This window comes from Rhinoderma darwinii, chromosome 12, assembly GCF_050947455.1.
Source record: "Rhinoderma darwinii isolate aRhiDar2 chromosome 12, aRhiDar2.hap1, whole genome shotgun sequence".
Taxonomy (NCBI): domain Eukaryota; kingdom Metazoa; phylum Chordata; class Amphibia; order Anura; family Rhinodermatidae; genus Rhinoderma; species Rhinoderma darwinii.
The window spans coordinates 15,804,380-15,948,558 of NC_134698.1; the positions used below are offsets into that span (position 1 = coordinate 15,804,380).

General features: G+C 45.1%; 1 protein-coding gene across 1 annotated transcript; it reads right to left on the reverse strand.

Moving 5' to 3' along the window:
* Positions 1–36,444: 36,444 nt before the first annotated feature.
* On the reverse strand, positions 36,445–118,763 carry LOC142665241 (NACHT, LRR and PYD domains-containing protein 3-like). The gene is made up of 9 exons (XM_075844871.1): positions 118,739–118,763; positions 115,088–115,251; positions 105,156–105,321; positions 93,510–93,575; positions 87,422–89,120; positions 77,918–78,088; positions 72,229–72,399; positions 69,952–70,122; positions 36,445–36,616 (listed from the first exon to the last, which is right to left on the reverse strand). The coding sequence occupies exons 1-9, from the start codon at positions 118,761–118,763 to the stop codon at positions 36,445–36,447; spliced, it is 2,805 nt and encodes a 934-aa protein (XP_075700986.1).
* Between the last annotated feature and the right edge of the window lie 25,416 nt (positions 118,764–144,179).

Sequence of the window (144,179 nt, forward strand, 5' to 3'; positions counted from 1 at the left end):
CAGAGAGGAGAGCGGCTATCGCTCTGGAGGAGTCAGCCATGCCATATATTACATGGTTGCCCATTCATTGAAAAGGGCAGCTTATAATACCCAAATTCTCCCGCCAAAGCCTCTACCCCCGACAATAAAAGAGCAACAGCTGCTGGCCCTACAAAAATTAAATAATTGTCAAGGGGCCCTCGTTTCGAGATGGGGCTTCCTAGGGTCCAGGAGACTGTGATATTGTGAACCTTTGGAGAGGTCCTTCCACTGTAGAGCTGCTCATGTCGTCCTGTGCCTGTGGTCACTGATGGTTCCATTTAACTTACGAACCAAATAACAACTGCAGTGTCAAACGGAGGAGACAGGACATTTTCTTGACAAGTCATTATATTCTAAAAAAAATTATCGAATCGAATCTGTTTGGACATTCAAAATTTAGAGATGCACGATGAAGAGCAAGAGAGATATCAACGCAACACGAACATGAGACCGCACAGTTTATAATGGGAATATAGAAACAAGAACATCTAAAATAATGTATCTACAAGTGAAATATGAGTTTTATTTAGAGACATTACATGCGATAATGCAGCAGTCCTATGTAACGCCATAGATAACACCTGTTGCATTATCTGTACTCAGAGAGTTATCACTGTGTTATCTGTATTGTTACATAGGACTACAGGTAACATCTACTACATTATCTGTAATCAGAGAGCTATCACTGTGTTATCTGTGGTGTTACATAGGACTACAGGTAACATCTACTACATTATCTGTAATCAGAGAGTTATCACTGTGTTATCTGTGGTGTTACATAGGACTGCAGGTAACATCTACTACATTATCTGTACTCAGAGAGTTATCACTGTATTATCTGTGGTGTTACATAGGACTGCAGGTAACATCTACTACATTATCTGTAATCAGAGAGTTATCACTGTGTTATCTGTGGTGTTACATAGGACTGCAGGTAACATCTACTGCTTTATCTGTAATCAGAGAGTTATCACTGTGTTATCTGTGGTGTTACATAGGACTGCAGGTAACATCTACTACATTATTTGTTCTCATAGAGTTATCACTGTGTTATCTGTGGTGTTACATAGGACTGCAGTTAACGTCTACTACATTATCTGTAATCAGAGAGTTATCACTGTGTCTGTGGTGTTACATAGGACTACAGGTAACATCTACTACATTATCTGTAATCAGAGAGTTATCACTGTGTTATCTGTGGTGTTACATAGGACTGCAGGTAACATCTACTACATTATCTGTACTCAGAGAGTTATCACTGTATTATCTGTGGTGTTACATAGGACTGCAGGTAACATCTACTACATTATCTGTAATCAGAGAGTTATCACTGTGTTATCTGTGGTGTTACATAGGACTGCAGGTAACATCTACATTATCTGTACTCAGAGAGATATCACTGTGTTATCAGCAGTGTTACATAGGGCTGCAGGTAACATCTACTACATTATCTGTACTCAGAGAATTATCACTGTGTTATCTGTGGTGTTACATAGGACTGCAGGTAACATCTACTGCTTTATCTGTAATCAGAGAGTTATCACTGTGTTATCTGTGGTGTTACATAGGACTGCAGGTAACATCTACTACATTATTTGTTCTCATAGAGTTATCACTGTGTTATCTGTGGTGTTACATAGGACTGCAGTTAACGTCTACTACATTATCTGTAATCAGAGAGTTATCACTGTGTCTGTGGCGTTACATAGAACTGCAGGGAACATCTACTACATTATCTGTACTCAGAGAGTTATCACTGTGTTATCTGTGGTGTTACATAGGACTGCAGGTAACGTCTACTACATTATCTGTAATCAGAGAGTTACCACTGTGTGTTATCTGTGGTGTTACATAGGACTGCAGGTAACATCTACTACATTATCTGTACTCAGAGAGTTACCACTGTGTGTTATCTGTGGTGTTACATAGGACTGCAGGTAACATCTACTACATTATCTGTAATCAGTGAGTTACCACTGTGCGTTATCTGTGGTGTTACATAGGACTGCAGGTAACATCTATTACATTATCTACACTCAGAGAGTTATCACTGTGTCTGTGGTGTTACATAGGACTGCAGGTAACATCTACTACATTATCTGTAGTCAGAGAGTTACCACTGTGTGTTATCTGTGGTGTTACATAGGACTGCAGGTAACTTCATTTACATTATCTGTACTCAGAGAGTCATTACTATGTGTTACCTGCAGTCCTATGTAACACCACAGAGTACACATAGTAATGAGTCGATATTGCAGATGGTATACCTGCAGTCGTAAGTAAAACCACAAATAATCCACTGTGATTTCACCAACCAAATTTGCTACATTTGTATATAACACAGAGAGACTTTCATTTTCTCACGTCCAAGTGTCGCTGGCAATTACCAATACAGACTGGACTATATAGTCAAAAAGGATTTTGTTATTAGATTTATATTATGTAAAAAGCTTTACCTGTTTTCCTGCGCTCAGTCACCTTCACCTTATATGTAAAGTGTCAGGAGTGAAAGAACAGCCACACGGATGTAATTACTGTAATGTACAAGGAAACAACCTTTAACCCTTGCTCTCACAATGAAATGATAAGAGAAAATATGTAAATAACTCCAGGATATGTTCACATGCCGCAGATTTGTTGCAGAGATTTCTGAGACTGTCCTATTCATCTGAATGGGGTTTGCAGAAATCAGTGCACATGCTAGAGAAATTACCCCATTCAGATGTTTGGAATTACTTTTTAGGGGCAGAAATTTCTGCAAAAATCTGCCATGTCTGAACATACCCTAAGGTCGATTCAAACAAAGTACAATACAATGTAAGTAAATGGGGTTTCAACAGCTGCAGATTCTACGCTTGCTTCGGATTTTCAAAAGTTGAGTATTTTTGCCGCACATTTCATTCATTGCAATTGCAATTTGACAGACTCCAGAGACCAGGGCCATGGATTTACAAATCCACAGCATGCTCATTCCTTCTTGGATGGTTACTTCGCCCATTTGAATGTGGAATGGGGTTAAATCCACAGCAAAATCTCCACGTGTGTGGGTGGGCTTAAAAGATATTTAATGATGCAGAATTTTCATAGCAAGTGACAGACAATGTTTTTTCCTAAAAATCATGAACTTTTATACAAATGTTTGTAACAATAAAACACATGTAAACCAGATGCACAAACCATGCAATGAAAATAGTGTATCTGGAGGACAATGCAATGAACTGATAAAACAAAATAGATTTTCACAATAAAAAGGAATAAGTAGCAAATCCAAGCGATCATTATGACACTCTGTATGTTTGTAGCACGTGGTGCTTTTCTGTTTTCATTCATAATTTTTACTGCTGTTGCGCGAAGCACGCGCGTGACACGGAAGTGCTTCTGTGTGCTGCGTGTGATTTTCACGCACCCATTGACTTCAATGGGTGCGTGATGCGCGAATAACGCACAAATATAGGACATGTCGTGAGTTTTACGCAGCGGACATACGCTGCGTGAAACTCACAGACAGTCTGCACGGCCCCATAGACTAAGTGAAAGGTTTTACCCTCAAGTATGCTCTCTGGTTAATAAGGGGTGGGGGCGATATCATGAACAAAAGTCATACAGCCCCCCTGTAGATAACGCCATACAGCCCCCCTGTAGATAACGCCATACAGCCCCCCTGTAGATAACGCCATACAGCCCCCCTGTAGATAACGCCATACAGCCCCCCTGTAGATAATGCCATACAGCCCCCCTGTAGATAACACCATACAGCCCCCCTGTAGATAACGCCATACAGCCCCCCTGTAGATAACGCCATACAGCCCCCTGTAGATAAAGCCATACAGCCGCCCTGTAGATAACGCCATACAGCCCCCCCTGTAGGGAATGCCATACAGCCCCCCCTGCAGGGAACACCATACAGCCCCCCCTGTAGGGAACGCCATACAGCGTCCCCAACCCCCCAAAAAAATGCGACCTACAGTGTGTGCTACAAATAACATGCATCCCCTATCCACAGGATAGGGGATACATGTGTGATCGCTGGCAGCGATAGGGAGAACGGGCTGAAAGTCCCCCGAAGTTCTCCATGACTAACCTCAGACTTCCGGCGTCTGCGCAGCTCAATAAAAATGAAAGGAGCGCTGGTCACGCATGCGCACAAGCGCGCCCGGCGCTCCATTCATTTCTACGAAGCTGCCGACACAGACCCCGGAAGTCCGAGGTTTGTGATGGAGAACTTCAGGGGACTTTCAGTCCCCCGTTCTCCCTATCGCTGACAGCGATCACACATGTATCCCCTATCCTGTGGAGATCCTGTGGAGAGGGGATACATGTCCTGTGGAGAGGGGGGGGATACATGTCCTGTGGATATCCTGTGGAGAGGGGATACATGTCTTTTGTTTAATGGCAGAGCGGGGAGATACCTCCCTGCTCTGCCGTAGTCTTCAGTGGTGTCGCGCTGTAGCAGCCATAGCGGCTGCTAGCGGAGCCTCCGGCCCCCTCATGCCGCGGGCCCCGTAACAGCCGCTACGGCGGTAGTTACGCCACTGGGTATGTGCACACGATAACTGGCTTTTACGTCTGAAATTACAGACTGTTTTCAGGAGAAAACAGCTGCGTCGTTTCAGACGTAAAAGCTCCTCCTCGTATTATGCGAGGCGTCTTTGACGCCCGTAATCTTGAGCTGCTTTTCATTGAATTCAATGAAAAACGGCTCAAATTACGTTTCAAAGAAGTGTCCTGCACTTCTTTGACGAGGCAGTCATTTTACGCGTCGTCGTTTGACAGCTGTTGTAACAGACGTATTGTAGCCGTATTTTCAGGCGTAAATCGAGGCATAATACGCCTCGTTTACGCCTGAAAATAGGTCGTGTGAATCCAGCCTAAACTAAACTCGACTTTAGAGTATTAGCTCCTGCTGCAGTTACACTGCCAAAGCTGTGCTCTAGCTACACTGTAAGGCCCTGTTCACAAAGAGTTTTTTGGCGCGTTTTTTTGACGCGGAAACCGCGTTGGAAACCGTGCCACAAAGTGCCTAAAATGCCTCCCATTCATTTCAGAAAAAAACGCTCGCAGGTAGAAAAGCGACATAACCTATCTTGAGGCGTTTTACACCTCGAAAACCCCATTGATATCAATGGAAGACATTCGTGTTTTTTTCCTTTGCCTGCTGAAGAAAGAGGTAAATAAAAAACGCGGCAAAAAAACGCGTGTGGTATAAAACCACAGTGTGATCTAGGTCTAATAATACCAGCCTCAGTGCCTGACCATCACAACAGATGGTCGGGTACTGGATCGTACCTGGCTCTTCCCGGCACCCCTGGTGGCGGTGGGTACCGGGGTAATAATGGGGGTTAGTGTAAGCCTCTGCATCGGCTAACATTAAGCCCCGCCTTAGTAATGGACGCTGTCACGTCACTAAGGCGGTAGTAATATCCGACCTAGTCCAATGACCGAACCTGTAAAAAGACACAAACACAAAAAAAAACTACTAGTAACACATGTGGTAGGCTTAAATACAGGGGCCATGTGTGATACTGTCTGTTGGACCCTGTATCTAAGCCTACCACAAGGTAGGCTTAGATACAGGGTCCAGCAGACAGTAAGGCCCTGTTCACACAGAGTTTTTTTCAGGCAGAAAAAAACCTGCCTCAAAATTCCGTCAGATTTTGACCTGCCTGCTCTCTCTTTGCCTTTTTTTTTTGGCCACGGCCATTGAGCGCCGCGGGCAGAATACGCAGTGAAAGTCTTCAATTGGTGTAAATGGGAGGTCAGAGGAGGAAACGCCTGAATAAAGGGCGTGACGCTTCTTTTTCACACGAGCGTTCTTTCCACTCGCGGGTAAAAAAAAAACGCCTCCGCCTCCCATTGAAATCAATGGGAGGAGATTTTGTCAGTTTTTTGGCGCTATTTCCTACGCGATTTTCACGTAAAAATCAGCGTAGAAAAAACTGTGAACTTGCCCTAATCTTATACAATATAAGATTACTGTCTGCTGGAGCCTTGTATCTAACCCTACCATGTGGTAGGCTTAGGTACAGGGCCCATCAGACAGGATCACACATGGGCCATGTATCTAAGCCTACCATGTGGTTGGCTTAGATACGGGGCCCAGCAGACAGGATCACACCACATGGTAGGCTTAAAGGGGTTGTCCAGTCCCAGCAGTCGGTCTCCGACTCATCAGTTGTTAATGGGAGGGGCCGCCCCGGCAGACGGCACAGGCGCCCTCTTGCCCGGTGTTGCTAGCGGTGCCACTGAGAGAAGAAGCGGAAAGGCAGTTGCTGAGACGCTGGGCCCGGTTGCTTCTGAATCACAAGAAGAGGAAGGGAGCCAGCGCAGTGCCCCCTTCCACCTGCTGCAGTAATGCGCCCTGTGCAATAGCACAGTTGGCACACCTCTAAGACCTGGCCCTGGGTGGGGGCACCTGATTACTAGTGCTTACAAATCCTCAGGAGGGGGATGGCACGGGCAGCATTGCATGGCACAATCCCACACAGGCTGACAGTGGATCATGAATAAGGAGAATAGTTCTTTACTCAGAAGTGGATGTCTGAACAGGACCTCAGGACAGCTGCTTTGTCAGTAGCTCACTAAGAAGATGAGGGGCTGTTGAGATATACTGTACAGCAGTCACCCAGCGGCCCCACTCTGCTAGTAATTCACTGGGTAGCAACTATACAATTCATCAGCACTTTGTCTGTCTGCTGGTGACCTGCACAGCACTGCACATGGGTCCTGGCTCTGAAATATTGTGCTCGAGTCTGTTCTCACACTGGTGGAGAAGGTGAGAGGAGAAAACCCATCCTGAGATGAGTGGCGCGAGATGACATAGACTCCCATATTAAATATCCTGAAAAAATTTAGTATTTAAAGCGACCCTCCAGTCAAAAACAAAAAAGTAACTCTACTTTATAGACATCAGCGCTGGTCCAACCGAGGGCAGATGGGGCGTGTTTCAGACTTGCAGTCAGCTCTCTCCATATGAAAGTCTGAAACAGCGGGGACCGGAACGCAGGAACGGAGCAGGAAAAGGCCATCAGGACATTATGTGAATTATAATTTTGCAGTTTACTGTTAATTTGTTGTCATTGACCGGAGGTTCGCTTCAATGAAATTTAAGTAAAGGTACGGGGAAACACATCTGTGTTAGGGTAGATAGTCGTCATGGACCACCCTAACTGAGTTCCTTTCCCAATAACAGAAGAGAAAACTGCAAAACAAAGATCATTGTTGTACAAGAATCTGCGTGGCAGCATGCTCTGTCTTTATTTATACACTTTCAGTTACACACATTAACCAATCAGATATGTCCATGTGAAATTTGAGTTTTTCATTTTTAATACATTTGCAAAAATTTCTAAAATTCTGTATTCACTTTGTCAAAATAAGGTATTGAGTGAAGACTGATGGGGAAAAACATTTTAGCACAAGGCCTCAACATAACAAAATGTGAAAAAAGTGAAAAGGTCTTAAGACTTTACGAATGCATTGTATTATTCTCACATCTGCATGAAGTATATTGTATATGTAACGTCCGCGGTCGCAGACCACAGACTCCTATCATCCTGCAGACGTCTTCCTACCAAGAGATACCAGCACATGCGGCCTTCCTGTCCTGTAGTGACCACTAGGGTGCGCGCTCGAGCTCATTCCCGGCTTTAATGGAGCCAAGGCACACACATGTTTTAGATTGACTAATTTCTCCCATGTTCACCCTGGACTTTAAGAAGGGCCCTGCCCCTTACTTCATTGCCTGAGCTTTGTTGTGTTACCCGTATTAGTCTTTGCAAATGGTCCCTTAGTGTTTTCCAGTTCTCAGTGTTCCCGTTCCTGCTACCTGTATCCTGTATTCTGTGCTACCTTGTTCCTGTGACGCAAAGAGTTGGAGTCGTGTTGTGTTGTATAGTACGCCTGCTGCATTTCACCGCGCCTGGGGTCTGCCTGCTGTCAAGGTCCCATCCGAGCCTGCCATCGCTACTATCTGTATTGCCACAGGTACCCTTATTCTTGACTTTGCCTTGGTATCCTGTTTGGCCAGCTGCTGTCCCGCTTTGGCGGTATGGCCCAGTGGGTCAACACACTCACCGTGACAGTATATATGACTACTTGCACACACTGGGCATAAATATCAATGTGTTTTCAGGATTGCGTGCAGGGTAAGCATTATATTTACAAAGCCCCTGCACCATAAATGGAAACAGTTGGAAAACAACGACAGATCCTACACCACGTTGTTTTTAGCCTACAGTAGACTTCTCTACTGCGCATGCACCATGTTAATGAATCTGTCACAATGCCGTTCAGGTGGAGGAACTGGCGCACTTCTTGTATGGTGCACCAGTATTAATAAATCTCCCTCTACATTAGCGTATACATCTTTTTTTCATTGGAAGCCAATGGGAGACATATTCAACTATATAGGCATACAGCTGTGTACATTTGCATCCTTTTTGAGAGTATATAGCTACACAGTCGAGTCACATTATTATGACCACCTTCTACTTTCCACGTCAACAGCTCATAGCCCATGAAGGAAGTGATGTGTTGTCGGCTGGCTTGGTGGGCATATAAGGCGTTCGATAGGCTGTCTGAACACTTATCACTCATTGTTGCCATGGGTAAAAGGGGAGATTTATCCGAGTTGTAAAAAGGGATGATTATTGGATTTCGGGCCAAGGGTGGCAGTATTTCTCAAACAGCACAGTTTGTTCGCTGCTGTGGTGAAAGTGTATCGCGAGTGGAAATACCCGACGTGGAAACTGCGGAGCACCACGTGCCGTTAATATGAGAGGTAAATGTCAGCTACGAAGGTGCGCGAGGGCCGAACGACACGCTACAGTGGAACAGCTCACCATGAAAATCAAACAGGGGGCTACCGGACGTGTGTCTAGAACAACAGTTCAGCGAATCCTACTGGGTATGGGGCTCCGAAGCAGAAGGATGGTCACTGCTCCTATGCTAACAAAGGTGCATCGGAAAAAAAGGCTTCAATTTCCACGGCAGTGTAGGAATTGGACCACTGATGATTGGCAAAGAGTTGCCTTCTCCGATGAGTAGATGCTTCACAGAGCGGTTACTCTGGATATTAGCCGGTGGTCATAATAATGCGACTTGACTGTATATACTGCATTAATACATATATATATATACTACCGTTCAAAAGTTTAGGGTCACTTAGAAATTTCCTTATTTATGAAAGAAAAGCACAGTTTTTTTCAGTGAAGATAACATTAAATGAATCAGAAATACACTCTATACATTGTTAATGTGCTAAATGACTATTCTAGATGCAAACGTCTGGTTTTTAATGCAATATCTACATAGGTGTATAGAGGCCCATTTCCAGCAACCATCACTCCAGTGTTCTAATGGTACATTGTGTTTGCTAACTGTGTTAGAAGGCTAATGGATAATTAGAAAACACTTGAAAACCTTTGTGCAATTATGTTAGCACTGCTGTAAACAGTTTTGCTGTTTAGAGGAGCTATAAAACTGACCTTCCTTTGAGCTAGTTGAGAATCTGGAGCATTACATTTGTGGGTTTGATTAAACTCTCAAAATGGCTAGAAAAAGAGAGCTTTCATGTGAAACTCGACTTTCTACTCATGTTCTTAGAAATGAAGGCTATTCCATGCGAGAAATTGCCAAGAAACTGAAGATTTCCTACAACGGTTTGTACTACTCCCTTCAGAGGACAGCACACACAGGCTCTAACCAGAGTAGAAAGAGAAGTGGGAGGCCCCGCTGCACAACTGAGCAACAAGACAAGTACATTAGAGTCTCTAGTTTGAGAAATAGATGCCTCACAGGTCCTCAACTGGCAGCTTCATTAAATAGTACCCGCAAAACGCCAGTGTCAACGTCTACAGTGAAGAGGCGACTCCGGGATGCTGGCCTTCAGGGCAGAGTAGCAAAGAAAAAGCCATATCTGAGACTGGCTAATAAAAGGAAAAGATTAATATGGGCAAAAGCACACAGACATTGGACAGAGGAAGATTGGAAAAAAGTGTTATGGACAGACGAATCGAAGTTTGAGGTGTTTGGATCACACAGAACATTTGTGAGACGCAGAACAACTGAAAAGATGCTGGAAGAGTGCCTGACGCCATCTGTCAAGCATGGTGGAGGTAATGTGATGGTCTGGGGTTGCTTTGGTGCTGGTAAAGTGGGAGATTTGTACAAGGTAAAAGGGATTTTGAATAAGGAAGGCTATCACTCCATTTTGCAACGCCATGCCATACCCTGTGGACAGCGCTTGATTGGAGCCAATTTCATCCTACAACAGGACAATGACCCAAAGCACACCTCCAAATTATGCAAGAACTATTTAGGGAAGAAGCAGGCAGCTGGTATTCTATCTGTAATGGAGTGGCCAGCGCAGTCACCAGATCTCAACCCCATAGAGCTGTTGTGGGAGCAGCTTGACCATATGGTACGCAAGAAGTGCCCATCAAGCCAATCCAACTTGTGGGAGGGGCTTCTGGAAGCATGGGGTGACATTTCTCCCGATTACCTCAGCAAATTAACAGCTAGAATGCCAAAGGTCTGCAATGCTGGAATTGCTGCAAATGGAGCATTCCAAGACGAAAGCAAAGTTTGAAGGAGAAAATTATTATTTCAAATAAAAATCATTATTTCTAACCTTGTCAATGTCTTGACTATATTTTCTAGTCATTTTGCAACTCATTTGATAAATATAAGTGTGAGTTTTCATGGAAAACACAAAATTGTCTGGGTGACCCCAAACTTTTGAACGGTAGTGTAACAAATGCACCACTTTATTAGAAAGTTGTAGCTATAATCGACTATACTTCAGGCATTTGTCTGTGCACTACATTGTAGAGCAGTGGTCATTTAGATATTTTGAAACTTTAGCTCTTAGCATGGGCCCTACAGGCTTAAGATGTCAGAATACTGGGAGTTGTAGTTTCACAGCTGGAGGACCACAGGTTGCTCTATAGTGTAGTATTTGATGAAGTGGACTTTGTTGATCCCCGCAGACAAATACGTGAAGTTCTTCTCTTTGAGGTGCGCTGAGTTGTAGGTACAGCTAAAATGAACCCAACATAAATAAGGTCACATTCATCCTTTGCTGTATGGTCATAGTTTTGCTGAAAAATTCCTTAAACCGCATAAAAATAAATAAATGTGAATATACCTGAAGCAGAGTAATCCCGGACAAAAGCAGCAACTGGTGCGTACTGGGACTCCGGGCCTGGGGCAGAGCCAGCTGTAAATACAGCCCCGCCGATAACGCACAGATTATTTCATTTTTATCCTGATCTCTATACCTTCCAGTTTCGGGTATCACGAGAGGAGATAGATACCCTGATTGTATTTAAAGCGGATCTGTCCCTGTATTCTTATGGGGACAGGTCCTGTCTACTATTATTAAAAATATTGTGCCGTTTGGCTAATAAACACCTAGCAATAAATAGATGTGAGTCTGCTGTATTCATAAAAGGAGAGCGCCCCCGCCATTCACTACTTCCGCCTTCCCCCTCATTAGTGACTGATGCCCGTCATATATACATGTAGATACACTGTAACTGTCAGTCTATGGTGGGGGGGGGGGGGGGTTGTTGGAAGCATGACTTAGAGGGGGTTCTCTCATGAATACAGCGGACTTATAACTATGATTCTACTGTATTCCCGGCTATGAGCCTACAGCGGACCTATCCCCATAATATGCTGCCCTTAAACAAAACAGTATAGCCTAATGGTGTTGAAGTCCGGTACCCCAGACATGCTTGCTAGGTTTGTTTGATGTGGTTGTATTAGGCTGAAATCACACATGCAGTTGTGGTGCAGTTTTTTGTTTTTATTAGCAAACACCAGGACTGAATGGAAAAGTAAGGAAAAATAAAAAGGAAAGACTGATACTTATCGTCTCTTTTGTATTCACTGGCTTTGGCTTAATTATCTACATTAAAAAATGCACCAAAACTGAATGTGTGAATTGTGCCTTACCGATAAATTTCCTGCGAGATACCTTGTTTCTTGCCTGAGAGGCCATACTGATGAGATGAATAGATCATTGACACCCCAATGTTGCAAACCAGGAAACAACAAGTTAATTGTATTATCCCATATGAACACATATCATATATGTACAGGGCCCGTGTCCACAAACTCCACAAAATCTGGGATGTTTGGTGTAACCTCCCTTATCTGTTTCCTTCCCATACTCAGATTCCATCTCCAGTCCATAGCAGAATTATCTACATGGCTCCCCATGGAGAAGTTGTCTGGACTGTTGTGTCAGTGTGTGACTACTTACCTGTACATTTTTGTGATAGGATTCTGTAACATAACAGGAGTCAGGACGCACAATTACAATGGTAAAAGATGTTTATTTCAGGCAGACCCATGTTCCTTTACTTCCGGGAAGACTCCAGCACACACAGACAGCGGTAGAGCTCATTGTTAGAAGAGCATTATATATATATATATATATATATATATATAGAAGTGCATGGACCAATCAGAGCTAAGATATACAGTTATGTCCTTCTCAGGTGACAGACATATATCACACAGGTGTATCAGGAGTGTCTACCAGAACATCGTATGACCTATATTATATCGTGTATATACAGGGGCGTAACTAGGAAAGACTGGGCCCCATAGCAAACTTTTGACTGGGGCCCCCCCCTCCCCTGGGTGTCACACAACCCCCCCTTGTAGATATTGCCTTTTTTACAGCCCCCTCCTGTAGATAATGCCATACAGCTCCCTCTGTAGATAACGCCATACAGCCCCCTCTGTAGATAACGCCATACAGCCCCCTCTGTAGATAGCGCCATACATCCCCCTGTAGATAACGCCATACAGCCCCCCTGTAGATAACGCCATACAGCCCCCTGTAGCTAACGCCATACAGCCCCCTCTGTAGATAACGCCATACAGCCCCCTCTGTAGATAACTCCATACAGCCCCCTCTGTAGATAACGCCATACAGCCCCTGTATGGCGTTAGCGCCATACAGCCCCCTCTGTAGATAACGCCATACAGTCCCCCCTGTAAATAACGCCATACAGCCCCCCTGTAGATAACTCCATACAGCCCCCTGTAGATAACGCCATACAGCCCCCTCTGTAGATAACTCCATACAGCCCCCTCTGTAGATAGTACCATACAGCCCCCTCTGTAGATAGCGCCATACAGCCCCCTCTGTAGATATGGTGTTATCTACAGGGGGGTCTGTATGGCGTTATCTACAGAGGGGGCTGTATGGCGCTATCTACAGAGGGGGCTGTATCGAGTTATCTACAGAGGGGCCTGTATGGTGTTACCTACAGGGGGGCTGTATGGCGTTATCTACAGGGGGGCTGTATGGCGCTATCTACAGAGGGGGCTGTATCGAGTTATCTACAGAGGGGCCTGTATGGCGTTACCTACAGGGGGGCTGTATGGCGTTATCTACAGAGGGGGCTGTATGGCGTTCTCTACAGTGGGGGCTGTATGGTGTTATCTACAGAGGGGGCTGTATGGCACTAACGCCATACAGCGCCCACTGTAGAGAACGGCATACAGCCCCCACTGTAGAGAACGCCATACAGCCCCCCCTGTAGAGAACGCCTTACAGCCCCCCGTAGGTAACGCCATACAGCCCCCCCTGTAGGTAACGCTATACAGCCCCCTGTAGGTAAAGCTATACAGCCCCCCTGTAGGTAACGCCATACAGCCCCCCTTGTAGGTAACACTATACAGCCCCCCCTGTAGGTAACGCTATACAGCTCCCCTGTAGATAACGCCATGCAGCCCCAACCCCCCAAAAACATCCGACCTACAGTGTGTCCTACAAAAGACATGTATCCGCTATCCACAGGATAGGGGATACATGTGTGATCGCTGGCAGCGATAGGGAGAACGGGGGACCGAAAGTCCCCCCGAAGTTCTCCATGACTAACCTCTGACTTCCGGCGTCTGCGCAGCTCAATAAAAATGAAAGGAGCGCTGGTCACGCATGTGCACAAGCGCGACTGGCGTTCCATTCATTTCTACGGAGCTGCCGACACAGACCCCGGAAGTCTGAGGTTTGTGATGGAGAACTTCAGGGGACTTTCAGTCCCCCGTTCTCCCTATTTATGCAAGCGATCACACATGTATCCCCTATCCTGTGGATAGGGGATACATGTCTTTTGTTTAATGGCAGAGCGGGGAGATACCTCCCTGCTCTACCGTAGTGTTCAGTGGCGTCGCGCTATAGCAGCCATAGCGGCTGCTAGCGGAGCCTCCGGCCATGGTGGGGGCCCGTGCCGGCGGGTGACACGGGCCCCCTCATGCCGCGGGCCCCGTAGCAGCCGCTACGGCGGTAGTTACGCCACTGCGTATATACAGGAAACATCCGCTAACTCTATAGTTGGTGGGTAAGCGAAGCCTTACTACCTATGTCATATATTATGCTGCGTGAGCAGACAAGCACCTGCTGGCCCAGAAAATCTATATACAATAGCATGCTATAGCAGGATCTCTATGCCATACACCTCTGATCTCTTTGCCATACACTTACGGAGTACGACCCCTATGCTATACACCTACGATCCCTATGCCATACACCTACGATCCCTATGCCATACACCTACAATCTCTATGTCATACACCTACGATCCCTATGCCATACACCTACGATCCCTATGCTATACAACTATGAACTCTATGCCATACACCTATGATCTCTATTCCATACACCTACGATCTCTATGCCATACACCTACTATCCCTATGCCATACACCTACTATCCCTATGCCATACACCTATGATCCCTATGCTATACAACTATGATCCCTATGCCATACAACTATGAACATTATGCCATACACCTACGATCTCTTTGCCATACAACTACAATCTTTATGCCACACAACTACGATCCCTATGCCATACAACTACAATCCCTATGCCACACAACTACGATCCCTATGCCATACAACTACAATCCCTATGCCACACGCCAACAATCTCTATACTATACACCTATGATCCCTATGCCATACAACTATGAACTCTATGCCATACACCTACGATCTCTTTGCCATACAACTACAATCCCTATGCCACACAACTACGATCCCTATGCCATACAACTACGATCCCTATGCCACACAACTACGATCCCTATGCCATTCGACTACAATCCCTATGCCACACAACAACAATCTCTATACTATACAACTATGATCCCTATGCCACACAACTACAATCCCTATGCCATACAGATGCTGTTTTTGTTGCTATGTTTTCTTGATGTACTGTATGATCTATTCTGTACGATTTATTTTCCTTTTCCGTATATTTCACTTTTTAATAAAACAAGTTTAAAATTAAATTCCTTGTGTCGGACGTATCACACAACAAGTCTGTCCTGGAGCTGATAACATCACAAAGATGATCTCCCAGGTGGCCCACAGTTTCCGTCTTGGGTTGGATTTTGCATCATAAAACACACGGAGCTTATTACATAGATGGCAACTGGAGGATCTAGAGACTTTCCATACTTTAGTCTTTGTATTCGTGGACGGTCTGCTGTTAGTGTCGAGGGCACTGGGTCCATGGTCCGTGCCCTGCATCCTAGACTATCCATCCCAAACCATGACAGCAGTCAGGAGACAGACTTCTTCCCCAACCATTGTCATTACTTACTAGATTGGTGGTTTAGTGTCATGGTTGCAACCCAACCATAGAGCAGCAGTTCATGTGTTCGGCCGGGCGCTCTCTTGTGATGGTCGAAACCGTTTTATATACTGTTTATTCCTTCTTTACACAGCTCTATGTATATATACACAACAGAGGACGCCGCAGTCACTTCTTCTATTGGTCCTGGTAATCAGGGGACAGATCATGTGATCACCAGTATGCCCATCATATGTCGCGTCAAGTGAAGGTTGAGAAAACAATGTGACATGTGACTCGGAGGTTATACTGTCTTCATTGTGTGATATTATTGTATTGCAGCAGTAACTGACAGTTTGCACACAACCTTCTGCTCATGAGATCGCTGCTGCACCCCATAGTCCTAGTTATAGGCTCATTATAAAGGGTTTTAGTTACTGGACATATCATTGGCTGGAAAAGAGAATTCCTGTTTGACGTAGGACGATACCTTGAGGAAACGTCATTTTATACTAATCTTCTGTAGATTAGCGATATTACCCAGAATGCACTAGGAAACACTTAATACTGGACCTCTGAAGAAGTCTTGAGCTAATATTTGCTTTTCACAGATAGAAATCCGTATTCTCGTCTGTTCAGTAAAGTATCTTTAGATTTGGTTTGTGTTGTTGCAGGTTTCTTAAGGCTTCCTCCTCCTCTTCAGATAATCTATTGCGCCTCATGCTAGAACAAAAAACAGATTCCCTGGAATTAGTGACTTTATAGTGTAAGGATTTTCTTATGACCTCAGATTAGTCAGTGATCGGCCTGAGGATGGAATCTGTACAATGTTTATCTTTTATTTGCACACAATGTTTAACCCCTTCCCGCTGCAGCCAGTTTTGACCTTCCTGACAGAGCCTCATTTTTCAAATCTGACGTGTCTCTTTTTGTGGTAATAACTTTGGACTGCTTTCACTTATCAAAGCGATTCTGAGATTGTTTTCTCGTGATACATTATACTTTATGCTAGTGGTAAAATTAGTGAAAATAACCCACCAAAATGTAGATATAATTTAGGAAAATTTGCATTTTTCTAAAATAAAATGTCCCTGCTTGAATAGCAAAATAGTTACTAGTTAACATTTACCATATGTCTACTTCATGTTGGCATGTTTTTTTTTTAACGTCCTCTTACAAAGCTTATAAGTTACAAAGCTTATAAGTATAAAAACAGTTTCTCACATTTTCAAGAAAATTTCAAAAGCCTATTTTTTTAGGGGCCAGTTTATTTCTGAAGTGGCTTTGAGAGGTATATATTTTCAAAAACCTCATAAATCATCCCCATTTTAAAAACTGCACCCTTCAAAGTATTCAAAACAGCATTTGGAAAGTTTTGTAACCCTTTCATAGGAATGTAAGCAAAGTGAAGAGGAAATTTCTTTAGATATACAATTTGAATCTTTTTTTTTTTTCCTGTAACACAGCAAGTGTTAACAGAAAAATGCAACTCAATAATTATTACCCTGATTCTGAAGTCCTTAGAAATATCCCACATGTGGCCTTAGTGTGCTACTTGACTGCAACACCGGCCTCAGAAATGAAGGTGCACCTAGTGTATTTTGGGGCATCCCTTTTATTCGAATATATTTTAGGCATAGTGTCAGGTTTGAATTGGTGTTGTTGTGACAAAACATAGGAAATACCCCCCCAAAAAAAAAAAATTTTGGAAACTATACCCCAAGGAATTTATCTAGGGTTGCTGTGAGCATTTTGACCCCATAGGTGTTTCATACATTTTATTAGAATTGGCCTTGAAAATGAAAAATTATTATTTTTTCAATAAGATGTAGTTTTAGCTCACATTTTTTTATTTCCACAAGGAATAAAGGAGAAAAAGCCCCCCCCCCCCCAACATTTGTAAAGCAACTTCTCCAGACTATGTAAATACGCCATATGTGGTCATCAACTGCTGTTTGGGCACATGGCAGGGTTCGGAAGGGAAGGAGCACCATTTGACTTCTGGAGCGCAGATTTTGCTGGATTGGTTTCTGGGTGCCATGTCACATTTGCAAAGCCCCTGAGATACCAGTACAGTGGAAACCCCAAGTGACTCCATTTGGGAAACTACACTCCTTGAGGAATTCATCTAGGGTTGTAGTGAGCATTTTGACCCCAAAGGTTTTTTGCAGAATTAATTGAAATTGAGTGGTGAAAATTAACAATTACATTACACTGGTTTTAGATCAAAATTTTATTTTTCACAAAGAATAAAGGAGAAAAATTACTAAAACTGTAATGATGGGGGGTAGGGAAACGGACAAGTGAGCCCTAGTCTACCCGCCACTCTGTCCCTGCCTACTTGCAACGACCCGCCCTAGGCGACGGGGTACAACTGGGCGGCGGTCCCTGCGCTCAGTAAGTGCACGACAAACACGACAAACATACAAGGGAATACAAGCAAGGGAAAGGGGCAGTTGCCCACGGCAACACCGTGAGCAACCAGAGTGGTGAACGAGCCGAATCAAGTCAGGAGTGTGCGAGGTACCAAACGAAGAGCAGAAGAGTAGTCAGTAAGCCAGGGTCTGTATGGAGCAGGATCAAAATAGAAGGAGCTGTAGCTGGGCCAGGAAACCACACGAAAAGAATCACAAGCACCGAGGGACAGGAAGGGCAGGCTTAAATAGACTGAGGGCGGGAGCTAGCTGAGTCTGGCCAGGTTGCGATAGGCTCTCCCACTCCTAAGCCTGCCAGCCTGAGTGGTGGAAGCTGGAGTCAGTCTCAGGGATGTAGATTCAGGTGCTGACTGATTAATTATGGGAGTTAACCCCGAAGCTGTGCCTGGCAGATCCTTTACAGTACCCCCCTTTTATGAGGGGCCACCGGACCCTTTCTAAGTGGACCTGGCTTACTGGGGAAACGCAGGTGGAACCTCCTGACCACTACCCCAGCGTGAACATCCCGGGCGGGTACCCAAGTCCTCTCCTCTCCAATGGACCAGGTACTGGAGGGAGCCTTGGACCATCTTGCTGTCCACAATCTTGGCCACCTCGAATTCCACCCCCTCAGGGGTGAGGACGGGAACAGGAGGTCTCCTCGAGGGAGCCAAGGACGGGGAGCAGCGTTTAAGGAGGGAGACATGAAACACGTTGTGTATACGAAAAGACGGGGGTAACTCCAGCCGGAAGGAGACAGGATTGAGGACCTCAATGACCTTATACGGCCCAATAAACCGGGGAGCAAACTTCTTGGACGGAACCTTGAGACGCAAGTTCCTAGACGACAACCACACCAGATCCCCGACCATAAACAGGGGGTTAGCAGAACGTTTTCTATCAGCCTGAGTTTTTTGTACGCTCTGGGACGCCTCTAGGTTCTTCTGAACCTGGGCCCAGACTGTGCACAGTTCCCGATGAACGACCTCTACCTCTGGATTGTTGGAACTACCAGGTGAAACGGAGGAGAACCGTGGATTAAACCCAAAATTACAGAAAAAGGGGGAGACCCCTGACGAGTTACTGACCCGGTTATTAAGGGAAAATTCAGCGAGGGGAATGAATGAGACCCAATCATATTGACAGTCAGAGATAAAACACCTTAAATATTGTTCTAGAGATTGATTAGTCCTCTCCGTTTGGCCATTGGTTTCAGGATGGAAGGCAGAGGAGAAGGACAGATCAATCTCCAACTTCATACAGAAGGCTTTCCAAAACAATGAAACAAATTGTACCCCTCTGTCCGAAACAATATTGACAGGGACCCCATGGAGACGCAGGATGTGTTTGACAAACAAGGTAGCCAACGTCTTGGTGTTGGGTAGTTTCTTGAGGGGCACAAAGTAGCACATCTTACTGAAGCGGTCTACTACCACCCACACCACCGACTTGCCTTGGGATGGAGGCAAATCGGTCATAAAATCCATGGAGATATGTGTCCAAGGTCTCTGGGGAATGGGCAACGAACGCAGTAAGCCCGCTGGTCGGGACCTGGGAGTCTTGGACCTAGCACAAACCTCACAAGCGGCGACGTAGGCCTTAACGTCTTTAGGCAACCCAGGCCACCAATAGTTTCTAGTAATGAGGTGTTTGGTACCCAGGATGCCTGGATGACCAGATAGTGCGGAGTCATGATTTTACCTAAGTACCCTTAGCCGGAATTGCAGGGGAACAAACAGCTTGTTCTCAGGAAGGTTCCCGGGAGCTGAACCTTGATCAGCAGCAATTTCAGAGACTAAATCAGAATCGATCGAGGAAATGATTATACCTGGAGGCAAAATACAAGCAGGATCTTCCTCCGAAGGAGGGCCGGCCATGAAGCTACGCGACAGTGTATCAGACTTAATATTTTTAGACCCAGCCCTATAAGTAACCAAAAAATTGAATCTGGTCAAAAATAACGCCCATCGAGCTTGTCTCGGGCTTAGCCTCCGGGCAGATTCTAGGAAAACCAGATTCTTGTGGTCGGTAAGGACCGTTACCTGGTGCCTAGCCCCCTCCAGGAAGTGGCGCCACTCTTCAAATGCCCATTTAATGGCTAAGAGTTCGCGGTTGCCAATATCATAGTTACTCTCAGTTGGCGAAAACTTCCTGGAGAAGTAGGCACAGGGGCGGAGATGGGTGAGGGACCTGGTACCCTGGGACAAGACAGCCCCCACTCCCACCTCAGATGCGTCAACTTCCACGATAAATGGCTCCATTTGGTTGGGCTGAACCAGCACCGGGGCCGAGATAAAGCACCTCTTAAGGACCTCAAAAGCCTAGACAGCCTCAGGAGGCCAGTGGAGGAGATCAGCTCCTTTGCGAGTGAGGTCCGTAAGAGGCTTAGCGATGACCGAGAAGTTAGCAATAAATCTCCTGTAATAATTAGCGAACCTCAAAAAACACTGTAACGCCTTCAGGGAGGCAGGTTGGACCCATTCCGCCACAGCCTGAACCTTGGCGGGATCCATGCGGAATTCATGAGGAGTGAGGATTTGACCAAAAAATGGTATTTCCTGTACCCCAAACACACATTTTTCGGTTTTGGCAAACAGTTTGTTTTCCCGAAGGACCTGGAGCACCTTCCTGACATGCTCAATGTGGGAGGACCAGTCCTTGGAAAACACCAGTATGTCATCAAGGTACACTACAAGAAATATCCCCAGGTAATTTCTCAAAATCTCATTTATGAAATTCTGGAAGACCGCAGGGGCATTACACAACCCAAAGGGCATGACGAGGTATTCGAAATGGTCTTCGGGCGTGTTAAACGCAGTCTTCCACTCATCCCCCTCTTTGATGCGGATAAGGTTATACGCCCCCCGTAGATCCAACTTAGAGAACCATTGGGCCCCCTGAACCTGATTGAAGAGATCAGGAATCAAAGGAAGGGGATACTGGTTCCTTACCGTGACCTTATTCAGGCTACGGTAGTCAATGCATGGCCTAAGACCACCATCCTTCTTCCCTACGAAGAAGAAGCCAGCACCTACCGGAGAAGTAGCGGGACGAATGTAACCCTTGGCCAGGCATTCCTGGATATACTCTCTCATGGCTTCACGTTCGGGACAAGAAAGATTAAATATCCTACCCTTAGGAAGCTTAGCTCCTGGTACCAATTCGATAGCGCAATCGTATTCTCTATGAGGAGGTAACACTTCGGAGGCCTCCTTAGAGAAAACATCAGCGAAGTCTTGAACAAACTCGGGTAGCGTGTTCGCCTCCTCAGGGGGAGAAATAGAATTAACAGAAAAACATTACGTAAAACATTCATTACCCCATTTGGTTAGCTCCCCAGTATTCCAGTCAAACGTGGGATTATGCAACTGCAACCAGGGAAGGCCTAGAACCAAATCGTACGATAATCCCTGCATCAACAGTACAGAGCACTGCTCCAAATGCATGGAGCCAACAAGGAGTTCAAAAACAGGGGTATGCTGTGTAAAATAACCATTAGCAAGAGGAGTGGAGTCGATACCCACTACCGGGACAGGTTTAGGCAAATCAATCAGGGGCATAGCAAGAGACATAGCAAATTCCACAGACATGATATTAGTAGAGGACTCTGAATCCACGAAGGCACTGCCGGTAGCAGACCTACCACCAAAAGAGACCTGAAAGGGAAGCAAGATCTTAGTACGTTTCCTATTTACGGGAAATACCTGTGCGCCCAAGTGACCTCCCCGATGATCACTTAGGCGCGGAAGTTCTCTGGCTGCATTCTTACGCTTAGGACAGTTGTTCACTTGATGCTTGTCATCCCCACAGTAGAAGCAGAGACCATTCTTCCTGCGGAATTCTCTACGTTGTTGGGGGGACACGGAGGACCCGAGTTGCATAGGTATCTCTGAGTCTTTTGGGGAGGAACGAAGCAACGGAACTTCGGGAGGCATCATGGGTGAGTCGGAGGAGAAAACACATAAACGTTCACATTGTCGTTCCCTGAGACGTCGGTCAAGTCGTACCGCTAAAGCCATAACCTGGTCTAGGGAGTCAGAAGAGGGATAGCTAACTAGCAGGGCATTCGACAGACCCAACCTAAACTGGCACCTTAAGGCAGGGTCATTCCACCGAGAAGCTGCGCACCACTTCCTAAAGTCAGAACAATACTCCTCAACAGGTCTCTTACCCTGACGTAAGGTCACCAGCTGACTCTCTGCAAAGGCAGTCCTGTCAGTCTCGTCATAAATAAGTCCGAGAGCAGAAAAGAAACAATCAACGGAGGAAAGTTCAGGGGCGTCAGGAGCCAAGGAGAAGGCCCACTCATGGGGCCCTTCCTGGAGCCGGGACAAAATTATACCCACCCGCTGGCTCTCAGAACCTGAGGAATGGGGCTTTAAACGAAAGTAAAGCCTACAACTCTCCCGAAAGGAGAGAAAAGCCCTCCGGTCCCCTGAGAACAGGTCGGGCAACTTGAGGTGGGGTTCAAGAGGTTAGGTGAGGGGAACTACCAAGGTAGCATCAGGCTGGTTGACCCTCTGAGCCAGGGCCTGGACCTGTAGGGAGAGACCCTGCATTTGCTGAGCCAGGGTCTCACGGGGGTCCATAGTGGTGTCAGGGACCAGGGTAGACTAGGTATGGGCTTGTGATTATGTAATGATGGGGGGTAGGGAAACGGACAAGTGAGCCCTAGTCTACCCGCCACTCTGTCCCTGCCTACTTGCAACGACCCGCCCTAGGCGACAGGGTACAAATGGGCGGCGGTCCCTGCGCTCAGTAAGTGCACGACAAACATACAAGGGAATACAAGCAAGGGAAAGGGGCAGTTGCCCACGGCAACACAGTGAGCAACCAGAGTGGTGAACGAGCCGAGTCAAGCCAGGAGTTTGCGAGGTACCAAACGAAGAGCAGAAGAGTAGTCAGTAAGCCAGGGTCTGTATGGAGCAGGATCAAAATAGAAGGAGCTGTAGCTGGGCCAGGAAACCACACGAAAAGAATCACAAGCACCGAGGGACAGGAAGGGCAGGCTTAAATAGACCGAGGGCGGGAGCTAGCTGAGTCTGGCCAGGTTGCGATAGGCTCTCCCACTCCTAAGCCTGCCAGCCTGAGTGGTGGAAGCTGCAGTCAGTCTCAGGGATGTAGATTCAGGTGCTGACTGATTAATTATGGGAGTTAACCCCGAAGCTGTGCCTGGCAGATCCTTTACAAAAACATTTATAAAGCAACTTCTCCCGCATATGGTAATACCCCATATGTGGTTAGAAATTGTTTAGACACATAGGATGGCTCAGAAGGGAAGGAGCGCCATTTGACTTTTGGAGCGTAGATTTTGATGGAATGGTTTGCGGACGCCATGCCACATTTGCAAAACGCCTGATGTACCAAAACAAAAGTGACCTCATTTCAGCATTTCAGAAATTAATACACAAAGTGAAAATTGGAATTTTTCCACTGATATGCCATTTCACCGCAAAATATGTTGTACCCAACGTGTGCCACTGGAAAATCTTAACACATAAATTGTTAAGCGGGTCTCCCGGGTATGGCAATGCCATACATGTGGACATAAACTACTGTTTGGGCAAACTGTAGGGCTCAAAAGGGAGGCAGCGCCATTTGGCTTTTGGAGAGTGAATTTTGCTTGGTAGTAGTTTTGTTTGGAGTTTTACTAGAATTTCAGTTTATAATGTGGGGGCATATGTAATCTGTGCGGTAACATCAGGATATATGTAATCTGTGCGGAGTACATCAGGGTAAATGTAATCTGTGCGGAGTACATCAGGGTATATGTAAACTGTGCAGAGAACATCAGGGTATATGTAATCTGAGCAGGGTACATCAGGGTATATGTAAGCTGTGCGGAGTACATCAGGGCATAATAAGAGGGTAAAATAATAGGGTAAATAATACAATTATCCATAGATGTGTGGTAAACTGTGAAGCAATCCTTTATGCACAAGCCAGTGTCGCACTTATAAACTGTGTCCTTTCTTATCCCCCTTTTGTAACACTGCACCCTTTTGAGACTTTTCCTCGTTTGTAGTTTGAGAAACTTTACTTGGAAAGTGTTGTCCTGGTGCAATACGGGTGCCATCGCTTTCAGTAGATGTGCTTGTGCCCTCCCCTTTCGGGTTCCCAAATACTAGGGCCTTGATAACCACCTTTTGAAACTGAAGGAATATTCCCCTTTCGCCTGCACACCAGGATATTTTTTCATCCTCGCCTTACTAGTGCCATAACTTTTTTTTTTTTTTTTTCCATCTAGGCAGCCGGGACGAGCTTTAGTTTTTATTGGTACCATTTTCGGGGGAATGCAACTTTTTATTCCATTTTTTGGAAGGTCTATGTGACCAAAAAACAGCAATTTTGGCATTGTTTTTTATTTTATTTTTTAACATTATTCAGAAGGTCAGTACATTTACGGTAATACCAAATTCATATTGCTTTATGTTTTACTACAGGAAGGAATGTTTCCGTCTGGATGTTTTGTCCTTCGTACCTTACTAGAGCCATAACTTTTATATTTTTCGGTAGCTGGAGCTGTGTGAGGGCTTGTTTTTTTCGGGACAAGCTGTAGATTTTATGGTACCATTTTGGGACACATGCAACAAACATTTTGATCACTTTTTATTTAATTTTTTGGAAAAGAAAATTACTAAAAAACAGCAATCCTGCGCCATAAATGTTAACCTTATTCTGCTGGTCGATAGATTACGGCGATACCAATTTTATATAGTTTTTTATGAGAAAGAAAAGAAAAAAAATGTAAAGTGCCCCAGGGTTTGTGCAGCCCTGTCCACTACATGCTGTACTCAGCTGCACATGTATGGGCAGGTGAAAGGTTCTCTTTAAGGACATGGTCTATTTTGGGCCCTTACGATGCAGCAATTTTGAAAATAGTGCGGATTTTGCTGCGTTTTTTCAAGCCTGTGTGATGGTGACATCTCCTCTAAAAAACGCAAGAATTCAATCCACTTTCCGCAGCAGTAATTGACATGCTGTAGAACGAACAAATACGCACCGCAGGTGAATTTCTGGACTGAAATATTCCGCAGCGTGTGGATGACATTTGTTCATTCACACCCACTTTGCTGCTACGCAATTCCGGATGGAAAACACGCAGCAATTCGGTTACGTGTGGACAAGCCTCAGAATTGTATTTGACAAGTTTATAAAAAAAAAAGGGACCAAAATTCTTAGCATAAAATTCACACCTGTTTTCTCATCAAAATATAAAAGCAATATTAACCCTTTAGTGACAAACCTATTTTAGGCCCTAATGACAGAGCGATTTTCTTCAGTTTTTTTTTAGCATCGCATTTCAAGCGCCACAAATTTATTTTTCTGTAAACATAGCTGTGTGAGGATTTGTTTTTTGTAGGACAAGTTGTATTTTTTAATAGCATTATTTTGGACGTGCAAAAAATGTATACGTACATGTACGTTGCATCCGTTAAGGGGAGTCTGGTGGTGTTGGGGAGGGGTAGGGGGGCCCAAGCTGAATTCTTGCACCAGAGCCCATAAGCCTTTAGCTACGCCCCTGCAGCTATTTGTTGTGGATTTTACCTCGCCATTGAATTCAATGGGGAAAACCCGCAACAAATAAGCAGCGTTTACGCAAATACAAGTGACATGCTGCAGAATAAAATTCTGCACCGCAGGTAAATTTCTGAGCGATTTTGCCACTCAGTATTTACGCAGCGTGTGGATGAGACTTGTTTTATCTCATCCACTTTGCTGCTACTGTATTATGCTGCGGATTTTCCGCAGCATAATACAGGTATTATAATACAGGTATACGCCGTATTTACGCAATGTGTGAACTGACTGTAACCCACGCCCCGCCGTTCCCCGGAAACATTTTCTTGCATCAAACTGGTCCTTGGTGCAAAAAAGGTTGGGGACCACTGCCCTAGGGGGACTAATAAAAAAGTAATAAACAGGTAAATAATGATTTATTTTAATGTGCCAAAAAAAAAAGTTTAAAAGCTCAAAAAAAACCTTTTCACATTTTTTCCTTAAAGTAATGTTAAATAAAAATGAAAGTTAACATTACTGGTATTGCCGCGTCTGTAAAAGTCCAAACTACTACAATATAACGTTATTTAACCCGTTTGATGAACGCTGTAAAAAATAAATACATTCAAGTGCTATAATTGCTGTTTTTTTGGGCACTATCTACAGGGGACTCGTTAGGGGCCCCTATCTACAGGGGTTCTATCTACAGGGGATGCTACTGGGGGCACTATCTACAGGGGACTCTACAGGGGCACTATCTATAGAAGGCCCTATCTACAGAGGGCACTATCTACAGGGGACTCTACAGGGGGCACTATCTACAGGGTACCATAGAGAGGGCACTATTTACAGGGGACTCTACAGAGGGCACTATTCACAGTCTGTAGACTACAAGGGGCACTATTTACAGCCTGTAGACTACAAGGGGCATTATTTACAGGGGCACTATAGGGGACCCTATCTACAGGGGCACTATAGGGGACCCTATCTACAGGGGCCACTATCTACAGGGGGCACTATCTAGAGGGGACTCTATGGTGGGCACTATTTAAAGGGGGCTCTAAGGGGCACTATCTACAAAGGGCTCTATGGAAAGCACTATATACAGAGGGCTCTATGAGGGGCACGATCTACAGGGAGCATTGTGAGTGGCACTATAAACAGGGGTCACTGTGTGTGTGTGTGTGTGTGTGTGTGTGTGTGTGTGTGTGTGTGTGTGTGTGTATGTGTGTGTGGTGCATTACTTTACAGTGTGTAGCACTATTACATTCAGGGGTACAGTGTATGATACTATTGTATTCAGGGGCATAGAGTGTAGCACCATGATAATTTTATCTTCGTTTATAGGTGCAAAAATATTGGAAGAGTGGGCTTCCGAAGAAAACTGAGCGGCAAACTCTGCAGAAATGGGTCGTGGCTAGGAGGTTTCATCATAGAGGTCTAGACGGGAGGGAAAAGAAAAGAGAAAAAGAATGACTGCAATCTGAGAAAACGTCACCTGCGAGTCACTAAATGTAAATGTTTATTCTCCCTGTGATTGATCAATACTGTAGTCACTGTATGATCTGCAGCGAGATGATGGGTGTATCGTTTTTTGTTTTTTTAAACATCAAATCACAGCATATCCTTACCATAGTTCAGGCTATACTGAGAGCAGTAGTTTTATGCCGTACAAACTTATATGGCAGGGGTTAAACTGAATTATGCTTGTGATGTATATATGTACTGAGCTTGGTTCTGGTGCTGTATAAATGTACTGAGCTTTCTAATGGTGCTGTATAAATGTACTGACCTTAGTTCTGTATATATGTACTGAGCTTGGTTCTGGAGTTATATAAATCATAACAACCAAGCTCAATTCATATATATATATATATATAGAGCACCAAAGGGAAGCTCAGTACATATATACAAGTCCAGAACCAAGCTCACTGTCACGATCTGTGGGTATGTGGCCGTAGCGGAGTAGCAGCTGTTCCAACAGCAGTGTTCCAAGTCAATATACAGTCCAAGCACAAGGGTACCTGTACTAGTCCAGACAGTAGCAACAGCTTAGGATGGGACTTTGGTTGCAGGAGATGCCAAATGTGGCGGATGACACCAGACGTGGTGTAAGTCAGCAGGCGAAGTAGAAGGCACAACATGACTCCAACACTGTAGATGGCACAGGAACAAATACAGCAAGGGACACAGGATACAGGCAGCAGGGCACAGGAACACAGGGAACAGGATACGACAAAGGGACCATTTGCAAGACTAACGCTCAGGCAAGGAGTGAAATTGCAGAGCCCTTTTATAATCCAGAGTGATTAGGTCTAATTTGTAACATATTTCATACGCGCGCTGGCCCTTAAAGGCCGGGCACGAGCATGCGCGAGCACCCTACGGGACACTGCAGAGCGGAGCAGAAGTGAGTGCTGCCATCTCCTCGGGAGGAGATGCGGGCCAGCACTCACAGATCCATGGCCGCGGCCGTCTAGGCGTGAGTCAGAACGATGGTCCGCGGCCATGGTCATTACACTCAGCATATAAATACAGCACCAGAACCAAGCTCAGTACATATATACAGCATCATAACAAAGCTTAGTCCATAAATACAGCACCAGAACGAAGCTCAGTACATGTATACATTATAACAACCAATCTCAAATCATATATACATGTACTGAGCTTGGTTTTGGTGATGTATTTATGTACTAAGCTTTGTTGGGGTGCTGTATATATGTACGGACTTGGTTCTGGTGCTGTACTTATATTCTGAGCTTGGTTCTGGAGTTGTATCTACGTTCTGAGCTTCTCTTTCGTGCTGTATATATGTATTGAGCTTCTCTTTTGTGCTGTATGTATGTATTGAGCTTGGTTTCGGTGCAGTATATATGTATTGAGCTTGGTTCTGGAGCTGTATATTTGTACTGAGCTTTGTTCTGGTGCTGTATTTATGTACTAAGGCTTGTTCTGGTGTTGTATTTATTTACTGAGCTTGGTTCTGGTGTTGTATTTATGTACTGAGCTTGGTTCTGGTGCTGTATATATGTACTAAGCTTGGTTCTGGTGTTGTATATATGTACTGAGTGTAACGTCTCTGGGGAAGTGAACCCACTGGGCTACTCCGCCGTAACGGAGTAGCTGCTGGCCAGACCAATATAGGACAGTCACTGGTCGATGGTACCTGGATGGCAGGCCAATGCCGGATAGCTGGAAACTGGCTTGTGCTGGATTATCGGAAGCTGTTTTGTGCTGGATTATTGGAAGCTGGTTTGTGGTGGATTATTGGAAACTGGCTTGTGCTGGATTATTGGAAGCAGAACTGGTCTCGGAAACCGGAAACATCACAGACACCGGACGTGGATACTGAAGTCGTCACGGACACTGGAGTTGACACGGACACTGGATACAGATACTGACTTGTCATGGATACTTGAATCGTCACGGACGCCGGACACAGATACTCAAGTCGTCACAGACACTGGATGCAGATACTGGACTTGTCAAGGACTCTGGACAAGGATACTGAAGTCATCATGGACACTGGACTTGACACAGACACTGGATGCAGATACTGGACTGGACATGGATATTGGTTTCATAAATAGGCTACGGAACCTTTTCAGACCAACACAGGGCAAGCAACAACATTGCTCAGGCACTTGGGAGATTGAGGAGTTGCCTTAAATAGTCCTGGGACACAGCTGGGGTGATTGGGTAACTTTTAGAATTTCGCATGCACCGGCCCTTTAAGAGGCGGCCAGAGCATGTACGCACACTAGGGATCAAGCGGCCGTGAGCCTCAGAAGACAGGGAGCGCCGAGAGGGGCACGAGACGCAGGGCCCGCCGACGGCGTTATTGTACCTCCCCCTTTACGCCCCCTCTTCTTAGGTCCATAGCGCAGGAGGAACTTCTTGATGAGAGCTGGGGCATCAATGTTCTTTTCAGACTCCAAAGATCTCTGATCAAGACCAAAACCCTTCCAGTCCACAAGATAGAAAGTCTTTCCTCCAACCCTCTAGCGGTCCAGAACCTCGTTGACTTCAAAGCCCTCAGCCGAACCCCTAGGGGCAGTAGAATTGGAGGACTTGTTGTACCGATTGAGGATTACAGGTTTCAGGAGAGATACATGGAAGAAATTGGGGATCTTGAGGGTAGGAGATAAATGTAACTTATAGGACACCGGATTAATCTGTTTCAAGACTTCAAAGGGAACGAGAAAGCTAGGAGCAAATTTGTAGAAGGGAATTTTTAGGCGTATATTCTTAAAAGATAGCCAGACCTTAACTCCGGGAAGGAACAAAGGACATTGTAAAGGATCTGCCAGGCACAGCTTCGGGGTTAACTCCCATAGGTAATCAGTCTGCACCTGAATCTACGTCTCTGAGACTGACTCCATCTTCCACCACTCAGGATGGCAGGCTTAGGAGTGGGAGAGCCTATCGCAGCCTGGCCAGACGGAGCTAGCTCCCGCCCTCTGTCTATTTATACCTGCCTTTCCTGTTCCTCCTTTGCTTGTGATTCTTCTCGTGTGGTTTCCTGGCCCAGCTACAGCTCCTAACTATTTGATCCTGCTCCATACTGACCCTGGCTTACTGACTACTCTCCTGCTCTGCGTTTGGTACCTCGTGCTCTCCTGGTTTGACTTGGCTCGTTCACCTCTCTGGTTGCTCACGGTGTTGCCGTGGGCAACTGCCCCTTTCCCTTTGCTTTGTATTCCCTTGTATGTTTGTCTCGTGCACTTACTGAGCGTAGGGACCGCCGCCCAGTTGTACCCCGTCGCCTAGGGCTGGTCGTTGCAAGTAGGCAGGGACAGAGTGGCGGGTAGATTAGGGCTCACTTGTTCGTTTCCCTACCCCCGTCGTTACAGAGATGGCCTTCTATTCTTATCAGCATACTTCTTCTTGTGTTCCACCACTTGCAGGATTTGTTGCCAGATCTGGAGAAAACATTCAAAAGAAACATTAGCTGCAGGCACTTGAGATGTAGCAGGTACAGGAAGAGGGACAAGCGGATGTTGGATGTAAACAATGAAAAATGGAGATGTAGCAGTAGATTCACTCGTGTGATTATTATAAGAGAATTCGGCCCATCGAATTCAGATATACCCAGTTGTCGTGTTGAGCAGATACAAAACAGCAAAGATCATTTTCAAGCACTTTGTTAATTCTTTCAACTTGGCCGTTGAATTGCGGATGGTATGCAAATGAAAAGTCTAATTTCACATTCAAGTTTACACATAGCTCTCCAGAATTTGGACGTGAATTGCACGCCTCGATCAGACACAATATGGAGGGGAAAACCGTGCAGATGAAAACATGTTGAACAAATAGACTTGTCAGATGAGGTGCAGAGGGAAGACCAGACAGAGAAACAAAATGTGCCATCTTGGAAAAACAGTCCACAACAGCCCAAGTAGTGGAGCATCCTTCAGAGAAAGGAAGATTGTAATGAAGTCCATGGCAATGTGTTAGCAGGGGCTGTTCAGAACTGGCAAGGGCTGGAGTAGACCTGCAGGCCTGGAGTGAGTAATTTTATTTTGAGCACACTTGGTACAAGAGGAAACATAGTCCGTAACATCTTTGGGCGACGTAGGCCACCAATAGTGGCGAGAGATAAAGTCCCGAATCTTGCAAATGCCCGAGTGACCTGCCAATTTAGAGTTATGTCCTCAGATTATAATTTTCTTCCTGTCAATTGGGCGAACAAAAATTTTCCCAGGTCGAATGGCTTTGATATGTAGAGGGTTAACAGGAATAATACAGGAAGGGTCAATAATATGTTGAGAGTCCTCTTCAAGGTCATCTGTCTCCAACGAAAGATAATGTACATCAGCCTTGACATTTTTGTCAGCAGGACCGTAATGGAGTTGAAATTTGAATCTGGCAAAAAAAAAGTGACCATCTGGCTTGACGTGGGTTCATACATTGTGCAGACTGTAAATAAGTGAGATTTTTGTGATCAGTGTAGATTACAATTTGATCAGCAGAACCCTCTAGTAAATGTCTCTACTCTTTTAAGGCCAATTTGATGGCAAGTAGCTCACAGTCTCCAATGGAGTAGTTCCTTTCAGCTGTAGAGAAGAGATTTGAGAAGGAACGACAGGAGACAGCTTTACCCTTGGAGTTTTTCTGAAAGAAAAGTGCTTCAGCACCAATGAAAGAGGTGTCAACCTCCAGCTAGATCTGCCGGGACAAATCAGGATGGTGAAGAATAGAGGCAGAAGTTAAGGCCCTCTTGAGATTAGCGAATGCAGATTCTGCTTCAGAGGTCCAATCTTCAGCGCTCAACCCCATTTTGGTGAGAGCAGACATAGAAGTGGTAAGTGATGAGAAGTTTGGGATGAACTGATGATAGAAATTTGCAAAGCCCAAAAATCTTTGTATGGCACGAGGACCTTGAGGATGGGGCCATTCTAAGATGGATTTTACCATTTCCAGATCCATCTGGAGTCCAAGATCAGAAACTATATACCCAAGAAAGGGCAAGGATTTATTTTCGAATACACACTTTCCCAATTTGGTGTAGGGATTGTTCCCCCTTAACCGCGACATGAGTAGCCAGATCTGGTGAGTAGATCAAGATGTCCTCTAGATACACCACCACACAGACATATAGTAGATCCTGAAATATATCGTTCACAAATTCCTGGAACCAGGGCCAGCTCCATGTTTATGTGGGCCCTTGGGCGACACAGCCTTAGTGGGGAAACTGACGGCGGCAGTAAAATGCCAAAAATCGTCACTTTGTGCTCCCATATAGACGTTAGGCCCTGTTTATGCCCCCATATAAAAGTTAGGCCCCAAGTTTGCACCCCAATAAATTTAGTACCCTCTGTAGATAGTGCCACACAGCCCCCTCCCAGGTAGTGCCACACAGCACCCTCCTCCCAGGTAGTGCCACACAGCTCCTGGCGTCACTGTCTATATATGGACAGTGTTGTCAGGGGCAAATCCAGATCCATAGTCCCGGGCAGAGCACTACTATCACTCTGCCTGGGAGTGGCGTAGCTAAAGGCTCATGGGCCCTGGTGCAAGAATTCAGCTTAGGCCCCCCTACCCTACACCACCAGACCCCTGTGCACGCCTATGCCCAGCTGCCTTGCCCGACAGACCCCATGAATGCCCCCACAGTATAATGACCTCCCATAGCTGCCCCTACACAGTATAATGCCCCCCATTGCTGACCACCACAGTATATTGCTTCCCATAGCTGCCCCCACAGTATAATGCTCCCCATAGCTGCCCCCCACAAAGTATAATGCTCCCCATAGCTGCCCAAACACAGTATAATGCCCCAGTAGCTGACCACCACAGTATAATGCCCCCCATAGCTACTCCCACAGTATAAATCCACCACACAGTATAATGCCCCCCATAGCTGCCCCTCACACAGTATAATGCCCCCATAGCTGCCGCCAACAAAGTATAATGCTTATATAGAAAAAGGATGTGGTTATAACTAAACCATACCTAGAAAACCCAAAAATGCAATATAATATAGCACGGTGCCATTTCTGATAAAGATTATTAAAAAACAAGAAAAAAGAAAAATGATCCAGAAATATAACTCGGCACTCTTGGGTTAAATAGAAATTTATCAAAATACTTTATTTTAAACTCCAGATAATACCGGAAATATTTGTATATATTAATATTTCCGGTATTACCTGGAGTTTAAAATAAAGTATTTTGATAAATTTCTATTTAACCCAAGAGTGCCGAGTTATATTTCTGCATCATTTTTCTTTTTTCTTGTTTTTTAATAAAGTATAATGCTCCCCATAGCTGCCCCCACACAGTATAATGCCCCAGTAGCTGACCACTACAGTATAATGCCCCCATAGCTCCTCCCACAGTATAAATCCACCACACAGTATAATGCCCTCATAACTGCCCCCACACAGTATAATGCCCCCATAGCGGCCCCCCTACACAGTATAATGCCCCCGATAGCTGACCACAGTATAATGCTCCCCGTAGCTGACCCACACAGTATAATGCCCCCCATAGCTGACCACCACAATGTAATGCTCCCCGTAGCTGCCCCACACATTATAATGCCCGCCATAGCTGCAACATACAGTATAATGCCCCCATAGTTGCACCATACAGTATAATACCTCCATAGCTGCCCCATAGAGTATAATGCCCCCCATAGCTGTCCCATACAGTATAATGCCCCCATACAGTATAATGCCCTCCATAACTGCCACATACAGTATAATGCCCCCCAAAGCTGTCCCATTCAGTATAATGCCCCCTCAGCAGCTACAATAGGACCCCCCTCCCATACCCAGTATAATGCCCCCATATGTACCTAATAGAAAAATAACAACATAATTACTTACCTACTGATGTGTGGAGGATCCTTCTCCTCCTCTGCACTGTCCTGTGAGTGACTCGTCACAGACAGGCCATAGGTAGTGATGTCACTACATCGCGCCTGCCTGTGCCGAGCTGCTCACGGCACAGTAAATGCTGGAGCATGGCTCCAGCATTCAACCCAACTGAATCGAGGTGGGACCAGCGCGGCCAGGCTGGGACATTGCGCTAGTCCTGTCATCGCTGTCCATATTCACTGTCCATATATGGACAGCGATGTCAGGGGCTTTCCCAAAGACAGAGTCTCGGAGCAGAGCTACTTTTAGCGCTCTGCCTGGGACTCCTCTCCTTCTTACATCACTGTCCATATATGGACAGTGATGCCTTGACGGCAGCGTCAGCACCCGGCGGCCGAGTGGGCCCCCCCAAGTGGAGTGGGCCCCGGCACTTGCCCAGGTTTGCTGGGTGCTGATGCCGGTCCTGCCTGGAGCACAGCTGGAGCATTACACAGTCCAAAGGGCATCACAAAAGATTTGTAGTGACCGTCTCTGGTGTTGAATGCGGTTTTCTACTTGTCACCTTTATGGTTACGGATTAAGTTATAAGCCCCGCATAGGACCAGCTTACTTAAAATCTTGGCCCCAAGTATTCAGTCGAAGAGCTCAAAGATCAGTGGTAAGGGGTACTTGTTCTTGACAGTGATTTGGTTCAAACCACGATAATCGATACAAGGGCGGAGCGATCCATCCTGTTTCTCGACAGGGTGAGAATCCGACTACAGCAGAAGAAGTAGACTTTCTAATGAACCCCCTCTCAAGGTTCTTCTTGATGTATGCCGACATGGCTTGGGTCTCAAGCAGAGAGAGCATATACTCTTATCATGTAGGTAAAGGCCCAGGGTGCAACTCGACTGGACAATTGTAAGCACGATGCGGAGGCAGAGTTTCGGCCTTTTTCTTGTTAAATACATCAACATAACAAGCATACTGTGGAGGCAGACCAGGTAGAGACTGAAGTACAGGAGGTCGAACAGGATGAACCTGGGACAGACAATTATGTAAATACTGAGGACCCCACTGGAGGATTTCCCCGGAATTCCAGTCAAGAATTGGATCATGTTGACAAAGCCACGGAAGTCCCAGTAGGATTGGGTTAATAGCCTCAGGAAGAACATAGGAGACTCTCTCTTCAGTGTGAAGAGCTCCCACTTGTAACTTCAACGGTTTGGTAGTGGAGATAATTGGATCCGGCAGCGAATGTCCATTCACTGAAGCCGCTGCTAGAGGTTTCTTTAGTGGAGTCATAGTTAAATGGAGACGATCCACTAAGTCTTGATGTATAAAATTTCCAGCTGCTTCACCTGTGAAGAAAAGGACTGTAGTCGAAAGTCTAAGAGAGAATTTTGCAGAGGGCATACATAGATCTGCTTAGGATATTGAATGTACGCATATAAGTCTATACGTAATGGTATATTAAATAAGAGTTTAAAGAGGCTCTGTCACCAGATTTTGCAACCCCTATCTGCTATTGCAGCAGATAGGCGCTGCAATGTAGATTACAGTAACGTTTTTATTTTTAAAAAACGAGCATTTTTGGCCAAGTTATGACCATTTTTGTAGTTATGCAAATGAGGCTTGCAAAAGTCCAAGTGGGTGTGTTTAAAAGTAAAAGTCCAAGTGGGCGTGTATTATGTGCGTACATCGGGGCGTTTTTAATACTTTTACTAGCTGGGCGCTCTGAAGAGAAGTAACATCCTCTTCTCTTCAGAACGCCCAGCTTCTGACAGTGCAGATCTGTGACGTCACTCACAGGTCCTGCATCGTGACGGCCACATCGGCACCAGAGGCTACAGTTGATTCTGCAGCAGCATCAGCGTTTGCAGGTAAGATCAGTTACCTGCAAACGCTGATGCTGCTGCAGAATCAACTGTAGCCTCTGGTGCCGATGTGGCCGTCACGATGCAGGACCTGTGAGTGACGTCACAGATCTGCACTGTCAGAAGCTGGGCGTTCTGAAGAGAAGAGGATGTTACTTCTCTTCAGAGCGCCCAGCTAGTAAAAGTATTAAAAACGCCCCGATGTACGCACATAATACACGCCCACTTGGACTTTTACTTTTAAACACACCCACTTGGACTTTTGCAAGCCTCATTTGCATAACTACAAAAATGGTCATAACTTGGCCAAAAATGCTCGTTTTTTAAAAATAAAAACGTTACTGTAATCTACATTGCAGCGCCTATCTGCTGCAATAGCAGATAGGGGTTGCAAAATCTGGTGACAGAGCCTCTTTAATATAATGTGTGGGTAGGTAGGTATGCTTATGGAAATCCAGTTAAACATTCTGGACAGGGAAATTCTTTATTTAAAGTCCACTTTAATATAAGGTGTATTTGGAATATTGTAATCGTTTTATTTGACTATTAGAATAATTTTCCATGGCGCGATACCTTGTAAAACACTGCGACCCCACCCCCGGCCGCGTATATTTTTGCCGACAAAGCAGAGCACCTGTTAAAATTTTTAACCCCCCCCCCCGCCTGCATGTATGACTTGTGCCCCGACATGAATCAGTCCTGTACACATCTCATACTCACTATAATTCCTCTATGCTGCAGGCTGGACTGGACAGAGCTTCCATCAAGTCACTGAAGTGAGGACCAGAGAGACTGTTACCAGACAGGTCAAGTTTCTTCAGGGACCGGTTATTCCTTATTCCAGATGCCAACTGGATGCAGGAAGTGTTTGGTAGATCATTACCACTCAAACTGTAAAAATAAGAAGGTGAGATGTGGGTGATGCATCCACAGAGTGTTAGTATAATTTCTGTAGATTCATTAATTTTTTGTGGGAGATGACCAAAAAACAGCGATTTTGACGGTTTAATTATTATTCTTTTTTTACATCGTTCACTGTGCAGCCTAAATAATGTTATTTTGTAATAGTTTGGACTTATACAGACGTGATTATTTCAGATATGTTTTTACATTGTGTTTGGGGGTATGGGAAAAGGTTTTTTTTGGAACTTTTAATATATATATTTTTTATACATTTAAAAATCTTAATATAACTCTATTATTATTTTTTTTATTAGTCCCCCTAGGGGACTTGAACCAGCAATCATTGGATCGCTCTCATGATGTACTGCAATACTAATGTTATACTGACAGTCTCCTATGAAGAGAATTCTCTATTGAGAGAACATACATGTAAAAAACACATAAAACGGTACACATTACCCACAAGGCTGGGTCCCCACATGGACCGGGTCTTAAAAACCTCATTGAATAAAGTGCAAATATTGCAAAAAAGAGACTGGTAAGCTAAGTCTAAAAGTAAACATGGACAAGATCGCCCCGGGCTTAAAGCATATAGGCAGGAACCAAGTCAAAGTAAAGTGAGGCATACAGACCAGGGCTATGGGGGGAGTCAAACCCCAAAACGTGTTTCGCACGTAGCTTCTTCCGTTGGCTATACCAAGGATAAGGGGAAGTGAAGCATACAAGGCACAACCCACCATTGAAAAGCATAACATACAGCTGGTAACAATATAAATAACAACACAAATGACATTAACCCCTTCAGGCCTGTTTTGGCCTTGTGGACACAGATGATTTTTTTCAAATCTGACATGTGTCACTTTATGTGGTAATAACTCAAGGAATGATTTTACCTATCCAACCGATTCTGAGATTGTTTTCTCGTGACATATTGTACTTTATGTTAGTGAAAAAATTTGGTCGATAAATTCAATATTTATTGGTGAAAAACTTCAAATTTTAGCGAAAATTTTCATTTTTCTAAATTCAAATGTATCTGTTTGTAAAACAGATAGTAATACCACACAAAATAATTACTATTTCACATATTTCATATGTCTACTTTATGTTTGTATAATTTTTTTGAACATTCTTTTCTTCTTCTAGGACGTTACAAGGCTTAGAACTTTAGCAGCAATTTCTCATATTTTCAAGAAAGTTTCAAAAGGCTATTTTTTCAGGGACCAGTTTAGTTCTGAAGTGGCTTTGAGGGACTTCTATATTAGAAAGTCCCTATAAATCACCCCATTTTCAAAACCTCAAAGTATTCAAAACCACATTCAGAAAGTATTTTAACCCTTTAGGGGTTTCACAGGAATTAAGGCAAAGTAGAGGTGAAATTTACAAATTAAATTTTTTTTGCTGAAATTCATTTGTAATAAAAAAAAAATCTGTAACACAGAAGGTTTTAGCGGAGAAACACAACTCATTATTTATTACCCAGATTCTGCAGTTTTTAGAAATATCCAACAATATCCTAGTGTCCTAATGGACTGAAGCACCGGCCTCAGAAGCAAAGGGCCACCTAGTGGATTTTGGGGCCTCCTTTTTTTAGGAATATATTTTAGGCACCATGTTAGGTTTGAAGCGGTCTTGTGGTACCTAAACAGTCGAAACCCCCCAAAAGTTACCCCATTTTGGAAAATACACCCCTCAAGGCATTTTTATAGGGGTATAGTTAGCATTTTGACCCCACAGTTTTTTTTGCAGAATTTAGTGGAATTAGTCTGTGAAGATGAAAATCACCTTTTTTTTCTGTGGAAACATATATTTTTTTCATTTTTACAAGGAATAAAGGAGAAAAAGCACCCCAACATTTGTAAAGCAATTGTTACCGATTATGGCAATACCCATATTTGGTAATAAACTGCTGTTTGGTCCCACTGCAGGGCTCAGAAGGGAAGGAGCGCCTTTTGGATTTTGGAGCGCAGATATTGCTGGATTGGTTTTCAGTGCCATGTCGGGTTTGCAACGCCCCGGAGGGACCAAAACAGTGGAAACCCCACAAAAGTGACCTTATTTTGGAAACTACACCCCTCAATGAATTTTTCTAGGGGTATAGTGAGCATTTTTATCCCACAGGTTTTTTGTAGAATTTAGTGCAATTAGGCCATGAAAATGAATATCAACATTTTTGTCCACTAAAATGTTTCATTTTTGTAATTTTCGCAAGGGATAAAAGAGGAAAAGCACCCCAGCATTTGTAAAGCATTTTCTCCCGATTACGGCAACACCCCATATGTGGTCATAAATGTTTTTTTTTTATTAGAAATTAATTAACCCTTTCAGGACTGATCCTTTTATGCTTTTTCATTTTAGTTTTTCACTCCCCGCCTTCAAAGAGCCATCATTTTTTATTTTTTCGTCAATGGAGCGGTGTGAGGGCTTATTTTTTGCGGGAAGAGTTGTCGTTTCTATTAACACAATTTAAAGTACCATAAAATGTACAGGGAAACTGTAAAAAAATAATTTGCGGGCTGAAATTGGAAAAAACTGTGATTCCTCCATTGTTTTTGGGGTTTTGTTTTTACGTCTTTCACCGCGCGGTAAAAACGACAACTTATTCTGCGTCTCAATACGATTACGGTGATACCAAATTTATATAGATTTTTTATATTTAACTACTTTTACAAAGAAAAGACTATTTGTTAAAAAAAAATTAATTGTTTTGTATCACATTCTGACATCCAGAACTTTTTTATTTTTTGTATGATTGAGCGGTGTGAGGGCTTATTTTTGGCGGGACGAGCTGTAGCTTTTATTGGTACCATTTTATGGTACATACATCTCCCTGATCACTTTTTATTACAACTTTTTTAGAGCTAAGGAGACCAAAAAACAGCGATTTTGTCGTTTAAAACTCTTTATTTCTTACAGCTTTCGCCCCGCGCGCAATAAATTACATTTTACTTTATTCTGCCGGTCGGTACGATTACGGCGATACCATATATATATAGTTTTTTTTATGTTTTGCAGCGTTTGCACAATAAAATTACGTTTCTATAAAATAATTCATTTTCTGAGACACCCAATTCTGAGCCGTAACTTTTTTATTTTTTAGTCAAAAAAGCTGTGGGAGGTCTTGTTTTTTGCGGGACGGGTTGTAGTTTTTATTGGTACTATTTTGGGGTAAATGCGACTTTTTGATCACTTTTTATTCTATATCTTGGGGTGGTGACCAAAAAATAGAGATGCTGACATAGTTTTCCGTTTATTTTGTTTGCGGCGTTCACCGTGCGGAAAAAATAACATTATAATTTCATAGCTTGGATCGTTACGAACACGGTGATACCAAATATGTGTACTTTTTTAACGCTTTCATTTTTTTCCTATAATAAATGTCTTATTATAGGAAAACAAAAACTTGTATTTTTACACTTTTATAAAACATTTTTATTAACTTTTTTTTTACTTTTTACACTTTATTTTTTTACCTGCAGCTCTAATCGCTGCTAGAATACATTACATTACCTAGTGTAACGTATTCCAACTGTCAGTGTGACGTCACAGTCACTCTGACAGTAAGTCTACGAGGACCAGCCAGAGGCTGGTCCTCATAGGCTTCCATACATGGCAAACCCGGAGGCCGTTGCCTGGTCTCCGGATGCCAGCAGAGGCATCAGCAACCCCACTAAAGCATGGGGGCTGCTGATGTGCTACAAACGCTCTAAATGTGGCGATCGCAATCGAGCACCACATTTAACGGGTTACTTGCCGAAATCAGCGGCGATGAGCCACTGATTAGCAACACTGAAGTGTCAGCTGTCGGAGACAGTGTGCATCGGGAACGACACAGTGACCTCCTGTCACTCCGACAGGAAGCCTATCAGGACCAGCCGAAGGTTGGTCCTGAGGGGCTTCCGTCCATGGCAGACATGGAGGCCATTGTTTGGCTTCCGTTTGCCATGCTAACTATCGGCAAACCCCACGATTTCGGACAGCAGTCTGCTGTTATGCTAGAAACGCCTAAAATTCGGCGATTGCAACTGAACACCGAATTTAAGGGGTTAATTCACCTAAATCAGCTGCAAAGGACCGCTGGTCGGCAAGAGTGGAGTGTCAGCTGTCAGCGACAGCTGACCTCCCGGTTCCCGGTGCATACTGTCGCCGACAGTGTGCACCGGAAACAACTCAGTAACTATACGTCCTCGTGCGGGAAGTAACCTCCCGCGACGACGTATAGTTACTTACTCGAGCGGGTAGGGGGTTAAAGTCTTATGAGCAAAATGGCAACATCTCCATTACTATATATAGCTGCATGCCAGGTTCAGGAGGCGTGGTTGTAGACATGGCGTCATATTACAAATTCACAGTTCAAAACGACTGATATCCCAGCCGCCCGTCCCAGCACAAAAGTGAAGGAAAGGGCGACTGGGCGAGCGGCCCACCGCCGCTGCTCAATACAAATTGTGCCAGAACAGAAGGAAGACGCCAGCGCAATGACGTCTGACGCACCAACGTCACGAGACCTCAGCACGCCTCTAGTCACGTGGGAATCGACGGACAGAGCGAATATGGAAGGAGGTAGTAAGGAACACAGGCATAAAGATAAGCCAATCAGAAGCCGCTGTGACGTAACCAAAACAGAAATAATAACGACGCATATACAGTGAAGGAAATAAGTATTTGATCCCTTGCTGATTTTGTAAGTTTGCCCACTGTCAAAGTCATGAACAGTCTAGAATTTTTAGGCTAGGTTAATTTTACCAGTGAGAGATAGATTATAGAAAAAAAAAAAGGAAAATCACATAGTCAAAATTATATATATTTATTTGCATTGTGCACAGAGAAATAAGTATTTGATCCCCTACCAACCATTAAGAGTTCAGCCTCCTCCAGACCAGTTACACGCTCCAAATCAACTTGGTGCCTGCATTAAAGACAGCTGTCTTACATGGTCACCTGTATAAAAGACTCCTGTCCACAGACTCAATGAATCAGTCTGACTCTAACCTCTACAACATGGGCAAGACCAAAGAGCTTTCTAAGGATGTCAGGGACAAGATCATAGACCTGCACAAGGCTGGAATGGGCTACAAAACCATAAGTAAGACGCTGGCTGAGAAGGAGACAACTGTTGGTGCAATAGTAAGAAAATGAAAGACATACAAAATGACTGTCAATCGACATCGATCTGGGGCTCCATGCAAAATCTCACCTCGTGGAGTATCCTTGATCCTGAGGAAGGTGAGAGCTCAGCCGAAAACTACACGGGGGAACTTGTTAATGATCTCAAGGCAGCTGGGACCACAGTCACCAAGAAAACCATTGGTAACACATTACGCCGTAATGGATTAAAATCCTGCAGTACCCGCAAGGTCCCCCTGCTCAAGAAGGCACATGAACAGGCCCATCTGAAGTTTGCAAATGAACATCTGGATGATTCTGAGAGTGATTGGGAGAAGGTGCTGTGGTCAGATGAGACTAACATTGAGCTCTTTGGCATTAACTCAACTCGCCGTGTTTGGAGGAAGAGAAATGCTGCCAATGACCCAAAGAACACCGTCCCCACTGTCAAGCATGGAGTTGGAAACATTATGTTTTGGGGGTGTTTCTCTGCTAAGGGCACAGGACTACTTCACCGCATCAATGGGAGAATGGATGGAGCCATGTACCGTCAAATCCTGAGTGACAACCTCCTTCCCTCCACCAGGACATTAAAAATGGCTCGTGGCTGGGTCTTCCAGCACGACAATGACCCGAAACATACAGCCAAGGCAACAAAGGAGTGGCTCAAAAAGAAGCACATTAAGGTCATGGAGTGGCCTAGCCAGTCTCCAGACCTTAATCCCATTGAAAACTTATGGAGGGAGCTGAAGATCCGAGTTGTCAAGCGACAGCCTCGAAATCTTAATGATTTACAGATGATCTGCAAAGAGGAGTGGGCCAAAATTCCATCTAACATGTGTGCAAACCTCATCATCAACTACAAGAAAACATCTGACTGCTGTGCTTGCCAACAAGGGTTTTGCCACCAAGTATTAAGTCTTTTTGCCAAAGGGATCAAATACTTATTTCTCTGTGCACAATGCAAATATATATATATAATTTTGACAATGTGATTTTCTTTTTTTTTTTTTATATAATCTATCTCTCACTGGTAAAATTAACCTAGCCTAAAAATTCTAGACTGTTCATGTCTTTGACAGTGGGCAAAAGTACAAAATCAGCAAGGGATCAAATACTTATTTCCTTCACTGTATGCATGTGTGAGGAAGTAAATGGTGAACCCCCGATGAGCCTGAGACATATGACGCTTCCCTATAGAATAAACTCCTAGGAATGAAGAGATCACCATGAATATAATAGTATCTAGAATCTAATATATATACAAAATATTAGTCAGAAGATAAGTGTGTCATATAAAGATTAAGTGCAGACAATAATGTACATATGATGAACAATCATAGTGATATATGAGACATAACATAGCTCATTCTATTTCACAACTAGCGTAGCAATAGAACAATACAAGATGCATGTATACAAACATCAGTGAATTAAAAACAGAATAAATAGTAAAATAATTTTCTTATTTTACATATAAACATACCCATAAAAATTGGTACCTATATAAAAAATAATACAAAAAAACAGCAAAAAGAATATAAAGAAATAATAAACACGTGACGGTGAGCATGAAGTGATCACTGAACACACAGTGACACACAATGTGGGTGATAAAATAAAATAAAAAGTGTCATCATAGTAACAGTCCCAATATGGCCAAATAGTATAATAAGTGTAAAGGATCTGCCAGACACAGCTTCTGTGTCGACGCCCGTGGTTAGTCAGTCTGCACCTGCTCCTAAGTCTGATAGAGTGACTCCTTCTTCTACCAGTCAGGCTGGGAGGCTCAGGAGTGGGAGAGCCTATCACAGCCTGGCCAGACGGAGCTAGCTCCCGCCCTCTGTCTATTTATACCTTCATTTCCTGCTCCTCCTTTGCCTGTGATTCTGTCTGTTTGCTGGCTCTGCTGCTTGTACTTTTTGTCCTCTGCTTCATATCGACCCTGGCTTTACTGACGACTCTCCTGCTCTGCGTTTGGTACCTCGTACACTACTGGTTTGACTCGGCTCGTTGACTATTCTCCTGCTCTGCGTTTGGTACCTCGTACACTCCTGGTTTGACTCGGCTCGTTCACTATTCTCCTGCTCTGCGTTTGGTACCTCGTACACTCCTGGTTTGACTCGGCTCGTTCACTACTCTTGTTGCTCACGGGGTTTCCGTGGGCAACTGCCCCATTTCCCTTAGCTTCTGTGTACCCATGTCTGTTTGTCTGTCGTGCACATAGTGAGCATAGGGACCGTCGCCCAGTTATACGCCGTCGCCTAGGACGGGCCGTTGCAAGTAGGCAGGGACTGAGTGGCGGGTAGATTAGGGCTTACCTGTCTGTCTCCCTACCCCGCCATTACATAAAGTAACTGGCGACCAAGATAAGGTCGAGAATTTAGGGCATTAATTCATATATCAAATTGCTACAATTTATAGGGGAGAACCAATAAGCCTAAAAATATATATTAAAGTAGATCATATCCTGTCCGTCGGGTTCATTCACCACCTCAATGACAATATGTACATAAGGTCATTATACTCCGATTCATGTAAACTTATAAAATATAAAGATAACAAGTACAAAAGACAAAAGTTACTAAAATTAATAGTGATTAAAAACTAACTTAAAAACGCCATTCCAAAAGCCTTAGTAATGGTGATGATGGAGCAACGGCAAGGAAAACATAAATGGGATACATTGGATTTGTGGATAGCTATAAATGACTATGAATAGCTTTAATAAAAACAGAGAATAAATTAATATAATTTTATAATATTGATATGTTTCGTCAGCTATAAGGGTAAAATGATCCATCTTCTAGGAAGGGTGCAAAACTAATTTTCTCATTCAGCCCTTTTGGGGAGCTTCTTTTTGGGCCAGAATCCGTTTCCAATCCCCTCCCATTGATCAGCCCATGATCAATCCCTCTTACCTGTAGATGTTTGCTATTGCAGCTATGATATATCTTGAAGTATCTGGGTAAGGTCTTGAATTTCGACAGGTCAGTTTCGCCTTCTGCTACTTGAATATCCAAAACGTGTTCCCTCACACGACGTCTTAATTCACGTGATGTGAGTCCGACATAGACCTTGTCACAAGGACAGGTCGCATAATACACTACACCGATTGTGCTACATCCAATGGAATGCGTGATTTTGTACTCTTTATTCCTGCATGAATTACAGAAAACATCAACGGTTTCCACATTTGGACATGCAACACTTTTTCCACAAGGTTTACACCCCCACTTGGGACCATGTGTACCAAAAATCTTGCCGGAGATCTTACCCGGATAGTAGCTTCGCACCAACAAATCTTTAAAAATTTTTGATCTTCTATACTTTATGAATGCCACTTTTGGTACGTATTGGTTCAATACCTCATCATAATATATCCAAACATTTATGAAGTGCTGCTCGCATCTCATGGCATCTGGACTTGTATGGGGATAAAAATCTCACAATGTCGGACTGTTGTTTGTAAGTTCTTTTAGGGGATCAGCAAATCCTCACATTTTAATGTCTTGGTTCATTTGTATCCCTATCTAATGGAACGTTCACTGTAGCCACGATTTTCAAAGCGCCTTCTGAGTTCAGTGGCTTGATTCCCAAAGCTGCAATCATCAGAACAAATCCTACGTATTCTTAGAAATTTGCCTGTTGGTATACTATTGACCAAATTAGATGGATGGGAGGAATCAGCAGGCAGAAGTGCATTCACTGAAGTGGATTTAGATATCAGTTGTTATTTGTCCATCATCAGCCACGTGATGGACATCAAGGAAGTTCATCTTAGTTCTTCCAGTTAGCTTGATATTCCTCACGAGCTGTGCCTCTAATTCTGCGATATTCTTGTCCAGCTTCTACATGGACTTAACATTGTGATCAATAATGGGGAGCATCAAGGACTTAGAGCTAGAGTTGCAAATTTTCTCCCACTTAGCACTGTATGTCTCATCCTCAACCCCGTAAGATGGAAAGAGCTGTATTCTCAGACCCCTTGGAATGAGATGTTTACTCTCACAATAGTCCACCATGAATTAGCATATCATCAAAAAGTTAATTTATTTCAGTAATTCAACTCAAAAAGGGAAACTCATATATTATATAGATTAATTACACACAGGGTGATCTATTTCCAGCATTTTTTTTTTCTTTTAATATTGATGATTATGGCTAACAGTTAATGAAAACCCCAAATTTAGAATTTCAGACAATTAGAATTTTGGGTAAACGTTAGGGATCGTACACTCGTGGTGTGACACTCGAATCAGCTAATAAATAAAAAACACCTGCAAAGGTTTCCTAAGCTTTTAAATTGTCCAACAGTCTGGTTCAGTAGTCTACACAATAATGAGGAAGACTGCTGACTTGACAGTTGTCCAGAAAATCGTCATTGACACCCTCCACAAGGAGGGGAAGCCACAAAAGGACATTACTAAAAAAAAAAAAGCTGGATGTTCACAGAGTGCTGTATCCAAGCATATTAATGGAAAGTTGAGAGGAAGGAAAAAGTGTGGTAGAAAAAGGTGCACAAGCAACAGGGACAACAGCAGCCTTGAAAGGATTGTCAAGAAAAGGCTATTCAAGAATCTGGGGGAAATTCACAAGGAGTGGACTGCGGCTGGAGTCAGAGCCACCACACACAGGCGTATCCAGGACATGGGCTACAACTGTGACATTCCATGTGTCAAGCCACTCATGACTAGAGATGAGCGAACCGGGACAACCGAACCCGGTTTCGGTCCGAACATCGGGAAAAGTTCGGTTCGCAGCGAATCCGAACTTCACCGGGTTCGGCCGAACCCGTTTTGACCGAACCTGGTCAAAAATATTATACAAATCGGCAGCCACTTGTCTCCATCAATCACTGATAGAGAAAAGAGGCTGCTGATTAAAAATGAAATAAAAAGCATTTCATACATACCCGGTCATTGTCTTGGTGACGAGTCCCTCTTCTTCCTCCAGTCTGACCTTCTTTTCTGACGCGGCAGCCTGTGATTGGCTGCAGAGGCCGCGGCAGCCTGTGATTGGCTGCAGCGGTCACATGGGTTGTATCGTCATCCAGGAATGTCGGGCCGGATGTCGAGAGGGACGCGTCACCAAGGCAACGGCCAGGAGACTGGACTGGGGGAAGCAGAAAGTTCTCGGTAAGTATGAACGTCTTTTTTTTTACAGGTTACTCTATATTATGATCGGAATTCACTGTCCAGGGTGCTGAAAGAGTTACTGCCGATCAGTTAACTCTTTCAGCACCCTGGACAGTGACTATTTGCTGACGTCGCCTAGCCATGTCATCTGCTGGTGTTGGTCCACTGTTTTATATCAAGTCCAGAGTCAGCGCGGCCGTCTGCCAGGAAGTTTTCGAGCACTTCATGCTTCCCTCTGCTGACAAGCTTTATGGAGATGCTGATTTAATTTTCCAGCAGGACTTGGCACCTGCCCACTCTGCCAAAAGTACCAATACCTGGTTTAATAACCACAGTATAACTGCCCTTGATTGGCCAGCAAACTCGCCTGACCCAAACCCCATAGGGAATCTATGGGGTATTGTCAAGAGGAAAATGAGACGCCAGACCCAACAACGCAGATGAGCTGAAGGCCGCTATCAAAGCAACCTGGGCTTCCATAACACCTCAGCAGTGCCACAGGCTGATCGCCTCCATGCCACTCTGCATTGATAACACCTCAGCAGTGCCACAGGCTGATCGCCCCCGTGCCACGCCACATTTATAACACCTCAGCAGTGCCACAGGCTGATCGCCTCCACGCCACGCCGCTTTGATAACACCTCAGCAGTGCCACAGGCTGATCGCCTGCATGCCACGCCGCATTGATAACACCTCAGCAGTGCCACAGGCTGATCGCCTCCATGCCACGCCGCATTGATGCAGTAATTCATGCAGAGCCGGAGCCCCGGCCAAGTATTGAGGGCAGATACTGGACATACTTTTCAGTAGGACGACATTTCGGTATTAAAAATCATTTTTTAAATTGGGCTTATATAATAATCTAATTTTCTGAGACACTAAATTTTGGGTTTTCATTAACTGTTCCCATAATCCTCAACATTAAAAGAAAAAAATGCTGGAAATAGATCCCTCTGTGTGTAATGAATCTATATAAAGTTTCACTTTTTGGATTGAATTACTGAAATAAATGAACTTTTTGATGATATTCTAATTCACTGAGAAGGACTAGTATATCGTGTAAAATCATTCTTTATACAATAGGAGATTTCCTGATCATAGATTCCCTTTCATCTATTGCAGCACTCGGACCATCAGACACACACAGAGCTTCAGTCACCGACAAACACATTTCTTTACTTGTGTGCATCTGTGATGGGAACCAGCGACCCACGTGACCAGAGTGAAAGACAGAGGGACATTGTGTATAAACTGCTGCAGACTAGAAAAAAGTCAGATATTGAGATTAAACTGACCCGTTCAGGACATTTAGTCAAAATAGAATTTTATCTGATTTCCAGGTGGTGAACAGAGAATTGGAGCAGCCAATCAGGAGTCTTGTAAATCATGTGACACATGACACACACTCACTATATAAGACTCATTTGGTTAGGATAGGTCTCTTATAACAGGGGGAGTGTAAAGGGAAGTGTTCTATATATTTCTATCTATGTACACGTGAGTGCAGATATTCCTCTAGAGATAGGTGTGTATCTCTACCCTCCGGGAGAGGGGGGAGAAGCAGAGGCGTAGCTCGGTTCTCCAGCACCCGGGGCAAAGATTCAGTCTGGCGCCCCCCCCCCCCCAACATCTCCCTCCCCCTCGCCGTGTTTGTTTTCTCTACCAATCAACGTGTCATTTCTTTTTATGTAACGCGAGCATAAAATTATTTGTACATTTCACAAGCAATATGGTTCTATACACAACACCAGAACCAAGCTCATTACATATATACAGCCCCAGAAGCAAGCTCACTACATATATACAACACCAGCACAAATACAGCTCAATTTAGTGCAACCCCTGCCGTATAGGTTTGTACGGCGTAAAACTACAGCTCCCAGCATGGCCCGAACAATGATAAGGATATGCTGGGAGATGCTGTTTCACAAAAAATAAATCTTATCATAATCCTACCACCCATCATCTCGCTGCAGATCATACAGTGACTACATTACAGATTAGAGGCAGAATAAACATTTACATTAAGTGACTCACCGGTGACGTCTCAGATTCCAGTTCTTTCTCTCCATCCGTTCCAGACCTCTGACAACTTCACCTGGTCACAGGCCATTTCTGCAGTTTGCCGCTCAGATGTCTTCAGCTTCTCACTTTTCCAACATTTCTGCACCTATAAATAAATATAAAGTTATCATTATACCACACACTACACCCCTAAATATAATAGTGTCATACACTGCACCTCTAATTATAATAGCACCATACACCGTGTCCCACACACACACACACACACACACACACACACACACACACACACACACACACACACACACACACTGTGCCCCCTGTAGATAGTGCCTGCCATAGAGCCCCCTGTAGATAGTGCCTGCCATAGAGCCCCTGTAGATAGTGCCCCCATATAGACCACCCCTGTATATAGTGTCCCACAAATAACTCCCCCTATAGTGCTCTACAGATAGCCCACCCCTGTATATAGCCCTCTGTAGATATAGCCCACCCCTGTATATAGAGCTCTACAGATAGCCCACCCCTGTATATAGCCTCCTGTAGATATAGCCCACCCCTGTATATAGTGCTCTACAGATAGCCCAAACATGTATGTAGCCCCCCTGTAGATATAGCCCACCCCAGTATATAGTGCTCCACATATAGTCCACCCCTGTATATAGTGTTTCACAGATAGCCCACCCCTGTATATAGCCCCCCCTTGTACACATAGTCCACCCCTGTATATAGTGCTCCACTAGATAGTCCACCCCTGTATATAGTGCTCCACAGATAGCCCACCCCTGTATATACTATATACAAGGGTGGGCTATCTGTGGAGCACTATATACAGGGGTGGGCTATCTGTGGAGCACTATATACAGGGGTGGGCTATCTGTGGAGCACTATATACAGGGGTGCACTATATGTACAAGGGGGATATATACAGGGGTGGACTTTCTGTGGAGCACTATAGGGGGAGCTATTTGTGGGATACTATATACAGGGGTGGGCTATATCTACAGGGGGACTATATCTACAGGGGGACTATATCTACAGGGGGACTATATACAGGGGTGGGCTATCTACAGGGGGACCATATCTACCGTGGGACCATATCTACAGGGGGACCATATCTACAGGGGGACCATATCTACAGGGCTGGGCTATACACAGGGCTGGGATATACACAGGGGGGCTATATCTACAGGGGTGGGCTATACACAGGGGGGCTATATCTAAAGAGGGGGGCTATATACAGGCGTGGGCTATATCTACAGGGGTGGGCTATATACAGGGGTGGGCTATATACAGGGGGAATATATCTACAGGGCTGGGCTATATCTACAGGGCTGGGCTATATACAGGGTGACTATATCTACAGGGGGCTATATACTGGGGTGGGCTATCTATGGAGCACCATATACAGGGGTGGGCTATATCTACAGGGGGCTATATACTATATAGCCCACCCCTGTATATGGTGCTCTATAGATAGCCCACCCCAGTATATAGCCCCCCCTGTAGATATAGTCGCCCTGTATATAGCCCAGCCCTGTAGATATAGCCCAGCCCTGTAGATATAGCCCAGCCCTGTATATAGAGCTCTACAGATAGCCCAACCATGTATGTAGCCCCCCTGTAGATATAGCCCACCCCCGTATATAGTGCTCCACATATAGTCCACCCCTGTATAGTGCTTCACAGATAGCCCACCCCTGTATATTGCCCCCCCCCTTGTACATATAGTCCACCCCTGTATATAGTGCTCCACTAGATAGTCCACCCCTGTATATAGTGCTCCACAGATAGCCCACCCCTGTATATACTATATACAAGGGTGGGCTATCTGTGGAGCACTATATACAGGGGTGTGCTATCTGTGGAGCACTATATACAGGGGTGGGCTATCTGTGGAGCACTATATACAGGGGTGCACTATATGTACAAGGGGGATATATACAGGGGTGGGCTTTCTGTGGAGCACTATAGGGGGAGCTATTTGTGGGATACTATATACAGGGGTGGGCTATATCTACAGGGGGAATATATCTACAGGGCTGGGCTATATCTACAGGGCTGGGCTATATACAGGGCGACTATATACTGGGGTGGGCTATCTATGGAGCACCATATACAGGGGTGGGCTATATCTACAGGGGGCTAGATACTATATAGCCCACCCCTGTATATGGTGCTCTATAGATAGCCCACCACAGTATATAGCCCCCCCTGTAGATATAGTCGCCCTGTATATAGCCCAGCCCTGTAGATATAGCCCAGCCCTGTAGATATAGCCCCCTGTAGATATATTCCCCCTGTATATAGCCCAGCCCTGTAGATATAGTCCCCCTGTATATAGCCCAGCCCTGTAGATATAGTCCCCCTGTATATAGCCCAGCCCTGTAGATATAGTCCCCCTGTATATAGCCCAGCCCTGTAGATATAGTCCCCCTGTATATAGCCCAGCCCTGTAGATATAGTCCCCCTGTATATAGCCCAGCCCTGAAGATATAGTCCCCCTGTATATAGCCCAGCCCTGTAGATATAGTCCCCCTGTAGATAGACAGCCCCCCCCATAGATAAAGTCCCCCGTGTAGACAAAGTCCCCCCCGTGTAGACAAAGTCCCCCCCGCAGATACAGCCACACACTTCTATTACAATTTTAAAAAAAATAAAACATTTCAAACTCACCTTATTCCCGCTCCCACGCCGTCCGGCAGCCATGGAGACCTGCTATCTTCTGCGCAGGTCTCCAGGGGGTTGAACGCGGCGTCTATGAAAGGCGCTGATTGGCTGGGCAGGATGACTTTCCCTGTCAGTCAGCGCCTTTCATCGACGGAAGCGTCACTGGTACAAAAGGTACCAGTCGCTTCATTCGTGGAAAGGCGCTGAATGGCCGGGCACGGAACGTGCCCGGCCATTCATTGCTTCTAATTGTACCTGTGTCCTTGCGACACAGGTACAATTATTTTTTTTAAATCAGACAAGTTTTTATTGAGAATACAACAGGTATTATACATCTTTTGCATTTCTGATAAAGTACAAAGGAAGCACTCAACAGGAGAAAAACAAAGCAACATCATGACATCGTGTGTTTAGTACAAAGTTCCTGCAATTACATTACACTTTGCATTTCATCATTTTTTAATTGTACCTTCATATACCTCCCCCTCCCTAACCCTAACAACCAAACTCCCCCCCTCCTCGCAGTACCTCCTCTGTTCCCTGATTTGCCAAACCCCTCCACCTCCTCCATCCTTCCTGTATTCCAAACAGCGATCCCGCCATACTTTGAACATGTAAATGCGTCAGCCCACCTTCAAATCTCATCTAATGTGTCACATTACTATAGGTGTTTACCCATTTACTCCATTGCTTCTCATACTTATGGATTGCCCCTCTTTTCAAATATATTCGGTGTTCCAGTGATACCGTGTGGTTAACATATCAAACTAGCTCAGACACCTCCGGGGGATCCGCCTGCAGCCAATATTTTGCAATTAATTTCCTAGCGTGATAGATAACTTTTTTGATAGCCAATAATTCCACTCCATCCCCTCCTTCCTCCCCCATACAACTGTTAGGGATCTGCCAGGTACTACGTCTAGGTATACTCCTGGGATTAATCAATCCACACCTGAGGCCAGACCTGTTAGACTGACACCGTCTCCCACCAACCAGGGTGGCAGGCTCAGGAGTGGGAGAGCCTATCGCGGCCTGGTCAGTCGGAGTTAGCTCCGCCCCCTGTCCTTTATTACCTGCCGTGTTCTCTTCCTCAGTGCTTGTAATTCTTCTGGATTCCTGGCCCCACTGCTGCTTGCTCCAGCCTGCTTCTGCCGTGCTTCTGCCTTGCTGCAGTTCCGCTTAACCTGCTTCGCTTTGCCCCTGGCTTGCTTCATTCTCCATGCTCACGTTGGTATACTCCACTTCATCCTGGTCCTGACTATTCATTCATCGCTCCGTTTCCTCGTGGCGTTCCGTGGGCTACTGCCCCTTCCCTTGCGTGTTCCCTGTTTGTTCTCCCGTGCACTTAGACAGCGTAGGGACCGCCGCCCAGTTGTACCCCGTCGCCTAGGGCGGGTCGTTGCAAGTAGGCAGGGACAGGGCGGTGGGTAGATTAGGGCTCACTTTCCCTTCACCTCCTTCCTGCCATTACATAATTACAAGCCCATACCTAGTCTACCATTCTCCTACGCTGACGCTATCATGGACCCCCTTGAGACCCTGACCCAGCAGATGCAGGGCCTCTCCCTACAGGTCCAGGCCCTGGCCCAGAGGGTCAACCAGGGTGACGCTGCCTTAGTAGTACCCCTCACCTCACCTCTAGAACCCGACCTCAAGTTACCTGACCGGTTCTCAGGGGACCGTAAGACGTTTCTCTCTTTCCGGGAGAGTTGCAGACTGTATTTCCGCCTAAAACCCCACTCCTCAGGTTCCGAGAACCAGCGGGTGGGTATCTTCATATCCCGACTGCAGGAAGGGCCCCAAGAGTGGGCCTTCTCCTTGGCTCCTGACGCCCCTGAACTTTCCTCTGTTGATCGTTTTTTCTCTGCCCTCGGACTCATTTACGACGAGACTGACAGGACTGCTTTAGCCGAGAGTCAGCTGGTGACCTTACGTCAGGGTAGGAGACCGGTTGAGGAATACTGTTCTGATTTTAGAAAGTGGTGCGTAGCTTCTCGGTGGAACGATCCGGCCCTAAGGTGCCCGTTTAGGTTAGGATTATCTGACGCCCTGAAGGATCTGCTGGTTAGCTACCCCTCTTCTGACTCCCTTGACCAGGTTATGGCCCTAGCAGTACGACTTGACCGACGTCTCAGGGAACGTCAGCTTGAACGTTTCAATGTGCTCCCCTCTGACTTTTCTGCGATCCCCCCCGAGGTCCCGTCCCCTCGCCCCTCCACGGAGGACTCGGAGGTACCTATGCAACTCGGGGCCTCCATGTCCCCTCGACAACGTAGGGAGTTTCGCAGAATGAATGGTCTCTGCTTCTACTGTGGGGACGACAAGCATCTACTGAACACCTGTCCCAGGCGCAAGAATAAAAAGCCGGAAAACTTCCGCGCCTAAGTGATCATCGGGGAGGTCACTTGGGCGCACAGGTATTTCCCGTTAATGTGAAACGCAATAAAATTTTGCTTCCCTTTCAGGTCTCGTTTGCTGGCCGGTCTGCCACGGGCAGTGCTTTTGTGGATTCTGGCTCATCTGCTAATATCATGTCTGTGGAATTTGCTATGTCTCTAAAGATGCCTTTTATTGATTTACCTTATCCTATCCCTGTAGTAGGTATCGACTCAACCCCCCTTGCTAATGGTTATTTTACTCAGCATACTCCTGTTTTTGAACTCCTGGTTGGCTCCATGCATTTGGAGCAGTGCTCTGTACTGGTGATGCAGGGATTATCGTCTGATCTGGTATTAGGTCTTCCCTGGTTGCAGTTGCATAATCCCACGTTTGATTGGAATACTGGGGAGCTTACCAAATGGGGTAATGAATGTCTTATGTCATGTCTTTCTGTTAACTCTATTTCTCCCCGGGAGGAGGTAAACACGCTTCCTGAGTTTGTTCAGGACTTCGCCGATGTGTTTTCTAAGGAGGCCTCCGAGGTGTTGCCCCCCCCATAGAGATTACGATTGCGCCATCGATTTGGTGCCTGGTGCCAAGCTTCCTAAGGGTAGGATATTTAATCTTTCATGTCCTGAACGTGAAGCTATGAGGGTGTATATCCAAGAATGCCTGGCCAAGGGTTTCATTCGCCCCTCGACTTCTCCTGTAGGTGCTGGCTTCTTCTTCGTGGGGAAGAAGGATGGTGGTCTTAGGCCGTGCATTGATTATCGTAACCTGAATAAGGTCACCGTAAGGAACCAGTACCCACTTCCTTTGATTCCGGATCTTTTTAATCAGGTTCAGGGAGCCCAATGGTTTTCTAAGTTCGATCTACGGGGGGCATATAACCTTATCCGCATCAAAGAGGGGGATGAGTGGAAAACTGCGTTCAACACACCCGAGGGTCATTTCGAATACCTGGTCATGCCCTTTGGGTTGTGTAATGCCCCTGCTGTCTTCCAGAATTTTATTAATAAAATCCTGAGAGATTACCTGGGTAATTTTCTTGTTGTGTACCTTGATGACATACTGGTGTTTTCCAAGGACTGGTCCTCCCACGTGGAGCATGTCAGGAAGGTGCTCCAGGTCCTTCGGGAGAATAATCTGTTTGCTAAGACTGAAAAATGTGTCTTTGGGGTACAGGAGATACCATTTTTAGGGCAAATCCTCACTCCTCATGAATTCCGCATGGACCCTGCCAAGGTTCAGGCTGTGGCGGAATGGGTCCAACCTGCCTCCCTTAAGGCGTTACAGTGTTTTTTAGGGTTCGCCAACTATTACAGGAGATTTATTGCCAACTTCTCGGTCGTCGCTAAGCCTCTTACGGACCTTACTCACAAGGGTGCTGATCTCCTCCATTGGCCACCTGAGGCCGTCCAGGCCTTTGAGACCCTCAAGAAGTGCTTTATCTCGGCCCCCGTGCTGATTCAGCCCAACCAAGAGGAGCCATTTATTGTGGAGGTTGACGCATCCGAGGTGGGAGTGGGGGCCGTCTTGTCCCAGGGTACCAGCTCCCTCACCCATCTCCGCCCCTGTGCTTACTTCTCTAGGAAGTTTTCGCCCACGGAGAGTAACTATGATATTGGCAACCGCGAACTTCTAGCCATTAAATGGGCTTTTGAAGAGTGGCGGCACTTCCTGGAGGAGGCCAGACACCAGGTAACGGTCCTTACGGATCACAAGACTCTGGTTTTCCTAAAATCGGCCCGGAGGCTTAATCCTAGACAAGCTCGGTGGGCACTATTCTTTACCAGATTTAATTTCTTGGTTACCTATAGGGCTGGGTCCAAGAATATTAAGGCTGATGCTCTGTCACGTAGTTTCATGGCCAATCCTCCTTCCGAGAAGGATCCTGCTTGTATTTTACCCCCTGGTATAATCGTTTCTGCCACGGATTCTGATTTAGCTTCTGATATTGCGGCTGATCAGGGTTCAGCTCCCGGGAACGTCCCTGGGGACAAACTGTTTGTTCCCCTGCAATACCGGCTAAGGGTACTCAGGGAAAACCATGACTCCGCTCTATCTGGTCATCCTGGCATCTTGGGCACCAAACACCTCATTACCAGAAACTATTGGTGGCCTGGGTTGCCTAAAGACGTTAGGGCTTACGTCGCCGCTTGTGAGGTTTGCGCTAGGTCCAAAACCCCTAGGTCCCGACCTGCGGGCCTACTACGTTCCTTGCCCATTCCCCAGAGACCTTGGACCCATATCTCCATGGATTTTATCACCGATTTGCCCCCATCTCAGGGCAAGTCGGTGGTGTGGGTGGTAGTAGACCGCTTCAGCAAGATGTGCCACTTTGTGCCCCTTAAGAAGCTACCTAACGCCAAGACGTTAGCTTCTTTGTTTGTGAAACACATCCTGCGTCTCCATGGGGCCCCAGTCAATATCGTTTCTGACAGAGAGGTACAATTTGTTTCCTTATTTTGGAGAGCTTTTTGTAAAAAGTTGGAGATTGATCTGTCCTTCTCCTCTGCCTTCCATCCCGAAACTAATGGCCAAACGGAAAGGACTAACCAATCCCTGGAACAATATTTAAGGCGTTTCATCTCTGACTGTCAATTCGATTGGGTCTCATTCCTTCCCCTTGCTGAATTTTCCCTGAATAACCGGGTCAGTAACTCGTCAGGGGTCTCCCCGTTTTTCTGTAATTTCGGGTTTAACCCAAGGTTCTCCTCCGTTTCCCCTGGTTGTTCCAATAATCCTGAGGTAGAGGATGTTCATCGGGAGCTGTGCACAGTCTGGGCCCAGGTTCAGAAGAACCTAGAGGCGTCCCAGAGCGCACAAAAGATTCAGGCTGATAGTAGACGTTCTGCTAACCCCCGGTTTGTCTTCGGGGATTTGGTCTGGTTGTCGTCCAGGAACTTGCGCCTTAAGGTCCCGTCCAGGAAGTTTGCTCCCCGATTTATTGGACCTTATAAGATCATTGAAGTCCTCAACCCTGTATCCTTCCGTCTGGAGCTGCCCCCATCCTTTCGCATACATGACGTCTTCCATGCCTCCCTCCTCAAACGCTGCTCCCCGTCCTGGTCCCCCTCGAGGAAACCTCCTGTTCCCGTTCTCACCCCTGAGGGGGTGGAATTCGAGGTGGCCAAGATTATGGACAGTAGGATGGTCCAGGGCTCCCTCCAGTACCTGGTCCATTGGAGAGGATACGGGCCGGAGGAGAGGACTTGGGTACCTGCCCGTGATGTTCACGCTGGGGTATTGATCAGGAGGTTCCACCTTCTCTTCCCTACTAAACCGGGTCCTCTTAGTAAGGGTCCGGTGGCCCCTCATAAAAGGGGGAGTACTGTTAGGGATCTGCCAGGTACTACGTCTAGGTATACTCCTGGGATTAATCAATCCACACCTGAGGCCAGACCTGTTAGACTGACACCGTCTCCCCCCAACCAGGGTGGCAGGCTCAGGAGTGGGAGAGCCTATCGCGGCCTGGTCAGTCTGAGTTAGCTCCGCCCCCTGTCCTTTATTACCTGCCGTGTTCTCTTCCTCAGTGCTTGTAATTCTTCTGGATTCCTGGCCCCACTGCTGCTTGCTCCAGCCTGCTTCTGCCGTGCTTCTGCCTTGCTGCAGTTCCGCTTAACCTGCTTCGCTTTGCCCCTGGCTTGCTTCCTTCTCCATGCTCACGTTGGTATACTCCACTTCATCCTGGTCCTGACTATTCATTCATCGCTCCGTTTCCTCGCGGCGTTCCGTGGGCTACTGCCCCCTCCCTTGCGTGTTCCCTGTTTGTTCTCCCGTGCACTTAGACAGCGTAGGGACCGCCGCCCAGTTGTACCCCGTCGCCTAGGGCGGGTCGTTGCAAGTAGGCAGGGACAGGGCGGTGGGTAGATTAGGGCTCACTTTCCCTTCACCTCCTTCCTGCCATTACATAATTACAAGCCCATACCTAGTCTACCATTCTCCTACGCTGACGCTATCATGGACCCCCTTGAGACCCTGACCCAGCAGATGCAGGGCCTCTCCCTACAGGTCCAGGCCCTGGCCCAGAGGGTCAACCAGGGTGACGCTGCCTTAGTAGTACCCCTCACCTCACCTCTAGAACCCGACCTCAAGTTACCTGACCGGTTCTCAGGGGACCGTAAGACGTTTCTCTCCTTCCGGGAGAGTTGCAGACTGTATTTCCGCCTAAAACCCCACTCCTCAGGTTCCGAGAACCAGCGGGTGGGTATCTTCATATCCCGACTCCAGGAAGGGCCCCAAGAGTGGGCCTTCTCCTTGGCTCCTGACGCCCCTGAACTTTCCTCTGTTGATCGTTTTTTCTCTGCCCTCGGACTCATTTACGACGAGACTGACAGGACTGCTTTAGCCGAGAGTCAGCTGGTGACCTTACGTCAGGGTAGGAGACCGGTTGAGGAATACTGTTCTGATTTTAGAAAGTGGTGCGTAGCTTCTCGGTGGAACGATCCGGCCCTAAGGTGCCAGTTTAGGTTAGGATTATCTGACGCCCTGAAGGATCTGCTGGTTAGCTACCCCTCTTCTGACTCCCTTGACCAGGTTATGGCCCTAGCAGTACGACTTGACCGACGTCTCAGGGAACGTCAGCTTGAACGTTTCAATGTGCTCCCCTCTGACTTTTCTGCGATCCCCCCCGAGGTCCCGTCCCCTCGCCCCTCCACGGAGGACTCGGAGGTACCTATGCAACTCGGGGCCTCCATGTCCCCTCGACAACGTAGGGAGTTTCGCAGAATGAATGGTCTCTGCTTCTACTGTGGGGACGACAAGCATCTACTGAACACCTGTCCCAGGCGCAAGAATAAAAAGCCGGAAAACTTCCGCGCCTAAGTGATCATCGGGGAGGTCACTTGGGCGCACAGGTATTTCCCGTTAATGTGAAACGCAATAAAATTTTGCTTCCCTTTCAGGTCTCGTTTGCTGGCCGGTCTGCCACGGGCAGTACTTTCGTGGATTCTGGCTCATCTGCTAATATCATGTCTGTGGAATTTGCTATGTCTCTAAAGATGCCTTTTATTGATTTACCTTATCCTATCCCTGTAGTAGGTATCGACTCAACCCCCCTTGCTAATGGTTATTTTACTCAGCATACTCCTGTTTTTGAACTCCTGGTTGGCTCCATGCATTTGGAGCAGTGCTCTGTACTGGTGATGCAGGGATTATCGTCTGATCTGGTATTAGGTCTTCCCTGGTTGCAGTTGCATAATCCCACGTTTGATTGGAATACTGGGGAGCTTACCAAATGGGGTAATGAATGTCTTATGTCATGTCTTTCTGTTAACTCTATTTCTCCCCGGGAGGAGGTAAACACGCTTCCTGAGTTTGTTCAGGACTTCGCCGATGTGTTTTCTAAGGAGGCCTCCGAGGTGTTGCCCCCCCCATAGAGATTACGATTGCGCCATCGATTTGGTGCCTGGTGCCAAGCTTCCTAAGGGTAGGATATTTAATCTTTCATGTCCTGAACGTGAAGCTATGAGGGTGTATATCCAAGAATGCCTGGCCAAGGGTTTCATTCGCCCCTCGACTTCTCCTGTAGGTGCTGGCTTCTTCTTCGTGGGGAAGAAGGATGGTGGTCTTAGGCCGTGCATTGATTATCGTAACCTGAATAAGGTCACCGTAAGGAACCAGTACCCACTTCCTTTGATTCCGGATCTTTTTAATCAGGTTCAGGGAGCCCAATGGTTTTCTAAGTTCGATCTACGGGGGGCATATAACCTTATCCGCATCAAAGAGGGGGATGAGTGGAAAACTGCGTTCAACACACCCGAGGGTCATTTCGAATACCTGGTCATGCCCTTTGGGTTGTGTAATGCCCCTGCTTTCTTCCAGAATTTTATTAATGAAATCCTGAGAGATTACCTGGGTAATTTTCTTGTTGTGTACCTTGATGACATACTGGTGTTTTCCAAGGACTGGTCCTCCCACGTGGAGCATGTCAGGAAGGTGCTCCAGGTCCTTCGGGAGAATAATCTGTTTGCTAAGACTGAAAAATGTGTCTTTGGGGTACAGGAGATACCATTTTTAGGGCAAATCCTCACTCCTCATGAATTCCGCATGGACCCTGCCAAGGTTCAGGCTGTGGCGGAATGGGTCCAACCTGCCTCCCTTAAGGCGTTACAGTGTTTTTTAGGGTTCGCCAACTATTACAGGAGATTTATTGCCAACTTCTCGGTCGTCGCTAAGCCTCTTACGGACCTTACTCACAAGGGTGCTGATCTCCTCCATTGGCCACCTGAGGCCGTCCAGGCCTTTGAGACCCTCAAGAAGTGCTTTATCTCGGCCCCCGTGCTGATTCAGCCCAACCAAGAGGAGCCATTTATTGTGGAGGTTGACGCATCCGAGGTGGGAGTGGGGGCCGTCTTGTCCCAGGGTACCAGCTCCCTCACCCATCTCCGCCCCTGTGCTTACTTCTCTAGGAAGTTTTCGCCCACGGAGAGTAACTATGATATTGGCAACCGCGAACTTCTAGCCATTAAATGGGCTTTTGAAGAGTGGCGGCACTTCCTGGAGGAGGCCAGACACCAGGTAACGGTCCTTACGGATCACAAGACTCTGGTTTTCCTAGAATCGGCCCGGAGGCTTAATCCTAGACAAGCTCGGTGGGCACTATTCTTTACCAGATTTAATTTCTTGGTTACCTATAGGGCTGGGTCCAAGAATATTAAGGCTGATGCTCTGTCACGTAGTTTCATGGCCAATCCTCCTTCCGAGAAGGATCCTGCTTGTATTTTACCCCCTGGTATAATCGTTTCTGCCACGGATTCTGATTTAGCTTCTGATATTGCGGCTGATCAGGGTTCAGCTCCCGGGAACGTCCCTGGGGACAAACTGTTTGTTCCCCTGCAATACCGGCTAAGGGTACTCAGGGAAAACCATGACTCCGCTCTATCTGGTCATCCTGGCATCTTGGGCACCAAACACCTCATTACCAGAAACTATTGGTGGCCTGGGTTGCCTAAAGACGTTAGGGCTTACGTCGCCGCTTGTGAGGTTTGCGCTAGGTCCAAAACCCCTAGGTCCCGACCTGCGGGCCTACTACGTTCCTTGCCCATTCCCCAGAGACCTTGGACCCATATCTCCATGGATTTTATCACCGATTTGCCCCCATCTCAGGGCAAGTCGGTGGTGTGGGTGGTAGTAGACCGCTTCAGCAAGATGTGCCACTTTGTGCCCCTTAAGAAGCTACCTAACGCCAAGACGTTAGCTTCTTTGTTTGTGAAACACATCCTGCGTCTCCATGGGGCCCCAGTCAATATCGTTTCTGACAGAGAGGTACAATTTGTTTCCTTATTTTGGAGAGCTTTTTGTAAAAAGTTGGAGATTGATCTGTCCTTCTCCTCTGCCTTCCATCCCGAAACTAATGGCCAAACGGAAAGGACTAACCAATCCCTGGAACAATATTTAAGGCGTTTCATCTCTGACTGTCAATTCGATTGGGTCTCATTCCTTCCCCTTGCTGAATTTTCCCTGAATAACCGGGTCAGTAACTCGTCAGGGGTCTCCCCGTTTTTCTGTAATTTCGGGTTTAACCCAAGGTTCTCCTCCGTTTCCCCTGGTTGTTCCAATAATCCTGAGGTAGAGGATGTTCATCGGGAACTGTGCACAGTCTGGGCCCAGGTTCAGAAGAACCTAGAGGCGTCCCAGAGCGCACAAAAGATTCAGGCTGATAGTAGACGTTCTGCTAACCCCCGGTTTGTCTTCGGGGATTTGGTCTGGTTGTCATCCAGGAACTTGCGCCTTAAGGTCCCGTCCAGGAAGTTTGCTCCCCGATTTATTGGACCTTATAAGATCATTGAAGTCCTCAACCCTGTATCCTTCCGTCTGGAGCTGCCCCCATCCTTTCGCATACATGACGTCTTCCATGCCTCCCTCCTCAAACGCTGCTCCCCGTCCTGGTCCCCCTCGAGGAAACCTCCTGTTCCCGTTCTCACCCCTGAGGGGGTGGAATTCGAGGTGGCCAAGATTATGGACAGTAGGATGGTCCAGGGCTCCCTCCAGTACCTGGTTCATTGGAGAGAATACGGGCCGGAGGAGAGGACTTGGGTACCTGCCCGTGATGTTCACGCTGGGGTATTGATCAGGAGGTTCCACCTTCTCTTCCCTACTAAACCGGGTCCTCTTAGTAAGGGTCCGGTGGCCCCTCATAAAAGGGGGAGTACTGTTAGGGATCTGCCAGGAACTACATCTAGGTATACTCCTGGGATTAATCAATCCACACCTGAGGCCAGACCTGTTAGACTGACACCGTCTCCCCCCAACCAGGGTGGCAGGCTCAGGAGTGGGAGAGCCTATCGCGGCCTGGTCAGTCGGAGTTAGCTCCGCCCCCTGTCCTTTATTACCTGCCGTGTTCTCTTCCTCAGTGCTTGTAATTCTTCTGGATTCCTGGCCCCACTGCTGCTTGCTCCAGCCTGCTTCTGCCGTGCTTCTGCCTTGCTGCAGTTCCGCTTAACCTGCTTCGCTTTGCCCCTGGCTTGCTTCCTTCTCCATGCTCACGTTGGTATACTCCACTTCATCCTGGTCCTGACTATTCATTCATCGCTCCGTTTCCTCGCGGCGTTCCGTGGGCTACTGCCCCCTCCCTTGCGTGTTCCCTGTTTGTTCTCCCGTGCACTTAGACAGCGTAGGGACCGCCGCCCAGTTGTACCCCGTCGCCTAGGGCGGGTCGTTGCAAGTAGGCAGGGACAGGGCGGTGGGTAGATTAGGGCTCACTTTCCCTTCACCTCCTTCCTGCCATTACAACAACCCAATAAAAAGATCTTAGGTTCCAGTGGGAAATCTCTACCATATACTCTAGATACCATTCCTTGAACTGCTTTCAAATATACATTTAGCATCGGACAGCTCCAAAACATATGTTTTATGTCCGCCCCATCAAACATACATCTGGGACACGCTTTTGTTGTTCTAATTCGCATTTGCCATAACACCTTAGGTGTCCTATACACCCTTTGCAGCAGAAAGAGTTGTGACCTTCTGTGCGCTACACTAATAGAGATTATTTTGGGCGATCCAAGTATTTCCTCCCATTCTTCATCCGCTATAGTCCCTACGTCCTCTTCCCATTTACGTCTAATCTCCACCAGCGGATCTCCCAGGAATTTGGCGAGTAGCATACTATATAGCACCGAAATAATCCCCTTAGTGTCCTGTGCCCCCAGCACCCTTTCCATCCCTCCCATAGTGAGCAACTCAAGTCCACCAGCCTCTCTTGTGCCTGCGTCGCATGCCTTAGCTGAAAATATTGGTAAAACCGCCAATGTGAGAGTCCATACTCTTCCTGTAATTGTGCAAAAAGCTTGAAAGTACCTTCCTCGTATAACTGGTGCACATATCTGATCCCTGCTTGTTCCCAATCCCGAAATCCTTCCAAAATATTAAATTCCCATAGATATGGATTACCCCATAAGGGCATATAATTGGAGCATCCTGTAATCCCCAATATCTTCTTACTTTCCCACCAAACTTTATGTAGTAATAGTAGAGTCGGTTTCCCTCTCGCCTCCCTCCGTAATTTATGCGACTCCATGGCCTCTAATAAATCCGTTTTCTGGCCCATATAGTACACCAATTTCCCACTAGAGTTCCACTCCTCCCTATTCTTCCATCCTTTAAAGTGTTGTATTTGAGCTGCTAAATAATATATCCACACATTTGGAATGGCTAACCCCCCCTGTTCAGCTGGTAACTGTAGCTTTTCCATTTTAATCCTGGGGATCCCCCTTTTCCACACCAAGTCCCTAAACAAATTATGTATTCTCCTAAACCAATATTTAGGCAACCACACTGGGGCATTGTGCACAATATAGAGAACCTGGGGCATCAGAATCATTTTGATGAGATTTGCTCGTCCCAGTGCTGACAGCGGTAACCCAAGCCATACTTTGGTCCTATCTGTTAACTTATTCATTAATGGTATCATGTTCAACTCGACAAAGTCCTGCACCCTTGCTGATACCGTAATTCCCAGATATTTAAACTTCCGTACACACGGAACTTCAATTCCTCCAACCATCAATGGCGTATCTACTGGCTGGAGTGGTAACAACACCGACTTGCTCCAATTAATTTTTAACCCTGAGAATCTGCCAAACCTCTCCAATATCGTCATTATCACTGGCAATGAATGATCTATCTCCCCCAGGAACAACAGTATATCGTCCGCGTATAGTGCTATACGCTCCTCCAGCTCCCCACAACGAAACCCTTCTATCCCCGGATGTTGTCTTACCATATTTGCTAGGGGTTCAATCGCTAGTGCAAACAGCAACGGGGAAAGCGGGCATCCCTGTCGCGTCCCCTTCTCCAGCTTAAAAGAGTCCGACATTCTTCCATTTGCTCTGACCCTAGCTACCGGCTCCCTATATAATAGTTGTACCCATTTTATAAAGTTCCTTCCAAAGCCAATCCGCTCCAGTACAGCCCACAAGTAGCCCCATTCCACACTATCAAACGCCTTGGCGGCGTCCAAAGACAACACTGCTCTACACCGCGCCTCCGGAGCGTCTGTCTGCAAATTTAAGAAAAGTCTACGTAAGTTAACTGCTGTAGAACGTGATGGCATAAATCCCGATTGGTCCGTCCCTACTATTTTAGTCACTACTCGCGACAACCTGTTAGCTAGTATTTTGGCTAAAATTTTAACGTCCGCGGTTAACAGAGATATCGGTCTGTAAGAGTCAGGTTGCGTCCGATCTTTCCCTTCTTTAAGAATTACAACTATAGCAGCTTCATACATTGTCTGCGGTAAGCGCCCTCTGGCAAAACTATCCTGGAACACCTCCAGCAACTCTGGCAGAACCGTATCTCCATATGTTTTATACAATTCAGTGGGTATACCATCTATCCCTGGAGCCTTTTCATTTGCCATAGAACTCACCGCTTCCTGCATTTCCTCTAAAGTAATTGACTCCTCCAACCCCTCCCTCTCTTCCTCCCCCAAGGTAACCCATGTCATTTCTGCCAGATATTCTGACAGAAGATCCTCCGGATAGTCCACCTTAGTGCGATATAGTTCCTTATAAAATGATGTACAGCACACCTAATATATCCCCTGTTTCCCCCACCATAGTCCCATTTGCTGTCTGTAGCTGATGGATGAACGCACTCTCCCGCTCCGGCCGTGCGATATTTGCTAATAATCTGCTCGTCATTTCACCCTCCTCATAATATTTTTGTTGCAAAAACAATCTTTTATTAGCTGCCTGCTCCAGCTGGTGTTCCTTAAGCAATTTTTGAGCAGCCTTCCATTGGGCTAAGGTTTCCGCAGTGTTATTGGTAATGTGACTTAGCTCTGTTATTGTCACCCGGTCTGTCAAATGTTGACCCACCTGCCTTGTCTTAGTTTTTATGTGTGTGATCTCCCTTATATACACCCCTCTTATATTCGCTTTCATAGCATCCCATAGAATATCTATAGGGACCGTACCCTTATTAAATTCGAAGTATTCTCTCAGGCTCATAGTTATGGTCTCCTCTCCCACCAAGCGTATCCAAAACGGGTTGAGCCTCCAGTGCATTCTCAACCCCCCTGTCTGTAAACCTGTTCGGAGCTTCAACAACATTGGAGAGTGATCAGACAGCGATCGCGGTAAATATTCCACCCCTTCCACACATTCCATCCCCATTCCATTATTAAACATTAGGTCTATTCGGGACAGTGATCCATATGTAGATGATACACACGAGTATTGTGTAGTAGAAGACCATTTTGCCCGCCAGATATCCGTGAGCCCAACTTCCATCATGTATTTACCAAACCTCGTCAGACAAACATCTCTCCCCCCCCCACATTTGGAAATTTATCCCACCCTTTATCCATTATGTTGTTAAAGTCTCCCATCAATATGGTCGGTATCATAGGCCATCCAGCCAGTTTCTGCAACACCTCTCGTATTGGGACCACAGAGTACGGGGGAGGCACATACATCACCACAATTATACATTCCCAGTTAAACAATTTACAATGCACCCCGACATATCTACCTTCCCTATCCTTAAAGGAATCCAAACAGCTAAAAGGGACTTCTCTATGAATTAGGAGGCTAACCCCCCTCGAGTATGTAGAATGAAAGGAATGGAAGCTGTGCCGTATCCACACCCTATGCACCTGTTGCACCGTATCCGCAGTAAGATGGGTTTCCTGCAAGCCCATCACTCCAGCGGACTGCCCTTTCAGGTAATCAAATATAGTTCGCCTTTTAGCTACCTCCCCCATACCTCTCACATTCCAGGACAACAAATTTACCCTACCCCCCATCTGGACATTTCTTGCTTTTGACAGTGGCTGTTCCCATCACCTCCAGTGGTCATCAGAGCGTACTGCGTTTCAAACTCCCTTTCCCTCCAAAACCTTTCCCCTCCCCCCACCCTAATCCCCCCAACTTTCCATAAACATACCCTCCTAAGAGGGCTCAGGCTGGCGAAGAAAACTTCACCACTTTGACCATACAGCTTCCCACTCACTTCGTAGAGACACATTCTGTTTCCCTACAGTTTTAACCTTCAGAACCAAGAACCTCCCGCTACCTCCTCCGCAATAAACAATTAGTATTTTTATGACTCCAATATCCCATTCTGCCCTTGAACTGAAAGCACTTTCCACCCCTCCAACCATCAATGACATATGGACTTCAGCCCAACCTTAGACCAACATATAAATGCATAAAAACAAGGCCTTATGCCCTCATGTAACTCATCTTCCTCCTTTCATAGCAGAGTCCCCTCTTCAACCATACGCCTGTTGATCACGCTGCCGCTTCCTCTCGATCCTGCCGTAAGCGATCTTCATGACTGTCCAGCCATCTTAGTGCATCTTTCGGATTCTCAAAGAATTGCACGGATCCCAACGCAGCCACCCGAAGCTTTGCAGGATACAGCATGGAATACTGAACCCGATGGTTCCTCAGCCGCCTTTTTATGTCCAGAAATTGCATCCTCCGCTTCTGAACTTCTGCAGAGAAATCCGGATAAAATGACACCTTCACACCGTTCACCCGAATATCTTGCCTTTCCCGGGCCTGTCGAAGAATTATATCTCTATCTTTATAATGGAGCAGCTTTACCAAAACAGGTCGCGGTGGCCGCCCAGGTGGACCAGGACGCGTGGGTACTCTATGAGCTCTTTCCACTGCAAATAATGGGGTCAGCGACTCTTTTCCAAAAACCTCCAAAAGCCATTTTTCAAAAAAGGAATCCGGATTGGACCCTTCCACTTTTTCAGGTATTCCCACCATCCCCACATTATTTCGTCTTAAACGATTCTTCAAATCATCAGCTTTTGATAAGAGATACTTAACATCCTCTGCCACCGCATTTACATCTCTTCTCATGGGCAGCATTCCATCCTCTAAGTCGCTGACTCGACCCTCCACCGCTGTTGTGCGCTCTGACACCTTCTGTAAATCATGGCGTATGATAGACAAATCCTCCTTAATTCCCCCCACCTGGCAGGTAAGCTTAGCCAGCGTAGTATTACTCAGGCTTACCGCCGAAAAAACATCTGCCAGCGTGGGGCCAGGCTTGTCCAATCTCTGCGTGCCGCCATCTAATCCTCCTCCTGAACTGCTTGAAGCGTCTCCTCCATTTTCCTCCTCCTCCTCTGACTCCATCTGCGCTCGCAGCGGCTCATATCTCGAGCCTGTGCGGCCAGCCTGCTCCTCCCCTCCATCCGACATCCCTCCATCTGCCTCAGGTTTCATAGGGGCCTTCCTGGCAAAGCGTTCCAGCCTGGATGCCGCCGCCCCTCTCACATCCCTGCTCTCTGCATGCGAGCACATGTCGGCGCCATCTTGCAGCCCCAGCTCACCGTCCTCTGCCGCCTTAGATTTCCTGGACCGGGTCATAACAGCCTCCGTCAGATCCAGAATTATGCCTGCAGGATCACCGCTGTCTCCTCTTTCACCACAGGTATGTCCGCGTTAGTATAGTGGAGTCTCAGGATGATTTCCAGGATATCGGCAGCAGGAGCTCCGGTTCCTGCGTCTTCTCACATACGCCGCTAGGCCACGCCCACACAGGTACAATTATAGTGCAGGAGGAGGTGGCGCTGGCGCCCCCCTCTGAGCTGCGCCCGGGGCACGTGCCCCGCCTGCCCCCCCCTAGCTACGCTCCTGGGGAGAAGTCAGTGGACACATCCAATGCATTCCCACTGCCTGCCCTCCCCCTCGCGATGTAATGAGATTCCATGGGGGAGAGCTCTCTCTCTCCCTCTCCTACCCTTCTCCCCCTCCAACCCTTCTACCACATCTAACCCCTACTTCCCCATGTAACCATTTTCCTTCCCTGGTAACCCATCATGCAGGCCTGCTGAACTCACTCTACAGGCCCTGGACAGCAAGCCTTACAGCTACAGAACACTTTGTCCTTTTTCTTTCCCTACAGCCCCTTATTGTGTAGTTACAGGGATAGTTAGAGCCAGGTGGGGGTGGGTCACAGAAGCATGAGTACACTTCAACGTGTATGTATGTTTAGATAAGTGGGTTGTGGTATAGATTAGGATTGTGATACCTTGTTTATACTGTGCCACGTGTAGGGTCAGTGTATTCACTACATATTACGTTATTATGTGTATTGGGATACACTGATACTATACTGTGATTATTTACTGTGTTTGGTGTATTTTATATCTAAGTGTGATTACTGTTTGTGTTAATAAATATTACCTATTTACTATACATTTTTATTCCCTACTTTCGTAGCAAAGCAATTAGATTGACGTTAGTATAAAGGAAAGGTAGGGAAACTAGGCATAACCCTAGTGACCCTAATATAAAGGAGGTAGTAAGAGTGGATGACACTAGCCGGTGAACCCCACGACGTACGAGACCTATAACAGGGAATAACTATTATATTGTTTATAATTTCATTAGAAAACAGGATTGTGTAAACATACGCAGACGCCAAAAATGTACTCCCACTAAATGTGTGGTAATAGTTTTATAAAAATGAATTTTTTTTTATTAACATCGCTAATAAGAAGTCATTTAATTAATGTATTCGCCACATACAAGACAGACGGTTTTAAATGAAAAATTGTCCATGGACCTCCATTAACTATCAATGTTTTTACAGTATTAATAATAGGGTGACAGAGGACAAATATTTCGGGTAGTCCCCTATTTGTTCCGAATTTTACTCTCCTGAAGGATTTGATGAACTGCTAAATAACAAATGGAGGCATTCCTCCCAATAGTACCATAAACTAACACAGAGGGACAAGTGTTTTAAATATTGCCCTATAGTTGCAAACTTTGAAATTGCCACAGGGGTTAAATAGATTTTTCGACCTCAAAAATGGAGGCATCCCTCCCATTAACACTGATGTAAGTAAGCAATTCTAAATATTGTCCTATAATTACAAAGTTCCAAACTTCTCAGGATTAATGAGTTACTAACTAGAGAATGGAGACATTCCTCCCATTCATACAGCGAGCTGAGCTGAACGCTTGCTTCTATCTGTGCCCTAAATAATTACCTATAAATTGTCTTGGCTTGTCTACATGGATTTGTGAATATTGAAAATCACTAATCAGCCTCCCTACATGTTTCACTACCTATAGGTGACGTGACTATAATTTGGCAGAGAAGCTATGGGGGATTATACTGTATGGGGGCAGCTATGGAGGCATTATGCTGTATGGGGCAGTTGTGGGGCATTATGCTGTAATGGGGAATTTGTTTGGGCATTATACTGCATAGGGACGTCTGTGTGATCATTATACTGTATGGGTGCATCTATGGGGGCATTGTACTATATGGTGGCAGCAATGGGGGAATAAAATTGTATGATGGCATCTAGAGGGCATTATACTCTGTGGGGGCATTATGCATACCTCCCAACTTTAAAGTAACGCAATGGGCGTGCGCTGCGCGGGAATTTTTTTTTGCTTTTGTGCATGGCCTCTAATCCCGCCCAGTACAACAATGATGCGGAGCATAAAATAGAATAAAATAAATATATAACTTGTGCCCCCCCCACGCCACAGTCCTGTACACATCTCTTATACTCACTGTAATTCCTCTATCCTGCAGGCTGGACTGGACAGGGCTTCCATCAAGTCACTGAGGTGAGGACCAGACAGACTGTTCAAAGACAGGACAAGCATCTTCAGGGACCGGCTATTCCTTATTCCGGATGCCAACTGGATGCAGGAAGTTTCTGGTAGATCAATATAAGCCAAACTGTAAGAATAAGAAGATGAGATGTGGATGACGCATCCACAGGGTGTTAGTATAAAATCTGTAGATGGTGAATGTGGAGAGAAAATGTCCCCGACTGTTAGTAAAATCCATAAATGTCATCACTAGAAGCCGCCTCGTGTGTGGTGGGTGTCAGGAATAGTATTGTCCATTCCCTTTAATGGAGCTGAGCTGCAATGTGGTGCTGCTTTAGTAGGAAAGCAGCCATGTTTTTCCGAATTTGTACGTCCCCTTAGTCTCACCCATTTGGAAATGTTTCCTTAGTCCCTTCCCTGAGTGTTATAGAAATTGTAAAACTTCATCCAGAAGAGTTTTTATTACTTTCTCGTTGGTGGGGGTCCTGACAAGTGAATAGGGCTGTGCTGCAGGTAGCTCAGGTATGGTCGGTCGTGGGACCCTTTATTTAGCCCTACCAGTTATTTTAGATCATTCCCTTAGATTCTGACCGATCAGCATATGCTAAATAGTGACTGAGATTTACCAACCTTGTTTATTTGTATGCGCAAACTCAGTTGGTAAGACACGTCCTTGTGGTAGGACACGCCTTATAGTAGGACACACCCCTGAGGACATGCCTCTTGATAGAACGCACCCCATAGTAGGCCATGCCTCTTGGTAGAACGCATCCCACAGTAGGCCATGCCTCTTAGTATAACACACCACAATTTGTCTGGATCACTAAAGTGTCCCCAGTGTTGTGCCTGCAGTCGCTGACCGCCGTTTCTGTTCAACATGACAATTTGGTTCATCTTCTGCCTTGGGTGGAATTGTCTTACAATAACCATACAATTGAGCCTGTTGCATCTTCTCCATTCTTCATTGTATACAGTCAATATCCACGAGTTCCTCTTCCTGTGCCAGCTTTGTCTCAAGTGCCTGCAGCCAATTCTTCCTTCAGGACTTTTCTTCACATCTAGCAGCAAACGCGATTTTTCAGGCAGTTGTTCACATGAAAAAATATGCCGATATGAAAACAAAAGTTCCTCCTCAGTTTTTCCCCAGAGTCAAGGTCTGGCTGTCGTCAAAGAACATTAGTCTTAAAATCCCTTCCCACAAATTTGCTCCCAGGTTCCTCTGCCCCTCGAGGTTTTTCAACAAATAAACCCTGTGTTCTATAAGCTTTGGCTGCCTCCTACGCTCAAAATTCCCAACTCGTTCCATGTGTCCATCCTAAAGCCTATGGTCCTGAAACGTTACAGTAAATCTCCTGGTTCTACAGTTACTCTCAGCGGTTCTTCTGACGTATTTGAGGTAAAGGAGATCCTGGACTACAACAGGGTAAGAGGAAAGAATTTTCTATCTGGTGGACTGAAAAGTGTTTGGTCCTGAGGAGTGGTCTTGGGAGCCAGAACAGAACATTAATGCCCCAACTCACACCGGCACCCGCGACCGCAGGACACTCGGAGCTTGCCGGCGTCTCCCTCCTCGGAGACGCCAGCACACACAGCTGCAATTTTCTACTGCTTCCCCTAGAGTTTGTGCGCACTCGTACCTAGCCTTAAAGGGCCAGGGAACGCACCAGTAAAATGCTCCCTACCCAATCCCAACGCACCCTGGACAATAAAATGGACTCTGCCCTCTTCCTCCTTGCCTAAGACTTGTTGTCTCTACCCATGTTCAGTTTTGCACATGGTCCCTTAGTTGTATCCTTTATCCTGTGTTCCCGTACCCTGTATCCGATATCCAGTAATTGTATTTGTTCCAGGGCAGAGTCTAGTGTCGGAGTCAAGTGTCATCTGTGCCAAGTGTCATCTGTGCCTGCCACACCAAGTGTCTGCCATGCCAAGTGTCTGCCAAGCCAAGTGTCTGCCAAGCCAAGTGTCTGCCAAGCCAAGTGTCTGCCAAATCTGCTATCCAGGTACTCTTGTCCTAAAAGACTATTGTTTAGCCATCTGCCACTCCGCTACGGCGGAGCAGCCTAATGGGTTCACATACCCCACAGCCGGCAACTATGATGAAGGTGCAGTCAGCAGTTTATCTCATAGACATAACACTGATTCGAAGCATAAAATATAATAAAATCAATGTATAACTTGTGCCCGCACCCCCCCCCCCCCACACAGTCTTGTACACATCTCTTATACTCACTGTAATTCTTCTATCCTGCAGGCTGGACTGGACAGAGCGTCCATCAATTCACTGAAGTGAGGACCAGACAGACGGTTACCAGACAGGTCAAGTATCTTCAGGGACCGGTTATTCCTTATTCCAGATGCCAACTGGATGCAGGAAGTGTCTGGTAGATCATTATAAGCCAAACTGTAAGAATAAGAAGATGAGATGTGAGTGACGCCTTCACAGAGCGTTAGTATAAAATCTGTAGATTGTGAATGTGGAGAGAAAATGTGCCCGGCCGTTAGTAAAATCCATAAATGTCATCAGTAGAAGCCTCCTTGTGGTGGTGGGTGTCAGGAATGGGGGACCCTCACCTATCAGGAGAACCAGGGACCAGTGACTCCTGTCCTCCAATCACAGCAGATGTCGGAGATAATTGTGTACATTTTTATTAGGCCTCATTCAGACAGACTTAATGTGGCTGCATTTTAGTATCAGTATTACGGCCACAAGATCCAGACTATGCGCTATTCACATGAACCGAACTTAGATCCCCATAGAATCGCGGGGGTTTGGGTAATAATGCCGGCGCCTGTCAGCTACATTATTATATCAGGCAGCAGATTAGGAAACATTCACATTGACAATTGACAATGGGGGAAACTGTATTCACAAATAACACACATTAGGGGCTTGTCCACACGTAACGGAATTGCCGCAGAAACATGAAGCAGAAAGAAAATCCGCCGCGGAAAAATCGCACCATTTCCTGCGTTTTTTACTGCTGAAAATGGTGCGGATATTGCAGCGTTTTTCTCAATGTTAAGGAGATGGCGACATGCTTGGTCCGAAAAATATGCACCGCAGGTCAATTTCTGGTCAGAAATTTTACGCAGCATGTGAATGAGATTTGTTAAATCTCACCCACTTTGCTGCTGCTCACACACAGAGCCTCAGTCACCGACAAACACATTTCTTTACTTGTGTGCATCTGTGATGGGAACCATCGACCTCTCTGACCAGAGTCATAGACAGAGGGATGTCGTATATAAACTGCTGCAGACATCGCTGGCATTAGGATTGGCAGCCAACCCCATCATAAAAAAATGCCCCATAAAAAAGTATATTGCCCCTCTACAATATAATGCCCTTTTTAGTGCCCCCACAATATAAGCTCCCACCTCCCCCTTGTAGACAGTGCCCCCCAAACAAATAAAACAAATAAATTATACTCACCCGCGCAAAGTGACGTCATGACACGAGCCGAGGCGCTTCAGATACACAAGCAGGGGAAGTGAGCCAGCGCAGTGCCGCCTTCCACCTGCTAGAGTGATGCGCTCTGTGCGATGGCACAGGTCGCATACCCCAAAGGCCGATCCTGGCTGCAGACTAGAGAGAAGTCAGATATTGAGATTAAACAGACCCGTTCAGGAGATTTCGGAAAAATATACGTTTATCAGTGTAGCGTCCATGGCCGTGGGCCGTCGGGTTCACTCACCTTCCGACGCCCGCAGCCATGGATCCGTGAGCGCTGGTCCCCGTCTCCCTCCTAGGAGACGCCAGCGCTCACTTCTGCTCCGTTCGGCTGTGTCCTGTAGGGTGCGCGCGCATGCTCGCGCCCGGCCTTAAAGGCTTGCAAATGGTCCCTTAGTGTTTCCCGTTCCAATTGTTTCCCTGTGCCTTGTTACCTGTTCCTGTTTCCCGTGCTGTGGCTTAGTATCGAGTCGTGCCACGTCCTGTGTCATCTGCCACGTCCGGAGGAATCCGCTACGTCCTGTGTCATCTGCCACGTCCGGAGGAATCTGCCACGTCCTGTGTCATCTGCCACATCTTGTGTCATCTGCCACGTCTGGAGGAATCTGCCACGTCCAGAGGAATCTGCCACGTCCAGAGGAATCTGCCACGTCCTGTGTCTTCTGCCACGCCCAGATGAATCCGCCACGTCCTGTTTCTTCTGCCACGCCCGGAGGAGTCCGCCACGTCTGGCGCAACTTGCGGCTCCTGTGTCATCCGCCACGTTTGGCGCCATCTGCTGCACCCATCTCATCTGTGCCAGAGCTGCGGCCACCATCTGGACTATTCAGGTACCCTTGTGCAGGACATTGTATTTCTGGGGTGTCCTGTTGTTTGGCCAGCTGCCTCCCCGCTGCGGCGGTACGGCTTAGTGGGTCCACTAACCCGCTTCGTGACAATCAGGTTTCAGGTGGTGAACAGAGAATTGGAGCAGCCTATTTCGAAGTCTTGTAAATCATGTGACACATGACACAGACTCACAATATAAGACAGCACCTGGTTCCTTTATCATGGGAGATGGAGCTGGAGCTGTGCAGGGCTGTCAGTCATTGCGCTGTAATTTTCTTCTCCATATAATACAATCATTTTTTAGATGCGGATCATCTCCTAGAATTTCCAGGAAAATAATGGGGAGATTTATCACTAGTTTCTACCACACCTCCCAACTTTCAAGTATCGCAAAGAGGGACAACCGATGTGGCGTTCGTAGCGCTGCAAACCTTTTTCCATTTAAGCCACGCCTATAATCTCGCACAATCCCCGGACATACACATCTGGTTCATACCACACAGTATCATGCTCCCATTGCTGCCCTTATACAGTATAATGCCCCCACAGCTGCCACCATACAGTATAATGCCCCCACAGCTGCCACCATACTGTATAATGTCCCTTAGCTGCTCTTCACCTGGCGAATGCGCAGTACGATCTTTCTGCTTGACGTTCAAGTCAGCAGTACTGAAAAACACTAGAAACAGGTTAGTCTCCTCCACAATACCTTGTTACTAGTTTAACTCGGGCATTCTGGTTTCAGACTCCATTTAATTAAGAAAATTGACCAGAAATTCAGAACACCGGGACATAAGGACTTGTTTCCATGTGTTCTTACTAACTTGTAAGGTGTAAAGTGGAGAGGTGAGCAAAGGCTCTTTTGTTATGTTACAGCTATCCCTGCATGTATCTCCCTCCCTATTTTATGAGATACCATTAATATAGATCTATGGTAGATCTACAGTGAAGGAAATAAGTATTTGATCCCTTGCTGATTTTGTAAGTTTGCCCACTGTCAAAGACATGAACAGTCTAGAATTTTTAGGCTAGGTTAATTTTACTAGTGAGAGATAGATTATATTTAAAAAAAACAGAAAATCACATTGTCAAAATTATATATATTTATTTGCATTGTGCACAGAGAAATAAGTATTTGATCCCTTTGGCAAACAAGACTTAACACTTGATGGCAAAACCCTTGTTGGCAAGCACAGCAGTCAGACGTTTTTTGTAGTTGATGATGAGGTTTGCACACATGTTAGATGGAATTTTGGCCCACTCCTTTTTGCAGATCATCTGTAAATCATTAAGATTTCGAGGCTGACGCTTGGCAACTCGGATCTTCAGCTCCCTCCATAAGTTTTCGATGGGATTAAGGTCTGGAGACTGGCTAGGCCACTCCATGACCTTAATGTGCTTCTTTTTGAGCCACTCCTTTGTTGCCTTGGCTGTATGTTTCGGGTCATTGTCGTGCTGGAAGACCCAGCCACGAGCCATTTTTAATGTCCTGGTGGAGGGAAGGAGGTTGTCACTCAGGATTTGACGGTACATGGCTCCATCCATTCTCCCATTGATGCAGTGAAGTAGTCCTGTGCCCTTAGCAGAGAAACACCCCCAAAACATAATGTTTCCACCTCCATGCTTGACAGTGGGGACGGTGTTCTTTGGGTCATAGGCAGCATTTCCCTTCCTCCAAACATGGCGAGTAGAGTTAATGCCTCAATTTTAGTCTCATCTGACCACAGCACCTTCTCTCAATCACTCTCAGAATCATCCAGATGTTCATTTGCAAACTTCAGACGGGCCTGTACATGTGCCTTCTTGAGCAGGCAGACCTTGCGGGCACTGCAGGATTTTAATCCATTACAGCTCCATTATGGTTTTCTTGGTGACTGTGGTCCCAGCTGCCTTGAGATCATTAAGAAATTCCCCCCGTGTAGTTTTCGGCTGAGCTCTCACCTTCTTCAGGATCAAGGATACCCCACGAGGTGAGATTTTGCATGGAGCCCCATTTCGATGTCGATTGACAGTCATTTTGTATGTCTTCCATTTTCTTACTATTGCACCAACAGTTGTCTTCTTCTCACCCAGCGTCTTACTTATGGTTTTGTAGCCCATTCCAGCCTTGTGCAGGTCTATGATCTTCTCCCTGACATCCTTAGAAAGCTCTTTGGTCTTGCCCATGTTGTAGAGGTTAGAGTCAGACTGATTAATTGAGTCTGTGGACAGGAGTCTTTTATACAGGTGACCATTTAAGACAGCTGTCTTTAATGCAGGCACCAAGTTGATTTGGAGCGTGTAACTGGTCTGGAGGAGGCTGAACTCTTAATGGTTGGTAGGGGATCAAATACTTATTTCTCTGTGCACAATGCAAATAAATATATATCATTTTGACAATGTGATTTTCTTTTTTTTATATATATATATATAATCTATCTCTCACTGGTAAAATTAACCTAGCCTAAAAATTCTAGACTGTTCATGTCTTTGACAGTGGGCAAACTTACAAAATCAGCAAGGGATCAAATACTTATTTCCTTCACTGTATATTAATGGGATCTCATAAAATAGGGTGGCCTGGTGGGTAGATTATCTACCTATTCTGCCCCTATATTATGAGATAAATGAATAATGATCCCACCGCCCCTGTAGATAGTGCCACACCCTCCCTGTAGATAGTGCCACACACCCCCTTGTGAAAGGTGCTCCACCACCCTGTAGAAGCCCCCCATCCAAATATTGCCAAACAGATCCCCTTGTAGATAGTGCCACACAGCCACACCCCTTGTAGATTGTCCCCCAAACAAATAAAAAAAAACTTGTACTCACCTAGCCCTGTACCTGTGACGAACGGAGCTGCTCCACAGCCGCCTCAGCGATGTTAGGCTTCCAGCCTATGAGACGCCAAGATAGAAACCTTGCGTAGAACGGTCCAGTGACGTCATTGCGCCGACCTGCCCAGGGATCCTGTCCCAGCGTCTTATAGGCTGTAGGACTAATGTAGCTTTTAGCTAAGTGAATGGAAGGTTAGGGAGCTAGCTCTCTGCTCTGTCATAGTATTCAATTGTATCTGCGTCCTCAAGGACGCAGATACAATTGAATGAGGCAGTCGTCCGAGGCCGCGAATGCTCTGGGCTAGCGACAACATTTATGTGCCGGTCGGCATGGGCCCACTCATACCGCAGGCCATAGCAGCCACGTAGCAACTGCTATGACTGCTAGAACTGTAGTCTAGCCACTGGCTGTGTTGCAGGTAGCTGGGAGGGCCACAGTACGTATACAGGGCTGTGGTCTCTTCATTCTCAGGGGGACCCTTTATTTACCCTACCACTACTTTCAATTCCTTATATTAAACAAATCCGCATTTGCTAAATAGTGACATATATACCAACATTGTTTATTTGTATGCATGAACTCATGGAGGAAAACACACCCCTGTAGTAGGCCACGCCACTTGGTAGAAAATACCCCATAGAAGACCACGCCTCTATGTAGACCACGCCACAATTTGTCTGGGTTACAAAAGTGTCCCCGGCAGCTATGAAGTAGCAGTCAGCAGTTTAACTCACAGACATAACAAAGGTGCAGAGCAATGAATAAAATCGACGGCTAAATTTTCCCCCCCACGTCTCGGTCCTGTACACATCTCTATACTCACTATAATTCCTCTATGCTGCAGGCTGGACTGGACAGAACTTCCATCAAGTCACTTAGGCGAGGACCAGACAGACTGTTATAAGACAGGACAAGAATCTTCAGGGACTGGTTGTTCCTTATTACAGATGCCAACTGGGTGCAAGAAGTGTCTGGTAAATGATTATGAGCCAAACTGTAAGAATAAGAAGATGAGATGTGGGTGACGTGTCCACAGAGCGTTAGTATAAAATCTGTAGATTGTGAAATGGAGAGAAAATGTCCCCGGCTGTTTTTAAAATCCATAAATGTCGTCACTAGAAGCCGCCTCGTGTGTGTGGTAGGTGTCAAGAATGGGGTGGCCGTCGCCTATCAGGAGAACCAGGGACCCCTGTCCTCCAATCACAGCAGATGTCAGAGATAATTGTGGATATTTTCCTTAGGCCCCACAAAACTCTGTAATTGCGGACCACAATACGGTCCGCAATTACGGACCCCCCAGGTTCTAATGGCCGTAGGCACCTTTCGTGCCATAGAACCGTGCCGGGAAATATGGAGCATGTCCTACTTTTCAGTGCTCCCATATTTTGTATGGGGACACGGCACAAAAATGCGGCGCACGGCCAGCCTTCGGCCAGCCGTACCCGCAATTTCGGGCTGTGATTACGGGCAATGGCCGTGTGCATGAGGCCTGATTCAGACAGACATAATGTGGCCATATTTTAGCATCTGTATTACGGCCACAAAACCCAGACTCTGCGCTGTTCACATGAACTGAACTTAGATCCCATAGAACCGCAGGGATCCGGGTAATAATTCCGGCACCTGTCAGCCACAATTATTATATCAGGCAGTAGATTAGGAGACATTCACATTGAACATTCTGTAGCAGTTTTGCTGTTCTTAATCTCAGCAGACAGATGTGTAATTGTAGTGAATGTGATTATAAAACCTACGGCTCACACAATGTGGATAACCTCCGCCTGGTATCTGTACATGCAGTGCCCCCTCTCTGTCTGTCACGGTAAATGAAACTGTATTCACACATAACACAAATGAACCCCTTCCTGGCGCAGCAATTTTTCAAATTTTCATTTTCGCTTTTTTTTCTCCCCACCATAACTTTTTTATTTTTCCGTCGATAAAGCCGTATGAGGGTTATTTGTTGCGGGAGGATTTGTGTTTTTTCATGGCACCCTTTAGGCGGGATTCACACGACCGGGTCCCGCACGAGCCCGAGTGTCGGCCGGTAAAATTTTGCCCGGCCGGTTTGCATAAAGTTTTGCATCCGTTCCGGGCCGGGCAGATCTGGACAGTGACATCAGCGGCAACTCCTGAAGGGGAATCCCCATGTGTTCAGTGATTCCGGTTCAGGAGTTTCCCCTGATGTCACTGCCCAGATATGGACAGAGACATCATGCGCTCTGTCCAGGAGCGGAATCCCCGAACACACGGGGATTCCGCTCCTTCAGGGAGCTAAAATGGAGCTAGCACATAGCAGAGCGGGGAGATACCTCCCTGCTCTGCTATAGTGGCGTCGCTACAGTAGTAGCAGCCGCAGCAGCTAGCGGCGCCATGGAAGGTGTCGCCGGGCCAGGGCGCTTTTAACAAGCAGGGGAAGGGAGCCAGCGCAGCGCTCCCTTCCACCTGCTGTACACCCCGGCCCTGCCACACAGTGTAGCGTACAGCCATTCGTCCGAATGTCATCAACTCCTCCTCCTCACATGCGCTCTGTGCTGTGAGAAGGAGGAGATAGAGCGAAAGCCACGGAAAACCCGGCCATCACTCGGGACACATCCGGTGATGGCCGTGTAATACCCGGCCCCATAGACTTCTATGGGAGCTGGGCGGCCGGGTACCCGGCCGAAAATAGAGCATGTCCTATTTTTTGACGGCCGGTTTTCCCGGCCGTCCAAAAATCGGTCGTGTGAATAGCCCCATTAGGGGTCTATTATTCCTAATGCAGCCGGGTGCCGGCCGATTTATGAACAGCCGGCACCCGGACGGGAAACCCTGTCGTGTGAATGAGGCCTTATTGTACCATATAATGTACTGTGAAACAGGAAATAAAATTATTGTGAGGTTTAAAGGGAAAAAAACAGCGATTCCTCCATTGTTATTTGGGTTTCGTTTTTATGGCTTTCACCATGCAATAAAAACGGCATGTTAGTTTTATTCTGCAGGTCAATGCGGTACAGCAATAGCACATTTATATCGTTTATTTTATATTTTACTACTTTTACAAGGAAAAAAAATTAAAGATCCATAATTTTTTATTTCTCTGTCGATTGAGTGGTATGAGGGCTTATTTTTATTGGTACCATTTTGGTAAACATAAAAGACTATTTAGTCACTTTTTATTCTATTTTTTGTGGGAGATAAAATGATCAAAAAATATCCATTCTGGTGTTTAAATTTTAGTTTTTTACTGCATTCATGTTGCGGGTTAAATAATGTTATATTGTAATAGTTTGGACTTTTACGGACGCAGCGTTACCAATTATGTTTATTTTAGATTTCTTTTACAATGATTTAAATGGGAAAAGGTTTTTTTAACTTTTAATACTTTTATTTTATATAAAAGAAAACTTTATTTACCTGTTTTATACGCTTGCATGATATACTGCAATACCAATGCATTGCAGTATATCGTGATCTTGACAGGCTCACAAAAATGGCAGAACAAAGGACTTAATTCGGCTCTCAGGTTGCCATGGCAACTATCGGCAACCCGTAATTGCGTTGCGGTGGGGTAGAACGTCAGAGGGGGCTGCCCCCCTCTTTCTATCGGCTTACTTCGCTATTGACCACTATTTGCGTTCATACATGTTCATACATATAAGAGGTTATAAAGCTCATCCCCATTGTCCAAAAATGTGCGGACAAGAGGTGAAAAGCAAGCTGGGATACCTTGGGCCCCAGGGCCGCCATCAGGGGGGTATTAGGGGTACTACTGTAGGGGGCCCGGCCAAACTTAATTGAAAGGGGGGCCCGGCAACTGCCGCGACTTGCCTTTGGTAGAAAAAAACAGGCCCCTGCAATGGGGACTGTTCTTTTCACCAAAGCAATGTCGTGAGCTGCGGGCCCCCCTCTCGTCAAACACCGCCGTGAGCTGCGGGCCCCCCTCTCATCTAACACCGCCGCGAAACACCGCGCGTGAACGACCGCAAGCGCGCACCGGCGCGCTCGTTACCGCAAACGCGCGCTCACGCGCGAACGACTGGACACGCCGGAAAGCAACCCGCTCGTGCCCGCCGCCGAGAGGGATGCGGTGCGCACGCACCAAAAGTACAGCGACCAATCAACTGGGAAGAACAGCCAGGACAGCGGCGCACAGTCTAATTACCTGCTGGCACGCCTCCGACTCCGCCTCCTCGCCCTCCTCCTCCGCCTCCTCGTCCTCCTCCTCGGCCTCCTCGTCCAGCGCCTCCTCGTCCGACTCCGCCTCCTTGTCCGACTCCGCCTCCTCGTCCTCCAGAGCGTAGCTGCGTAAGGAGAGGGGGAGGAGTCCAGTTCTTGCGCGGCGGCAGGAGTTCTTCGATCCCCGCCATTGCCTGGAGGTGAAGGACGACATCTGGACCGAAGACATCGCCTGACGAGGACTGGAGTGGGAGCATCTCTTCTGACACAGTGAGTAAAATGTCTCAAAGTGCTGTTTATGTATGGCCCTGTTCACACAGAGTATTTTGCAGGCCGAAAAAATCTGCCTCAAAATTCCTTAAAGAATTTTGAGGCAGATTTTGACCTGCCCACACTATCTTGCCGCGTTTTTTTGCTGCGTTTTTTGCCTGCGGCGATTGAGGACAGCAGACAAAAAACGCAGCGAAAAATGCATTTTCTGCCTCCCATTGATTTTGATGGGAGGTCAGAGGCGGAACCGCGGCAAGAAAGGACGTGCTGCTTTTTCTTTTTTCCGCGACTGGCTCCCATTGATTTCAGATTAAATCAATGGGAGGCGGTTTTGGAAGTTCTTTGGTGCTGATTCTGACGCAGAGTCCGAGTCAATATCAAGGCCCAAAAACTCTGTGAACTGGGCCTTATTGGTAGGGCTTATTCAGACGAACGTGTAATACGTCCGTGCAACGCGCGTGATTTTCACGCGCCTCGCACGGACCTATGTTACTCTATGGGGCCGTGCAGACTGTCAGTGATTTTCACGCAGCGTGTGTCCGTGTGTCCGCTGCGTAAAACTCACGACATGTCCTATATTTGTGCATTGTTCGCGCATCACGCACCCATTGAAGTCAATGGGTGCGTGAAAATCACGCCCAGCACTTCCGCAGCAGTATAAACTATGAATGAAAACAGAAAAGCACCACATGCTACAAACATACAAACAGTGTCATAATGATGGCGGCTGCGCGAAAATCACGCAGCCACGCATCATACGCTGCTGACACACAGAGCTGTTATGGACCTTTTGCATGCGCAAAGCGCCACGTTTTTGCGCACGCAAAAAGCACACGCTTGTGTAAATCCGGCCATAGGGTAGGAACACACTAGGCATGAACACTGCGGATTTTATGCAACACATTTTATTGTGGAAAATCCGCAGCGTATTACAGTCGCAGCAGAGTGGATGAGATATGAACAAATCTCATCCGCACGCTGCAAAAAAAATGGACCTGCAGTGTGGTTTTTTAAGCCGCAGCGTGTCAATTTATTCTGTGCAATCGCTGCTCCTCTGTTGCGGAAATGCTGCGGTTCTGCCGCAAAAATCACATATGAGAAAAAAAAAAGGTACTTTTTTACATTTATAAAAAAGTTTAGACTTGCCCCGGCCGTAGTCCTGGTGACGCGATCCTCTATTCTTAGCGCAGCTCGGCCTCCTGTCATGACGTTTCATCCCATGTGACTGCTGCAGCGGTCACATGGTCTACAGCGTCATCCCAGGAGGCGGGGCTACGTTCAGAAGAGAGAGATGCGTCATCTAAACTACGGCCGGGGCAAGTCTAAACTTTTTTTTCCCTGCAGGATTCCCGCAGCGGACACGCCTCACGAAACCTGCGCCACTATTTGGGGCGGTTTTGCTGGCAGAATTCCCTGCGGCTACCGGGGCGGATAAGCTGTGTAGTTTTACTCAGCATATCCGCCTAGTGTGTTCCTTATGATGTCGCTCCTGGAGCTGCTGCCGGTCTCTAAATAGGCAGTTGGTCCAGTAGAATTTGGAATTATTTTTTTTTTGTGAACCAGCTTAAAAAAATACAAAACTTTTGTGTTAGGGCCTGTTCACATCACCGTTCACTTCCGCTCCGGGGTTCCGTCTGAGGTTTCTGTCGGGTGAACCACGCAACGGAAAGTGAAAGTGACAGCACAGCTTCCGTTTCAGTCACCATTGCTCTCAATGGTGACGAAAACATCGCTAATGGTTTCCGTTCGTCACCATTCCGGCAGGTTTTCGGACGGAATCAATAGCGGAGTCGACTGCGCGAATGCTGACGGAAACGGAAGCTGTGCTGTCACTTTCACTTTCCGTTGCGGTGTTCACCCGACGGAAACCTCAGACGGAACCCCGGAGCGGAAGCGAACGGTGATGTGAACAGGCCCGAACACAAAAGTTTTGTATTTTTTTAAGCTGGTTCACAAAAAAAAATAATTCCAAATTCTACTGGACCAATTTCCTATTTAGAGACCGGCAGCAGCTCCAGGAGCGACATCATAAGGAACACACTAGGCGGATATGCTGAGTAAAACTACACAGCTTATCCGCCCCCGGTAGCCGCAGGGAATTCTGCCAGCAAAACCGCACCAAATAGTGGCTCAGGTTTTGTGACGCATGTCCGCTGCGGGAATCCTGCAGGGAAAAAAAAGTTTAGACTTACCCCGGCCGTAGTCCTGGTGAAGCATCTCTCTCTTCTGAACGTAGCCCCGCCTCCTGGTATGACGCTGTAGACCATGTGACAGCTGCAGCAGTCACATGGTATGAAACGTCATGACAGGAGGCCGGGCTGCGCTAAGAATAGAGGATCGCGTCACCAGGACTATGGCCGGGGCAAGTCTAAACTTTTTTATAAATTTAAAAAAGTGCCTTTTTTTTTTTCTCATGTGTGATTTTTGCGGCAGAACCGCAGCATTTCCGCAACAGAGGAGCAGCGATTCCACAGAATAAATTGACACGCTGCGGCTTAAAAAGCCACACTGCAGGTCCATTTTTTTTGCAGCGTGCGGATGAGATTTGTTCACATCTCATCCACTCTGCTGCGACTGTAATACGCTGCAGATTTTCCACAATAAAATGTGTTGCATAAAATCCGCAGCGTTCATGCCTAGTGTGTTCCTACCCTAAGGCCGGATTCACACAAGCGTGTGCTTTTTGCGTGCGCAAAAACGTGGCGTTTTGCGCATGCAAAAGGTCCATAACAGCTCCGTGTGGCAGCAGCGTATGATGCGTGGCTGCGTGATTTTCGCGCAGCCGCCATCATTATGACACTCTGTTTGTATGTTTGTAGCACGTGGTGCTTTTCTGTTTTCATTCATAGTTTATACGGCTGCGGAAGTGCTGGCCGTGATTTTCACGCATCCATTGACTTCAATGGGTGCGTGATGCGCGAACAATGCACAAATATAGGACATGTTGTGAGTTTTATGCAGCGGACACACGGACACACGCTGCGTGAAAATCACTGACAGTCTGCACGGCCCCATAGAGTAACATAGGTCCGTGCGAGGCGCGTGAAAATCACGCACGTTGCACGGATGTATTACACGTTCGTCTGAATAAGCCCTAACAATAAGGCCCAGTTCACAAAGTTTTTGGGCCTTGATATTGACTCGGACACTGCGTCAGAATCAGCACCAAAGAACTTCCAAAACCGCCTCCCATTGATTTCATCTGAAATCAATGGGAGCCAGTCGCGGAAAAAAGAAAAAGCAGCACGTACTTTCTTGCCGCAGTTCTGCCTCTGACCTCCCATCGAAATCAATGGGAGGCAGAAAATGCATTTTTCCCTGCGTTTTTTGTCTGCTGTCCTCAATCGCCGCGAGCAAAAAACGCGGCAAAAAACGCAGCAAGATAGTGTGTGCAGGTCAAAATCTGCCTCAAAATTTGGTGCGCGGTTCCAGCCGGTCGCGGGTGCGCATGCGCGGGAGTTTGCGGGTGCGCACGATCGGTCGCACGGGCGGCAGTATTTGACGGCCCCCATGACGACCCCCATGCTACCCAGGGCCGCCATCAGGGGGGGTATTATGGGTACTGATGTGAGAGGCCCGGCCAAACCTAATTGAAAGGGGGGCCCGAAGCTCACGACATTCTTTTGGTGAAAAAAAACAAGCCCCATTGCAGGGGCCTGTTTTTTTTTCTACCAAAGGCAAGTCGCGGCAGTTGCCGGGCCCCCCTTTCAATTAGGTTTGGCCGGGCCTCTCACATCAGTACCCATAATACCCCCCTGATGGCGGCCCTGGGTACCATGATATAGTGCTGGACGGAGTACCGTTAACAGGCAGTGCCACGGTAGGGGGGCCCAGAAAATTTAGCTGTAGGGGGCCCTGAAATTCCTGATGGCGGCCCTATTGGGCCCTATCAGGTAAAAGATATAAAAGCGGTACCACATTTAATGTCCACTAGTGAGACTTTTCCACATTTCTTCTTGTAGGTGTCCTTTAAAATTATATAAATATATATGGAAAAGTAGCCAAGTCGTCATGTAAAGACACATCCACCATTGCTGCTTTTCTGCATTTATAAGTCTACACCTCAGCCCCCTCCTCACTATCATAACCACAATGGTGACAAGCTCCGCACACTCTTCTCCTGCTGCTGGGATCATTCCCATTATTTAATTGACTATGAGCTACCGGACCCCCATCATCTTCATAATAGGACCCAGAGTAACAGACATGAAGTATAAATGTAATGGGGAAAATATATTAAAACTGGCACACACACCTAAATCATGATAAGTTTGACGTTCTGGTGGAGGCCCTGCAGACCTTCGGCTAGTCCTTGTCCCCTTTTCTCACAATTTTCGGAAAGTAACGAGAAAAGTAAAAATGTAAATATTTTAGCGCAGCAATGGCATGCGCCAAAATGTGCAACTTTTTTATTGCAAAAAAACTAGTGTAATCCTGTATGATACACTCCTCAACATTGAAATTGCATTACCAAGAACGAAAAGTTTTGGAATGGTGAAAATCACAGGATGGACAGACATGTTAATGACATGCAAATGATAAAAAAAATTCAAACAAAATATCTCAAACATCTGGATCTATTCAGTATAGAGTATGAGCGCCACTTGCTGAAATACACGCACTTACACGCCTTGGCATGCTATTAATGAGGTTATTAATAGTTGTCTGAGGAATGTTATGCCACGCTCAATGCAATCGAGCACGCAAATCATCAAGACTGGCTGCTGGCAACTCCCTTTGCTATTGCCGACTAAATACATCCCAGATGTGCTCGATGGGAGACAAGTCCGGCGACACTGCAGGCCATGGTAGCACGTTTAGGCCACGCAGGCTGCGAACAGTAGCACAAGCAACATGCGACCTGGTGTCGTCCCATTGAAAAACGTCCACTGGGACACATTGAAGAAATGACCGTACCACTGGTTCCATGACAAAATCAGCCGAGCTATTAGGTTACCTGAAATTAAGACTAGAGGGATCCTAACGTACATTATGCCACCGCACACCATAATCCCGGGAGTAGGACCGGTGTGACATTCCCTTGTGAAGGCCTCTTCATGGAGTTGCCACGTGGTCTCCAGACCAAACTCCGGTTATCATTGCGGACTTAAAAGCGGGACTCATTGCTGAAGAGGTAGGCCTCCATTCCAGCCCCTATTGTTGTCTTACTGTGCACCATGATAGCCTTTGAGAACGGTGGCGTGTGGTCAATGGAACACCTGTAGCTAGATGTCTGGCTCATAGCCCGACGTTGTGCAAACGCCTTCTGATGGTCTGTCTCGACACTGGTTGCCGCCCTAGGCTTGGGGTGTGAAGTCCAAGTTTGCTTGCAGTACAGAATGGATCACTACGCACCATTCTTCCAATCAGATGGTCCTTCCGTGTAGAGGTTCGCCTCCACGCACCTCTTGCTGTCATTCCTGTTCGTTGTTGTTCTCCCAATCTCCGGGACACGCAACTTTGAACAGTGCTGACATCTCGGCCTAGGCGCGTAGCGATCTGCCGGAGTGATAAACCAAGGTCTCTCAGTTCAAGGACTCTGTCCCTCTCAGTTTGTGACAAGTGGCGATAACTGGCACATCGAGGAACAGGAGGCATCGCACAATCATCCCACAATATTTGATCCGATTTTTGAGGTTTCATGTGGCTAAAAAAACTTTGCATTCAATCTGACTTTTATGCCTCCCACATGCCGCAGATTGGAGCGAGGTGCTTGAAAATTTGTTCATTTGCAGATCTTAGCGACACCTGCTACTTCCTCGATTTTGATAACCTTACGGCTTGTCCTTACTGGTGTTGCAATTTCAATGTTGAGGAGTGTGTATACAAACCAACACATTTATCAGTTTTTGTCAGAACCTTAATATCACAGAAATATAAAATATAATTCGTATTTTACCTCAGATTCTGCAGGTTATGTAACGCTGGTGCAAGTCTTTCTAATCCTTCAGTGTGTAAGGAACATTGATCTAGATTTAGTTTTTTTATATTTGTACAGGTTTCCAGAATAAATGCTAACACTGCGCAGTCTAGAGCTGACATGTGAACATCAGAAAGGTCAAAATATCTGAGTGATGTCAATGATTCCTTCACTAGAGCCTTATTCCGGGTTTCATACAGATAGAAGAACGTCCTGAGAAGACGTCGCTTCTTGTCTTCACTTTCCACCAGACTCTGTTCTTCTAGAATGAAGTTATTCAGCCAAGTGATAACATCTCTGGAAGCCTGAGCTTCGTGTTTCTCCAGGTACCCAGTTAGTATTGATTTGGTGTAGCCATCCGATAGACCACACAGGAAGCGGAGGAACACTTCGCCACGTCCATCAGAATAGGATTTGGCGTCTTCTAGTGATTTCTGTAACTTCTCAGGAGAATAATCAGCATAATGAACCAAGGCAGAGAAGAATTCCTGAACAGTGAGATGTAAGAAGGAATAGGTCACAGGTTCCTCCGATTCCATCAGAAAACTTGATAAGAGCTTTGACTCATTGTCCACATGGAAAGACTCCAGATCTCGTTCATCAAAAATAATCATGTGATTCATTACTCCATGTTCTGCCATCCATCCGATGGACTGCAGGAGCTTCTGAGCATCACTTTTGTGCAGGCTGTGATTGGACAGAATGTTAGCGACAAATATCGTAAAGAGTTGTGTCACCGTTTTTGGTAATAATGACACCTGCTGATCACTACTTGTTGGTTGGAAGCTGTTGGATAAGACTGTACAGATGATCCAGCAGTAGGACGGGAGGTAACAGAACGTGTACAATGTGTCGTGCTGCTTCACATAATGAAAAGCCTTTTCTGCCAGTTCTTGGTTGGGGAAGAAATTTTCAAAGTACATCCGTCGTTCTTCTGGAAAAAATCCAGTGATTTCTACTATTCGCTGGAAAACTTCACAACCAATTGCTGCCAGTTTGGTCGGACGACTGGTCATTAGGACAGAACAACCATTAAGAAGAGACTTTCTCACTAAACTAACGACAATCTGACCGCAATGTTCCGGCTGTTTAGGATTAGAGCACAAGTGACTTGATGTAAAATCTATTTCATGAATGTTTTCATCTAATCCATCAAATATAAAGAGAAGTTTCTCTGGATCTTGTAAGATGTCGTCAAGCTGCTCCTTCAGATCTGGGTATTGATGGAGGATCATGGTCTCCAGACTAACCTTATCCAGTCTATTGAGTTCCCGGAACTTGAAGAAAAAAACAAAAGAGAATCTCTGATAGTGTTTTCCGATTACCCAGTCATAGACAAACTTCTGCATCAGGGTGGTCTTTCCTATACCTGGCACTCCGCTCACCATTATCATATGAGGCACAAGTCCGGATCGGTGGCACCAACGGAACATCTTGTTGGGGGAAATGCGCTGCAGTTCATTTTGTTTATTCTTTAAATATTTCTCATGTTTTACCCCGGTCTCTATGAGCTCATTCTCAGAACGTTCCCTAAAGTGATCAGTGGACACAATGATGAGGTTCACATAACGTGTAGAGAATGGAAAACTTTCCTCTCCCTGGTTACAACTTGGAGGTTTGTTCTCTATAAATTTCTTCGTTTTTTCATGTAAATGTTCCTTATGACCGTTTTGGACGTCTGTAGAAAAAAAAAATATGATAAATGTAAAGATAATCTGAAATAAAACAAGCAGCTTCTCCAGGTAATAAATACATTTTGAACATATTCATAGTTCAAAAAAACGTATTCATTTCATTAAGTGGAATATGGCACGTTTTTTAGAAAATAAATAATTGTAAAATGTAATATTAGATAAAGTGTGTCTTAAACTGTTACAATATATTTATATAGATTAAAAGTCTGTTCACACTGCACAATTATCGTTATGATTTTCTTGTTTCCAAACGATAATAACAGTCATTTCAAGAGCACAGCTCCCACGACTCCCGGACCCCCGATAATCAGCGGAATGAAAACAAAGCGCCGTGCATTTAGTTGTGGCTTTGCCTGGTACTGCAGTTGAGTTCTATTCACTTGTACGGGACTGAGCGGGTGTGAGCTGCAGTACCAGGCACAGCCACAACCAAACGTTCAACAATGTGCTTGGGTAAACTATGAAGGGAGTCGGATCCCCACTTTGTATATATTAATGGCCTGTCTGAAGAAAGGAAACCTACTTAAACCGGTTCAGGACCAGGCTATTTTGAGCCTTCAGAACAAGATACCATTTAGCCATTTTAAGCACGCATTATAACTATTTTTATTTGTTGGGCCAGCGACGTGATTTTTGCGACGTTGTTTTGTGCAGGTTTGTTATTTCATTATTTTTATACGCATAAGTTTTGATTTTTTTAGAATTTTTGAGGATTATAGTTTAACCCCTTCACCGCTTTGCGCACCCTGACATGCCATTACTTCCGGGTGTGGGGAGTGGTGCTTTCAGCGCTCACGCGCCAAGCGCGCTCCATATGTGCTCCATGCGGGTGTCGGCTGTATTTTACAGTGGACCCCCGGGACTAACAGCTGGGAGCAGCAATCGCGCTGTTCCTGGCTGTTTAACCCCTCAAATGCTGCGGTCAATTGCGACCGCAGCATCTGAGGGGTTGAAAAGAAGCTCATCGCCCCCACGGAGTGAGATCGGGGGGTGACAACGGTTGTTATAACAGCCCAGGGGCCTAATGAAGGCCCCCACGGCTGCCTTCACTCTGCCTCTGCTAAACCCTGCCTGTGACTTAACAGATGCCTGTAAAACTGACGATATGCTGCAATACGTTAGTATTTCAGTATATTGTACCAGCAATCTAATGATCACTGGTTCAAGTCCCCTAGGGGGGCTAGTAAAGTGTGTAAAAAAAAGTTATTAGTAGTGAAAAAAAAATATAAAAAGTTAAAAAAAAACCTTTTCCCATTTTCCCCCTAAAGTAATGTAACAAATAAAAAAAAGTAAACAAAATTGGTATCTCTGCGTCCATAAAAGTCTGAACTATTACAATATAGCGTTATTTAATGTGCACGGTGAACGCCGTAAAAAATAAAAAATTTAAAACGCCAAAATCGTTTTTTGGTCAACTTAGCTCTCAAAAAATTTTTAATAAAAAGTGATCAAAAAGTTCTACGTACCAAAAAAATAATACTAATAAAAACTACAGCTCATCCCGCAAAAAATAAGCCCTCACACGGCTCAATCAGTGAAAAAATAAAAAAAGTTCTGGCTCTCAGAATGTGGCGACACAAAACATTATTGTTTTTTAACAAAGAGTTTATTATCAATAAAAGTAGTAAAATATTTTAAAAAAATGATATGAATTTGTTATTACTGTAATCGTATTGATCCACAGAATAAAAATAAGTTGTCGTTTTTACCACACGGTGAAAGCCGTAAAAACTAAATCCAAAAAACAATTGAGGAATCGCAGTTTTTCCGACTTCAGCCCGCAAAGAATTTGTTTTCAGTTTCCCAGTACATTATATGGAACTATAAATGGTACCAAAATAAACTACAACTCCTCCCGCAAAAAATAAGCCCTCACACCGCTCTATTGACAGAAAAATAAAAAAGTTATGGCTCTTGGAATGCGGGGAGTGAAAAACGAAAAGCAAAAATCAAAAAACGGCTTCGTCCCGAAGGGGTTAAAATAAAAATGTAAAGAAACCCCCCGAAAATAGACATATTATTTATGATCGTCACATGTACCGTAAATGTTTATTTATTACATGTCTATTTTAGGCAATTGGGTCAGGGTTAGCATTTAGACAGTGATTGGCGGGGGGGACATTTTATGGGGGAATATTTTATGTGTATTTTATATTTCATTTACTTTTGCTTTTTTATTTTTTTTTTATTATGATCTGTCTTTGAAAGGTCAGAAAAGATCGTTGGGGTGATTATTTTATTTTACACGCCATTTTCCATTGTAACTGGTGCCGCACAACCGCCAGTCACATGACCGCTTCCTCTGTTCTATACAAAGCGCTCATTGAACGGTGTGTGTGCGAAATTAGAGAAGAAAGAAGCGGTGACAACAGCTTCTATATTCTCTACGGGGTCCACGGCAGTCGGCTGCTCGATCGCTTGGGGAGTCAACTTAGGCCTGTCTTGTAGATATACTATTGTGGGAGCTTTAGAGAACAGGGTCGTCTGCCGTATGTATATAGCGGGTGGTCAGCTGGCGACCAGTTTAGGTCTATTTCAGATGGTAGAAATAAGTCCACATTTCAAGGTCTGTTTAAGGTCTACTACACCCGGACTCGACACAGGTCTACTGAATTGAACTTAGATCAGTATAAAGCCGTAATATGGACCATAAAATGCGTCCGTAGGTTCTCACTTCTTTTTTGCTATACAGTTGAGCATACGTTTTTTACTGCATTCCCCTAAGAAGCGTATGCTGCTACAACAGGATGTCTATACAATTGAAATATTTTATGAATATTTAATCGATATTACTGGACAATCATAGAAACAATGTGTGATATAGATTTTCTATATCAGGGTATTCTTGTATGAAATTGTAGGGATATTTATTCTAGAGGATATCATATATCTTAATAAGCTCTATTCGTAGGAAAGAAATCTACGAGCCTCATGTAGGAAAACTAGTCCAGACAAGAACCGGAAATAATGGCCATAAGAACCAATCAGATTTCAGCTTTTATTTTCTCAAAAAAAAAGTAGTGATCAGATTGTTTTGCTAATGGCAACATCTCCGATTCTTATCTGCACTAGTTTCCTTACAGAAGACGCAATCTCTCGCCATTTTCTGAGAATTAAATATTAAAGTTAATCTCCATCTTTTATCATCAGGTCGTATTTAGGTCCAACATTCTGTGCCGATTCATTTCTCAATATAATGTTACATCTTTTGTTCCGCTGTAAGAAATTCTTAGTTTCATCTATACTGGTAAACGTTAAAGCTGTATTTACAGTCCTGTAAGTTTGCCCAATTAATATTCACTGCACTTATTCATTCCATTGGTCAGTTTTCTGACCAATGGAATGAATGAATCGCGGTACATAATAATAAGGGAAATGTTCAGGGCTGTATAGTTTACTGTAACCAAAAGCGAACAGAAAAATGACCGGATTGTAATATATGAAGAACATTATTAGTATAATACATGCACAAAATTGATACAAGGTCATTTTTATAAAACATTCATTGCCATGCAGCAAAGATAAAAAACCAAAATTTTTTTTTGTTTTCTTTAGCCTAAAGAGAATCTGTGACCAGTTTATAACTTCCCTATCTCCTACCTAATCTAATAGGCGCTTTGATGCTGATAACTACTGTGAAAACGTTTATTATTTACAAAGTTATGATCATTTTTAGATTTCTGCAAATATTTTCTTAGTGATCAACTGGGCGTTTTTTTTTTTAGTTTTACCATGTGGGCGTTCTATAGAAAAATGTATGAAGCTGACCAATCAGCGTCATACACTTCTCTTCAGTCCAGCCTAGCTTCATACGCAGCCCAGCGCGATCTCAGCTAGAATCACGAGATCACGCTGTGACGTCACTTACTCTGGCAGGTCCCTCACCAGAGCGTCGGAAGACGGACCAGACATCGCCTCCTGCCGTGCCAGGAGAATTATCCTCCTCAGCAGCAGCACCATAGCAGCACCATAGACATTGATGTCAGGGGCTCCTCCTGAAGTGGAATCCCCGGCCAGAGTCGGCAACGGGAATTCCGCTCAAGGAGTAGACACTGACGTCACTGTCCATACATGGACAGTGACATCAAGGGCTTCCCCGAGCACAGCGCTTAAAGTAGCGTTGTGCCCATGAGAGTCCTCGGTGAGCGGAGAAGCTCCCTTTGCTCCTCTGCTAAGAACTAATTCTGAAGCTGGGAGCTGATTGTTCCCTGCTTCAGAATTGGGTTCAACTGTATCTGCATCCTGAGGCGAGAAATACCCCCAGCCGCCCGGGATAATGGGACACCGCTCAGAATCCGGGACTGTCCCGCTGAATCTGGGACGGTTGGGAGGTATGATACATACATACATACATTACATACATAGATACGTACCTTTCAGTACTGGGGGTAGTTGGTGTCCATGTTTATCCAGCAGGATTTGCTCCACCGTATTGTTACCTAAAGTGCAATACAAAGATCTGTTACTTTCTGATTATTTGTGTGAAGGTATAGTTGCTTTTCCTATGTTTTTTTTTTTTATAATTGGCTTATATTCACTGTAGAGAAAGGTGGAGACTGGAGAACAACTTCATAATAACTACAGTGTATTGATGTTACTTTTCTAGTGGCAAAATAGGTCCTTTGAGCCGGAATCGAACCAGCGACCTTCTGGTCTGTGCTGCAGATACCAAGTGTGGAAGAACTACAATATTTTTGAGATCTTGGAGTCTGAAATGGGGAGAAGGTATATGGATGAACTCCCTTCTTTGTACATGTTTACAATGGTATGGAAAGTTTTAGCTAAAAGATTTGATGCTGACAGATACTTTAGAACTACGCCAATATGGGGAAATACCAATTTGGTAGATGAGAGTATAAATTCTGGAAGCAGGGAGGGATAAGGTAGAAGGTTTAAAAAGATTCCAAGATTTAGGTATGGAATATGGATTTGGGGAGAAAGAAAGAATGAATATGGTATCTGTAAATGGAGGCTAATGACAATGGAACTAAATGGGAATCCACTTCTAACTTTACTTGAGTGTTTAGAGAAATTTGGTTGGAGATGTATATGGGATATGGGGGAGATAAGGGAGTCCCAATGGATGGGAATCCTAGAGAATATTCCAAAATTTTCCTGTGGACCACAGCTTCTGGTCACCCAGCTCTTTATTGTTAATAGGGCATATTATTCTCTCTATAGGCTGGCAAAGAAGGATAAGGATCGGGAAGCAAAATGCCCTAAATGTGAAGGAGAAAAAGGTGCAGTGTATTATACCAGTGATCGAACGAGTTCAAGTAGAATGTGTAAAAAAAAAAGTGAAATAAAGTTTTTAGTAGTGAAAAAAAAGAATAAAATATTAAAAGTTGAAAAAAAAACTTTCCCTGTTTTTTCTCTAAAGTAATGTAAAAAATAAAGAAAGTAAACAAAATTGGTCCGTAAAAGTTTGAACTATTATAATATAGCGTTATTTAAAGAGGCTCTGTCACCACATTATAAGTGCCCTGTCTCCTACATAAGGAGATCGGCGCTATAATGTAGATGACAGCAGTGCTTTTTATTTAAAAAAAACGATCTGTTTTCACCACTTTATTAGCGATTTTCGATTTATGCTAATGAGTTGCTTAATGCCCAAGTGGGCGTGTTTTTACTTCAGACCAAGTGGGCGTTGTACAGAGGAGTGTATGACGCTGACCAATCAATGACCAATCAGCGTCATGCACTCCTCTCCATTCATTTACTCAGCATATAGGGATCTTTTTAGATCTCTATGTGCTGTCTTATACTAACACATTAACAATACTGAAGTGTTTAGACAGTGAATAGACATTCCACGGGATGTCTATTCACAATCTCTGCACTTCGTTACTGTTTCTGTGGTATTTACAGCAGAGGAAGCGTAATCTCGTTGCAACCTGTCATCTACCGCGTAATCTCGCGAGATTACGCTTCCTCTGCTGTAACTACCTCAGACAGAGTAACGAAGTGCAGAGATTGTGAATAGACATCCCGTGGAATGTCTATTCACTGTCTAAACACTTCAGTATCGTTAATGTGTTAGTATAAGACAGAAAATAGAGATCTAAAAAGATCCCTATGTGCTGAGTAAATGAATGGAGAAGAGTGCATGATGCTGATTGGTCAGCTTCATACACTCCCCTGTACAACGCCCACTTGGTCTAAAGTAAAAAAATGCCCACTCGGGCATTAAGCAACTCATTAGCATAAATCTAAAATCTCGAATAAAGTGGTGAAAACAGATCGCTTTTTTAAATAAAAAGCATTTCTGTTACCTACATTATAGCGCCGATCTCCTTATGTAGGAGACAGGGCACTTATAATGTGGTGACAGAGCCTCTTTAACGTGCACGGTGAACCACATAAAAAAAAAACATTTAAAACGCCAAAATCGCTCTTTTTTGGTCGATTTAGTGCTAAAAAAAGAATGTAAGAAGTGATGAAAAAGTTGAATGTACCCAAAAAATGGTACCGATAAAAACTGCAGGTCATCCCGCAACAAACAAGCCCTCACACCGCTCAATCCATGGAAAAATAAAAAAGTTGTGGCTCTCAGAATGTGGTGAAACAAAACAATAATGTTTTTTTGACAAAAAGTTTTTGTGTTTTTTAAAAGTAGTAAAATATTTAAAAAAAACTATATAAATTTGGTATCACCGTAATCGTATTGAGCCACAGAATAAAGGTAAGTTATCATTTTTACCGCACGGTGAAAGCCGTAAAAACTAAACCCAGAAAACAATAAAGGAATCGCAGTTATTTCCAATTTCAGAACTTTAAATGCTACCTGTAGAAACTACAACTCGTCCAGCAAAAGATAAGCCCTCACACTACTCTATTGACGGAAAAATAAATGAGTTATGGCCCTAGGAAGGAGGGGAGTGAAAAACGAAAATCAAAAATCAAAAAATGTCCGTATCTTTGAGGAGAACCTTTCACCTGCCCATGCATGTGCAGCATGTAAAGGGCAGGGCTGTACAAACCCTGTCTCACTATAAATTCTCTTCCTAACTTTCTTTGTTATTTAGATATCGGTGCCGTTATATTTGGCGCCCGATATTTAAAGGGAATGTGTTGCCAGAAAAACATGTTGTTTTTTTTTTAATTAAACATTTAGTGTGTAGGTGATTAAACATTGTTCAAATTTTTTTTATTTTTTTCACGAGTCAGGAAATATTATAAATTAGATTCTAATTTATAATAATTCCCATTGCTGGTCACTAGATGGAGCTATTCCCAAAATTGCAGCATTGCAAAATTGGGTAAAAAGCCCTCGCTCTAGTGAGCTCTCAGCATCCCCCCCTCCTTTATCCTGGCTAGTGCCGGGATAAACGAGGGGTTTGAACGGTCTAACCTCCTACACTGTGTGTCGCCATTTTTTGAGCTAACACACAGTGTAGTAGGTTTACATACAGTAGTAAACGTACACAAACACGAACATACATTGAAATCTCTTACCTGCTCCTGCCGCCGCGGCTCCCTCCGGCCCGTCCGCTCCGTCTGCTGCCGCTGGTCCAAGTGCACAAGTCCGGAAGCCGCGACCGGAAGTAGTAATCTTACTTTCCGGCCGCGACTTCCGGTCCACAGGAAAATGGCGCCGGACGGCGCCAATTTCAAATTGGACTGTGTGGGAGCGGCGCATGCGCAGTTCCCACACAGACGGCGTACACAGAAGTGGATGGGACGGGAGCCGTTCGCAGTCCCTATGGGACTGTGGCTGCCGTATTCCATGTCTGTATGTGTCGTTAATCGACACATACAGAAATGGAACAAAAAATGGCAGCCCCCATAGGGAAGAAAAAGTGTAAAAATAAGAAAAAGTAAAACACAAACACACAAATAAATATAAACGTTTTTAATAAAGCACTAACATCTTTAACATATGAAAAAAAAATTTGTGATGACACTGTTCCTTTAAATAACACCCTGAACTATCAATGGGGCGTGTAATTGGCAAGGGCAGGGGCGTAGCTAGGGGGGGCAGGCGGGGCATGTGCCCCGGGCACAACCTGGAGGATACGGATAGGGGGGCGCCAAAGAGCAGCTGATCGCTGCTGACAGGCGCCCCGTATGTGGGACACCTGCAGCAGCTTAGGAAGAGCCAGGACATTACGGCGTTCTGACTGGGGTCTATGACGGCCAAGGAGTGGACCAGTCCAGTCACCTGACCTCACGTCAGTGACATGAGGTCAGATGACTCAGGTCAGGGGCAGGTCCACTCCCGTGCTGCAGCCTCCCTGCCTGTGCTCTGTCGAGAAGCAGAGAGGAAGCTCCGCCCACAGCCCGTCCTGACCTGTCAGCAAGGAGACGTGTGTGTGTGTGTGTGTGTGTGTGTCTCTTACATCTAGTTATCTCTGTGTTATCTGTGGTGTTACATAGGACTGCAGGGAACATCTACTACATTATCTGTACTGTGTGCTAAATTACAATCTCAGCTCTGCTACACAGTACAGATAATGTAGTAGATGTTCCCTGCAGTCCTATGTAACACCACAGATAACACAGTGATATCTCTCTGAGTACAGATAATGTTGTAGTGTTACCTGCAGTCCTATGTAACACCACAGATAACACAGTGATAACTCTCTAAATACAGATAGTAGTGTTACCTGCAGTCCTATGTAACACCACAGATAACACAGTGATAACTCTCTAAATACAGATAGTAGTGTTACCTGCAGTTCTATGTAACACCACAGATAACACAGTGATAACTCTGATTACAGATAATGTAGTAGCTGTTGCCTGCAGTCCTATGTAACACCACAGATAACACATTGTGCTAAATTACAATCTCAGCTCTACTAGAATGTGTTATCTGTGGTGTTACATAGGACTGTAGGCAACAGCTACTACATTATCTGTACTCAGAGAGTTATCACTGTGTTATCTGTGGTGTTACATAGGACTGCAGGGAACATCTACTACATTATCTGTACTGTGTACATATGTGCCTGTGTGAGTATATATGGGTCTGTTTGTGAATGTGTCTTTGTGCTTGTATATTTGTGCCTTTTATGTATTTTTATATGTTCCGGCTGTGTATTTATCTGCCGGTGTGTGTGTGTGTGTGTGTGTGTGTGTGTTTATATGTGTCTGTACGTCTATATATTTACCTGTATGTATGTATTCCAGAATGTGTGTATGCAGGGCCGCCATCAGGAATTTCAGGGCCCCCTACAGCTACATTTTCTGGGCCCCCCTACCGTGGCACCGCCTGTTAACGGTACTCCGTCCAGTACTATATCATGGTACCCAGGGCCGCCATCAGGGGGGGTATTAGGGGTACTGATGTGAGAGGCCCGGCCAAACCTAATTGAAAGGGGGGCCCGGCAAACTGCCGCGACTTGCCTTTGGTAGAAAAAAAACAGGCCCCTGCAATGGGGCCCGTTTTTTTCACCAAAAGAATGTCATGAGCTGCGGGCCCCCCTTTCAATTAGGTTTGGCCGGGCTTCTCACATCAGTACCCCTAATACCCCCCCTGATGGCGGCCCTGGGTAGCATGGGGGCCGTCAAACACCGCCGCCCGTGCGACCGATCACGCGCACCACGCAAACTCCCGCGCATGCGCACCGGCGACCGCCTGGAAGCGCGCACCGAATTTTGAGGCAGATTTTGACCTGCCCACACTATCTTGCCGCGTTTTTTGCCTGCGGCGATTGAGGACAGCAGACAGAAAACGCAGCGAAAAATGCATTTTCTGCCTCCCATTGATTTAGATGGCAGGTCAGAGGCGGAACCGCGGCAAGAAAGGACGTGCTGCTTTTTCTTTTTTCCGCGACTGGCTCCCATTGATTTCAGATTAAATCAATGGGAGGCGGTTTTGGAAGTTTTTTGGTGCTGATTCTGACGCAGTGTCCGAGTCAATATCAAGGCCCAAAAACTCTGTGAACTGGGCCTTATTGTTAGGGCTTATTCAGACGAACGTGTAATACGTCCGTGAAACGTGTGTGATTTTCACGCGCCTGGCACGGACCTATGTTACTCTATGGGGCCGTGCAGACTGTCAGTGATTTTCACGCAGCGCGAGTCCGCTGCGTAAAACTCACGACATGTCCGATATTTGTGCATTGTTCGCGCATCACGCACCCATTGAAGTCAATGGGTGGGTGAAAATCACGCCCAGCACTTCCGCAGCCGTATAAACTATGAATGAAAACAGAAAAGCACCACGTGCTACAAACATAGTGTCATAATGATGGCGGCTGCGCGAAAATCACACAGCCGCGCATCATACGCTGCTGACACACGGAGCTGTTATGGACCTTTTGCAAGCGCAAAACGCCACGTTTTTGCGCGCGCAAAAAGCACACGCTTGTGTAAATCCGGCCTTAGGGTAGGAACACACTAGGCATGAACACTGCGGATTTTATGCAACACATTTTATTGTGGAAAATCCGCAGCGTATCACAGTCGCAGCAGAGGGGATGAGATTAGAACAAATCTCATCCACACGCTGCAAAAAAAATGGACCTGCAGTGTGGCTTTTTGGCTTTTTAAGTCGCATGTCAATGTATTCTGTGGAATCGCCGCTCCTCTGTTGCAGAAATGCTGCGGTTCTGCCGCAAAAATCACAAATGAGAAAAAAAAAAAAAGGCCACTTTTTTAAATTTATAAAAAAGTTTAGACTTGCCCCGGCCGTAGTCCTGGTGACGCGATCCTCTATTCTTAGCGCAGCCCCGCCTCCTGTCATGACGTTTCATCCCATGTGACTGATGCAGCGGTCACATGGTCTACAGCGTCATCCCAGGAGGCGGGGCTACGTTCAGAAGAGAGAGATGCGTCACTTAAACTACGGCCGGGGTAAGTCTAAACTTTTTTTTCCCTGCAGGATTCCCGCAGCGGACACACCTCACGAAACCTGCGCCACTATTTGGTGCGGTTTTGCTGGCGGAATTCCCTGCGGCTCCCGGGATAAGCTGTGTAGTTTTACTCAGCATATCCGCCTAGTGTGTCCCTTATGATGTCGCTCCTGGAGCTGCTGCCGCTCTCTAAATAGGCAGTTAGTTCGGTAGAATTTGGAATTATTTTTTTTTGTGAACCAGCTTAAAAAAATACAAAACTTTTGTGTTAGGGCCTGTTCACATCACTGTTCGCTTCCGCTCCGGGGTTCCTTCTGAGGTTTCTGTCGGGTGAACCCCGCAACGGAAAGTGAAAGTGATAGCACAGCTTCCGTTTCCATCACCATTAGCGCAGTCGACTGCGCTATTAATTCCGTCCGAAAACCAGCCGGAATGGTGACGAACGGAAACCATTAGCGATGTTTCCGTCACCATTGAGATCAATGGTGACTGAAACGGAAGCTGTGCTGTCACTTTCACTTTCCGTTGCGGGGTTCACCCGACAGAAACCTCAGACGGAACCCCGGAGCGGAAGCGAACAGTGATGTGAACAGGCCCTAACACAAAAGTTTTGTATTTTTTTAAGCTGGTTCACAAAAAAAAATAATTCCAAATTCTACTGGACCAACTTCCTATTTAGAGAGCGGCAGCAGCTCCAGGAGCGACATCATAAGGGACACACTAGGTGGATATGCTGAGTAAAACTACACAGCTTATCCCGGGAGCCGCAGGGAATTCTGCCAGCAAAACCGCACCAAATAGCGGCGCAGGTTTCGTGAGGCATGTCCGCTGCGGGAATCCTGCAGGGAAAAAAAAGTTTAGACTTGCCCCGGCCGTAGTCCTGGTGACGCATCTCTCTCTTCTGAACGTAGCCCCGCCTCCTGGGATGACGCTGTAGACCATGTGACCGCTGCATCAGTCACATGGGATGAAACGTCATGACAGGAGGCCGGGCTGCGCTAAGAATAGAGGATCGCGTCACCAGGACTACGGCCGGGGCAAGTCTAAACTTTATCAATTTAAAAAAGTACCTTTTTTTTCTTCTCTTGTGTGATTTTTGCGGCAGAACCGCAGCATTTCCGCAACAGAGGAGCAGCGATTCCACAGAATACATTGACATGCGACTTAAAAAGCCAAAGCCACACGGCAGGTACATTATTTTTGCAGCGTGTGGATGAGATTTGTTCATATCTGACCCCCTCTGCTGCGACTGTGATACGCTACGGATTATCCACAATAAAATGTGTTGCATAAAATCCGCAGTGTTCATGCCTAGTGTGTTCCTACCCTAAGGCCGGATTTACACAAGCGTGTGCTTTTTGCACGCGCAAAAAACGTGGCGTTTTGCGCATGCAAAAGGTCCATAACAGCTCCGTGTGTCAGCAGCGTATGATGCGTGGCTGCGTGATTTTCGCGCAGCCGCCATCATTATGACACTCTGTTTGTAGCACGTGGTGCTTTTCTAATTTCATTCATAGTTTATACGGCTGCGGAAGTGCTGGGCGTGATTTTCACGCACCCATTGACTTCAATGGGTGCGTGATGCGCGAACAATGCACCAATATAGGACATGTCGTGAGTTTTACGCAGCGGACACACGGACACACGCTGCGTGAAAATCACTGACAGTCCGCACGGCACCATAGAGTAACATAGGTCCGTGCGAGGCGCGTGAAAATCACGCACGTTGCACGGACGTATTACACATTCGTCTGAATAAGCCCTAACAATAAGGCCCAGTTCGCAGAGTTTTTGGGCCTTGATATTGACTCGGACACTGCGTCAGAATCAGCACCAAACAACTTCCAAAACCGCCTCCCATTGATTTAATCTGAAATCAATGGGAGCCAGTCGCGGAAAAAAGAAAAAGCAGCACGTCCTTTCTTGCCGCGGTTCCGCCTCTGACCTCCCATCTAAATCAATGGGAGGCAGAAAATGCATTTTTCGCTGCGTTTTTTGTCTGCTGTCCTCAATCGCCGCGAGCAAAAAACGCAGCAAAAAAACGCAGCAAGATAGTGTGGGCAGGTCAAAATCTGCCTCAAAATTCTTTAAGGAATTTTGAGGCAGATTTTTTTTTGCCTGCAAAATACTGTGTAAACAGGGCCATACATAAACAGCACTTTGAGATAATTTACTCACTGTCAGAAGAGCTGCTCCCACTCCAGTCCTCTTCCGGCGATGTCTTCCAGGGGAGGTCTTCGGTCCAGACGTCCAGTCCTTCACCTCCAGCCAGGCTCCAGGTAAGTTTTGTCCATGTGGGTCCGCGGCTGCGCGCGCTTCGTTCGCGGGTGCGCGGGCGGCCGGTCGCGGGTGCGCGTGCGGTCGATCGCGGGTGCGCGCGCGGGCGGTCTCCAGTGCGGGCGTTCGTGGATGCGCTCGCGAGTGCGCACGCGCGGCAGTTTCATTGTGCGCGCGATCGGGTGCGCGCGCGGGCGGACGGTTTGACGGCCCCCCATGACGAGGGGAGGGGGCCCGCAGCAGCAGCAGCTCACGACATTCTTATGGTGAAAAAAACGGGCCCCATTGCAGGGGCCCGTTTTTTCCTACCAAAAGAATGTCGAGGCAGTTGCCGGGCCCCCCTTTCAATTAGTTTTGGCCGGGCCCCTCACACCACTACCCCTAATACCCCCCTGATGGCGGCCCTGTGTGTATGTATAATTGCCTGTATGTCTAAATATCTGTCTTTATGTATGTACAGTATATATGTTCCAGCGTATCTATATATGTGGTTAATTTTTGGTTTGTGTAGGGGGCGGCAATAGAAAGTCCCGCACAGGGCGCCATCCAGCCTAAGGCCGGCCCTGGCTGTCACCAACCCTAGTCAGAAGGAACTCTGTCGCTGCCTGCGCCGAATGACCTCCTCGGCTCCTCCGGTAAGTCACACCAGGCAGAGCGGAGAGTGGTAGCGGTAGGCTACTGCTCACCGGTCTGTTCACAGTGTGGCGCTATTTAAAAGGGGTGGGAGTGTGGCGCTATTTACAAAGGGGCAGCGGGCTGTGTGTAGCACTATCTACAAGGGGGGTGTGTGCTGCTATCTACTAGGGGGGAAGCGGACTGTGTGTGGCACTATCTACAAGGGGGGCTGTGTGTGGCACTATTTATAAGGGGGGCTGTGTGTGGCACTATCTACAGGGGGCTGTGTGTGGCACTATCTACAAGAGAGGGGCTGTGTGTGGCACTATCTACAGGGGGCTGTGTGTGGCACTATCTACAAGAGAGGGGCTGTGTGGCGCTATCTACAGGGGGCTGTGTGTGGCACTATCTAGAGGGGCCTGTGTGTGGCCTCTTTAATTTATTTTCTTTTAATTTATTTTTATGTTAATTACATTATAGAACTATATCGCTTGTAAAATGTAGAAATGCTTTTATACTCAAGTTACATTAAAAAAATTGTGAACAAAAAATTACATCTCATTGATTGGTAGGGAAAGAAAACATGGCGAGGGGGAAGGAGATGTACAGCTTGTTTGTCGAAAGCGAAAGAGTTAGCGCGTGCGCACGCATGCTCGCACTGCTTCTAGCTGTGCGTGCGTGCGCACACGCTCTCCCCTCTCCAGTTCTTGCTGTGGCACTTTCCGTAGCTGATTGGACAGTGTCACAGTGATGTTACACACCCCCTTGCCTTTACAAGCCCCATTTAAAGTTCAGGGGGCTATTTAAATATCGGGCACCAAATATAACGGCATCAATATCTAAATAATGGAGGAGATTAGGAATAAAATGTAAAGTGCCCCAGGGTTTGTACAGCCCTGCCCATTACATGCTGCACTCAGCTGCACATGTATGGGCAAGTGAAAGGTTCTCTGTAAGGGGTTAATACACATGTTGTGGCTATGCCCTCAAATCAAGGGATTTTGGGAGGATGCCCTGAATGATATTTTGGAGGGATATGAGATTGAAATCCCCTGGGATCTGATTATATGTGTATTGGGTTACGATGGATTTAAGATCACAGGAGCGACTAAGAAGGAGGTATTATTTTAACTCTAATACTGGGCGCGTTAGACAATTATAATCAAATGGATTAAACAAGAGCAGTTGTTGGAGGCAATATGTAAAGAAGATGCTACAATATGAAAAAATACATTATATAGGAAAAATAGGATACACCCTTCTAGCGCTTAGAAAACGGTACTTCATGAGCGGCAGTCACAGTAGGTAAATCTTAGCCATGTATAGCATGTATAAGGACGCTGACAGTGACCACCGCCCTGTCTCTGCCTGATCGCACTGCTATGATATGAGCTGGAAACATCGGCTGCGTTCTTTTCATTGTTACAGGAGCGCCGTCACGGGAAACGTGATCTCATATATTGGAGAATTTTTTTATAATTTCATGATATCAAATTAAAAGGTGGACCCTTTAAGAAACCACAGGATAAGGCCTCCTGCACACGACCGTAGCCATGTGCACGCCCGTGATTTTCGGGTCGGCCGGCAGCGGACTGTCAGCCGCAAGCCGCTCGCAAATCGTGGGCCATGCACATGGCCGCGGCCATTATTTTCAATGAGCCCGGACCGCAGAAGACGGCCGTAATAAGACACGTCCGTTCTTTCTGCGGTGCGGGCTCCCGGGCCATGCACAGACCGCAAAAACTACGGTCGTGTGCACGGCCCCATCGAAATTAATGGTGCCGCAATTCTCCCGTGGATTTTCGGGGGAATTGCGGCCGAAAAAGCACGTTCGTGTGCATGGGGCCTTAGAGTATCAGGATCATAAAAGGGTATTTCTAGAAGATCTTGTGTCTGATTATATGTTTGTGCCCCCTCCTGCATACATGATGACTAGATAAGCAGTGTTTATGGTGACCTCCGAAACATCTCACAGTCAGGTGAAGAGGCAAAGCGTCTTATTTCAGAATCACGTGCTGCACTGACCCTCTAGATTGTGATTTTCATATCCTTAGACCTTCTGTTCTTAGACATCTTACAGTATACAGATATAATCCACTCATGTCCTGCCTGCTGAAAACAGATATTTACATGTCATCACTATCAAAAATTGATATCCGTAACCATATTTCTGTGACTGTCCTTTTATCTGAATGAGACGTGGAGAAATCCATGTGCTTGCCGCCAAAACGACCAAATTCAGATTAATAGAACTGAAGAAGGTCTAAAGCATAAAAAACCTCCTAAATGTAACAGAATATTTGTTCTACATTTCATACACAATGTTACCTGTCTGACAGAGTTCCTCCAGTACAGCGCGCAGGCCAGGGGAATTGCGACGTAAGATATAAAGACTGACCCACAATCCTATCACAGTTTCTCTTCCACTATGAAAAACATCCTGTAATAAAGTCCGGGCCAATGTTTTTCTATCATTTTCTAAAGTCCGGAATTTCTAGAACACGAGGAAGAACAGATATAAATATTATATAGAGGAGAATATTTGTAAATGCTTCAAAGACAAAAGTTATTTCATTTCATGTGTTCCTGTGTACAATAAAATTAAGGAATTCATTACAAAACCCAATTTTAAAAGGGATCTCTGGGAAAATAAACTAAAAAAAAGAAATAATATTTCATAATAAGAATATTCCTAAATACCTTATTTTTATCCCAAGATGCTCATTTAGTCAAGGGGTATATATTGTTTATCACTAAAAATGTCGCCGTCATGTAATTGTCAGACTAACTGAGCAGACCTCGCATGCTCCGGTATAGGCATTCACAACGCAGCTGCCAGTCAGCCTGAGCAGCAAGAAGCAGTTACGCTGGGCTGGAGCACTTCTCTTCATGCAATACGTCCTAATGCATATGAAGACGGGTTTCCAACATAATTACGTGACGGCGGCCATTTTACTGATAAACAATGTTTACCCCTTGACTAAACGAGCGTCTTTGGATAAAAATAATGTATTTGTGGGGCGTGGCTTGGCTGTTGATCCTAATGGCTGCGTGAGGACTGAGCTCCGGCACCATCTCCACTTCATAAGCGTCGTAAGCCTCATAAATAGACCCGCCACTTACCGACATTTGCAGCACGGGTCACTGAATCATTCAGGATGCCGAGGCGGAAAAGACCGGTGACGAGACCAGCTCGGCTCACCGACTTCTACCCCTCCCGCCTTGTGGAGGAAAAACAAGATGGCGGGGAGACGCGCTCGCAGAGAGGATCTCTTACCTCAGAGCCTGCAGCTCTGTCACCCACAAAACCTTCTCTGGAGGGACGGGAACACAGAAGAAGTGCCTCGGTACCGGGATTGAGTCCATCATCCACAAGATCACAGGAGGAGACCGCGGCAAGCAGCAGGAGACTTACAGCAGAGACACGTGGGAGCCTGCACACAAATACAGTCCCAGGCACTGCATCCTCCTCGCAGACTTCGTTAGGCTCAAAGAGCCCAGAACGACAGAGACAACGCAGGACCTCCAGAGATGAAACCAGCGACCAGGTAGGGGTCATAGACCAACATGAACCCCCTGTTGTGGAATTGGGAATAGAACTGGGTGACCTACCCTCCTCAGACACCCCTGTCACTGAAATAGCTATGAAAGCAATGCTGCAAGCTCTGAGCACCTCTCTACAGGTCGGGTTTGCTAAAATGCTTCACCCCTTATCTACAGCAGTACAAGATGTGGAACAGAGAGTACACCATACGGAGACTAAGATAAGTGAGTTTGTTACCTCACACAACGAACTAATTGATGCACACTATGAGCTAGAAGATGAAGTATTGCAGATGAAAGCAAAAATGGCGGATCTAGAGGACAGATCCCGTAGAAACAACATAAAATTAAGAGGGGTCCCAGAAGATGTTGGCTCTAAAGATCTATGCATATATGTTCAAGATTTTATTAAAGCCATGTTACCAAAGTGCTCGCCAAGAGATGTGATCATAGACCGTGTGCACAGACTTCCGAAGCCTGGCAACCTGACGGATGACTCTCCGCGTGATGTGATAGCACGCATACACTTCTACCACATAAAGGAGCAGTGGATGGCGTCTCTTAAAAACAAAGAGCTGATACCATCCTCATATAATAAGATAGCCGTTTTTGCAGATTTATCAGCGACTACACTTCAGCTCAGAAGACAACTAGCTCCAATTACAAGCGTTTTGCGAGACAAGCAGATTTTGTACCGATGGGGCTTTCCGGTCCGACTGTTGATTCATCGTAATGGATCCCTCCACATAATACGCAATTTACATGAAGGGATTGCCATATTAAAAACATGGAACATTCAGGTTATTTTTCAAGACCATCCTCCTACTCGCCCTCCTGCAAGAATGAAAGATGACTGGCGGCAAACTACGCATCGCAAGCAAAAGAAACGTTGAAAGGTCTCTTCTTCACTTTACGCCTTTTATACTTATCCACGTTGGATATGATAGAAAGAAGTTCGTTGACTGACCTATATGGAGGCCTAACTACATAGGTGCAGAAGTGGCCATTGGGATTTGACTTCAAGCTGACTGAATTTTTCTTTCCCCCCAAAGAGCGGAACAGTAAGATCTGTTCCGGTGTTCTAAAGTTTCTTTTGTCTACTATGTTTGTTCTGTGTTTATATTTCTTTTGTTTCAGCAGCACGTACGACAAGATTACATCACAGCAAACAGGCTTGTATAATAGTATTTACTATACTGAGGGATTAAATAGAGATATAGAGGAGCCTGAAATGAGAAAACTGTCATCTAATACTCTATATTTTACAAAATGGCTTTAAAGTTAGCTTCTATGAATGTTAATGGCCTGAATAGCCCTCATAAAAGGGCCCATATGTGGAGAGAATCACAATCGCTAGCTTGTGATATTTTCTGTATACAGGAGACGCACCTTCTGGCTAAAGATGCGTCTAGAATACATCATCAAGCTTTTCCACACATATTTCAGTCACACTTTGATAGCAAATCCAGAGGGGTATTGATTGCAGTGAAAAACACGGTGTCGTTCCAAATGATTCACAACCACATTGATACACAAGGAAGATTTGTTATATTGGCTTGCATAATTAATAATGTTAAATATACCCTGGTGAATGTATATGCCCCCAATAGACATCAAAGCCGCTTCTTCCATAAAATATTCAGGCTTATAAACAAATTCAGGCAGGGGAAAATAATTATGTGCGGAGACTTTAATTCAATAATAGACACCTCCTTAGACACTTCGAATCCAATAAGACAATCAAAATCACAGCTGGGAGACCTACTTTGGCAAAATGAACTTTATGATGTATGGAGGGCACAACACAGCACAGAAAGAGACTACTCTTATTATTCCTCAGTCCACAATAGTTACTCTCGCATCGATCTATTTGTAATAGGGAAAGAGTTGCTCTTTAATGCAAAGAGCACAAACATAGAGGTCATAAAATGGTCAGACCATGCAGCAATCACTTTGACATTGGCAGATAAAAACACGAGCTCTCCAACATATATTTGGAGATGTAACCCCTTTCTATTATCCCATCCAGATCATAAGCAAGTAATAACAAAAGAACTAAGAGAGTACTTCCATAACAATGATACCCCTCAAATTAATGACTTCACTTTATGGAATGCCCATAAAGCATTCATTAGAGGTACCCTAATCCGACTAGGTCACAAAGTAAAAAAACAAAGGATGGAAGCCATTTCCTCTATCACATCAGAAATTCATAAAGTGGAGTCACTGAATAAAAACAAACCAACTCCACAACAAGCGAAACACCTTAATACCCTAAGACAGCAACTTAGATATAACTTACTTTCTGAATATGAAAAGAACCTAACAAAAACAAAAGCAAGGTACTACTCTCAGAACAATAAAGCAGGTAAACTGTTAGCATCTAGGCTTAAATCACAATACCAGAAGTCCAGGATTCCATTCCTAATAGACCCTCAGACAAAAGCTAAACGGATACACCCCATGGATATAGCAAACCAATTCAAAGAATATTATTCGTCCCTATACAATTTGAAAAATGATCCTTTTTCACCTCACCCGTCCGAAGAAGATATCCAGTCCTTTCTCCGTAATATACACCTACCACAGCTTTCTGAGAGTCAGATGCAATCCCTAAACTCCCCTATAGAAGTTGGGGAAATAATAACAGCGATAAAATCAATGCCAACGGGAAAGTCCCCGGGCCCAGATGGCATCACCAATATGTACTTTAAAACAATGAAGGAAGTATTACTTCCTTTTATGAGAAGATTCTTCCAATCAGCTATGGACTCAGGATCTTTTCCTGCAGAGAACCAAACGGCGCTAATCGTCACCATCCCAAAGCCAGGGAAATCCATGGATACACCCCAAAACTTTCGCCCTATATCTCTACTGAATGTAGATATTAAAATATATGCCAAGATTCTAGCTTTGAGGCTTGCCCCCATACTGTCAGTACTCATAGGTGAGGACCAGGTTGGGTTCATAAAAGGAAGACAGGGATCAGACAACACCCGTAGAGTTTTGGGATTATTACATGTTATTGAACAAAATCATATACCTGCAGTCATGCTAGCGCTTGATGCGGAAAAGGCATTCGACCGCATTCATTGGAAATATGCCTTTGCCACATTAGAGAAAATGGGATTCAAAGAAGGAATCCTTGCAGCTATTAGTGCACTATATTCAAACCCCTCGGCAAAAGTATTCACTAATGGAGTCCTCTCGGAAAGTTTTCACATATCAAACGGCACCAGACAGGGTTGTCCTCTTTCCCCTCTGGTGTTTATTCTATCAATGGAACCTCTGGCACAGTTACTTAGAACACATCCTGACATTCATGGAATACGGGTAGGAAATAGAACCCACACGATCTCTCTCTACGCAGACGACATTATCCTTTCGTTATCCTCCCCGGAAGATTCCTTGGAAGCAGTTATGGAATGTATTCGTAATTTTGGACAGGTCTCCCTATATAAACTTAATACACTGAAGTCCCAGATTCTCCCATTGAACATCTCAACCTCAACAATCCATTTCCTCCAAACTAAACACCCGTTTGACTGGCAGGAGCGTTGTATTAAATACCTAGGTATTTCCTTGACACCATCTCACAAATCCTTATACCAGGCCAACTATGAACCCCTCTTACAAAGTTTGCAAGTAGAAATGACTAGATTACACAAAGTAGAAGTCTCATGGATAGGTAGAATTGCAGCTTTCAAAATGCTACTATTACCCAAACTTTTATACTTGTTCAGGACGGTTCCAATTATGATCCCAAAGAGTTTTTTCAAAGGTATTCAGAAAGCCATGTTAGACTACATATGGGCATATAACAAACCTCGTATATCATCACATACTCTAACCAAAGACAGAGGTATAGGAGGGCTGGGGATTCCAGACATTTATAATTACTACGCATCCACTCTGATAGCTCTTCTTAGTCCAAGTTGGAAGGAAGACCTCAGGAATCATTGGGTGCAGATAGAGACGTCATTTGTTTACCCCTCCAACCTAAAGGCGCTTTTGTTTCTGGAATTTTGGAATATGAATGTACCCTCTAATATTTCTCCTCTGACTAAAGCGGCTTTGGCTTGTTGGTCCTATATCCATAAAAACGCGGGTGACTGCTGTCCTCTCCCAAAGGCACATATCCCTATTGATATTCTAGAACTAGCTATCCCTGACCTAAATTTGATAAATTGGAAGATAGGAGGTTTATCAAATGTCTCGCAGTTGTATGGTAGACTGGGCCTTGATTCCTTTGAATATTTAAAAAATACTTTTGGTCTCCCACAATCTGACTTCTTTAAATATCTTCAGATTAGACATTTTCTAGCTTCGATTCAGAAGATGCATCCAATGTGCAACCCTACTATGTTTGCTGTCATGAACAAATCTGCTAAATTGCTTAAAGGGGTACTAAACACATTGAGAGTTAATACAGAATTTTGTAAAACTCGTACCATGAAAATATGGGAAAGATCATTGGGTATAACCTTCAGCGAACTAGAATGGAAAAAATCATATAAACTAATTCATAGTACCTTACAATGTAGCTCACAGGTGGAAGCCGCCATCAAGACCAACTTGCAATGGTATTACACCCCTGACAAGCTACACATAATGTTTCCGAATGTACTAGATAAATGCTGGAGAGGATGTGATATCAAAGGTACACTTATACACATATTATGGGATTGCCCTAGAATAACAAGCTATTGGCAAGGAGTATTTAAACTGTTGGAGTCACTGACGGATAGTAAGATCCCACAACTTCCTCACCTAGCTCTATTATTTCTCCAAATGGATATTGTGCCTGCAGAAGTGAGAGGGCTGACCTGCAAAATTTTAGCCATGGCTAAATTGATAATAACCAGACACTGGAAAAATGCAGAATCACCCAGCCTAGAAGAATTAATAACTTTAATAAATACTTCTTATACATTTGAAAGGATCATAGCATATGGGAATTTTTCATATCCTAAGTTCTCTGAAATCTGGAAGTCCTGGTCGGAAAATTCCGCATGTATTAAAGTATAATTCCAACGAGTAAAAAGAAAATACACATTACATCTTTGGTAATAAATATATCTATTTATTAGTAAAACAAGTCTGTGATAAAAGATATAAAATGTTGAACTGCTGTACTTTTGTTCTGTTTGTTTCCTTTGAAATGTTCTTATCAAGCTGTATTGTTGATACAAATTTTTGTTTTTATTTACCTCTGAAAAACAATAAAAAAATGATTAAACCGAAAAATAATGTATTTAGGAATATTTTTATTCCTGTTTAACACTAGATTTTTTTAGATAATGCCCATCAATTAAGTTCACGGTAATTAATAGAACTCTTATAATGAAAAAAAAAAGTTAAAAAAATAATAATAAAAAAAAAAATAAAAAAAAAAATATATATATATTTTTTATAATATACCCTATTACTCACCAGGAACTTAATTAACGGGTATTATCTGAAAAATCTAATGTTAAATGGGTTCTCTGGGAAAACAAACTAAAAAAGAAATAATATTTCATAATAAACTAAAAAAAAATAATATACCACAATACCATTCTTCACCCCTTAAGGACGTAGATGTATATATTTTTTATTTTTTTTTGCATTCCCAAAGTTATCACTTTTTTAATTTTTATCGATATCTTTGTATAAGGACTTGTCTTTTGTGGTATATTTAATGTATAGTATTATTTTTATTTATTTATTTTTTGTAGGAGGGGGTTTCAAACAATTTCATAAATTATTATTATAGGCTGCAGGCCACGTTAGACCTGTAGCCTATAAGGCGCTGGGAAGAATTATGTCACTGCATCACGCTGGTCTGAACATGCGTCCCGCCCGGAGGATTTTCAGCGCTCCGTGTGTCGTGGGAACGGGGCAAGGTAAGTACAACATTTTCTTTATTTTTTTGGTGGCTGTGTGGCATTATATACAGGGACACACACGCTGTGTAGCACTATATACAAGGGGGTTGTCTGTATAGCACTATATACAAGGGGGTTGTCTGTATAGCACTATATACAAGGGGGAATGTCTGTGTAGCACTATATACAAGGGATGGATGTCTGTGTAGCACTATATACAAGGTGGATGTCTGTGTAGCATTATGTACAATGGGGGCGCTGTGTAGCAATATATATAAGGGGGGACACTGTGTAGCACTATATACAAGGGATGGGTGGGGCTGTGTAGAACTATATACAAGGGGGGATGTATAAAACGACATACAAGGGAGGAGGGGCTGTGCAGCACTATATACAAGGGGAGCTGTGTGGCACTATATACAAGGGGGTATGTCTGTGTAGCACTATATACAACGGGGGCTGTGTGGCACCATATACAAGGGGGTTCTGCGCTATCGACAGGGGGCACAATGGAGGATTACTGCCGTGGAGGCACAAAGGTGGCACGGTAACCGATGGAGTACTTTTATTGTGTCGAGCACTGAGGGATCATTATTATAATCTGGGGCACTGTCGATTACGAGTTTGTTTAGAGAATGGGGTATAGGTGTAGTGTGTGCTTCAATAGTGAGAAACAAACATGTCTGTGTGTCAAATTCTGCAGAGACATGTCGTGCCTGGGATAAGTCGTCACATTGGTCTGGGGCGGTTGGAGAAAAAAGGGAAAGTAAACAACTCTAATCAGAGAAAACATCACCTGTGAGTCACTAGACATAAATGTGCTGTAATCACTCCTGTGTATAACTGACATCTACAAATATAAGGTCATTATATGGTGGTAATATTGGTCTTCTTATAGTAGTTTTTATTCAGTAACAGTATGGGGTATTATTGTCACTATGTGGTTATGGTGTGGCAGTAGTGTTCAGGTACATACATGACATTACTGATCCTGAGTTACATCCTGTATTATACTCCAGAGCTGTACTCACTATTCTGCTTGTGGAGTCACTGTGTACACATATTACATTACTTATCTTGTACTGATCCCGAGTTACATCCTGTATTATACTCCAGAACTGCACTCACTATTTTGCTGGTAGTGTCACTGTGTACATACATGACATTACTTATCCTGTACTGATCCCGAGTTACATCCTGTATTATACTCCAGAGCTGTACTCACTATTCTTCTGGATTCTTTTAAGAATGCAAATTACCAGAGCAAGCAATGTGCAAGCACTGGCCAAGCAGAGAATGCTGGGAGACTGCAGCTCTGAAGCCTGGACAATTGTAAATGCAGATGTGGACTGTAATACAGGCTGTAGCTCAGGAACAGTATAAGGTAACAGTGGCGTAACTACCGCTATAGCAGCCGTAGCGGCTGCTACGGGGCCCGCAGCATGAGGGGGCCCATGCCACCCGCCGGCATGGGCCCCCCCCCCATGGCCGGAGGCTCCGCTAGCAGCTGCTATGGCTGCTACAGCGTGACGCCACTGAAGGGGTTGTTCCTACAAAAGACATGCATCCCCTATCCACGGGATAGGAGATACATGTGGGATCGCTGGGACGCCCAACGATAAGGAGAACGGGGGTCCAAAAGTCCCCCGAAGTTCTCCATGACAAACCTCAGACTTCCGGGGTCAGTCTGCAGCTCCATAGAAATGACTTGCGCACCAGTCGCGCTTGTGCGCATGTGTGACCAGCGCTCCTTTCATTTTTATTGAACTGCGCAGACGCTGGAAGTCCGAGGTTTGTCATGGAGAACTTTGTGGGACTTTCGGTCCCCCTTTCTCCTTATCGCTACCAGCAATCACACATGTATCCACTATCCTGTGGATAGGGGATGCATGTCTTTTGTAGGACAAACTATAGGCCGTTTTTTTTTTGGGGGGGGGTATGTATGGCGTTAGCTACAGGGGGGTCTGTGTGGTGTTATCTACAGGGGGGTCTGGCGTTATCTACAGGGGGGCTGTATGGCGTTATCTACAGGGGGGCTGTATGGTGTTATCTACAGGGGGATTTGGGGCTGTAAGACGTTATCTACAGCCTGGCTGTATGGCGTTATCTACAGGGGGGGCTGTATGGCGTTATCTGCAGGGGGCTGTATGGCGTTATCTACAGGGGGATTTGGGGCTGTATGGTGTTATCTACAGGGGGGCTGTATGTCGTTATTTACAGGGGGGCTGTAAGGCGTTTTCTACAGGGGGCTGTGTATGGTGCTATCTATAGGCGGGCGATGTGTGGTAGAATCTATAGGGAGGCACTATCTACAAGGGGGGGTTGTGTGATACCCAACGGAGGGGGGGGCGCCGAGTCAAAAGTTTGCTATGGGGCCCAGTCTTTCCTAGTTACGCCCCTATAAGGTAAGTAATACCAAGTAACTCAACTGTTTATGTAGATGTTATCTTTTATCTAATGTAAATTATAACATGGTAATCAGAGGTGGACTTGAGATTTACATGTGGTGACTGAATAAATCGTGATACTCTTTTCATTTTATATAACATGGAATGTAGTTTCCCCTAATTTATGTGTGTTCCCCAATGAATTCTCTTGGGTTCCAATGTGTAGGAAGTTAAAATGGTAAGAAAGGAGTGGGGCGTACTTATGTTAACCCATTGGAAGTGGCAGATCCACCCATGGTGCCATTCTTATCTTGTCGGTGGAGCAGCTCCACAGAAACTTTAGCAAATCTATTAAAATATGGGTTGTTGTATTTTATCCATACACATAAAACATAACCCATAATAACATGATGTCACACTAGAATACAACACTGACATTTACTATTAAATTAAGTTCTCTCACCTCAAGATCAGGGATATTTCTGGAATTCAGTTCAGCCAAGAGAGAATTAGTATTCAAGTTCTCCACAATGTAAAGCAGATCATCTTGGAAATATTCATGTATCATCCTCAGAGCATGATCTTCATACTGACAAAGCTGCCGATAAAACTGCTGGGTCTCATCATCTAGAAAAAGGAAGAAAGTTTATAGAACAAGCAGTCATCTTCTGTGTATACAAATAAAATAATGGAAAATAATTAAAATAAAACCCTGCTCACCAATTCCCAGCCATTGTCTCCCCCGTTACAGGAATAACCAGGTTCTCACCATTTGTACAACAAAATAAATTGTAAATATAAAATATTTGTGTCGTTGCCTGCATCTGCAAATGACGCACATGATGGATGATGCCAGAGAATTGTGCAGCTTTTTTTCATTGAACATGACATAACGGTTATATATAGTGATCATGGTTCTGGTGCTGTATATATGTACTGAGCTTGGGTCTGGTGCTGTATATATGACAGAGATTTGTTCTGGTGCTGTATATATGTACTCAGCTTTGTTCTGATGCTGTATATATGTACTGAGCCTTGTTCTGGTTCTGTATATATGTACTGAGCTTTGTTCTGGTGCTGTATTTACAGTGGATATAAAAAGTCTACACACCCCATGTTAAAACGCCAGGTTTTTGTCATGTTACAAAGTCAGTACAAGATGAATAATTTCAGAACTTTTTCCACCTTTAATGTCACCTATAATCTGTACAATTCCATTGAAAAACAAACTGAAATATTTTAGGATGGAAAAATAAAAAACAAAAATAATGTGGTTGCATAAATATGCACATCCTTAAACTAATACTTTGTTCAATTACCCTTTGACTTTATGAGAGCTTTCAGTCTTTTTGGGTAGAAGTCTATCAGCATGGCACATCTTGACTTGGCAATTGTTGCTCACTCTTCCTTGCAAAAGCGCTCCAGATCTGTCAGATTTCGAGGGCATCTCCTTTGTACAGCCCTCTTCAGGTCACCCCACGGATTTTCAATGGGATTCAGGTCTGGGCTCTGGTTGGGCCATTCCAAAACTTTGATCTTCTAGTGAAGCCATTCTTTTATTGATTTGGAGGATTTGCTTTGGGTCGTTGTTGTGCTTAAAGGTGAAATTCTTCTTCATCTTCAGCTTTTTAGCAGAGGCCTGCAGGTTTTATGCCAATATTGACTGATATTTGGAACTGTTCATAATTCCCTCCACTTTGACTAAAGCCCCAGTACAAGCTGCAGAAAAATAGCCCCAACACATAATGCTGCTTCCACCATGCTTCACTGTCGGTATGGTATTCTTGTGGTGATGTGCAGTGTTGGCTTTGCGACAAAGATACCTTTGGGAATTATGTCCAAAAAGTTAAATCTTGGACTCATCAGACCATAACACATTTTCCCACATGCTTTTGGCAGACTTGATGTAGGTCTTTGCAAAGCATAGCTGGGCTTGGATGTTTTTCTTTGTTAGAAAAGGTTTCCATCTTGCCACCCTACCCCACAGCCCAGACATATGAAGAAAATGGGAGATTGTTGTCATATGCACTACACAACCAGTACCTGCCAGAAAGTCCTGCAGCTCCTTTAATGTTGCTGTAGGCCTCTTGGTTGCCTCCCGGACCAATTTTCGTCTTGTCTTTTCATCAAGTTTTGAGGAACGTCCAGTTCTCGGTAATGTCACTGTTGTGCCAAATGTAATCCACTTCTTGATGACCGTCTTCACTGTGTTCCAAGGCATATCTAATGCCTTGGAAATTATTTGGTACCCTTCTCCTGACTGATGCCTTTCAACAATCAGATCCCTTTGATGTGTTGTAAGCTCTTTACAGACCATGGCTTTTGCTGTCACATGCAACAAAGAAAATGTCAGGAAAATCCTAAAAGAACAGCTGAACTTTATATAGGGTTATTCAGAATCACTTTAAATAATGGCAGCTGTGTACTGACTACTATTTAGCATGAGTTTAAATGTGATTGGCTAATTCTGAACATAACCACATCCCCAATTATAAGAGGGTGTTCACACTTATGCAACCACATTATTGTAGTTTTTGTTTTGTTTTTTTTCACTCTAAATGATTTCAGTTGTTTTTGAATTGAATTGTACAGATTATGGGTCACATTAAAGGTGGAAAAAGTTCTGAAATTATTAATCTCGTACTGACTTTGTAACATAACAATTTTTCTTCTTCGTGACATTTTCTCTTCTGCCAGATCTGTGGCCGCCTTAAAAGAAAATCTGTTAAAGTTTGGTATGGTGTCTTCAGAGTTCGGGGGGGGGGGGGGATAGACACACTTTGTGGACTGCCCGGGACCATGGTACCCTTAGGGTATGTTCACACGATGAGAGGCATTTACGTGTGAAAAGACAGACTGTTAACAGCTGCCTCGTTTCACACGTAAATGCTCCTCCTCGCATTTTGCGAGCCGTCTGACACACTCGTAAATCTTGAGCTGTGCTTCATTGAGTTCAATGAAGAACAGCTCAAATTACGTGGCAAAGAAGTGCCCTGCACTTCTTTGCCGAGGCAGTCCATTTACGCGTCGTCGTTTGACAGCTGTCAAACGACGACGTGTAAATTACAGGTCGTCTGCACAGTACGTCGACAAACCCATTCAAATGAATGGGCAGATGTTTGCCGACGTATTGTAGCCCTATTTTCAGATGTAAAACGAGGCATAATACGCCTCGTTTACGTCTGAAAATAGGTCGTGTGAACCCAGCCTTAAGCTTCCCCAGGGTAAGTCAATGTCTGACCCATTAAAGAGTCTTGAAATATGACCAGGAATGTCCGGCAATCTACAGACACCCATCTGTAGACAGCGCAGTTTCAGCTTTCTTGTTCCTTGTCAGTACAGAGTAGGATTTTGGTTGGCTAGGTGAGATGCCTTTGACGCAGCTCTCGAGGACACTTCTTCTCTTTCCAGAGATCCAGCTGGTGTAGGGAACCTTATAGGCAATGCTCACTGGGAAAAAGGTATGTAAATGAGCTCTCCTCCATAAGAAGAAAACTGTCTCTCTAGTGCCACCTATAGGTAACTGCCCTGTGAGTCAATATCCCACTGTAAGTCAATGCATTAGAGACAGTGCAGCAGACCTCCGGGATGAGTTTTGGCTCTTGCAGCCATGAAGATTATTCAGAAGACTTGTGACCGCCAGGAAGGGGCTATCTGCATCAGACTAGCGTGGCCAGCATATAAAAGGTGGTCAGAGGTAGGAAAATGTAAAGAAATATATATAATAAGAAAATATAATATATATTAGAACAAATATAGTATATAGTTTAGGTGACACATTGCTTCCTATGGTGACACTATGTTTCTCCACTACCGTGCGCTCTTGTCATTGCTATAATCCGTGGTCCAGTGCATCCAGAACTGGAATAATAATTTCTGGCTGCTCTGGCTAATCCCATGAGTTTATTCTCTTTGCAGAGGAAATTAACCATCTTGTTACCAGATACATACAGATGTATTAACGTCTTTTATTACAGCGCTATTTCCTATTACATCTATTCCTTATCATTGGGATCATTGTGAATTGTACATATGTTGTAGGATTATTTACCACACATAGGAATAAGATTGTTGTAAGAAGAAGAAGAAGAGGAGGAGGAGGAGGAATCCTTACCATCATTGGGAGTTATAATACTCATTCCTGACCCTGGGACGATCCCTGCAAGATGAAAAAACGTTATTACATTAAGAAGCAAAAACAGAATTTTCTCTATACCCGTAATGAGCAGAAGATTTTTCCTCCCCACAATCCCACAGTTATAATTTTTTTTATCTGTTGATGTAGTTGAATTAGAATTTTTTATTTGAAAGGAATTGCAGAAAAAAATTCACTGATCTCAGAAAAAACTTTTTTAATTCTATATAACACATTATAACTGCTATTGAATAACAACTGTAGATAGGTTTTTTATGGTTTTTCCATATTTTTTTGTGCCATTTGGGCTAATATTACAGCAGAACTGTCCCCACACAATAAGAGCATAGTATGATAAAAGATACGCTTTAAAGAGACGCTGTCACCACATTATAAGTGCCCTGTCTCCTACATAAGGAGATCGGCGCTATAATGTAGGTGACAGCAGTGCTTTTTATTTTAAAAAAAACTATCTATGTTCAATACTTTATTAGCGATTTTAGATTTATGCTAATGAGTTGCTTAATGCCCAAGTGGGCGTATTTTTACTTTAGACCAAGTGGCCGTTGTACAGAGGAGTGCATGTCGCTGACCAATCAGCGTCCTGCACTCCTCTCCATTCATTTACTCAGCGCATAGGGATCCTGCTAGATCCTTATGTTCCGTCTTATACTAACATATTAACAATACTGAAGTGTTTAGACAGTGAATAGACATTCCACGGGATGTCTATTCACAATCTCTGCACTTCGTTACTGTTTCTATGGTAGTTACAGCAGAGCAAAGCGTAATCCCGCTGTAACTTGTCATTTACAGCGTCATCTCGCGAGATTACGCTTTGCTCTGCTGTAACTACCACAGACAGAGTAACGAAGTGCAGAGATTGTGAATAGACATCCCGTGGAATGTCTATTCACTGTCTAAACACCTCAGTATTGTTAATGTGTTAGTATAAGACAACACATAAGGATCTAGCAGGATCCCTATGCGCTGAGTAAATGAATGGAGAGGAGTGCAGGACGCTGATTGGTCAGCGACATGCACTCCTCTGTACAACGGCCACTTGGTCTAAAGTAAAAATACGCCACCTTGGGCATTAAGCAACTCATTAGCATAAATCTAAAATCGCTAATAAAGTGGTGAAAACAGATCGTTTTTTTAAATAAAAAGCACTGCTGTCACCTACATTATAGCGCCCATCTCCTGTCAGAATTGCAATATACTGCAATGCAATAGTATTGCAGTATATAGCGCAAGCAATCCAACGATCGCTGGTTCAAATCTCCTAGGGAGATTTAAAAAAAAAAAAATAATGTTTTTTTAATGTACAAAAAAATTAAAAACTCAAAAAAAAACTGTTTTCTTATTAAAAAAAAAAATAGCATAACTGGTATTGTCCATAAAAGTGAGAAATATTACAAAATAACGTTATTTAACCCGTTCAGTGAACGCCGCAAAAATAAATAAATAAAATAAACACCAAAATTGCAGTTTTTTGGTCACTTTAGGTCCACGAAATAAAATGGAATAAAAACTGATCAAAAAGTCACATGTACCCCAAATGAAAACGACAGTGTCCCGCAAAAATAAACCCTCAAAAACAAGCTCCGTTGGCGAAAAAGAAAAGAGTTCTGGTTCTCAGAATATGGTAACACAAAAGGTGGAGAGTGTATTCCAAAAATGGGATAAGATTAGGCATCATTCATCAGTGCAACACTGGCCACACATCTGTGGATTATATATTTACACCATTATTATACTGCCTTATTATGCCCTGATGTACTCCGCCCAGATTACATATACCCTGATGTACTCCGCCCAGCTTACATATACCCTGATGTACTCCGCACAGATTACATATATCCTGATGTACTCCGCACAGCTTACATATACCCTGATGTACTCCGCACAGATTACATATACCCTGATGTACTCCTCACAGATTACATATACCCTGATGTACTCCGCACAGATTACATATATCCTGATGTACTCCGCACAGCTTACATATACCCTGATGTACTCCGCACAGATTACATATACCCTGATGTACTCCGCACAGCTTACATATACCCTGATGTACTCCGCACAGATTACATATACCCTGATGTACCCTGCACAGCTTACATATACCCTGATGTACTCCGCCCAGATTACATATACCCTGATGTACTCCGCCCAGCTTACATATACCCTGATGTACTCCGCACAGATTACATATATCCTGATGTACTCCGCACATCTTACATATACCCTGATGTACTCCGCACAGATTACATATACCCTGATGTACTCCGCACAGCTTACATATACCCTGATGTACTCCGCACAGCTTACATATACCCTGATGTACTCCGCCCAGCTTATATATACCCTGATGTACTCCGCACATATTACATATACCCTGATGTACTCCGCACATATTACATATACCCTGATCTACTCCGCCCAGCTTACATATACCCTGATGTACTCCGCACAGTTTACATATACCCTGATGTACTCCGCACAGTTTACATATACCCTGATGTTCTCCGCACAGGTTACATATGCCCTGATGTACTCCGCACAGATTACATATACCCTGATGTACTCCGCACAGATTACATATACCCTGATGTACTCCTCACAGATTACATATACACTGATGTACTCCGCCCAGTTTACATATACCCTGATGTACTCCGCACAGTTTACATATACCCTGATGTTCTCCGCACAGGTTACATATACCCTGATGTACTCTGCACAGTTTACATATAACCTGATGTACTCCTCACAGATTACATATACCCTGATGTACTCCGCAGAGTTTACATATGCCCTGATGTACTCCACACAGATTACATATACCCTGATGTACTCCGCACAGTTTACATATGCCCTGATGTACTCCGCACAGATTACATATACCCTGATGTACTCCGCACAGCTTACATATACCCTGATGTACTCCGCACAGTTTACATATACCGATATACTCCTCACAGTTTACATATGCCCTGATGTACTCCGCACAGATTACATATACCCTTATGTTCTCCGCACAGATTACATATACCCTGATGTATTCCGCACAGATTACATATACCCTGATGTACTCCGCACATATTACATGTACACTGATGTTCTCCACACAGATTACATATACCCTGATGTACTCCTCACAGTTTACATATACCCTGATGTACTCTGCACAGATTACATATACCCTGATGTACTCTGCACAGATTACATATACCCTGATGTACTCCTCACAGATTACATATACCCTGATGTACTCCGCACAGATTACATATACCCTGATGTACTCCTCACAGATTACATATACCCTGATGTACTCCGCATAGATTACATATACCCTGATCTACTACGCACATATTACATATACCCTGATGTACTCCGCACAGATTACATATACCCTGATGTACTCCGCACAGATTACATATACCCTGATGTACTCCTCGCAGCTTACATATACCCTGATGTACTCCGCACAGATTATAGATACCTTGATGTACTCCGCACAGCTTACATATACCCTGATGTACTCCTCATAGATTACATATACCCTGATGTACTCCGCACAGTTTACATATACCCTGATGTTCTCCGCAGTTTACATATACCCTGATGTACTCCGCACAGTTTACATATACCCTGATGTTCTCCGCACAGTTTACATATATCCTGATATACTCCGCACAGATTACATATACACTGATGTACTCCTCACAGCTTACATATACCCTGATGTACTCCGCACAGCTTACATATACCCTGATGTACTCCGCACAGCTTACATATACCTTGATGTACTCCGCACATATTACATATATCCTGATGTACTCCGCACAGTTTACATATGACCTGATGTACTCCGCACAGATTACATATACCCTGATGTACTCCGCACAGATTACATATACCCTGATGTACTCCGCACAGATAACATATACCCTGATGTACTCCTCACAGCTTATATATACCCTGATGTACTCCGCACAGATTACAGATACCCTGATGTACTCCGCAGTTTACATATGCCCTGATGTACTCCTCACAGATTACATATACCCTGATGTACTCCGCACAGTTTACATATACCCTGATGTTCTCCGCACAGTTTACATATACCCTGATGTACTCCGCACAGTTTACATATACCCTGATGTTCTCCGCAGTTTACATATACCCTGATGTACTCCGCACAGATTACATATACCCTGATGTACTCCTCACAGATTACATATACCCTGATGTACTCCGCATAGATTACATATACCCTGATCTACTCTGCACATATTACATATACCCTGATGTACTCCGCACAGATTACATATACCCTGATGTACTCTGCACAGTTTACATATACCCTGATGTACTCCGCACATATTACATATATCCTGATGTACTCCGCACAGATTACATATACCCTGATGTACTCCGCACAGATTACATATACCCTGATGTACTCCGCACAGATTACATATACCCTGATGTTCTCCGCACAGATTACATATACCCTGATGTACTCCACAGTTTACATATACCCTGATGTACTCCGCATAGATTACATATACCCTGATGTACTCCTCACAGATTATATATACCCTGATGTACTCCGCCCAGCTTACATATACCCTGATGTACTCCGCACAGTTTACATATACCGATATACTCCGCACAGATTACATATACACTGATGTACTCCGCACAGATTACATATACCCTGATGTACTCCGCACAGTTTACATATACCCTGATGTACTCCGCACAGATTACATATACCCTGATGTACTCCGCACAGATTACATATACCCTGATGTTCTCCGCACAGATTACATATACCCTGATGTACTCCGCACAGATTACATATACCCTGATGTACTCCGCACAGATTACATGTACCCTGATGTTCTCTGCACAGATTACATATACCCTGATGTTCTCCGCACAAATTACATATACCCTGATGCACTCTGAACAGTTTACATATACCCTGATGTACTCCGCACAGATTACATATACCCTGATGTACTCCGCACAGATTACATATGCCCTGTTGTACTCCGCACAGATTACATATACCCTGATGCACTCCACATAGTTTACATATAGCCTGATGCACTCCACACAGTTTACACTTAGCCTAATGTACTCCGCACACTTTACATATACCCTGATGTACTCCGCACAGTTTACATACACCCTGATGTACTCCGCACAGATTACATATACCCTGATGTACTCCGCACAGATTACATATGCCCTGATGTACTCCACACAGTTTACATATAGCCTGATGTACTCCGCACAGATTACATATATCCTGATGTACTCCGCGCAGATTACATATATCCTGATGTTCTCCGCACACTTTACATATACCCTGATGTACTCCGCACAGTTTACATACACCCTGATGTACTCCGCACAGATTACATATACCCTGATGTACTCGGCACAGATTACATATGCCCTGATGTACCCCGCACAGATTACATATACCCTGATGTACTCCGCACAGTTTACATATACCCTGATGTACTCCGCACAGATTACATATACCCTGATGTACTCCTCACAGCTTACATATACCCTGATGTACTCCTCACATATTACATATACACTGATGTTCTCTGCACAGTTTACATATAGCCTTATGTACTCCGCACAGATTACATATACCCTGATGTACTCCTCACAGATTACATATACCCTGATGCACTCCTCACAGATTACATATACCCTGATGTACTCCTCACAGCTTACATATACCCTGATGTACTCCGCACAGATTACATATACCCTGATGTACTCCGCACAGATTACATATACCCTGATGTACTCCGCACAGATTACATATGCCCCCACATTATAACAGTAAACCCCCAAATAGAACTACTACCAAGCAAAATACACTCCCAAAAGCCAAATGGCGTTCCCTCCCTTCTAAAGCCAACAGTCTGCCCAAACAGCAGCAAACTTTCACATATATGGCATTCCCATACCCGGGAGAATCTGCTTAACAGTTTTTGAGGGATTTGTCTGCAGTGGCACAAACTGGACACAACATATTGTGGACTAAAATGGCATATAAGTGGAAAATTTAAATTTTCACTTTGCACCATGCGTTGCGCATTCATTTCTAATAAAATAAAACCCTGTGGGGTCAAAATGCTCACTACATTCCTTAAAAAATGCAGTTTCCAAAATGGGGGTCACTACTTTGGGGTTTGTTTTACTATTTGACCTCAGAGCCCTGCAATTGTGGGTCAATGCTGCGAAAATCACCAAAATAGACCTCAAATGCGCATGGTGCTCTTTCACTCCTAAGACCTGTCATATGTCCAGGCAAATGATAAATGCCTTGAGGGGCTTGTAGTTTCCAAAGTTATGTCACTTGTCGGAGGTTTTCTACAATAGCGCCCGAACACCAATCCAGCAAAATCTGCTCTCTAAAAGCCAAATGGCGCTTCTTACAATTTGAGCTCTGCCATGTGCCCAAACAGCAGTTTAGGGCCACATATGGGATATTGCCATACTCGGGAGAAATAAAGTAAGAAATTGTGGTGTTTTTTTCTCCTATTACCCCTAGTGAAAATAAAAACGTGGGAGCTAAAACTACATATTTTTGGGAAAAATTTAATTTACACTGCAAAACATTAGTATTCCAGAATATAGTGCTAGAAATCCAACAATCACTGGTTCAAGCCTAGGAGAACTTATAAAAAAATTTAAAAAAAAATTGAAATAAAGTTTTTTTTAATGTCGACATTTTTTTACAAAAAAAACCCCAAAACACGCTTTTCCCATATATATACAAAAAAGTTAACTGGTTTTGTCCGTAGAGTTCAGAAATATTACCAAATAATGTTATTATACCCGTTCGGTGAACACCAAAATTACTGTTTTTGGGTCACCTTAGTTCCCAAAATGTCGCATATACCCCAAAATTATATCAATAAAAATTACAGCTTGCCCCGCAAAAATTAAGCCATGACACTGCTAAATTTACGGATAAAATTATGGCTCTCAGAATGTGGTGACAAAAAACAATTTTTTTTTAACAAATAGTTTTTCTTTAGTAAAGTAGTAAAACATTGAAAAAAACTATAAATATGTTATCGCCATAATCGTACTAATCCGTATAATAAAGTGAACATGTCGTTTTTACCGTACAATAAATGCTGTAAAAACGAATCCCCGCAAATGGCGCAATCGCTGTTTTTTGCCCATTTTACCCAATTAATTTTTCGTTTCAATTACCCAGTGCATTATATGGTGCCACGAAAAACTACAACTTGTCCTGCAATAAAAACAAGCTCTTATATGGCAATGAAAAAATAAAAAAAATATGGCTTTTGGAAGAGGAAAAAAACTCAAGGAATTTGAAAGATATACTGGTCCAAACAGACCTAAGTCTAAGGCCCCATGCACACGAAGGTGTTTTTGCGTCCGCAATTCCCCCGAAAATCCACGGGAGAATTGTGGACCCATTCATTTCTATGGGCCCATACACACTATCCGTGTTTTCACGGGTCACCGCATGTCCGCAAATCCGTGCCGCACAAACTCAGGATATGTCCTATTACGGCCCGCAAATTCGATGCGGACATGCCAATAGAAGTCAATGGGCCTGTGGAAAATGCGGGTACACCTCCGTGTGTCAACCGCAGTTTGCGGATTTGCGGAAGTGTTGCTAGGCGACGACCGGGAATGAGTTCTGTCGTCATCCTGTCTTACCTAGGCTTTTTTTTTTTTATTCGCATTTTGCGGATTACATACGGATGAACTGCGGATTACATACGGATGAACTGCGGAGGACATTACACGGTCCTGGAATTTGCGGACCAGAAAAACACTACGGTCGTGTGCATGAGGCCTAAGGGGGTCTGCGCTGTTGTAATAACAACATAAAAGGCAATTCCTTTGTTCAATCGGGAACATGGAAAAAATACCAGGTTAGAGGTTACTTTACATGTCGATCACAATATGTGGTTTATGTGCTGCAATGCCCGTGTCGGCCTCATCTATACCAAACCAATATAAATATACGACTCTGAAAGAACTAGTTGAATTACCGGTTCCGGAGCATTTTTTGAATAGTAAACAATGGTGCACAACTCAGGCTCAGAATCAATGACGGGGTTGGGCATTTGTGAAGAGGAGGTAATAGAGAGAAACAACTAAAATTTCTCTAACTAAAATGGATATAAGAATTGGATATACGATATCTGAGGGGTATAAATAGAGCATATATAATAAGTGGGATCTACGGGTTCCCTAGGGTCCCTCATATTCAGCGGCAGATCCATCAGTGTAATGTAAGTGTTTTGTTTTCTCTAAGAACGTGTTGTGATCGTGTTTATATATTTGCACTTTTATATTACCACTATTTTTCTTTTGGATATTTTTTTTAGATCCATAAAGAAACCCCTTTTGAGTTGGAACCAGGAGCAGATTGAATGTTCTTTATTTAAAGTGAGCGGTGATCTGGTGGTTGGAATTGGCCCAATATTTGCAATATTGTAAAAGATCGGACATTATGGTGGTAAACTGGTGATCAATTAGAAAGTGTAGTAAACTATACTGGGGGGATGGGGAGATGTTCTTATATCTATACAGTGTAAAAATATCATTGCGGTTGGAAACTGGGGGTCTGGATCGGGTGTATGCACTGTTAGCAGGGCCGGCGTCAGCACAAGGCGAACCCGGGCAAGTACCAGGGCCCACTACCTTTGGGGGGCCCACTCAGCCGCCGGCTGCTGACGCTGCCGTCATGGCTCCTCCAGGAGTGGAATCCCCGGTGTGGCACTACCTGCGAGGGGGGGGCTGTGTGGCACTAATAAAAGGCAATTCCTGGCTGTGTGGCACTACCTGGGAGGAGGGGGCTGTGTGGCACTACCTGGGAGGGGGGCTGTGTGGCACTATCTACAGAGGGTACTAAATTTATGGGGGTACAAACTGGGGGCCTAACTTCTATATGGGGGCATAAACAGGGCCCAACGTCTATAAAGGGGCACAAAGTGACGTTTCCTGCCATTTTACCGCCACCGTGAGTTCCCCCACAAAGTGGCTTAGTAAGTCTGTGTCGCCCAAGGGCCCACATAAACCTGGAGCCGGCCCGTACTGTTAGCATATGGTTCAGCCATGCCTGTGTAATCCATTATATAAGGAGCCACCAGCATGGGGGTTATTTCATATAGGTGTGATGCTATGTCAATAGGAGATGGGTAGACACGAGCACCACCGTGTTGGCGTTGAGTGGGAAGTATTGGAGGGGATATGGTTGCTGATATTGCGGTCTTAACCTGACATACCCTAGCTCCGCAGGCTATATATTGTTGCTAGCAGCACTATTCATTTGCCCCCTTCACATGCAGACTTTATGTACCCAGTTATGCCCTCCGCTATTTGATAAATTGTAGATCTCCAGCTATGATAATATTTATCTATCCAGTTGATTCCTTTGCCCAGGAAGTGGCCATCTGAAGAGGGGCCGGGCACTGGGTTGCTCGGAGACTGAGAACACCCGTCCCCTGGTCTACAGTTCTGCGCCTGATTTGACGTGCGCGATCTAGTGACGAGAGGTTACTGGTACCGCAGCTTAGCAACCGGACGTCAAGAGGGTTGGTGCATGGGCACTTCCAACTACCAGATGCCATTTTTTTACGTATTATTAGTAAAATTACGTTTTTGTCACATTTAAGCTCCTGTTTTCTCCTCCCATTTTTAGAAACACAATGTTACTGTTAATATCGATGGTATCCACTTTATATCGTTTGTATTTTTATGTATGTACGGCATATTGAATCTGCCTCTCATGGAATTATTTGGAATGATTACTCATTTGCATATATAACACTATAAATGCTTGATGGAGACCTCATGAAAGTTGGAACGTTGCACATTTACTGGTGAATAAACACATTTTTTTGGAATATCTGGTCGCTGACTGCTCTGCTGTGTACCGCCATCTCTGACACAAATGCGAGTGCTGCTACATTCTTTTGCTACATGATAGGATTAGATACAGGGTATTGGAAGACTGTATCACACATAAGCTTAGATACAGCCGCCCAGCAGACAGTATCACACATGATAGGCTAAGATATAGCAGCTCAGAAGACAGTATCTCACACGATAAGTTCAGGTACAGCAGCTCAGCAGACAATATCACGCATGATAGGCTCAGCAGGTACACCGGCTCAGAAAACAGTATCACACAGGATAAGCTTAGATACAGAGCCCAGCAAACAGTATCACACATGATAGGCTTAGATACAGGGCCCAGTAGAAAGTATGACCCATTATAGGATTAGATACAGGGCTCATTCGACAGTATCACACAATATAAAGTTAGATACAGAGCCCAGCAGACAGGATGAGGTCAGATGACAGGTCACGTGACTGGACTGGTGCACTCCCGGGTTGGCATCGATCCCAGTGAGAACACCGCCACATGACTCCTACCTTCTTCTGATGCTGATCGCTGCTGCAGACGTCTGGCATGCAGGGCGCCTGTCAGTAGCGATCAGCTGTTTTGATGCAGCGGCCAGCGGGACATTTCGCAGACCTCTCGGGACGGTGGGACAGAGGTGAGAAACCGGGACTGTCCCGCCGGATCCGAGACGGTTGGGAGCTATGGGTACAGGGCCCAGCAGACAGGATCACACATGATAGGATTAGATACAGGGCCCAGCAGACAGTATCACACATGATAGGATTAGATACAGGGCCCAGCAGACAGTATCACAGTTGATAGGATTAGATACAGGGCCCAGCAGACAGTATTTTTATACGTACCCTCCTTGCTTTAAAATCGGGTCCTCTTCAACACCGGGTCAGTACGGGTCTTCTTCATCTCGTAGTGTAGTGGGGGTTCTGACATCATTCAGCGTTTCGAAGTTGTGTGCTGCGCACATAATGTTGTGATGCTGAAATAAGTCAGCACTGTACCCTTCTTAGGAGCGAGGCTGGTAAGTATACTGTTTTTGGAGTAACAGGAGCCCATGTAGCTTACTACATAGGCCCCAGTTACTACAGTGATTGTGGATAGACATGGTGCAAGGGGCCATGGGACACCTGGCTCCGCAGCCCAGTTGCAATAGCGATTGCTACAGCCCCTATAGCTATTATCTGTACATTATCTGCACTCCGAGAGTTATCACTGTGTTATCTGTGATGTTACATAGGACTGCAGGTAATAACTACTACATTATCTGTAGAAAAAAGAGGAGGGGAACCTCCAGCTCACCTTATGTATACAGATTTTGTACTCTGGTCTCCGCACGGATCCTCACGTCGGCACGCGTTGTGAGAAATGCAGGAAAACAGGTGGGTTGGATCCAGCGTAGCTGCGGATAAAAAGGAACTTGTTCCAAGTTTAATGAAGATATTAAAAAGAGGTCGATCAGAGTGATGTCCTCGAGTGCTGGGAGAGAAATGGAGGGATTGAGGAAGCCTACGCGTTTCAAACGCTAGCTGCGTTCTTAGTCATGGCTGGGATAAAACTGACTGGCTTGTCTGGTGTATTTATGTGTGAAATGTCTTAATTGCATTCCAGGTGCTGGCACTTTCCCAGAACGTGAACCGGAAGCATGGAGACTCTGCTTTCCAGAAACTCCAGCATACGGTAAGTGTGATTGGTTTGGCAAACTGTCTAGATACACCTTTATTTAGGGATCAGAGGCAAGGCTCTGATCCCTAAATAAAGGTGTATCTAGACAGTTTGCCAAACCAATCACACTTACCGTATGCTGGAGTTTCTGGAAAGCAGAGTCTCCATGCTTCCGGTTCACGTTCTGGGAAAGTGCCAGCACCTGGAATGCAATTAAGACATTTCACACATAAATACACCAGACAAGCCAGTCAGTTTTATCCCAGCCATGACTAAGAACGCAGCTAGCGTTTGAAACGCGTAGGCTTCCTCAATCCCTCCATTTCTCTCCCAGCACTCGAGGACATCACTCTGATCGACCTCTTTTTAATATCTTCATTAAACTTGGAACAAGTTCCTTTTTATCCGCAGCTACGCTGGATCCAACCCACCTGTTTTCCTGCATTACATTATCTGTACTTATAGAGATATCACTGTTATCTGCGGTGTTACATAGGACTTCATGTAATAACTACTATATTATCTGTACTGATAGAGATATTACTTTTATCTGCGGTGTTACATAGGACTTCAGGTAACATCTACTACATTATTTGTACTGAGAGGGTTATCACTGTGTGTTATCTGTGGTGTTACATAGGACTGCAGGTAACGTCTACTATATTATCTGTACTCCGAGACTTATCATGGTGTTATCTGTGGTGTTACATAGGACTGCAGTTAATAACTACTACATTATCTGTACTCAGAGAGTCATTATTATGTGTTACCCACAGCAACACCACAGATAACAACAGTGATAACAGTACAGATAATGTAGTAGGTGCGACATGTAATCCTATGTAACACCACAGATAACACATAGTAAAATTACCCTGAGTACAGATAATGCAGAAGGTGTTACCTGTGGTCTTACATAGGACTGCAGATATCACATAGTAATGACCCTGAGTACAGGTAAGTCAGTAGGTGCAGCATGCAGTCCTATGTAACACCACAGATAAAACATAGTAATAACTAAGTAGAAATTGCAGATGGTTTACCTGCAGTCCTAAGTAGGACCACAAATAATCCATTGTGATATCACCATTCAACTCTGCTACATTTGTATATAACACGAGGAGCCTTTCATTTTCTCACGGCCAAGTGTCGCTGGCAATTACCAATACAGACTGGACTATATAGTCAAAAAGGATTTTGTTATTAGATTTATATGCTGTAAAAATATTTACCTGTTTTCCTGCGCTCAGTCACCTTCACCTTATATGTAAAGTGTCAAGACTGAATGAACAGGCACAGGGATCGAATTACTGTAACGTTCAAGTTTAACAAGGGATTTAGACACAATAAATGTAACTAAGGTTCCTTAAGTACAGTTTAACCCCTTAGTGAGGTAACTTTTAGTAAAATGTTTTCCTCTACAAGTTTGCTCTCTGGTAATATCCTGACTAAAAGTCCATGATACCCCTCCTCCTGGTTTCATCTGAAGCCATACAGGGACAGGAGAAGGATAAAAGATCAGGCTGTCAGGATGTCTCCCACTGTCCCCCTCTGCTGTTCACACCAGCTGAAGTGAGAGCTACAAGTACCGTATATGCAGCTCTCTCTTCAACTTGCGCTAGCTCCGGCTAGAACAGGGCTAAAATAATTTCTAAGTGTGTAACTTTAAACTCAGATTCTCCAGACCAATGATATTATGGATATCTATTAAACTCCAGCCTACTTGTATTTATCACTTGACTCCAAAATTCTCAACGTGAGAACAGCGCTTCTTCCCAAACTGCATGAAAACAGCGCTCCTGCGAATACTGCATGAAAACAGCGCTCCTGCAAATACTGCAGGAAAATAGCGCTCCTGCAAACACTGCATGAAAACAGGGCTCCTAAAAATACTGCATGAAAACAGAGCTCCCGCAAACACTGCATGAAAACAGCGCTCCTGCAAACACTGCATGAAAACAGCGCTCCTGCAAATACTGCATGAAAGCAGAGCTCCCGCAAACACTGCATCAAAACAGCGCTCCTGCGAACACTGCATGAAAACAGCGCTCCAGGAGAGGCTGGACTGCAGCCCAAAAGACATAAGGGGAAGCCTCCATGACTGCTATAGGAGGGAAGGGGTTAAATATTACGGGTCAGGAAGGGGTCAGTGCAGGGGAGGGCAAGGAGGAGTTGGGGAAGGGAGGAGTAGAGGGTTGGGATAACGGTTCTTCCCGCTGTTTTCGGCATTGAGCCGGAAGCAGTGGGAAGAGCAACAGTGACATATTAAGCTCCCACCCTCCCGTCCTTAATTTTGCTTGAATCCCTTGTGGTTTTTAATGTATCAGTATTGTTTGTCTCTGCTCGTTAGTAATTGTGTTATATTTTGCATGTAATTTGTTGTTTTTTCATTTTTTAGGAGCAGGTCCAGGAGTCCTTGAGGTTGGTCAGTACGAACTGGTGGGGAGGTCGCATCGGGGGTATGCGTCCCCCAGAAAGGTATATTATTTGGAAGACTTAATAGGGTGTTATCCCTTTGAAGTGGTCTTCTGGTGGTTGGAGCCATCTGCAGGGGTGAGCGGTGCCTCCGAGCTGGTTTACGGCTGGAGGTAAATAGTTGGCGGTGGTTTGCAGATGGCTAACTCAAGGTAAAACCGGTAAAATGGCTTCAAGGACTTCCCCTGCTCTGATTAGTGTTAATGTTGCTGTTATTATTGATACTGACCCATGTTGGGTCATGTGGATTATAGGAGGAATTTTTTGGTACTTATCCGAATGTTTCGGATTAAATTGCATTTTTTCGAACTAATTAATAAACGGCTGCTGTGGCCATTTCACATCCAACCTCCGTTGTCGCGTGTCTTTCTTTTGTGGGGGTGAGAAAAAAGGAGAATTAAAGGGTTCAACCGCACACGACTCTACTTAGGCAAGTCATGAAAATTCTGCATGAAAACTACCTCTCCTGTGAATACTGCAAGAAAACATTTTAAAAAAGCACCGCAGGTCAATTTCTGAGCGTTTTTTTTCCCGCTTATCATTTACGCAGTGTGTGGTTGAGATTTTAATGAGATTTGTGCTGCTACTGTATTAGGGCTCATCCACACTTAACTGAATTGCTTCGTATTTTCCGTCCGGAATTGCGGACAGAATATACACAGCAGAATACAGTGGCAGCAAAGTGGGAGAGATTTAACAAATCTCATCGAGACGCTGCGTAAAATTTCCAACCAAAAATTTTGTCCTGCAGTGCCTATTTTTCGTACTGCAGCATGTCAATTCCTGCTGCAAGAAGTGGACGGAATTTCTGCATTTTTCAGAGGAGATGCCACCATCTCCCATCATTGTGAAAAATGCAGCAAAATGCGTACTATTTTCTGCAGTAAATAATGCAGGAAATGGTGCATTTTTTTCCTGCAGCGGAATTTCTGCTAGTTTCAAGGGAATGGCTGCAGAAATTTTCTGTTACGTGTGGACAAGCCCTTATGCTGCGGATTTACCACAGCGAAATCCGTTGGCAAAATCTGCAGTATTTAAACTAAGAGTGAAATAAATACAACAGCTATAGCGTTCTGCACTCACACTTTATTTATATATATTCTTTATATGTGTATGTATATATATATATATTTTTTTTTTATATATATATACATATATATATATATATATATATATTGCGGACCCATTCAGTTCTATTGGCCGGGGAGGCCTTTCCGTATCGCCACGGATAGGTGTCCATGCTGTAGAACTGTACTGCAAAAGATAGAACATGTCCTATCTTTTGTGTTTTACGGGCCGTGCTCCCATACATTGTATGGGAGCACAGGCCAAAAATGCGGGCTGCGGCCCGTGGTCGGCCGTATCCGCAGTCGCGGGCCGTGATTACGGGCACGGCCGTGTGCATGAGGCCTTACGGTTAATGAAAACCCAAAATTTAGTGCCTCAGAAAATTTGAATATTATAAAAGCCCAATTAAAAAAATTATTTTTAATACCAAAATGTAAAGTATGTCCAGTATATGCCCTCAATACATGGTCGGGGCTCCTTTTGCATGAATTACTGCATCAATGCGGCGTGGCATGGAGGTGATCAGCCTGTGGCACTGCTGAGGTGTTATCAATGCGGCGTGGCAGGGAGGCGATCAGCCTGTGGCACTGCTGAGGTGTTATCAATGCGGTGTGGCATGGAGGCGATCAGCTTGTGGCACTGCTGAGGTGTTATCAATGCGGCGCGGCATGGAGGCGATCAGCCTGTGGCACTGCTAAGGTGTTATCAATGCGGTGTGGCATGGAGGTGATCAGCTTGTGGCACTGCTGAGGTGTTATCAATGCGGTGTGGCATGGAGGCGATCAGCTTGTGGCACTGCTGAGGTGTTATTAATGCGGCATGGCATGGAGGCGATCAGCCTGTGGCACTGCAAAGGTGTTATCAATGCGGCGTGGCATGGAGGTGATCAGCCTGTGGCACTGCTGAGGTGTTATCAATGCAGCGTGGCATGGAGGTGATCAGCCTGTGGCAATGCTGAGGTGTTATGGAAGCCCAGGTTGTTTTGATAGCAGCCTTCAGCTGATCTGCATTGTTGGGTCTGGTGTCTCATCTTCCTCTTGACAATACCCTATAGATTCTCTATGGGATTTAGGTCGGGCGAGTTTGCTGGCCAATCAAGCGCAGTGATACTGTGGTTATCAAACAGGTATTGGTAATTTTGGCAGTGTGGGCAGGTGCCAAGTCCTGCTGGAAAATGAAATCAGCATCTCCATAAAGCTTGTCAGCAGAGGGAAGCATGAAGTGCTCAAAAATTTCCTAGTAGACGCTGCGTTGACTCTGGACATGATATAACACAGGGGACCAACACCAGCAGATGACACGGCCCCCAAACCATCACTGACTGTGGAAACTTCACACTGGACCGCACGCAACTTGGATTGACGCCTCTCCACTCTTCCTCCAGACTCTGTGACCTTGATTTCCAAATGAAATGCAAAATTTACTTTCATCTGAAAACAGGACTTTGGACCAATGAGCAACAGACCAGCCCTTTTTCTCCTTAGCCCAGGTAAGACGCTTCTGACATTGTCTCAAGGAATGCGACAGTTGTAGCCCATGTCCTGGATATGTCTGTGTGTGGTGTAGCTCTTGAAGCACTGATTCTAGCCGCAGTCCACTCCTTGTGAATTTTCCCCAGATTCTTGAATGGCCTTTTCTTGACAATCCTTTCAAGGCTGTGGTTATCCCTGTTGCTTGTGCACCTTTTTCTACCACACTTTTTCCTTCCTCTCAACTTTCCATTAATATGCTTGAATATAGCACTCTGTGAACAGCCAGGTAATTGTCCTTTGGTGGCTTCCCCTCCTTGTGGAGGGTGTCAATCACTGTCTTCTGGACAACTGTCAAGTCAGCAGTCTTACCCATGATTGTGTAGCCTACTGAACCAGACTGTTGACAAAAAGCCATGAGGAAGGACGTGGTGTGCGTCTGAAACGCGTAGGCACCTTTTTATCTATCTCTAAGTATTACACTCGGGATTGATCTTGTTTTAAAATACTCCAAATAAAATTGGAACAATGTTCTATTTTAACTAACTGCGCTGGATCCTCTATTCTTTCGTTTTCCTGTTGGTTAATGGCTTAGGAAACCTTTGCAGGTGTTTTGTGTTGATTAGAGTGTCACACCACGAGTCTACAATCTTCAACTTTTACCCAATATTCTAATTTTCTGAAAGACTACACTTTGGGTTTTCATTAACTGTCAGCCATAATCATCAACATTAAAAGAAAAAAATTGCTGGAAATAGATCACTCTGTGTGTGTAATGAATCTATATAATATATGAGTTTCACTTTTTGAATTGAATTACTGAAATAAATTAACTCTTTTATGATATTCTGATTCATTGATACACACACACACACACACACACACACACACACAAACTATATATACACATACACTATATATAAACACACACATACAATATATATGTACTTCCGAGTCCTCGGACTGTTTCCCGCAGGGCGCGCACTCGGCCTTAAAGGCCAGTACGCGTCCAGCTGTCATCAACCAATAATTAGCCCAAATGGCTGCTGGACTATAATAAGGGGCTCTGCCCACTCGTTCCTTGCCTGAGCGTTTTTGTATACCTAAGTTTGATTTGCAAATGGTCTCCCAGTGTTTTCCAGTTCCCAGTGTTACCCGTTCCTGCTGCCTGTACCCTGTATCCCGTGCTATCGTACCTGCTGAGAAAGTCAAGTCGTGTCTTCTGCCGCATCCACGGTGCCACCTGCTGAGAAAGTCAAGTCATGTCTTCCCGCTGCATCCACGGTACCACCTGCTGTGAAAGTCAAGTCGTGCTTCCGCTACTGTCTACATTGCCTCAGGTACCCGTTCTGGAATATAGACATTGTTTTGTACCTTGTTGGCCAGCTGCTACCCAGCTACGCAGTACGGCCGAGTGGGTCCACACCCCGCTCCGTGACAATATACACATGTACACATCACAAACACACACGAATATGCACATTATACAAATATAAAGTACACATAGTAAACGCACATGCACTTACTTTTTATGTAGGATATTTGTGATGGGAGTTCAGCATCTTGATGGGGCGCTAGGTTCACTCCAGCATTTCTCCTGCTCACAGCCCGACACAGTGCCTGCAGAGGTGTGAAGAGTAGGGAAGTAGGGCTGGAAGCGGAGCTTTTAAAGTAGCATAGAGAGTTTTAGTAAGATAGCAGCACAGACTAAAGCTGCTATTACATGGGAGTCAGACAGCAGTACTTAGCTGCTGTGCCGCTCCCTTAGAAATACTGTACGCTGCTGCCTGAGGCCAGTAGCTCACCATGCCTCAAATTTGCAGGAATATCCTGCTACCAATAACAAGCAGGGCTGCCATCAGGAATTTCTGGGCCCCATACTGCCAATGAGTCTGGGCCCCCGCCCCCTCGTTATTAGGAGGGGTGAAATGTAAAGGGGCGGGAGGTAGGGCACATTAAAAAGAAAACTCTTTGTGGAGCAGGGCAGAGACAGGAGGTGGGTGTCGGAGGGCAAAGGGGAGAGACTAAGTGCCAGGGCTGGGAGAACTGAAGGTAGCAGTGGTAGCCAGGGGGGAGACGCAACCTCACAGGGGCTCTGTGGAGTGACAGGGAAGAGACAAAAGACAGCGGCTCTGTGGGGGGCAAAAAGGGAAAGTGAGTGTGTGTGTGTGTGTGTGTGTGTGTGTGTGTGTGTGTGTGTGTGTAGAATCTGTCAGGGTGTAGGAGGGCAATATAAACAAAAATCATTGCACTGAAGCCCTATACACAGCAGAGTCACTCATCAAAATGTAGTCCCTAAGATCTCCCACCGCCACGGGCATGTCTGGATGATGCTTTTGCTTTCTCTTCACACGCTGCACACACGTTATCTGTGTAAAAACCACACAACAAAATTAATTCAGACACCAAACCAGAAAAAAATTCAGATCCTAGACCAGACCTGTTAGGTAATTCAGACACCTTTCCACCAGACCCCTACCTGTGGCCAGAGTTTAGCATTTAGACTTTTATCTACAGGGGAGTGTGTGTGACGCTATCTACAGGGGGCAGTGTGTGGAGCTATTTACAGGGGGCTGTGTGTGGAGATATTTACAGGGGGTTGTGTGTGGCACTATCTACAGGGGGGTGTGTGGCACTATCTACAGGGGGGGGGGGTGTGGCACTATCTACAGGGGGGTGTGTGTGTGCCACTATCTACAGGGGGGTGTGGGGCACTATCTACAGGGGGGTGTGTGGCACTATCTACAGGGGGGGTGTGTGGCGCTATCTACAGGGGGGTGTGGTGCTATCTACATGGGATTGTGTGGTGCTATCTACAGGGGGCAGTGTGTGGCACTATCTACAGGGGAGTGTGTGTGTGGCGCTACCTACAGGGGGTATGTTTGGCACTAACTACAGGGGAGTGTGTGGCACTCTCTACAGGGGATTCCAGTCCAGGAGGAGACCCTGACCTCACTGTCCATATATGGACAGTGACCTCAGGGGCTACCTCTAGGAGAGGAATCCCCGGCCAGAGTGTCGGAAACTCTCTGGCCGGGGATTCCGCTCCTGGATGGGTGAATGGCAGAGCAGGAAGCTGATACTTTCCTGCTCTGCCATAGTATTCAATTGTATCTGCATCCTGTGGACGCAGATACAATTGAATATGGCAGTGGCTGAGACACGTCTGGGACAGTAATTTGCCGGGACTGCCTCTGTAGATTCAGGACAGTCCCTGCAAATTCAGGACTGTTGCTAACTATGCCTCCGGTATAAGCTTTCTCCCCCTACCCAGGTATACTCTCTCCTTCCTCTACCCCTCCCCATGTATAATTTCTCCCCTCCCTTCAGATATCATCACTTTTCACCCAATTATTACCCCCTCCCCATTGTATAATGCCTCCTCCAGTGGAGGGATGTCACGATACCAGAATTTGGACTTCGGTACCGATGCTTTGTGTAGTATTGCGATTTCGATAACAAAGCGATACTTTGCCAACAGTAATAAAAAAACAAAACAGTTCTTCCATTTCTTATGTGGGGCACGAGGTGTGATGGTAAATTTAACCTCCATGTGCCTCACATTAATAGTAATTAACCCCATCATGTTCCTCAATTATAATGGGTTAATGTGTAAGGTGCATGATGGGGTTAATTACTATTAATGTGAGGCATATGGAGGTTAAATTCATCACACCTCGTGCCCCACATTATTAAGTGAAAGAAGTTTTTATTTTATTTTTTACAGCGTACACATCATAAATGACGCAAAAAAATTGTTGTGCAGGTTATTACGGCCGCGCCAATACCGAATGTGTGTATTTTATGTATTGAGACTTATTTTAATGTGTTTTGTAAAAAAGGTGTATGTGTATGTATATTTTTTTCATTTAACATTACTTTATGTTTTTACTTTATTTTTTAAACTTTAATGTACTGGTATATATCTATATACGGATAGTACACAGGCTGTTGTTAGTACAGACCTCAGTATGCCCTAACAGGAAATATGGTAGGACAGCCCTGGGGTCCTTCATTGGACCTTGGGCTGTCCTACCAATCGCGTCACAGGGATTCCTGTGACGTGATCCAGGGGCATCCCCCCTTCTTATTTTCCCCTGAATGCTGCAGTCAGCTTTGATCGCAGCATTCAGGGGAATAGCGGCGGAGATGAGAGGTTTCTTTGATCTCTGCCTTTATAGAGTGGGACTGCGGCTGTGTAATACAACCATTGCCCCGCCCCGCACGCGGTCAGCACGAGGTGATGTGGGCGGCGCTGCACTAATGAGCGGCGGTTCAGGCACTGAAGACAGAACATGTGGGGGTGTTTTGTAGTGCGCCCGCCATGTTCTGTTTTCAGTGCCGCCGCTCATTAGTGCAGTGCTGGCCGCATCACATAATCCTGGCGGCGCGCACAAGTCAGGACTCCGGAGCAGGGCCGTGACTGTATTACACAGCCGCAGCTCCGCTCTCATACATTCATGTATTACAATATTGAGCTGTGCGGCCGCACAGCTTAGTATCGAAATACATGAAATAACGGTATTGAACCGTTTGGGGGTGCACGGTATCGAAACAGTATCGAAGTTTTGATGCATCCCTACTCAAGTGCCATCGTCCCTCCATTATTATCTCCTTCCCACTCTAGCATCATTTCACTCCCTACCCAATGCCATCTCCCTGCCCCATTATCATCTCCCTGCCCCCATTATCATCTCCCTGCCCCCATTATCATCTCCCTGCCCCCATTATCATCTCCCTGCCCCATTATCATCTCTCTGCTCCCATTATCATCTCCCTGCCCCATTATCATCTCCCTGCCCCCATTATCATCTCTCTGCTCCCATTATCATCTCCCTGCCCCATTATCATCTCCCTGCCCCCATTATCATCTCCCTGCCCCCATTATCATCTCCCTGCCCCCATTATCATCTCCCTGCCCCATTATCATCTCCCTGCCCCATTATCATCTCCCTGCCCCCATTATCATCTCCCTGCCCCATTATCATCTCCCTGCCCCATTATCATCTCCCTGCCCCCATTATCATCTCCCTGCCCCATTATCATCTCCCTGCCCCCATTATCATCTCTCTGCCCCCATTATCATCTCCCTGCCCCCATTATCATCTCCCTGCCCCATTATCATCTCTCTGCTCCCATTATCATCTCCCTGCCCCATTATCATCTCCCTGCCCCCATTATCATCTCCCTGCCCCCATTATCATCTCCCTGCCCCCATTATCATCTCCCTGCCCCATTATCATCTCCCTGCCCCCATTATCATCTCCCTGCCCCCATTATCATCTCCCTGCCCCATTATCATCTCCCTGCCCCATTATCATCTCCCTGCCCCATTATCATCTCCCTGCCCCCATTATCATCTCCCTGCCCCATTATCATCTCTCTACTCCCATTATCATCTCTCTACTCCCATTATCATCTCTCTACTCCCATTATCTTCTCCCTGCCCCATTATCATCTCTCTGCTCCCATTATCATCTCCCTGCCCCATTATCATCTCTCTACTCCCATTATCATCTCTCTACTCCCATTATCATCTCTCTACTCCCATTATCATCTCCCTGCCCCCATTAACATCTCCCTGCCCCATTATCATCTCCCTGCCCCCATTATCCTCTCCCTGCCCCATTATCATCTCCCTGCCCCATTATCATCTCCCTGCCCCCATTATCATCTCCCTGCCCCATTATCATCTCTCTACTCCCATTATCATCTCTCTACTCCCATTATCATCTCTCTACTCCCATTATCATCTCCCTGCCCCAATTAACATCTCCCTGCCCCATTATCATCTCCCTGCCCCCATTATCATCTCCCTGCCCCCATTATCATCTCCCTGCCCCCATTATCATCTCCCTGCCCCATTATCATCTCCCTGCCCCCATTATCATCTCCCTGCCCCCATTATCATCTCCCTGCCCCATTATCATCTCCCTGCCCCCATTATCATCTCCCTGCCCCCATCATCATCTCCCTGCCCCCATTATCATCTAACTCTACCCCATCCCCATAGAAAGCAAAAATCTTCCCCACGTCTGTATTAGTTTACACTGCAGCATAGGATTGTATCACTATCAGCTCCACGAGGGCTCTTATCTCCTGTCCTGTGTAAACAGAGGGAGAAGACAGGTTTATTGCCACATGTTACACAGGACGGGAGATAAGAGCCGCAGAGCTGATACAATCCTATGCTGCGGTGTTAACATAATACAGACGTGGGTAAGATATTTACTTTCTATGGGGGCAGGAGGAGATTTTTTCAGGAGTCTCCGGGCAGCAGCAGCCGGACACAGACATAACTTAGTACTCACTGAAGGCGACGACTGCTGCTGCTGGACGTATCCTCCGAGGCTGAGCTCATAACTCCCGCTGCTGTGATGTCTCCTCCCCGCACGCTGTCACGCTGTTGTGGAGGAGGAGGGGCGGGCACATCTCACTCTCCAGCGGGCCCTTACGGTTTTATTCTGATGTAATGAACGGGCCCCTGCTTCGTGATGGGACCTGTTCCTTTCACCGAAATGAAATCGTAAGAGCCACACTGCCGTGAGTATATTAATTCCAGCGGCAGAGTGCGGGCCCCTTTTTTTTAAATTTATGCCCGGGCCCCTCACTGCAGTACTCCCAGTACCCCCCTGATGGCGGCCCTGATAACAAGATGATACAACTCTGTATTTTCCTCCTATTAGACGTCATTGAATTGGGCCCAATGCTATCTTCTATGTGCACCACATATCCCTTGTCTGAGGTACTGAAGATTTTATCCACATGATATGGGGCTATGTAGCTTTCCTCATGACTCTAAAGTCCGGTACCCCAGACACCCCTATTATGCTTGCTAGGTTTGTTTTATGTGGTTACTTGGTTGTATTAGGCTGGATTCACACATGTAGTTGTGGTGCACAAGGAGTAGACACAAAAGTAAGGAAAAGTATGGCGGAATGACTGATACTCATCGTATCATGTGTACTCACTCCTGGCTTTGGCTTAATAATCTACATAAAATACTGCATCAAAACTGAACGTGTGAATTGTGCCTTACCAATACATTGCCTGCTAGAGACCTTGTTTGTTGCTAAAGAGGCCATACTGATGAATGGATCACTGAGGTCCCAACGTTGCAAACCAGGAAACAACTAGTATTATGCCATATGAACAGATATCATATATGTACAGGGCCTGTGTCAACAAACTCCACAAAATCTGGGATGTTTGGTGTAACCTCCCTTATCTGTTTCCTTCCCATACTCTGATTCCATCTTGAAACGTCCATGGTCGCTAACCAGGAACTCCTCCCATCCTGTCGACGCACTTCTCTCCAGAGAAGTCTGCACATGCGGCCGTCTTGTTCCGCAGTAACCACTAGGGTGCGCTCGCGAGCTCAGTTCAGCCTTAAAGGGAATGTGTTGCCAGAAAAACATGTTATTTTTTTTTTTAATTAAACATTTAGTGTGTAGGTGATTAAACATTGTTCAAATTTTTTTTATTTTTTTCACGAGTCAGGAAATATTATAAGTTAGATTCTAATTTATAATATTTCCCATTGCTGGTCACTAGATGGAGCTATTCCCAAAATTGCAGCATTGCAAAATTGGGTAAAAAGCCCTCGCTCTAGTGAGCTCTCAGCATCCCCCCCTCCTTTATCCTGGCTAGTGCCGGGATAAACGAGGGGTTTGAACGGTTTAACCTCCTACACTGTGTGTCGCCATTTTTTGAGCTAACACACAGTGTAGTAGGTTTACATACAGTAGTAAACGTACACAAACACGAACATACATTGAAATCTCTTACCTGCTCCTGCCGCCGCGGCTCCCTCCGGCCCGTCCGCTCCGTCTGCTGCCGCTGGTCCAAGTGCACAAGTCCGGAAGCCGCGACCGGAAGTAGTAATCTTACTGTCCGGCCGCGACTTCCGGTCCACAGGAAAATGGCGCCGGACGGCGCCAATTTCAAATTGGACTGTGTGGGAACGGCGCATGCGCCGTTCCCACACAGACGGCGTACACAGAAGTGGATGGGACGGGAGCCGTTCGCAGTCCCTATGGGACTGTGGCTGCCGTATTCCATGTCTGTATGTGTCGTTAATCGACACATACAGAAATGGAACAAAAAATGGCAGCCCCCATAGGGAAGAAAAAGTGTAAAAATAAGAAAAAGTAAAACACAAACACACAAATAAATATAAACGTTTTTAATAAAGCACTAACATCTTTAACATATGAAAAAAAAAATTGTGATGACACTGTTCCTTTAAGGAACCAGAGCGCACACATGCGTGAGATTGAGCTGATTGCTCCCAGATCACCCTGGACTATAAGAAGTGCTCTGCCCCTCCCTTCATTGCCTGAAGATGTTTGTATCTACCCGTGTCTGTCTTGCAAACGGTTCCTTGAGTGTTTTCCAGTTCCAGTGTACCCGAACCTGCTACCTGTAGCACCTGTATCCTGTTTCCCATGCTACCGTGTTCCTGTGCTGTACTGAGTTGGACTCATGTTGTGTCACCTACTACACACGCTGTGTTTCTCCGCACCTGTTGTCTGCCTGCTGCCAGAGTTCCATCCGAGCCTAAACCATCGCTACTGTCTGAATTGCCACAGGTACCTTTATCCGAACAATAGACATTGACTTTGTACCCTATTTGGCCAGCTGCTATACCGCTACGACGGTACGGCCCAGTGGGTCCACATACCCACAGATCGTGACACATCTCCACTGTACATTTTTGTGATAGGATTCTGTAACATAAGGCTGGGTTCACACAACCTTTTTTCAGACGTAATAGAGGCGT

Coding starts and splice junctions, on each gene's coding strand:
- LOC142665241 (XM_075844871.1), bottom strand. CDS start 118,763: ATGAGTATTATAACTCCCAATGATG. Junction 89,121..93,509: donor ACTACCCCCAGTACTGAAAG/GTACGTATCTAT, acceptor TTTTTTCTACAG/ACGTCCAAAACGGTCATAAG. Junction 70,123..72,228: donor TGCAGGATAGAAGAATTACA/GTGAGTATAAGA, acceptor TTATTCTTACAG/TTTGGCTTATATTGATCTAC.